General features: G+C 38.3%; 1 protein-coding gene across 1 annotated transcript; it reads left to right on the plus strand.

The window, feature by feature from the left end:
* Positions 1 to 7814: 7814 nt before the first annotated feature.
* LOC102694522 (von Willebrand factor A domain-containing protein 7-like) lies at positions 7815 to 119100 on the plus strand. Its single transcript, XM_069179656.1, has 16 exons — positions 7815 to 7955; positions 27729 to 28016; positions 28561 to 28654; positions 48187 to 48318; positions 50779 to 50965; positions 51164 to 51333; positions 66413 to 66525; positions 73973 to 74089; positions 83022 to 83237; positions 84623 to 84758; positions 106312 to 106458; positions 108770 to 108862; positions 109487 to 109755; positions 110059 to 110192; positions 118126 to 118285; positions 118618 to 119100. The coding sequence occupies exons 1-16, from the start codon at positions 7815 to 7817 to the stop codon at positions 119098 to 119100; spliced, it is 2880 nt and encodes a 959-aa protein (XP_069035757.1).
* Positions 119101 to 136020: the final 16920 nt, after the last annotated feature.

Here is a 136020-nt window from a genome sequence, read left to right on the forward strand (position 1 = left end):
AAATGTATCTCGTGTATTGAATCCGTGTGTGTGTGTTGTTAGTTGTTCTGACGATTGATTCTCTAAAAGCCATAACGAACCACCTTGTGATTACTGCTACAATTAATAATTGGCTCAGTAAAATCACAAAACCTTAAGGTGATATCACATAAAGGTGATATGTAAAATAATGTTTTATTTATTATTATTGTAGAGAAACATGTGATTGTGATATAGATTGTGATATCTATATTGTGATATAGATATCACCTTAAGGACAGCGCATACAAGGGTTAATTGCACAATGGACCGCGCAAAGAAATTTAAAATAGTCTTCTTTAGGTGTGAGGGCAGGAGTGGATCGCAGCAGGCATAATCAGCAAATTAGGAAAACAACAGGACAGGTGAGACGTTTATCCAGAGAGCGAGTGATCAGAAAAAGGAACAGCTGTTACGCCCAGGTTTTATGCTCTCTCTGCTGAATGAATAAAAGCATTTTATTAAAAACGCATTTGCGTTTGTCTGGGTATTTACTTTGTAATCTGTGGTTTACATCTACTGTATTGTTTTGAGATGCCACTTTTAAAGGTGATATGTAAAATAAAGATTTTTATTATTGTTATAGAGAAACATGATCAGATTTTCCCTGGTTCAGAAAAAAGAGGATTAAAATCTGTAATCTTTCCACTTGTATGTTATCGGAAAATACAAGAAGTTTCTGCTTTGTGTAAGGATGGTATCAAAAAGTAATCTAAGTGGTGAGAAAGATGTGCTCCTCAAAGCACTTTACAGGATAAAAACAATAACAACAATAGTGGCTGGGCAAACGATTTTTTTTATAGAAATACAAAATGAGATATAATGATGTGTTCCAGCTAAGACATTAACGAGTACAACCCCCCTCTCAGCGGGAGTGCTGGCTGTGACAAATTAAACCGGTTTCACAGGTATTTTCAAAGTAGAAGGGGGCGAGATTTCCAGCTTAATTTTCGTGTTAAATATTTTTTTTTTAATTAAAATTCATTCTATACAGCAATCGCATATTTGGGTGTCGTTTCATAAAACTTTCATGCTTAAAATGTTTAGGGAGATGGAAGACTGATAATGGAATGGAATGGAATGAATGATAAGTGTCGCAGTTTAAATAATTTTCGTAGTAAGAAATTATAAAATGCTCTGTTAAAAGCAAGGGAGTTTTTATGTCCGTTGCAGTAAAAGAAAATGCCTGACAAAGTAGGGCTTGGACAGATTCCAAGTGCATTTTTGCAATTTATGCTGCATTGTCCATTGCACTGCTGTAATACAATTTAAAATAAGTCTAAACTTTATCAGCTTTATTTTGGGTTGCACTTTAGAAAAAGTCAAAAACCGCACTCAAAATTCAATTTAGAGCTTTCTGGCAAGAGGAGATACCACATTAATAATGTAACATGCCACTGTTTGTGCATGAACAAAGTTATACTGCTATTTTCCTTAGATACGCGATTTAAACATTTTTTGAATCCCCGGCGGAACACATTCCATAAGAATCAACGCTTTTATATATCGCCTTTAAACACATATATTTAAACAAGCATTTACGATTTAAATCAAAATGCGATTCAAATCAATATGAATGTTTATTTTGTAATGCATAGGTGACTATTCATTGTTCTTAAAATGACTTAAATTCGATCATGTTGTGATATTTAGAAATATAAATTTGTTTGGTGCGAGTGAGGTTTTATTTAATCTCTGACCAAGGGAAATGTTTCGTTTTTTCAAAGAAATATTTGTTTAAAAAAAAAAGTTTCCAGTGGGATTCGATCACAGATCCATGTGACATTGGAGTCAGGCACCTAACCCACAGCACCACTGGCACAGTCACATGGAGAGTGCTGAAAAAGCACTACAGAAATATTATCAACAGCCAATGTACAGTGTGTACTATTCTTGTGTTGCGGTACATGAATATAATTATATCGTTATTAATTTCTTTAGATACGCGATTCCATATTATATTCCCTTTTAATCAAATTCTTAAAGTATGCTTGTTGACTCCGGTATCTCTTTAGTTAAAGACTTCGATGCTTAAAATGTTTAGGGAGAAATGGAATACTGGTGTGGATTTTTTCTTTAAAGTACCAAGACCAGCCATATACTGTATGTTTATGTTCCAAAATTAATATTGTTTATGGTCTTCACACGCGTTATAGTATGCTCCTATTCTTTTTATGCTCAGCTACTAAGATTTCCCTTCAGTGGTAAAATTCCATATGAATATTCAATACTACAACGGGCACAGTAAAGACGTTTACTGTAAATCTTTCTACGACAGACCAACGGACCACGAGTGCCCCTGTTGGTCAACCAATCACGCGGTACCGCGCGTCATCGTGCGTCACAACGCCGGTACCTCCGGTACGTGTCTGTACCGTGCACTTTGAATGGCTGCATCTGTATGTATAATATATATGTTTTATTATAATCTAAAACAACAAAACAAATATAGTGGCATTCAAAAGACAATGAAACAACAAAAAATTAAGATTAGTGATATTCAAAATACTGTGTTCATATCTCTCTTATCTCTCTCGTCTGTCTTCCCCCTTTGATGACAAGGAGGCTGGGACACCTGCAGAGTGAGAAGTGTGGAAAAGTGGAGGATGGGAACGAAAAATGAAAGGTGAAAAAATAAGGATTTGATAGAAGCATTCAGTGAGATTGATCACGCTGTAGTATGAGTTATACTTTACCTGACCATCATGTTCATAACCATCAGTACACATGCACTTATTTCACAGTTTAAATTTAAAGACCAGGATTAGTTTCAAGTGGTTCAACAAACAAAACAGTAATAACAGCAGTAGCTGGAGGTAAATTAATTACTGCTCTTTCAGTTTGTGCTTCTTCAGATACTAAGGACAATAAATGGGATGTGTGGAGGGTTTTTTTGGACTGCGGATTTACATGTAATGTAATGTAAACTATGTAGGTTCACTTTAGGATAAGTTTGTGAGTTCTGCTTTTCACTGTAGCAACAGGAACATGTTTTACCTTAAGCAATCTTTAACCTTTAATCCTTAGATACTGTTGCTATCTTAGTCATGAAAGAAAAGCAATGGAAAAACTGAACGAAGCATGAATCTCAGTCTTTTTTCAGTAATCTGTCATAAATCCATGTGTGGATTAGGTGAATTGTTGTGACTAGACTAATAGTCAATTGTCCAAATTTGCAGCCGTTAAGCAATGTCTTCCGCTCATCCCCCTCCCAGATTTGGACCAGGTTCTAAGCTCCCCTTAGTTCTATCTTTGTAAAAAACTTGGCCTGCTTGGCCATCTCCAGATCAGAGGCAGGTTATTTTTTTCAGCCCTCTGTAGTCAGTGCAGGGAGCTGTCCATTTTCTATCATTGGCAGGCAATGTACACAAGTGAATAAAGCGCTTCTGAAGGTTTTCCTTAATCTAGTTACTCATGGTCTTTGTCTCAGGTCAGAGGAGTGCGAACAGGTGGCCCCTCGGGGGGGGGGGGGGTGGTTCTAGGTAGGAGGTTAACGAGGCAGTCGCGTTACTGTTGCAGCACAAATGTCTGGGCTTTCTTTCGTCTTACATAAGATGTTGGTGAAGTTCTGATGTGCTGTGGGAGGGATTGGGTTTCAGGGTCCGAGGCCTCGAGTGGGTGAGTAACAGTGAAGCAATCATCCTGAGAGTCTAGTCTACAGATGACTAATTCCTTAGAGGTCCAGTTCAGGTGTGGATTTTGTCTCTGGAGTCATGGGAATCCCAGGCCCAGGGGGTAGCGCGGCGATGGAATGCACAGGATTTTGTTGGTCATACACCCAGTACATACACCCAGTGCAAGAAATTAATGATATACTGCTCACTGCAAAACTTCCCAAATATACAGAACATGTGAATATCATAGATTTTAAACAGCAGAATCAATACAAAGCACCATGAATGTTAAATCAAACGAAAAATAATAAACTTGGCTTCCGAATGGATTTTTGGAAGCAGATACAACGAAGAAAACTATATATCTAGGAACTGGTCCTTAGACGCTTCAGAGCACATCAATAATTTATTGATTGTCCAGCAAAATACAAATGAAAAAAACAAAAACTCATTAAAATACATTAAACCAGACACCCTTACCTTGCTGTAGAGAAAACCATACACAACACAAAAAATACATTAAGAAAAAGACATGAAAGGTCACTGGAAGAAGATTAATATTCCATTCCAGCAGTGTTACAGAGAGTCACGATTCAGCCATGCCCACCCTATGTTATTACCTTGAATGGTTGTTTATGAGTGAGTGTTACCAATTGTATTGGAATCATATAAAATACTCCCACTTATATCACAGTGGCTATTTCTGATAATTTTTTATCCCTGCCTTTCAGTTACTTCTGAATTGTCACATACAACACTTATTTCTGACATGTCACGTACAACAGGTGTGTGTTTAAAATGGACTCAAGCCAGGTCAGAAATAATGACCCTAGTCCAGAGTCACATTTCTATAATAGTTAAAGAGGTTTGCTCATGCTGTTTCTTGACAGTGCCTTTCTTTTTTGTATCACTTGTGATGTACTGTTGTCTCATGGACTGTTACATATAAATTAAATTTAACAGCATTCTGAATGGGGGCAGATGTGGAATGGTGTCACAGTCCATGGGGAGTGGCCAGCTCAGTGCACCTCGGGCAGAACAAGACTGAGGCAAAACTGTCCACCAGTCTCCAGGCGCAGGGGCTGCCCAGGGTGTCTGCAGGAGTCTGTTTAAAAATGGACTTAAGTCAGAATGGCCAGTGTCAGATTTCTGCAATAGTCAGAATAGTTTTATATTACAATAGGATTGTAATAGTTTCTACAACAGAACCTGTAAAATCCACAGGTTCAGTCTGGATACCTACAGGCCAGGCTCCCAGATCAAGGGCCATATGGGGTAGCAGACAATCCACAGGAATTATCTGGGATGCAGGCAGTTTGGCTGGGACTGGAATGGAGGGGATGAGTGAAGGGATGATGGACACAGGAGGAGGGAGAGCCACCAGACTCAAGTGCTTGATCCAGGGTGTAGCACAGGACTGAGGGATCAGAGCCCTGGGCTGGGCAGGACACTCCCAGTCAGGTTGTCCATGGTACATTTTTCAAGGGGTTTCCTCCAGAGACCGGAGTGCACGTCTTCAGAGTAGACTAGGAAGACAGAGACTTGGCCAAGGAAGGCCAATGGTGAGGTCTGGGTCTGAAGAGGGGTACGACCTCTGCTCCACACTCACCTCTTTACAGCACAGCCATAGGCAGAGCTCCCAGGTAGAGGCTCAGCGAAGCACTGAAACTGGAAACCAGGCAGTGGAAAGACTCCACTGGAAAGCTATAAGTCAGCTTAGGAATGAAGTGCTGTTAATGTCAGTGCCTGATCACTAAAGAGAGTTTGAGGAGGGTTTAAATGCCCCAGAGCACCAACTCACATGAGAGCTTTCGCCACAGACAGGTGCTCTGCATGTCCTGTCTCCTCAGGGATCAGGGCGAGCAGGGCATGGCCACCAGCCCCTGCTGCTACAACACCCCCCGCTGTGCTGCAGTAGGGCAACCATAACACTTACAGCTGACTTTGAGAAAAGGTACATATAGTTCATACTGTGTATGGCAACAGAAAGGAGTTGTTTTGGAAGATAATATTTACATGATACAAGAAAATAAGGATAAGACATGAATACTCAAATTGGGGTGATGTAATTCAAAGGGTATCACAGGATCTATATTAGAACCACTTTTTCTTAATTTATATCAGTGATTTCACTGTGGAAAGGTTAAAGGATTTAAAATTCAAAAAGATTTAGACAATTCATGATTGGCTTAATGGGTGGTATGGTAGCGCCTTGCAGCACTGCGCCCTGGATTCATTTTTGGACCTGAGATGCTCTCTGCAAGGAGATTGTATGTTCTTCCTGTGCTCGGGTGGATTTCCTCCAGGCCCATTGTTTGCTGGGATAGACTTTGACTCCCCAGCCCTGCATTGGAAGAAGTAGTTAGAAAGTGGATGAATGGTTGACTTGAAGTGAAGAAAATCGCTTGCAAGTTTGCATTGAATATACAAACAAAATTGGAAACAGGGAGCTAGAAGACAATGCTTATGAAAAAAGACTGTGTTTATGTTGACACATTGTCACATATTCACATTGTCCAGACAAATTAATTAAAAAAGCACATTGGTAGGATATGTAGTTAAAAGTCTACAACTTGCACTAGTAACATCTCATTTACAATATTGTTAATGATCATGATGTTATAGAAAAAATAGTCTGGATTTTATCCACGACAACCAGATACATGCCAGGATTAAGAAAATGCCCTACATAAGTCTTAAAGAGCTGAACCTTTTTAGTTTTGAACAGAGAAGACTATGATGGGACCAGATACAAATATTCAGAATCCTCAAATGCACTGACAAAGTCAATTTCTTCAGAATGTTAACAGATGAACCAAGTGAAGTAAGAAAGTTTTGTTAAAATCATGAACAGGAGACACCTGTTTACCCTAAGGGAAACTAAGCTAACAACTATCTACTGGGCTACAAGGGCCAAAAAAAGGGCCTCCTCTTGTGTATACCTTTTCTCAATGTTATTATGTTCTAATATTTCTAAAACTTCACAGTCTTGTTTCAAAATGTAATTTTGACAGCAAAACACAACAAAACACAGCAAAACATAAAAGTAACCCTATTTACAAAAGTTGTAGATCTCTTAATTACAACAATGGAATTTGGAATTTAAACATTAGTCTATTCAAAATGCTGTATTAAACTCTGAACCACCTACTAGAAATGTGGAAACAATACAGGAATTTTTATTTTAAAAGAACAGAGTAACTACTTGTATATCCATCATCAAAAGCAGTTGCTTAATATAGGACCTGTATGTAGTATCCATCCATTTTCTTAACGCTTTATCCAATTCGGGGCCAATTCAGGATCCAGATCCATCTCTGCAAGAGACAGACAGGAAACACCCTGGACAGTACGCCAGTTTATCTCAGGCACACATAGACACATTCACATCAGGGACATTTTTCTCAGAAGCCAGTTAACCTATTGTTGTGTGGTTGGACTGTTGAGGAAACCTATACAAACACAGGGAAAACATACAAAATCTACACAGATAACAGCCTGGGAGCTGACACCAGAGCACTGTCAGAAAGCAATGCTGACCAATACTGACAGGTCTATGAAAACTGTGAAATAATATAATCTTTGTGAGTGTCTAGATTTTGATTGTAAAATCAGAAAAAAAACAGAGTAGAAACAATACCTACTGTACAACAACTAAAGTTTGTAGGCCTTTCACTTTTGAATCCCCCTAAAACACAACCCAATATTAGCTGGTTGGGTGTAACAATGATTAAAAAAATATAAGCATAACCATTGCAGCAAGACAGAAACTGTAATCCCAAACCAAAAATTGATGTAGAAACTACCGTCATTAAGATATGCACCTGCACATTGTATATATTACTAAATGCAATACCATGAGTTACTGCAGGTAAACACGCCTATTTTGTTATGTAGAAATGACGTTAATCCTTTGTTTATAAAAGCAAGTATAAGTTTTGCCTTCCCACCTGCTGATTGAGAAAGAGAAGACTTTAGTCTGAAGTCAGACGACAAGTAATGTATTCAATGTCTTATTATACAATATATTATTCTATACTGTAACTATTGTTAAGGTCTGACGTAAATGATGTTGAAATTAAGGGTTACACTTTTTTTGTCTCTTTGCAGATACAGCTCTGGAAAAGTGTGATGGCTTCAGCTTTGGGCTGGACTCTTGCAGCATTTTTGTTAATGGACACTATGGCCTTCTTTCCTGTTCCAATCCCACTTGTAGTCAAATCAACAACTCATGCAGACGTCACACGGAGAGCCATCCTGCGCAAGACAGCTGAGGTCTGCAGGGACCTGGCCCAGGCACAAGGCAGGGACTTCATCCTGCTGGTGAGGACACACATTGTTTTGTTTCTGATATATATGATCATCAAGTTTCTTAAAATTTGTGGCGCACTATATGACAGATACTGTATAACAGTGGAAAATCTAAAATATATTGTTAGTGTTTTCATAAGTTGAACATTGTTTCTCTAAATACTTCCATCCATCCTTTCTTTAAGTTTTAACACACAGTTTAGGGCGCGGGGGAGCTTGAGCCTATCCCCGCAAGCAATAGTGCAAGCAATAGTCCCTGGACAAGACAGTTCATCACAGGGCAGACACACAGATGCACACTCACGCCAGGGCCAATTCCTAGAAGCCTATTAACCTACCAATATGTTTCTGACAGTGGGAGGAAACTGAAGCACCTGGCAGAAACCTACAAGATCATGGAGAGAACATCAGTTCACGTTATTACACATTTTACCGCACGCAAATAGATTATGTTAATAGTATCCAGAATCACCTTTTAAAACTGCCAGGTGGAGCTAATAAAGCTTAACCTCTCATGTACAGCATTTGAGCTGTCACCACTGCTGAGGGACAATCTTTATTCAATTATGAATTTAAATTGTATACTCTTTAGACTTTTAAATTAAACTGTGTAATACATCATTAAACATTAAAAAGTTGGTATATTTTATGAAGGCAAGATTGCTCAGTTGGACAAAAGTACACAACTTACAACCTTTATCATAAATATTTTAATTATGCAGAAATATTTTATGCATCAAAGTCTTAACAAAGATATTACTAATAGTATTTCTAATAAATTACCTTGGACAAGTTGTAAACTCAAAGTATTACTCTGGTCCACTGAATTTCCGATTCTCCATGCCTTTCACTTGCTCATAAACAATATTCATTTAGGAACATAAATATATTAAGTAAACTGTACTGTATATGGCTGGTATAAGTAGTTTAAAGAAATAATACACACCAGTATTTCATTTCTCCCTAAACATTTTAAACATCGAAGTCTTACATGTGGTTATTTCGGAAATGTTTTTACATGCTCCTTCTGACCATATTACTGTATGTTTATACACTTTGTGAGAAAGGTAATAGTTTTAAGCTTTTCTGCGAATACGCTCGTTATCGGAGTAAACAAAAGCATACTTTTAGAATTTGATTAATAGGGAGTATAATATGGAATCGCGTATCTACACAAATTAATAACGATATAATTATATTCATGTACTGTAGCACAAACAGTAGTATAAGACTTTCTATTGATATGTGTATGGCTGTTTCATTGCTTACTACAGATGCAGCCATTCTAAGTACACGGCACAGACATGTACCGCGGGTAATTGGCTACGGCCTCGTGCATCGTGATGCGCAATGACACAAAATACCGCGGTACGTGATTGGTTGACTGACAGGGGCACTCATGGTGTATTGGTCGGTCATAGAAAGATTTAAATGTCTTTAATGTGCCCGTTTAAGTATTGAATATTTATATGGAATTTTACCACTGAAGGGAAATCTTAGTAGCTGAGCATAAAAAGAATAGGAGCATACTATAACGTGGGTGAAGGCCATAAACGGTATTAATTTTGGAACATAAACATACAGTATTACAGTAATGTGAAATAACGTGTATAAAAAGTGGTAGTTTAAGCTTTTCTGCGAATACGCTCCATACCAGAGCAAACTTAAACATACAGTATATGGCTGGTCTCGGTTCTTACACACCAGTATTCCATTTCTCCCTCAACATTTTAAGCATCGAAGTCTTTAACTAATGCGATACCGGAGTCAACAAGCATACTTTTAGAATTTGATTAATAGGGAATATAATATGGAATCACGTATCTAAAGAAGTTAATAACGATATAATTATATTCATGTACCGCAACACAAGAATAGTACACTTTGTACAATGTCTGTTGATACTGTTTCTGTAGGGGTTTCTCATCATGCGACCTTGCCATTGGCTCTGTGGTCTAGATTCCAGACTTATACATCACACGTTGGGTGTTTGAATCCAGCTAAAACAATTATTTTTTTTTAACAAACATTTATTTGAAAAAATAAAATAGGGTTAGTGTCAGGGTTACTGTCAAACTTTAAATCAACAATTGATTTAAGGACGATCTGTCAAAGTGCAATGAAATACAATATTGTTGTTGTTGTTATTGTTGTTTTTAAGCTGTAAAGAAGCCACCTTTAAAGGCGCTATATAAAGTCGCTAATTCTTATGGAATGTGTTTTCTTTCCATGGAATAAACCTATTACTTGATTCTTATGGATGCCCGGTTCTGCACTCAAAATGCAATTTAGAGCTTTCTGGCAAGAGGAGACACCCAAATTAATAATGTAACATGCTACTGTTTGTGCATGAATATAGTTATACTGCTACAGTATTTCCTTAGATACGCGATTCCATGTTTTTTTTTGGAATACCTGGCGGAACCGGGCATCCATAAGAATCAAGTAATAGGTTTATACCATGCTGAAAAAAAGAAGAAAGCAAACACCTTCCATAAGAATCAGCGTTTTTATATCGGGCCTTTAAAGGTGGCTTCTCAAAACGTTTTACAGGAAAAAAACAACAATAACAAGAACAATAATACTGTATTTCATTGCACTTTGACAGATCATCCTTAAATCAATTGTTGATTTAAAGTTTGATAGTAACCCTAACACTAACCCTATTTTATTTTTTCAAATAAATGTTTGTTAAAAATAATTGCTCCAGCTGGATTCAAACACCCACTGTGCGGTGTATAAGTCTGGAACCTAGACCACAGCACCACTGGCAAGGGCACATGACAAGGGTTGAAAAAGCCCTACAGAAACAGTATCAACAGACATTGTAGAGTGTGTTGCGGTACATGAATATAATTATATCATTATTATTTTCTTTATAATAATAATAATGTTTCTTTATTAGCCCTATACAATTTCTTGCATTAGGAATGCATCTTTTCACATACCCCAGCTTTTTTTTCTCCATGGAGACACAGAGACAGGGAGAGAAGCTTGGGGTCAGAGCGCAGGGTCTACCATTGTACGGCACCCCTGGAGCAGTTAGGGTTAAGGGCCTTGCTCAGGGGCCCAATGGAGTAGGATTCCTCTGCCAGCCGTGGGATTTGAACCAGCAACCTTCCAGTCACAGGCACAGATCCCTAGCCACAGAGATTGGCTAGATACGCAATTCCATATTATATTCTCTTTTAATCAAATTGTAAAAGTATGCTTGTTGACTCCAGTATCGAGCGTATTCACAGAAAAGCTTAAAACGTTTTATACACGTTATTTCACGTTAGTTAAAGACTTCGATGCTTAAAATGTTTAGGGAGAAATGGAATACTGGTGTGTATTTTTTCTTTAAAGTACCGAGACCAGCCATATACTGTATGTTTTGTTCCAAAATTAATATCGTTTATGGCCTTCACACACATTACAGTATGCTCCTATTCTTTTTATGCTCAGGTACTAAGATTTCCCTTCAGTGGTAAAATTCCATATAAATATTCAATACTTAAACGGGCACAGTAAAGACATTAAATATATATATACATACTGTATACAGTACAGTTTGCATACAGTAATATGTTTATGTTCCTAAATCAATCTCTTTTATGAGCATGTGAAAGGCATGGTGAATCTGAGATTCTCAAAAATTACTGTACTTTGCATGAGTGGAAACAAATGCGTGATTGCAAAATGCTGTGGTGTTACTTTTACAAAGACAGTCAATGAAAAAAAGAATGTGGACCAGGGCAATACTTTGAGTTTATAGCTTGTCCAAGGTCATTCATTATTAATACGATTAGTTATATTTACGTTAAAGACTTTGATGGCAACAGCTCAAACATGAGGGTCGAGCTTTATTAGCTCCACCTTGCAGAAATTCCGGATACTATAATTTTGCTTGCGGTACCACGTGGTATTATGAGGTACTATGAGAGAATTTACGGTAACTCGCGGTAGGCTGCGTCAAGCGCACTGCAAAATAATGCGGTATCGCCTGCTTGTTTTGAATGGCTGCATCTGTATGTTGCTGTGTCTGTGGTGTGATGGCTTAAGTGACTGACTTATAAGACTGAGATTGGGTGTTCAAATCCAGTTATTGCCATAAGTTTTCTTTTAACAAATAAACATTTCTTTTAAAAATTAAAATGGCAAATATTATGGACACTATATTGACTTTTTTTATATTTCTAAATATCACAACATGTTCGTACTATATGTACACAGAGGTACTACAGGGTGTAGGGCGCAAACTCACGTCAGCCCTAAAAGCCCTACATTAATGTAGTGCATTACATTATGCATACGCCCGGCTGGGGTACGCGGTGAGGGACAGGACAGGAATGGTAGTGGTCAGGGCAGGGATAAGGAAAGCCGCTGACCAGTGCAGCTGACCCACTGTGAAACAGGCGTACAGTCTGGGGAGATCGCCCCATTTCCATGTAAATAGTTCCCTGGTTTTGTACCCCTTTGTGTTGCTCTCTCTCTTTTCTCTCTCTCTCGCTCTCTCTGGCGCTCTCTCTCAATTCAGGCTGTCGTTAATAGTCCTGGGGATAGGAAGTGTGTTGGGGTGGTAGAGAAGCACCAAAGGAATGCGATTGTTACGGCGGGAGTTCCTGATTGAGTTGATGGTCAGAGGGGTGTTTGTGGCTCGGGCAATGGCCCTGTCAAAAACACTGCTGGGGTATCCTCTGTTGATGAAAAAGGAGTACATTTTGAGGGCTTGGTTCTGGAAGTTGATGTTGTCGCTGCATAATCGTCGTAGCCGAAGGAACTGCGAAAAAGGGAGAGAGTTTTTAGTGTGTTTGGGGTGAAATGAGCTACACAGGAGATAGCTGTGTGAATCCGTGGGTTTCGTGGAGAGTCGGGGGTAGATGATGGAGAAGTTGATGTCTAGAAATGGAAGAGTGGTGGAAGTTAGTGAAATGATGCAGAAAGCACTCAAGCTGGTCGTTGGAGCATGTGGCGGCACCGACGCAGTCATCAATGTATCGCTTGTAGAGGTCAGGGACATAACCAGTGTAGGAAGCGAAGAAGAGTTCTTCTACCCAGCCGACAAAAATATTGGCATAGCTTGGTCACATTCTGGTGCCCATGGCAACTCCACTCACCTGTTGGTAAGAAAAGGTTATTGAATGAGAATGCATTCAGTGTGAGGACCAATTCTGCAAGGCTACCGGGGTGTGGGTGGGTGGATCAAGTACTGTGCGTTTGTCCAGCATGTGCTTGAGGGCAGTAAGGCCGTCATTATGGGGAATGACAGTGTAAAGAGATGTGATGTCTATGGTAAAAATGTAGCATTCGGGGCCCTGAAATTGGAAATCATTAAAAAGTTGGAGCGCATGGTTGGTGTCCTTGACGTATGAGGGAAGACCTTCATGTCTCATGAGGCTGTCGAGAAAGGCTGAGATGTAAGTAGTCGGACAGTTGCATCCTGATACGATGGAGCGTCCAGGGGTGTTCGGTTTGTGGATTCTGGGCAGGAGGTAAAACTAAGATACCTGCGGATGTTCAATGATGAGACAGTTCGCCTCCTGGAGGAGTTCCTTACTGCTCCTTACAGGGAGATGATGGATACCACTTTCTTTTGGTAGTCAGTGGTAGGGTTCTGTTGGAGTGGGAGGTAGGCAGAAGTGTCAGTTAGTTGTCTAGAGACTTAAGATATATAGGTCCTTACGCCACACCATACAACGCCTCCTTTGTCCGCTGGTTTGATGACGATATCATCTCTGTTGCAGAGAGACTGGAGCGCCTGAGTAATTTAGGTCTACCTGTACTCTATTAATATTTGTATTTATACATTTTAGATGCTCTTGTATTTTTCTGTTCACGTGAGTCGCTTCTTGATTTACTTTAATCAAGTCACTAATGTCTAGCCAGTCCAGCTGGCTAAACATACTCACATACTCTTATTTGGAAACACGCAGTCACACACTGAATTCTTTCACCTACACACACGCATACATACACAGGCCGGCACACCAATTAATAAAAACAAATGTACACATCTATAGTGTTTTTGCATTAAATTTGAAAATTGTTGGATCATGTCTTGTATTTCACGAACATTTTAGTTATAATTTTTTATTATAGTTTTAGTGTAAACGCGGTATACATTTTACTTGTATCTATATGTATCTATTTTAACACCTGTGTAACTTTTAATAAACACAGCATCATGTATTCCATTAAGTTTTTATTTTCAACAAGCAATGTTTGTTACTTCCAATCAGGTTGCAATCCATTTTTTTTAACTTATCTTATTTTTGAGCACGTTCTAAGCTATTGTGTGCTGTATTATTATTTCTCGCCTCACCAGGGTTATGCGGTGGAAGGCAAAAAGTTATTCTTCACATTTATACTCCAGTTCTTTCTTCCATCACCCATCCAAACTGTCCTCTCCACAGCTCACATTCTTCTCCGTCATCGCTACATCTTGCAGCCCGTCACTCCCTGTTTTTTTTACCCTTTTTGTGAGTCGCACAACCCCTTCTTTTAACTTAGCCTTTTTTAAAGTTTTTTGACTTCTTTTCTTGACTTAGCACTGCTAAACAACATTCGTATGAATTCCCTTTCCATATTCTCATAACTTAACAACACTACTATTACCATTCTGTTTTATTTCGATCTTAATACACAACATATTTTTCCATGTTCCCTTTACCATCTTTTCTTTAGTCCTTATAATACTCCTCCTTAAGTGGTCTAGAACTGACCCTGTTTTATCTGGACTAGACACCATCTCCAGATCTATCAGTGCTGCCAGCAGAGCTGCCGGCACACTTACAAATACCCTTGTGAAGCAGTCAATCAGTGAATATGAGTCTGATGTTAGCATACAGGGCCAACTCCTTGCTTACCACTCAGCTCAGCAGTCACTGGTGATTAAACTGCTACCACAACTGGTCTATACTCATATTATTAACAATATAAACCTAATAATATCAACTTTAGCTTCCTTAGGGGTGCCTGCCCAGACTCAGAGGGAATCTTGCTAGCACAATACTGTAGCTCAGCTCACCTTGTTCCATTTAGGGACTTTGCCTCACCCCAGGGGGAAAGTGCCCTGGTTTAGAGACCTGCCCCGAGCTCAGAGGAACCATGTCTTGTCTTGGTTTCGAAACCAAGACAAGGAATCATGTCTTGTCTCAGTTTAGGGATTTTGCCCTGAATCCTACAGAGACATGTCCTTACTCTTTTCCCTATAAACGATTCTTAATATTCTCAGTTTCCGGTCCTTCCCTTACAGCAACCTAATTGGGTGGTAACATAACAAATATACTCACCCTGTGTGCCGTCCGGGAATCCTTGCTGACTTCGCCAACTGTTAAGGGAAATTCTTCATCAGAGGAGCAGGACACAGTCTTCTGCAGATTCAATTTTATTCAGCTCAATAAGTCCTACAACGCGCGCTGGGTCTGTTCTGTAGAGCAGACCCAGTGTGCGTTGTCGGACTTATTGAGCTCAATAAAACTGAATCTGCACAAGACTGTGCCTTGCTCCTCTGATGAAGAATTTCCCACAACAGATGCATTATGCTCCTCTTCTTTTTATGCTCAGCTGCTACAATTTCCCTTTAGTTGTAAAATTCCATATAAATATTCAATACTAAGCGGATTAAAATGTGCACAGTAAAGAGATTAAATGATTAAATCTTTTCACTACCGACCACAAGTGCCCCTGTCAATCATTTTCGCCAGCCAATCACGTATTGTGGTATGCCACGTTGGCTTGTTGGTAGTTGCATGCGGTACGGGTTTGTACCGCAAAGTTTGAATGCATTCAAAATGGGTAGGGTATTTTGCAGTATACCCTGGTGGGTGTGTCGCATCAAAACGCAGTATCACGCGGTATATAGCGTCATTTGACGTCATGCCGGAAAGTATCCAGAATCACCTTGTAAAACCACCAGGAGGAGCCAATAAAGCTTAACCTCTCATGTACAGCATTTGAGCTTTTAAAATTAAACTGTGTATTACAGCATGTTAATCATCAGTCATTAAAAAGTTGGTATATTTTATGAAAGCAAGATTGCTCAGTTGGACAAAAGTACACAACCTACCTTTATCAGAAATATTTATGCATCAAAGCCTTTACCGAAGATGTTACTAATAGTATTAATAATGAATGACTTTGAACAAGCTGTAAACTCAAAGTATTACGCTGGTCCACATTCTTTCTAACGAATTTCTTTCTTTAAACGAAAATACTTTTAGTTTTTTCTTTGATAAACACCACAGAATTTCGTAGATCTAACTAACGAGGACAGGACATTAGCTAGCCAATACAATAAAGGAATGACTTTTTTTGTTAATTTCTTTAGCACATTTGTACAAGCACTAGTTTGTCAGGCACTTTCTTTTACTGCAACGGACATAAAAACTCCCTTAACAGAGCGTTTCATAATTTCAAACTATGAAAATTATTTAAACTGCGACACTTATCATTCAACCGGAGCTCAAAATATCACAAGGATCCTCAAGAGCACATCAAAGACTGTATTAAAAGATACTTGTATCAGATACATGAGAATCCAAACTTTTTTATCAACGCTTTCTTTTCCGTATACCAGATATTATGGAACCACTTCAGAAGGGTGTCAGTCAGTCAGATTCCAGGAATCGGTACTTTAAAGAAAAAATACACAACGGTATTCCATTTCTCCCTTAACATTTTAAGCATTGAAGTCTTTAACTAACATGTGAAATAGCGTGTAAAAAAGTGGTAGTTTTAAGCTTTTCTGCTAATATAATATGGAATCGCGTATCTAAAGAAATTAATAACGATATGATTGTATTTGTGTACCACGACAGGGCTGTGTAGGGCTGTTTCGCCTCTCTTTGCATGTGACTTCCCTAGTTCCCTACTGGTCTACATGCCTGATTACTAAACCTGCAGGTTGTGTGTTCAAATCCAGCTGGTGCTGTGAATTTACTTTTAACAAACATTTCTTTGAAAAAATAGAATAGCAATATTATGGACAATTAATCGACTTTTATATTTCTAAATATCACAACATGATCGAATTTAAGTCATTTTAATAACAATGAATAGTCACCTAGGCATTACAATATAAACATTTATATTGATTTAAATCGCGTTTTGATTTAAATCGCAAACGCGTGTTTAAATATATGTGTCTTTTTATTCGCAATCAGACAAATGCAACATAAATTGATATTTTTGTCTTCTAAGTATCTTAATAAACTTTCAGCATAGCTTTCTCCCCGTTTAGATTTATTTTTCTTGGGATCTTGAGATCAAACGTGGAAAGATTAGATTGTAATCTTTTTTATTTTTTAAATGCATTTTAGAAAAGTGTAATCTATACTAAAAAGCTGTACACCACCTGCTATAAAGATACATATTGTAATACTTTCGGGTTTGGATAGGACAGACACAAGAACTCAGACTTGCGGAGTTGAAGTTAAAGCCTTGATTTTATATATCACCTTTAAAAGTGGCATCTCAAAGTAAAGTAAAACCCAACACTGATTGTACCCATCTGTCATGCTAATAAAGCACCTTGAATTTAATTGAATTGAGAGAGGGGGGCGGAGAGCGAGCGAGAGAACACAGCCAGGACAGACAGGCAAATAAGATACACTCCACAGACATTCACAACAGTGACATATCATAAAATGTTTGCACATATAGTTAAATTATTACTTGTTTTTCAGGAAGTTAAAAAAACACTTGAATTACTTATCCAGTCTCTCTAAATCAAATTATTTTTCAAGCAATGCAACTAATGTCGGGAAACATGTTTTTTTTAATCCAACATTGACAGCCACATCTTAAATCTTGTCAGTCAGCTCTTTTTTCTCTATTTGAACTGTGACGACAACTTGGGATAACAAGTGGTCTCAAAGTCACCGAGCTCACAGAGCTTCAACAACAGATGATTTCCTTAGTCCTTCCTTAGTCTTCCTGAAATTGTCAGATTAAGAGTGAATAAAAGCATTTTATTAAAACCTGTTTGCGTTTGTTTGGGAGCTATATTTTGTATTTTTCATATGTAAGATATAATGATGTGTTCCTGCTTACACATCGCACGACTTTAAAAGCTAGAAAAACAGGTTTCGATTCACATTATCTGGCGAGCCTTGTATTGTCAAAGGAAAATTCTATTCTACTCTGAGAATGTAGGGGGAGGAAGAATGCCCATGGTCTTTTCACTTACTGCAATATTATGGACACTCAATTGACTTTAAAAAAACAACAACTTTTTTTTGACAGCTGGTACAGCACCCCACCGCGCCCACGCGCCAGCATTATATTCTCATGTACAGGTAGAATATGTTCATTGTCTTCCAATGAAAGAAGGGTTCCTTTCGCTGTAGTCGGGAGACATTAGAAGCTTGCCACGTCCGGACTGTTACACCAACGCATTAGCATGTTAAAGCGATTTCATTGAGGAGCCTAGCTTTCTTAACTAGTAAGTACTGTACTTATTGGGTTTTGGAGGGGGGGAGGTGTCTTTCGCTGGAATCCTGCCCCCTTCTACTTTGAAAATACCTGTGGAACAGGTTTAATTCGTCGCATCCAGCACTCCCGCAGAGAGGGTGGTTGTACTTGCAGAGCATCGGTATAGATGGGAAAGCCAGAGCCGACCGCTACGCCGCCCCCATGTTCGGGGTGCTTATCATTCTCAGTGCATAACAAGGAAGATTAATAAACATAAACATAATCTCATGGTTAAATAGTCAAGTCTAGCCATGTGTGAGTCTAGTCTCACAGAGCTTCAACAGGAGATGACAACTTGTGAGTTTGATTAAGAATGAATAAAAGCATTTCATTAATAACGCGTTTGCGTTTGTCTGGGTGCTGACAAAGTAAAAAACAATTACTTTTTGACAATGAAGAACTGTGTGTGTGTCTCTCTCTCTGCTGGCATTTGTAATCATTTTTATTTTTAAATACATTTTAGCAAAGTAATGTACCATAAAAGTATTGTGAGACATATTTGGGTTAACATGTTCAGTGTTCGGTGTGTGGTAATTTGTTTGGTGCGAGTGAAGTTTTATTTCATCTCTGACCCAGGGAAAAGTGTGGTGTGGACGGCTGAGGAGAGAATGCAGGCTCGTGCTGTGTCCGTTATTCTTTTTGTCTTTTTGAGCCAGGGAAAGCTCTGTTGTCCTTCACATGAATGCCTGAATCATTGTACCGAACCCAGGATTTTACAGTATTTTTTCTTTATAATACCAATAACAGCAACATGCAGTTTACATAATATGTTGATGTTCCAAAATTAATATCGTTTATGACCTTTATGACCTTCGTTATGCTCTTCGTTAATGTCTAAGCCGGAACACATCATTATATCTCATTTTGTATTTCTTTAAAAAAACAATTGTTTGCCCAGCCTCACAGTATTGTTGTTATTGTTTTTATCCTGTAAAGAGCTTTGAGGGCCACCTTTAAAGGCGCCATATACAATAAAGTTCATTATTATTACTATTGTTAATTTGCTGGACAGAGAGGTGATCATTATTACGCAGAAGAAAAGGTAACGATTTACGTTGCATTGTGCATTGTGTTGCTGTAATACAGTTTTAAATAATTAAAATGTTTAAACAGTATCAGCTTTATTTATGGGTTTTAAATAAAGGTGATTTAAACGCGATTTAAATCAATATAAATGTTTATATTGAATAGGTGACTATTCATTGTTTTTAAAATGACTTAAATTTGATCATGTTGTGATATTTAGAAATATAAATTTGTTTGGTGCGAGTGAAGTTTTATTTAATCTTTGACCCAGGGAAACGTTTTATTTTTTCAAAGAAATGTTTGTTAAAAAAAAAGTCATGGCTTCAGGTGGATTCAAACATGCAACATGTGATGTGGGAGACAGGAACCTAACCCACAGCACCACCAGCAAGATCACGTAAGGAGTGTTGAAAATGCCCTACAAACATTATCAACAGACACTGTACACCGTGTACTATTCTTGTGTTGCGATACATGAATATAATTATATCGTTATTAATTTCTTTAGATACGCGATTTCATATTATATTCCCTTTTAATCAAATTCTAAAAGTATGTTTGTTGACTCCGGTATCAAGTTAGTTAAAGACTTCGATGCTTAAAGTGTTGAGGGAGAATTAGAATACTGGTGTGTATTTTTTCTTTAAAGTACTGAGACCAGACATATACTATATGTTTATGTTCCAAAATTAATATAGTTTTTGGCCTTCACACGCGTTACAGTATGCTCCTATTCTTTTTATGCTCAACTACTAAGATTTCCCTTCAGTGGTAAAATTCCATATAAATATTCAATACTAAAACGGGCACAGTAAAGACATTTAAATCTTTCTACAACTGACCAATGGACCACAGGTGCCCCTGTCGGTCAACCAATCACATACTGTGGTATTTTGCTTCAATGCTTGCGAGGCCATAGCCAATTACCTCCTATACGTGTCTGTACTGCACATTTTGAATGGCTGCATCTGTAACAAAGTCTAGAATTCTAACCAGGACGTCAGCACTGCGAGACAGCAATGCAAACCACAGTGCCACTGTGCTGCCCATCTTTTACAAGTTTTTTTTTATGTATGCTGCATAACAAAACATGCATATTTAGTGCATAACTTAGTACAGAAGCTGTAAACTAACAAGTACCGTAAATTAAAAAATTTAAATAGGCAAACACTTCACTAGGAAAGGAATGTTTAATGTGCTTCTTTGTTCCTGGCACAGTGGGATTTCAGTTTTTAAAAAAAGCCATCACAACTTTAGAAGGCATAAATATACACAAAATACACAGTCTACTGTATAATTTACAAATCATTTGAGTATGTGTGAGTGTGATTAAACTATTAAAAAACCAAGATCTTTTTTTGGGAAAAGAAGTGTCTCCCATTCTCATTTTAAATGCATTTCTGTGTAGTTTTCACTTATTTTCTCTGGTTTGGGTTTTGCTGTTCATTTAGAAAAAGTCCACTATGTTGACTTTGTGAATGCTTTTGAACATTTCAAATTTTATATAAAGTTCCCTTGTAGTCCTCAAGACTAAATAAGGCCCACCTTCTCATCCTGTCAGTGCAGGATATTCCTTTCACTACTGAAATATTCATAAGTAGCCTCTTCTAGTTCAGTGCTCAGCTTTTATTTATTTACTTACTTATAGGTAATTTATACTACCTGCATGTCAACCTCTGCACTTGTTAATTGAACTAATGTGGTATAATTGCAAACTTGACTAGTTTACTATCATAGAATCAAGATCATTTATATACATTACATTAGGAAGAGCAGTGGTCCTACTACAGATCCCTGCCATGCTCCACTAATTACATCACCCTGATATGAATATTTACTCCTCATCTATAGTCTTTATTTCCTATAAATTAACCCAATCCCAAACCAATTAGAGAATTTCCCTGAATGTCTGTAATATGATGATTAAGAGGAACTTTATCAAAAGCCTTCTAAAAATCTAAATATATCACATAATTTGCTCTGTGTGTATCCATTGTTGTAATTGCTTATTTAAAGACCTCTAACAAGTTATTTTCAAAATCCATGATGACTGTTCCCTAAGGTTTTATTTCCATATAGGCAATCCTGTAGTTATAATGATTGTTTTTATAATCTTAAATGTAATTCAAGCTACAATATATGTATTTGTCAAATATTGACCTGGTGGGTTTTGTTGCAGATTCATATCAATTCAGGCTCTTGATTCCTGAATATGACTGCTATATCTGTTTTATATATAGTGCTACCCTCGTTCTTTTCTGTCTTTCCTGTTTTCAGCAATTCAGCTTGTATTTGCTGATGTTACATTAGTTTCAATTGTTTTCAGTTAGTCATGATTCTGTGATCCCAGTCATTTTATAATTAAGTGCTAATTTGGTAGCTTCTTCCTTTTGGAAGGTCTTTGGCTTCTCCCCTCCCTTCCTATGGACTTACCCACAGAATGATCTTGAGCCTGATTGTGACGTAACTGTGTCGTGTACAACACCTTCTCCAAATCATGCAGATGTCCTGTGGAGCAACCCACTTACTACAAATTCAAAATGTGACTATTTGATTTTACTGTCATCTGCGTAATACAGTAACATTGTGAAAAGAAGCATGGAGCCACAGCTAGCCAGCTTCTCTGTGTCATTGACCAATCAGTGACAACACATTGAGTCGATGCTCACCACTGGCTGTATTTAGTTTTCTAATTCATGTTGTGAATTTGTACTTTGGAACCTATAGCCTCTTATATTGCATTAATTTTCATGGGAAAAAATCTAGAATATCGATTAATACAATATTTAAATTTAACTGTGATACACATTAAAATACCACCCTGGTTAATGTATGTCATAGTATTTAATGTTAGGGTGTGTTTTTACTCAGTTCGTGCTAACAAATAAGTCCTCATGCCTGCATCTCTGAAAAATCTGAGATTTGTTATTACTCGTGGCTCTAAAAAGGCTATAACAACCGTGAACCACTCTCTCAAGGAGAGATAAGAGTTGCACAGACATGGCCATAAAACCATTTGGCCAACATACCTTAAAAACATCCATATATATATCTATCTTATGTAACACAAACACCATGTTTTGCCATTCTATTGATATGAAATAAAGAAATCACATGGTTATACCAAAAAGAGACATAACCAACTGCATTAAACCTCAAGAAACAAGGGATGTCTGAGCAAATACCCGTAGATATCACTTGTTTGGTCTTAAATTACACTTTATAATTAAACAGAGGAAAAAGTCAGAATTCTGATTGCAACAAGCATTATTAGAAGGATTCAGAATCAGAAAACACATTATTCTGATCCATCCACATCAGTTGAGGGTCCCAGTTAGGAAAATCAAGTCACCCCTCTTAGTTGCAAAATGGGACACAACCCCCTCCCATTGATTGTGTAGCAAATCAGTATTTTGACCTGATTAAATAGCATCCTTCGTTCCATATTGATAAAAGACTGTATGAAGTACTGGCTGAATTGCCACATCATATATTTCAAATTAAAATACAATATTAGGCATCATAATTATTCCAGGATGAAGTGAACCATGTTTATTTGTATCAAAAGAATAGGCAGAATTGTAATTATCAAACTTGTAAGTATCACTCAGAAGAAGTTGAGCTTTCCCAAATATTGGACATTTTATAATGTCTCCTCAGATAGAAGCAATACAAATTCCTGAAGAAGAGATATGCAAGATGCAGATCTGAATTAGCCAACCAGAACCCTGGCAGGCAAGACATTGGAATATCTTTGTCAGAGGTTAATACACAGGGCAAGCCACGAACCACACCTGGGAAGTTAGGCCCAGGAAGTTAGGCCCATGAGGTCTCTGGATGTTAAGCTCAAGAAGACTGGACATCATGACCCAAGAAAGCCAGTATACAAAGGCAACTGGACCAGGGAAGCAATTCAGAATATCAGTAATAGGAACATACCAAGGTCTCTTAATTCCACACCTCTTTCCATAAGCCTTTGCTTGTATTAATTTTATTTCAAATAAACTTACCTAATTTAATAAACCTAAGCAGTCCTGATTTGAATTCACACAGATCAACCTCACCACTATCTTGAATTCGGGGTGTTAAGCATTGTGTTAATTATCACAATAATCTGGTCATGTTTTCAGAGGATATGGTTGTAAGCATCCTCTCACAAGGCACCAATAAATGTAGTTGTTTGTGCATTTACTGGGACAATTATTAATTGTAGCACTAAGTCACAAAATGATTTTTTGATGGCTATTAGAATCAACCTTGTGGGATAATTCAACGCACATACACGGATACTAATACACGAGAATGCATTTATTAATACATAACGTGCATATAAACATAACAGATCTTATCGTGAGGGTTACCAGAATACAAAAGGTATATATTAAATCACGAAGAGTTACAAACCAAGAGGGACATACATTCAGTATACCATTCATTTATACCATTTTGTAAATGAACTTGGTTTCAACTTCTACACTAGATACTCAAAAGCAAGTACATCATTCATAGGAATTAAATTGATATCAACTCAGGTTGAGGTAACAGTTGAATTCTCGAGCTGTAATGCAGAAGGTTGAATACTCATCCAATCTGGTGGATTCCGATCTCCTGTTGACAGATCTGGCAGCTGACGGTGTGGGAGAGAGAGGGAGAGATTTCTGCTGCGACGTGCTGCTGATGCTCTCTGAAGACCGGCTAGTTACTTCTGGCTTTACTAGCGAGTTTGTGCATAGGAGAAAAGTAACTACGGGTCCAAGCAGGTCACACTCTTTAGACAGGAAGAAGACCGGTTCATTCCTGATGTAGCGCTAGTCCTGAATACTGATTCAACAGTCCACAGTTCCGACCATAGTTCACTTGTTGATGAGCTTTCGTGGTGGGTTCACAAGGTTTGCTGCTGGGCTAACCTCGGGCGGATCCTTTGGTTACGCACTGGCAACCTCCGTTCTCAACTCTTAGAACAAAGGAAAATCCTGGCACTCGGACACACTGGCCGTTACGTGATTGTCTGAGCTGAGTCTGAGGATGTCCAGGAGGAGCTGAGTCTGAGAATGTCCAGGAGGCGCTCTGAGGAAGCCCTGTGCTGCCTGTTTTACCTGGAGGAACTACGGTCGTTCATTGGTTGAAAGTTTCACGGACATTCAAGACCCGCGTGGGGTTAATCTGCCTTACCAGTTCCTGATTGACTGATGATGAGTAACAATGCACTTTGACCTTAGAGTTGTAAACAACTTGGGATGAGACTCTCCCAGACAGTAAGGTGCCAGAGATGACCATCTATTAGGGTTGCTGGAGAATCTCAGCATTGGGAGTTGTACCTTATCAGGACACTCTATCAGCTAGAAAAACACCTTAGATGTGAACCAAATGGAATGGCCTCTCTGTATCCAGCACCACTGAGATGAAGGAGAGAGGGATTGGCTAGGGAGCAGCAAACTTAATAACTGTACTTTAATAAGCCTTGCCGCTACATGGTCATATAAGGGTTGGTTTGATGATTATCACTAGATTACAGGACCTGTAGAACCTGTTTTATACCTGCTCTTGGTGTTTCAGAATCTCAGGACACATGGGTTCAGAATAATTTGATGACAATTTTATGTCCTGGGCATGCATGGGAATTTCTAGAACTCACTCTTCTGTTTTTGTTGTGAAGTTACTTTGTTTCATGATGTGCAGCAGCACAAGAATTCAGAAGTTTACAAAAACTTTTTTTGTCTTCTTTTGAAGATTAAAGTATTCTCTGTAATAGTGGTACGAAGTAGGCAGTCGGCACAAAGTGGAAAGTCTTATATTAATTTCCACATTAAGGTTCAACTGGGCATCATTTAACATAAAAAATAAGTCAGAATATCCCAAGAATAGGCAAGAAATCCAAGTGTCTGCAGTAATGGCTTGACAAAGTATCAATTTTTTTCACAAAGAGTTGGATGAGCTCAATGAGCTGCAAGCTTCATGCACAGTAGTTAATGTGATTGATTTACAGTCACTTGAATTCACTGGGTTACACACAAAGCATGTTATTGTTCTAATATGAATGACTACAGACCAGTGGCACTGACATCATACCTAATGAAAACTCTGGAAAGGCTTTTACTGGACCACCTGTGGTGTCGCCGGGGGGAAAACAGGTGTAAAAGAGAAGTAACTCACACCACACTGATCTTCTTTGTTCTTCATCCGTATGTTTCCCAAATCCGTTCCATGATCTGTTGCCAGTACCCTTAAATGATCCAAATTTCCGAGCCCGTATGTCCACACTAATCCGTACCGTATCCAAGTCGTAATCTGTAAATCTTTGTCATATGCTGTATCCAATAGTCCATTATTCTTTAATTCCTTCCAGCACAATCCTAAACCTCTCCTTCCTCCAAAATGCTTTCACCTTATCGGCTTCCGTGCTGGCTCATCGCTTCTGGGGCATTTATATCCTGTTTCCTGATGTAGTTCAGCTGTGTCTCATTGTTTCGCTGCATAGGCCTTTTCCAATAGCGGGTCAGGTGGTTATCCTGGGTGGCCATCTTGCCCAAGTCTATATAGAGTATTTTCAGTGTTTCGTTCCGGAAATACTGGTTATAAATGACCCTTCCCCGGGTCCTCTTACACACCTCAGAACCCTGGTGAGTACAGCACTGGACCCCCTGGAGTTCCATTCCTGTTTACCTCTTACACCTCTGACTTCAGGTACAACTCATGTCATCTGCAGAAGTTTTCAGATGACTCTGTAATTGTGGGGTGTATAAGAGAGGGGAGGGAGGAGGAATATAGGAGCTTGATTACCAACTTTGTGGAGTGGTTTCATCTTAACCATCTCCAGCTAAACAACACCAGCAAGACCCAAAAAATGGTCCTGGACTTTCGAAGGAATAAGTCTCCGCTGAACCCTGTGTCCATCCAGGGTGAGGACATAGAGGGGGTGCAGTCCTACAAGTACTTCGGGGTACACCTGGATGATAAGATGGAGTGGTCTGGTAACAGTGACGCCCTGTACAAGAAAGGTCAGAGCCAACTCTATTTTCTTAGGAGGTTCAGGTCCTTTGGTGTGTGTGGAACACTGCTACACGTTTTTTATGGATCAGTGGTGGCAGTGGCCATCTTCTACACTGTTGTGTGCTAGGGCAGCAGCATCCTGATGAGATGCAAATAGACTCAATAAACTTATCAAGAAGACTGGCTCTGTGTTGGGGCTGAGCCTTGACCCCCTGGAGGTGGTGGCTGAGAGGAGAATGCTGCCCAAGCTCACAGCCATCAAGAACAATGCCTCTCATCTGCTTAATGGGACTGTTATTGGGCAGCGGAGCAGTTTTAGCAACAGACTGCTCCAGCTACGGTGTTCAAGGGAACATTTCCGCATGTATAACACTGCCCTAGGCTAGGACTGTTAGCCTTTCATTTGCTCGTCTATGGACAGCATGTTGCTCCATTGTACTTTTTGGACACTCAATCTGTATATACCTATGCACATTTTGTACATATTTTATTGTTTTTACAATGACTATGATCATACTTTGCACCACCTATGTATTTATTTTTATTTATTTATTTTATTTTATAAAGAAAGTGTTATCTATCTATATGCTATAATGTAAATAGACATTGTGGTATAGTGGTTGGCATTACTGCCTTGCTGCAGAGGGATACTGGGTTCAATTCTGGCCCTGGTGTGCTGTGTAAAGTTTGTATGTTCTCCGTATCTTTTCATGGGTGTCCTCCCACAGTCCAAAACATCATGGTAGGTTAATTGACTTCTGACATGAGTGTGTGTCTGTGTGTGTGACCTGTGATGGACTGTCATCCCATCCAGGTTGTACTCTGCTTACACCCAATGCTTGCCAAGATATGATCGACGCTCCAGCTGAATTAGAAGATGCTGTTAGAAAATGGATGGATAGATGATCAAGGTTTTGCATCATTTTACCATATGTGTCATTTATGTTAATCTGATTATTGCAAATAAATATGTTTCTTGACTGGCATTTTTTGATTGTCCCAATACCTTTTATGGACTCTGTATATTAACAATGTTGATTGATAAATTTAACACAGTTGTTAAATTTGCAGATGCTAAAAAATAGGGGGCTAATAAAGATATACAGAGGTAAGGGAATTACCTGAGACTTAGATACTGGACCAATAAAATTTAGTACAGAATTATTATACCATCATAGTACCATCACATACACGTACTGTATCATGAATATATTATTGTGTACATATGTATGTGCATCAATCAGCATTTATATGTACTGTATATATGTATAATAATTATATACATATGTTTTTCTATATTTTTTACAAATGCAGATTGATGACAATATCACCCCGAAGCAAGTGATCCAGGCACACTATAACTTGATAAATGAGAAGGTGTCTTCAGAAACATTTGAGGAAGCTATCCAATCGATTGTTTTAAGCAATGCCCGGGTGGATCTGGAGCACATGTCAAACGAAGAGTATCATTTTGACAATGAGTCCTTTCTGAAGGGAAAAAATCTCATTACTGCTGGGCTAGCCTGTGTGAAAGCCAACATTAGGCAGCAGAACTTCTATACAGCAAGAAAGATTCTGGGGCAAATTTTCCATACTCTGCAGGTGAGTAAAACTTTTCATCTTTGGGTTGAGTCTCTCTTCTTCTGCACCGCTCTTCTATGTGCCTACTAGGTATGTATTGTTGATAAAACAAATACAGAAAGAGTACTGGAAAGAGATGAAAGACTGAAGCTAAAAACATAATCTGAAAAGCTTGTGATCTTTTTGACAGGTGAGGGAAATGGATGGAGAAATGCATGTCTTTGCCAAATGCCTATACTGATGCATTTTCTTTCTGATGCACAAGAGATATGCAACAAATAAGTCTATTGGAATTAATTAAATGGTATTTCAAAATGTATAAAAAATCACACAGAGAGAGAAGAGAGAGAACTGTATAAAGATGGGATTCCACAGAAAACCAGAAAACAAGAAAGATAAAAGAAACACATAGACATAAGTATATAAAGCAAAGATTCTGCTCGGGTGTTTGTCAGGTTGCTATTAATAAATCATCTCCAGTAGAATAAACAATAGTTGCTCCGTGAGTATTGACATGTTTCTTTGTTATAATTTTCTTCCCAACACGTGTGCTTGTATTTCCTAGGATTTCTACACCCACAGTAATTGGATTGAGCTGGGATACAAGACTCCTTTTTCAAACTTGATCCAACCAAGTATCTTGATAAAAAATGTTGCAGGTAAGCTACTGCTGGTTCTTTCACTAGTCTTCACTTCTGCTCCTGCAGCACAATGCAGAACCTCCCAGTTTCCAGAAAAGAATCTTGACAAGATATGTAAATCAGTTGGTTGCTTTAAATACAGGCTAATAAAGGCAGGAGGTCCTGTTCATTGCTTTGACTATGCCTTTGTGCCCATTGCGCTTTAAAGCATTGATTTGTTGGCTCTGATCCTGTTTGCTTTATTTTTCAACTATTGTAGATCGTTGGATTGCATTTTTCTGTTTACTTGTTTGCCATGCCAGCTAGCCTGCTTGCCTCACCTGCTCTTGGTTCTCTTCACGAGCCTAGGAGGCAGCTTTCATTCAGATATAATGACTGTAGGAATGTAGGAAGTTTAAGAAACTATCTTGTCCATCGCCTTGCGTCCCCCCTCTTGGGGACGTTTTTTATGATTAAGTGTTTGAATAGAACAATTAACTTTTTAAGAGCCTGGATAATATACATACAGTGTATTCAAACATTAATATTATCACATAATGAAAACAAACAAAATTTCTTAATTTTAAGAAGATAGTCCAGTTTCACCGTGAACATCTTTTTCCAACTCAGATATCTCAAAACATATTATAAAGTACTTGCCTGTCCATCAGATAGAATTGTTTATTGCTATTTGATTGCTTTTTCAAAGTTCAAAGATTGAGCAATGCAACTGTGGTAAGGTTTCATGTAAAAATTATTTAGAATAAATCCTTAATCTGTTTTGTACTTGTATACAATTTATTGTGATAAAGAAACAATAGCAAGGAGCAGTAGCAGGCTTTCAGATTCTTTGTAATTCAAATAAATGCTACTTTCAGATCTTTCCTGTAAAGAGCACTTGATTGCAAATTTGCTTCATCAGGTTGGCTCCTAATCTCACTTTTCCTGTTTGGTTAGTGTTTGATTTATTTTTTTAAACCTTTTCTGTCTGACACTTGGACTTGATAATACTGTCAAATCCTTTCAGTTTTGTTTTATGATGCTTGGAGAGATGTTGATGCAAATTACAATTTGTTCTCTGCAAAGGATTATGTGTACAGAGTGTAGTATGCACCTCCTGTTAAAATATGCTGAATATACAGATGCAGCCATTCAAAATGAGCGGTAAAAACCCGCGGTACAGTAACCAACCCGCAGGGCACCGCGGTAAGTGATTGGCTGGCCAAAATGACCGACAGGGGCACTCGTGGTGCATTGGTTGGTAGTGAAAAGATTTAATCATTTAATGTCTTTACTGTGCACATTTCAATCTGCTTAGTTTTGAATATTTATATGGATTTTACCACTAAAGGGAAATTTTAGTAGCTGAGCATAAAAAGAAGAGGAGCATAACGCATCTGAAGGTCATAAACGATATTAATTTTGGAACATAAACATACAGTATATAGCTGGTCTTGGTACTTTAAAGAAAAAAATATACACCAGTATTCCATTTCTCCCTAAACATTTTAAGCTTCGAAGTCTTTAACTAACGTGATACCGGAGTCAAAAAGCATACTTTTAGAATTTGATTAAAAGGGAATATAATATGGAATCGCGTATCTAAAGCATTTAATAACTGTATGATTAGATTCGTGTGCTGCGACAGGGCTGTGTAAGACTGTTTCGCCTGCCTGTTTGTGCAAGCTGTCTTGTAGCCTACTGGTCTAGGTGTGTGACTAACAACGCACAGGTCGTGTGTTTGAATCCAGCTGGTGCTGGACTTTTCTTTTAACAAACATTTCTTCGAAAAAATAGAATAGCGATATTATGGACAATCAATTGACTTTTATATTTCAAAATATCGCAACATGATCGATTCTAAGTCATTTTTGATAACAATGAATAGTCACCTTCTTCCCTTCTGACAGCGGTTTCTGCTTCTATTGTGTGTGTGTGTGTGCAACAGAGTAAATTTTTATAGAGAAATGGAGGCTGGATAGTATGCGTTACAATATAAACATTTATATTGATTTAAATCGTGTTCTGATTTAAATCGCAAATGCGTGTTTAATTATATGTGTTTTTTAATCATAATCAGGCTAATACATTTCTACATTTTCTGTATGAACCAGCTTAGAGGTTCATACAGAAAGACAGCTTGTGTTTAAATTGAGTGTAAGGTAATTTATGCTTCTAAAGTCATGGTCAGCATTTATTATTGTACTGTGCTGTAAACTTTTTCTGTGCCTAGTCACATTATTTTATAGCGTTTTTATTGTGTTATTAAATCCGGTGGCGCTGTGTGTTAGTTTCCTGACTCCCATTATTTAAACTGCGACACTGATCATTCATCTCTAAATAAACTTTATTTTATATAGCGTTTTAGGCGAATAGGTAATTAGATTGCTCATAAACCTAATCGCTTTTTCTACATAAACACAGCGTGATTGCTCTCTGAAAATGCTTTTCCTTTATTTTTAAAGTAGGCTCAGATTTCAACTATAGATCGTATTATTATAAACTTTCTTGGAAAAATGTATTTTATGTAAACCATGTTTGCTATTAATTCATTTAGGGCTAAAATACGTTCATTGTCCTCCAATCAAGTCGAGTTCACATTGGAAGCCTGCCACACCTGGACTGTTAAACCAACGCATTAGCACGTCGCCAGTATTGGCTTTAGTATTCCCCCACTCTCCCCTCAATTCAATTCAATTCAAGGTGTTTTATTTGCATGACAGATGGGTACAAGCAGTGTTGGGTATGTACAGTGCCTTGCGAAAGTATTCGGCCCCCTTGAACTTTTCAACCTTTTGCCAGATTTCAGGCTTCAAACATAAAGATATACATTTTTAATTTTATGTGAAGAATCACCAACAAGTGGGACACAATTGTGAAGTGGAATGAAATCTATTGGATTTTTGAAACTTTTTTAACTAATAAAAAAATGAAAAGTGGGGCGTGCAAAATTATTCGGCCCCCTTGCGTTAATACTTTGTAGAGCCACCTTTCGCTGCGATTACATCTGCAAGTCGCTTGGGGTATGTCTCTATCAGTTTTGCACATCGAGAGACTGAAATTCTTGCCCATTCTTCCTTGCAAAACAGCTCGAGCTCAGTGAGGTTGGATGGAGAGCGTTTGTGAACAGCAGTTTTCAGCTCTTTCCACAGATTCTCGATTGGATTCAGGTCTGGACTTTGACTTGGCCATTCAAACCCCTGGATACGTTTATTTGTGAACCATTCCTTTGTAGATTTTGCTGTATGTTTGGGATCATTGTCTTGTTGGAAGATAAATCTCCATCCCAGTTTCAGGTCTTTTGCAGACTCCAACAGGTTTTCATCCAGAATGGTCCTGTATTTGGCTGCATCCATCTTCCCCTCAATTTTAACCATCTTCCCTGTCCCTGCTGAAGAAAAGCAGGCCCAAACCATGATGCTGCCACCACCATGTTTGACAGTGGGGATGGTGTGTTGAGGGTGATGAGCTGTGTTGCTTTTACGCCAAACATATCGTTTTGCATTGTGGCCAAAAAGTTCGATTTTGGTTTCATCTGACCAGAGCACCTTCTTCCACATGTTTGGGGTGTCTCCCAGGTGGCTTGTGGCAAACTTTAGACGAGACTTTTTATGGATATCTTTGAGAAATGGCTTTCTTCTTGCCACTCTTCCATAAAGGCCAGATTTGTGCAGTGCAAGACTGATTGTTGTCCTATGGACAGACTCTCCCACCTCAGCTGTAGTTCTCTGCAGTTCATCCAGAGTGATCATGGGCCTCTTGGCTGCGTCTCTGATCAGTCTTCTCCTTGTCTGAGCTGAAAGTTTAGAGGGACGGCCAGGTCTTGGTAGATTTGCAGTGGTCTGATACTCCTTCCATTTCAAGATGATCGCTTGCACAGTGCTCCTTGGGATGTTTGAAGCTTGGGAAATCTTTTTGTATCCAAATCCGGCTTTAAACTTCTCCACAACAGTATTACGGACCTGCCTGGTGTGTTCCTTGGTCTTCATGATGCTCTCTGCGCTTTCAACAGAACCTTGAGACTATCACAGAGCAGGTGCATTTATACAGAGACTTGATTACACACAGGTGGATTCTATTTATCACCATCAGTCATTTAGGACAACATTGGATCATTCAGAGATCCTCGCTGAACTTCTGGAGTGAGTTTGCTGCACTGAAAGTAAAGGGGCCGAATAATTTTGCACGCCCCACTTTTCATTTTTTTATTAGTTAAAAAAGTTTCAAAAATCCAATAGATTTCGTTCCACTTCACAATTGTGTCCCACTTGTTGGTGATTCTTCACATAAAATTAAAAATTTATATCTTTATGTTTGAAGCCTGAAATGTGGCAAAAGGTTGAAAAGTTCAAGGGGGCCGAATACTTTCGCAAGGCACTGTATATTGTAACGCTTACAGAAGACAGGCACTGTGTAAGAGCCGGCGCACCAGAGCAGCACACCGAGGGAGCGTCTGCATTTCTAACTTAGTTTTTAAAATTAGTTAAGCAATATGAAGCATCTCCTTTTACTTAGTGCCTGAGCATAAAAAGAATAGGAGCATACTGCAACGCGTGTGAAGTCCATAAACGATATTAATTTTGGAACTTAAACATACAGTATATGGCTGGTCTCGGTACTTTAAAGAAAACATACACACCAGTATTCCATTTCTCCCTAAACATTTTAAGCATCGAAGTCTTTAACTAACGCGATACCGGAGTCAACAACCATACTTTTAGAATTTGATTAAAAGAGAATATAATATGGAATCGCGTATCTCAAGAAATTAATAACGATATCATTATATTCATGTTGCAAAAGAACTGCAACGGACATAAAAACTCCCTTGCTTTTAACAGAGCGTTCCATAATTTCTACTAAACTACGAAAATGCCAGGTGAAAGGATTTGTAAACATATTTTGTTAAAGCAAGTCAGTTTTTTCCGCAACACATAAAAGACATTTTTCCAAGAAAGTTTAGCCTTTGTCACTTATGAAACCACTAAATAAAGACATAAATATAGAAATCTTAAGATTTGTTTTATTTAATGTTGGTAGCAGGATGAACTGTCAGACTGTATATTTTGTTGCAGAGTTGCTGCAAGATGTTAACAGTGAAAAAGGTATTTAGAAATGAGTTATTTCAAGAAGAACATTTTCAGAATAATTGCAAATCTAGCAGGATAGAGAAAGCACAGAAAACTGGCAGTTAGATTGATCAGATTAGTATGAAAAGTCATTTAGCAAAGGGAATGAGAAGAGTGACAAACTAGTATACTTTAGATCTTTTTTTCTGAACCAGGGAAAATCTGATCATGTTTCACTATAACAATAATAAAAAACTTTATTTGATATATCACCATTAAAGGTGGCATCTCAAAGCAATACAGTAGATGTAAAAACAGATAAAAGGACCACAGATTACAAAGTAAATGCATATAAGAAAGACAAGCAGTTAGAGGTGCTACCAATATTAGAAAATGAAGCAGATACAGACACTAAGTCTTCTGAAAAGAAAGGTTCTGAGGTTAGATTTAAACTGGCCCTGGTGTGTGTGTGTTTGTGTCTGTCTGTCCTGTGATGGACTGGCGCTATGTCCAGGGTGTATTCTGTCTTGTGTCCGTCGCTTACTGGGATAGGCTCCAAATCCTCTGTACTGGATAAAGAGATTAGAAATGGATGGAAGTAAAGGCACTGTGTGGATGGAACTATACACAGTGTTAGAAACCCACTATGAAATGGCAGCATCTCACTGAGAATAAAACATTTTATAGTGCTGGCTTAAGGAAACAGCCTTTCCACCTCTCTTGCACATCAGTATCCATACCTAGTTATTTAAACAAATTGCCTCTAATTATAAACATCTTAATATGCTGGCTCTGTGGATCCGCATCAGCTATGTTTGCCCATTCCTTCAATTCATGTGCATCCAACACACAGTTCAACGCTAGCAACTACACAAAATCTAAAATATGAGCTTTACTTGCCACTTACAATACCAACAGTACCAGCTAACTTTAGTAGTGACATTTTCATGGATCTTTTTAACAATAAAATTTACAACATCAGACTTCAGACACAATTAAACAGGCCTCAAAAAAGTCTGGTACAAACATTTTTATGGAATAAACCGTAACTTTAATGGTATAAACCTTAAATGGATTCATATTCTCAATAAGATTTGGTGCTCAGTAACATGACTTAGAAAATGACAGAAGACATACGTATCATTCTTATCCTTCTATTTTTCATAATTGTAAACTCCTTAAGGCAGTTACCTTTTCTCTGTTCTGACCTGGAGTTACAGAGAAATTTAAATTCTAATAAGAGATTTGTAATGAGGAAAGTCATACCAATCACTCATACAGTACCAGGATTTGCAATTACAATACAAATACTTTCTTTCTGTATGTGTTTATTTTGCACTTTGAGTCTATGGCATTCCTTTGGGGGTCTATACTCCAAGGCATGACTTTTTTATGTATTAACATCATTATTTACTGCTATTAATTACTGTACGATTTATAGTTGAAATCTGCGCCTAGATATAAAGTTAGATATAAAGTTAAAATCTCAACAAAGCAATGTAGGAAATACAGAGAAAATAAATCCTTTCTGACATCTAAAATCAGTTTCAATCAAGGTCTCTAAAACGAACAAGAAATAGAGGATTTTCGGAGGGCAATAACGCTGTGTTTATATAGAATAAGTGATTTATGAGCAATCTAATTTCTTGTTCGTTTAAAACAGTGAAATGTCAGCTGCAAAAGATCGCACCAGAAACAGCACTCTCTCTGCCTTTCATAGACGTTCAGGAAAGGCTGAATGAAGTCTTGTCAAGTACAATAATTCGGAGATCAATAATAACAGTTGTAGGACAGTATATAAGGAGGATAAGGATTTTGAAGTTGACTCAAAATCTGATAGGTAACCAGTGCAAGGACTTGAAAACAGGTGTAATGCATCCCTGATAGGATTCTTGCTGTCATATTCTGAACATATTGAAGATTGCTCAGTGTGGATTTCCCCAGTGAACAGGATGTGCACTTATTAATTCTAGAAAAAAAGCCTTTCTTGATTTCTCTAGTTCTTAGTTTCTCTAGTTCCCTTTAAAATAAACTATTATTCCACAATGCAGAGTATTACATGGCCAGTATTTACACATTATATTTGTGATTTAAAGAAATTAACACAAGCAGCTTTTGGAGATTTAAGTGTTGGCTGAGTTATTGCAGGATAAAAGACTAGAGATGTTGGCAAGAAGAGGATAATTTGCGGAAAGCTGAGGAATACACTTATAACAAGAACACTTCCTAATGGGGTTAGGCATACTTTTGATGAAGATGATGAAGTTAACAGACTATATGTTTACATAGATACTGAAATAAGGATTGTATTTTAGATTATGTGTAGTTGTTGGCATTGAACTACAGTGCCTTGCGAAAGTATTCGGCCCCCTTGAACTTTTCAACCTTTTGCCACATTTCAGGCTTCAAACATAAAGATAGAAATTTTTTATTTTATGTGAAGAATCACCAACAATTGGGACACAATTGTGAAGTGGAACGAAATCTATTGGATTTTTGAAACTTTTTTAACTAATAAAAAAATGAAAAGTGGGGCGTGCAAAATTATTCGGCCCCTTTACTTTCAGTGCAGCAAACTCACTCCAGAAGTTCAGCGAGGATCTCTGAATGATCCAATGTTGTCCTAAATGACTGATGGTGATAAATAGAATCCACCTGTGTATAATCAAGTCTCTGTATAAATGCACCTGCTCTGTGATAGTCTCAAGGTTCTGTTGAAAGCTCAGAGAGCATCATGAAGACCAAGGAACACACCAGGCAGGTCCGTAATACTGTTGTGGAGAAGTTTAAAGCCGGATTTGGATACAAAAAGATTTCCCAAGCTTCAAACATCCCAAGGAGCACTGTGCAAGCGATCATCTTGAAATGGAAGGAGTATCAGACCACTGCAAATCTACCAAGACCTGGCCGTCCCTCTAAACTTTCAGCTCAGACAAGGAGAAGACTGATCAGAGATGCAGCCAAGAGGCCCATGATCACTCTGGATGAACTGCAGAGAACTACAGCTGAGGTGGGAGAGTCTGTCCATAGGACAACAATCAGTCTTACACTGCACAAATCTGGCCTTTATGGAAGAGTGGCAAGAAGAAAGCCATTTCTCAAAGATATCCATAAAAAGTCTCGTCTAAAGTTTGCCACAAGCCACCTGGGAGACACCCCAAACATGTGGAAGAAGGTGCTCTGATCAGATGAAACCAAAATCGAACTTTTTGGCCACAATGCAAAATGATATGTTTGGCGTAAAAGCAACACAGCTCATCACCCTCAACACACCATCCCCACTGTCAAACATGGTGGTGGCAGCATCATGGTTTGGGCCTGCTTTTCTTCAGCAGGGACAGGGAAGATGGTTAAAATTGAGGGGAAGATGGATGCAGCCAAATACAGGACCATTCTGGATGAAAACCTGTTGGAGTCTGCAAAAGACCTGAAACTGGGACGGAGATTTATCTTCCAACAAGACAATGATCCCAAACATACAGCAAAATCTACAAAGGAATGGTTCACAAATAAACGTATCCAGGTGTTTGAATGGCCAAGTCAAAGTCCAGACCTGAATCCAATCGAGAATCTGTGGAAAGAGCTGAAAACTGCTGTTCACAAAAGCTCTCCATCCAACCTCACTGAGCTCGAGCTGTTTTGCAAGGAAGAATGGGCAAGAATTTCAGTCTCTCGATGTGCAAAACTGATAGAGACATACCCCAAGCGACTTGCAGCTGTAATCGCAACAAAAGGTGGCTCTACAAAGTATTAACGCAAGGGGGCCGAATAATTTTGCACGCCCCACTTTTCATTTTTTTATTAGTTAAAAAAGTTTCAAAAATCCAATAGATTTCGTTCCACTTCACAATTGTGTCACACTTGTTGGTGATTCTTCACATAAAATAAAAAAAATTATATCTTTATGTTTGAAGCCTGAAATGTGGCAAAAGGTTGAAAAGTTCAAGGGGGCCGAATACTTTCGCAAGGCACTGTATGTGTTGGATGCACATGAATTGAAGGAATGGGCAAACATAGCTGATGCGGATCCACAGAGCCAGCATATTAAGATGTTTATAATTAGAGGTAATTTGTTTAAATAACTAGGTATGGATACTGATGTGCAAGAGAGGTGGAAAGGCTGTTTCCTTAAGCCAGCACTATAAAATGTTTTATTCTCAGTGAGATGCTGCCATTTCATAGTGGGTTTCTAACACTGTGTATAGTTACATCCACATAGTGCCTTTACTTCCATTTCTAATCTCTTTATCCAGTACAGAGGATTTGGAGCCTATCCCAGTAAGCAACGGACACAAGGCAGAATACACCCTGGACATAGCGCCAGTCCATCACAGGACAGACAGACACAAACACACACACACCAGGGCCAGTTTTCCCATAAACCAATTAACTTACCAGTATGTTTTGGAGTGCAAGAGGGAGTCATATCACACATATGGAGAAAAACCATGTAACCCAGAGAGAACATGTAAACCCCCCACACACAGGATGGCAGGAATTGAACCTAGGACCCCAGTGCTGCAAGATAGCAATGCTAACCACTTTGCCACCATTACAAATGGATGGATATCATAGTTATCTTTCTAGTTCACAGGTTTGCATGCATAATTTAATTTTGAAAGCCACTGAGACATCAGGTACTACTGTTGTATTTATGAAAAAGAAACAAAACAAAAAACATACTAACAACTGTGCCATCCTACTCCTTAGTTAATACATTTTATTATTCATAAACAGTTAACATTGTTAGCAAAATATTTTGAATTATATTTAACCCTATTTTTTCTTTAGTTTTGTATTTAACTTATTATATGATAGTCACACTTAATGCATATTTGAACAATGAAAATATATTTTTACAAGATTTTACATTAAGCACTTAAAATTAATATGGTTAATAATAGTAAACTGTAACATGCTGTAACAAGATCGGTTAAACTGCGAAGAAAATGCTTTCAGAGAAAATGTTTCAGGTGTGAAGAACATAGATCTCCAATGCAATTTCAACCAAACCTGTTCCCACACACCCTGCCCCCACTACCATTAGAATATACACAAAGCACTCAAATCTTTTGAGCTAATGATCAGGTGACCCGAGAGAGAGAGAGAGAAACACCAAGGGGTGCGGAACTATTTACATGGAAAACGGGCGATCTCCCCAGACTGTCCGCCCGTTTCACTGTTACCTGGATACCTCTTTATTTAGAACTCACTAACACTGATTTTTAGTTTAGAAGGATTCAAGTAGGGTTTTAGATGAAAGGCAGCGACCTTAATCAAGCCCAAATCATAACTGAACCCATTCAGAGCCTACATTACATTTTAGCGTTTCATTCTGAGCAGAAGACCCTCACACCTGAAGAAGGGGGAGGTGTTTTTCGCTGGAAATCTCGCCTGCTTCTACTTTACAACCGGAGTGCTGGCTGTGACGAATTAAACCGGTTTTACAGGTTTCAATCACAGACCATGTGACATGGGAGTCAGGAAACTAACACACAGCGCCACCGGATTCGATAACGCTATAAAAACGCTATAAAATAAAATAACTTGGCACAGAACACGTTTACAGCACAGTACAATAATAAATGCTGACCATGACTTTAGAAGCATAAATTGCCTTACACTCAATTTAAACACAAGCTGTCTTTAGCCCTCAACGCTGGTTCATACAGAAATGTAGAGATCCAGGCTCAGAACACACAGCTTCATTAGCGAATACATATGCAGGACAACTAGAGAAGACGTTTTACAGAGGATGGATTTTTAGAAACATCCCATCGGTGACATCACTGAAGTCAACTCCTAGGTACTGTAACTGTCGTGTGGATAGTTTCACAAGAATCAGACAAAGGTTTAAGCATCGCTTGTTCTAGATAAAACTGCAAAAAAAAAACAACAACCAATAATGTACTTCTTTGCGGCTCTGTTTGCCCAAATCATATATTCACAACGTGAAATCTAGAAAATAATATTACGTAACCAAAATCCGCAATATGGAAACAGAACCTGTGTAATTGTTGATAGATGATGTACTCGTAACATTTTTTCAAGACGAACTACAACATTTAAAAAATGACTTGTATGTACTTGATATCTCTAATCAATCCACGGGTCCCAGCACAAAACGAAACTAAAACACATACCGTTTCGCGCTTCTTATTAGTTGCTCAAAAGTAATTTGACTGTATGAAATGCATAATATAAACCTAGAAACATATACGTGAGCAGTACTTAAGCACTGTAGTATCGGTGTTAAGACATACCTCTCAAATACTGTAAATCAAGTTAAAAATATCTCAAGACCGATTCTGGTCAGAATGAAACCATGTTTCGTGTGTTTTCTTTAAAGTACCGAGACCAGCCATATACTGTATGTTTATGTTCCAAAATTAATATCGTTTATGGCCTTCACACGCGTTGCAGTATGCTCCTATTCTTTTTATGCTCAGCTACTAAGATTTCCCTTCAGTGGTAAAATTAGATATGAATATTCAATACTTAAACGGGCACAGTTAAGACATTAAATATACATATACATACTGTATACAGTACAGTTTGCATATGGTAATATGTTTATGTTCCTAAATCAATCTCTTTTATGAGCCTGTGAAAGGCATGGTGAATCACTGTACTTTGCATGATTGGAAACAAATGCGTGATTGCGAAATGCTGTGGTGTTACTTTTACAAAGACAGTCAATGAAAAAAAGAATGTTGACCAGGGCAATACTTTGAGTTTACACTTACAGCTTGTCCAGGGTCATTCATTATTAATACTATTAGTAATATCTTCGTTAAAGACTTTGATGGCGACAGCTCAAAACATGAGATGTTGAGCTTTATTAGCTCCACCTTGCGGAAATTCTGGATACTATTATTTTGCTTGCTGTATTATAGGAGAATTTACGGTATCTCGCGGTATTCACCGGTAACTCACGGTAGACTGAGTACAGCGTACCGCAAAATAATGCGGTATTGCCCGCGCATTTTGAATGGCTGCATCTGTAATCAGTTCTATGAGCCACACTTCATTAGCCAGACATTGATTTCTTCATGTCTGTTATCCATCCATCCTTTTTCCTGTTCAGAGTTGTGTGGCAGCTGGAGCCTATCACTGCAAACAATGGGCCTAAGGCAGGGTGCAGCCTAGGATAGGACACCAGTCCATCACAGGTCAGACACACACACACTGACACCTAGGGCAGATTTCCCCAGAAATCAATAAACAGGATCACCCAGAGGAAACCGACACGGACACGGTAACAAACAAGCTCCTTGCAGATAGCACTCCAGGTCTGGAATCAGGGGCCCTAGCACTGTGAGGCAGCAGTGAGAACCACTATGTCTCTATTCCTCCCTCATGCTTGTCATGTTATATTTTACTCTCAGGAGTCATAGAAAACTTAATATAGTAGTATCACCACCTGAACTTTAAATGTGCTTACAAATATGTAACATTTTAAGATTTCCTGCACGACAACCAGTCATCATATATTGTCTAAAGAATTCACTATGTAATGTAAGCATTATGTTTAAATTACAATTTAGATTGTAGTACTGTAGGTTAGGTTTTCACGTTTCCTCAAAAGCTTTTCACTATGTTTCCCCAAAGGAAACAGATAATAGGAGTCTTTTCTTTTTTTTTTTGAGAATTATTGAAATGTACAGTAGGCATTAAGAAAAAAAAGATTTTGAGAAATATCCCCAGGAAATAAGACACAGTGCTGTGAAAAAGTATTTGCCCCCTGCCTGATTTCCTGTATTTTTACATATTTGTCACACTGGATGTTTTCAGATATTTAGACAAAGGGAAGCTGAATGAACAAATAACACTTTTTATTATAATTTTGTTTATTTAATAAACAAAGGTATCCAACACCATATCCCATGTGTGAGAAAGTAATTGCCCCCTTAATAATTGGTTATGCCACCTTTAGCTGCAATGACTGCAACCAAATGTTTCCTATAATTCAATATCAGTCTTTCACATCACTGTGGAGGAATTTTAGCCCACTCTTCATTGCAGAACTGTTTTAATTTAATCAACATTGGTAGGTTTTCAAGCATGAACTACTCGTTCAGTTCCTGCCACAGCATCTCTATTGGGCTTAGGTTGGGACTTTGACTAGGCCACTCCAAAACTTTTTTGCTTCTTTTCAGTCATTATGATGCGGACTTGCTTTTGTTTTTTGGATCATTGTCTTATTGCATGACCCAAATACGCTTCAGCTTCAGCTCACGGACGAATGACTGGACATTCGCCATAAGACTTTTCTGATACAGAGCAGAATTCAGGGTTCTTTCAATTATGGCAAGTCGTCCCGGTCCTGAGGCAGCAAAACATCCCCACACCATCACACTACCACCACCATATTTGACTGTTGGTATGATGTTCTTTATGTGGAATGCTGTTTTAGCCTTACGCCGGACATAATGAGACACATGTCATCCAAAAGGTTTCACTTTTGACTCATCTGTCTATAGAACAAGATGAGCCAAAAGGCTTGGGGATCATCCAGGTGTTTCTTGGCAAATGAGAAATTAGCATTTGTGTTCTTCTTGAGTCATGAACAATGATCTTAGCTGAGGCAAGAGAGTTCTTTGGATGTTTTTTAGGATCCTTTGTGACTTCCTGGATGATTTTATGCTGCTACTTGGGAGAAATTCACTACTGTTCCAAGTGTTCTCCATTTGGAGTTTATGGCTCTCACTGTGGTTCGGCAGAGTTTTAGAGCCTTAGAAATGGCTTTGTTACCCTTTCCAGACTGGTAGATATCAAAAGCTTTTTTCTGATCTCTTCAGGAATTTCCTTTGATCATGGGATAATGTGCTTGTTGAATCTTTGTGCTTTCAACTTGACTCTGTTGGTAAGGGTCCAAACACAGTAACTGGGTTTTATATTGAGCAGGGCTGGCTGTAATCAAGCCTGGCTGTGTTCAATCTGCTGACTAATTATTCCGTTTGGGTTGATTTAACTAGGGGGAAATTAATTTTTTGCACAGTGCCAGTAGGTGTTGGATAACTTTGTTAAATAAGTGAAATAAGCAAAAAAAAGTGTTATTTGTTCAGGTTCCCTTTATCTAATATTAGATTTTTGGCGAACACCTGAAAACATTTAGTGTAAAAAATTTGCAATAATAGAGGAAATCAGGAAGGGGGCAAATATTTTTTTTATGGCACTGTATTATACAGTAGGTCTTTGAATCAAAGCTTGAAGACATAGAAAAAGATTATTTAGTAGACTGTAAGATGTATATTATACACTTTTGTTTTACTATACATTTTAGAGCTTATTGTTACGGACAGAATCTGCAGTCCGTGTCAAGTTTTGTAGTAGACCCTATGCAATGCGGTAAGAGCTGGAGGAAACAGGAGGTGTGGTATAGGGAAACACACAGGGGTTTAATAGTGACAAAATAACAGTGACAGTCCGTAAGACAAAGAGTGGGGTCCAAATCCGAGCAGGTCCGAAGGAGGGTCAGAGCACAGTCCTAGAGTCCATTAGCAAAAGATTAATCCTGAGACGTGACAAGGTTAAAATTCCTGGGAACGGGGAAAACACGAACAGAAAACCAACATGGAGATCCTGGGATAATGGGGGGAAGTCCTTCAGACCCTGGGCTCAGAACACGGGAGATGTTGGGGATGAGGTCTATGCCCTCAGGAGATGGGCGTACAGATGCAGTCATTCAAAATGAGTGGGTTATACCATGGTAAAACGTGGTGGGCGTTTCGCGGTATAACACGGTTTACCGTATAATACCGTATAATACTGCATAATACCGCAAGTAAGATATAGTATCTGGAATTACCGCCAGGTGGAGCTCAACCTCTCATGTACAGTGTTTGAGCTGTCGCCATCAAAGTCTTTACCGAAGATATTACTAATAGTATTAATAACGAATGACCTTGGACAAGCTGTAAACTCAAAGTATTACCCTGGTCCACATTCTTTGTAACCGTCTTTGTAAACGAAAATACTTTATTTTTTCATTGACAAAAAGTAACACTACAGCATTTCGTTGATCCAATCACGCATATGTTTCCAATCATACAAAGTAATTCTTGAGAATCTCCAATTCACTATGCCTTTCACATGCTCATAAAAGATATTAATATAAGAACATAAACAATTGTATGTAAACTGTACTGTATATGGCTGGTCTTGGTATTTTAAAACAAAAATACACATCAGTATTTAATTTCTCCCTAAACATTTTAAGCATCAAACTCTCACATGTGGTTATTTCGGAAACGTTTTTACGTGCTCCTTGCTCCTTCTGACCATGTTACTGTACGTTTATACAGCATACAGTACTTTGTGAGAAAAGTGACAGTTTTAAGCTTTTCTGCGAATACGCTCGATATCGAAGTAAACAGAAGCATACTTTTAATACTTTTAATTAATAATGAATATAATATGGAATCATGTATCGAAAGAAATTTGTCACATGACAGCCATGGTAGCGTGACAGCTTAAGTGACTGACTTGTGACTGACTTGTAACCCTGCGGTCGAGTGTTCAAACCCAGCTGTTGCCCTCAGTTTTCTTTTAACAAATAAACATTTCTTTGAAAAACTAAAATAGCAAATAGTATTATATTGACATTTTTTATATTTCTAAATATCACAACATGTTCGTACTGTATGTACACAGCGGAACTGCAGGTTGTACTGTAGGGCGCAAATCCTCGTGAGCCCGAAAATCCTACATTAATATGCATTTGCTTGGCGCTGGTACCGGTTTCACAGGTATTTTCAAAGTAGAATAAGGGCAGTCCACCTCCCCCACTCACATGTTTTCCTAGAAAAACAGATTCACAACGTGAAGCTGTGTCAGTCTTCTGTGTAAATAAAATCGGTTTGAACACCATAGGTGCTGGTTTTAAGATGCTGCTGAGTAAAGAATAGGAATTTTCCTGCACTCAGCAGTATTGTGTATATAGTTGACCCTTACCTGAATGAAAACAGGACATAAAGAAAGGGTTTCAGAAATCAAACAAAGCTTTATTCCTTTGTTTTGTGGTCTGGGTAATTGGAGGCTATGCTGTTATGCTTCCTATGGTGATATACGGATTGTCGCACAAAGCCGTATTGAGCAGTATTTCTCGCGTTGTAACGTGTACACAGCGGTTCCCCCGGGTTCCAGTTAGTGTGTAATTATGCATCGATGAAAAACCGGAGGTTTAAAAAAAGAGAATTAGCTCACTGATAGTTTTATGTGGAGTTTACATTTTCACAATTGTCGTGGTCTTTAAAATGCATTTGAAGGCTTTCTGTGTTTCCCTTCCAAAGATATGAACAGAAGTGTCAAGAAAATGGCTTAAAAACGACATAGTGAAGGCTGCGAAAACAGCCACATGTGCTTTGTACACACACCAAGTGTTTTCATAACTCTAGGAGGTATCGTAAAAAAGCTACAGTCGTGCCAATTGTAATCATTTTATTTTTAAATACATTTTAGAAAACTGTCATCTATACAAAAAAGTTGTATTTAATGCCACTTGATATTAATATATTTACAGAGATAAGCTCTCTATTAAAGCACAGATCAAAGATCAAGCACAGATCAAACAGCAAAATCTGACACACTGGGACTGATCTGTGATCTGTGATGTGGTTGAGTGTGAATTGTGGTGCTCTAGCAGGCACAGCCAGCTGGCTGTGCCAAAAAATAAATAACAACTGGTTTAATAACTCTTAAGTATACTGTAGTTTATGTTAACACAAGTTTATCAGTGAAAATCATAACATCTAATAATAATATCCCAAGAGGTTTCCGAAAGACCTACATTCCCATCTGGGACGAAGAATGTACAAACTTAGCCTCTGAACTTGAGTCAGCAACCACAACAGAAAGATTGCAATCCAACGGCTTGGCTCTAATAGAATACCTGGACAACAAAAGGGAACAAGAGTGGAACAACACGTCTCTGAAATGGACATGAAGCACTCCAGTAGAAGAGCCTGGTAAACCATCAACCGACTGACCGGCCAAAGCCATAAACCACAAACCGAAAACCAGGTCAAAGCCAAAGACATCGCAAAGGTGCTTATTGACAGCGGCAAACCAATCCACATAGACAAGCAGTTTGCCAGGAAAGTTAAACAAGAGATTCATGACAGCTGGCGAGCCAGCTCAGCAGATGATTACAGTCACAGCAGCTTCACCTATTCTGAACTGATTGCAGCGATTTCCACCCTCAAGGCAGGGAAAGCTCCAGGACTTGACCACCTGCATCCTGAACAGCTTACCCACCTCTCTGCACCTGCCTTAGAATGGCTACTAGCATTTTTCAACAATTGCCTATTACTAAACAAAATGCCTAAGATCTGGAGAACAGCAAAAGTCATCGCTATTCTTAAACCAAACAAACCACCTAAGGACCCAAAAAGCTACCCGCCAATCAGCCTCCTCTGCATCACCTTCAAGCTTATGGAAAGGCTAATATACAACAGAATAAGCTCTATCATAGACCCGCAGCTCCCAAATGAACAAGCAGGTTTCAGGACAAATAGATCAACAACCGACCAGGTCTGCTGTATGGTTGATGATATCAAACAATGCTTCCAAGAAAAAAAGAAAGCAGGTGCTGTTCTTGTGGACTTAACAGCAGCTTATGACACAGTCTGGCATAAATGAATCATACTCAAACTGCTTCGTACCATCCCAAACATGAAAATGGTCCTCTTTATCCAAGAACTAATCTCTAACAGATCATTTACCTTAAACTGGGCAACGAAACCTCCAGGAAATTTTACCTTAAGAATGGCGTCCCACAAGGCTCGGTGCTGGCGCCAATGCTGTTTAACATCTACACAGCTGACCTGTCATGTACAACTGCCAAAAAGTACATATACGCAGACGACATTGCTATTATGCATTGCTTCACAGACATCAAAGCAATAGAAACTATACTATCGAACTATACTAAGAGGGGGAGGTCTGTTCTCATTGACAGCTGACACCCCTCTATACACTCAAGTGAAAAATTAATAATGCCAATGTAAACGTCGTATTTACAATTTGTTGATAATAAAAATGTTAAGTTCTCTAAAGCTTTCTCAGTCAAGTATGATAATTTACCTAGGGAGCTGTGGAAGCATGTGTATGCAGCAAAAGATCAGCTAAACTGGGAAGATGTGACACTGAAGATATTATTAATAACCTTTTAAATCTGAAGGGAGATCTAAAGGGATCCACATGATAGAGGTTCCTGATACTGGAGCGATTCAGAGGGAAAGACGGTGACTATTCGTTTTGTTATTAAAAAATGACTTTGATTCGAACATATTTAGAAATATAAAAAAGTCAATAAATTGTCCATAATATTGCTATTTTAGTTTTTCAAATAAATGTTTGGTAAAATAAAACTTAAGGCAATAGCTGGATTTGAACAGCCAACCTTTTGCTTATAAGTCAGGAACTTAAACCATCACGCCACTAACACAATCCCGTGAGCAAGAGTGAAACAGCTGTACACATATCAATAGATATGTGTATATACTACTGTGTGTGTTACAGTACATGAATATAATTATATTGTTATTAATTTCTTTAGATATGCGATTCCATATTATATTCCCTATTAATCAACTTCTACTACTCTGATATCGAGCATATTTGCAGAAAAGCTTAAAACTATAACTTTTCTCAAAGTACTGTATGCTGTATAAACAGTACAGTAACATGGTCAGAAGGACCAAGGAGCACATAAAAACGTTTCCAAAATAACCACATGTAAGACTTTGATGCTTAAAATGTTTCGGGAGAAATGGAATACTGGTGTGTATTTTTTCTTTAAAATACCAAGACCAGCAATATACAGTTTACATAATATGTTTATGTTCCTAAATTAACATCGTTTATGACCTTCAGATGCATTATGCTCCTATTCTTTTTATGCTCAGCTACTAAAAATTCTCTTTAGTGGTAAAATTCCATATAAATATTCAATACTAAGCGATTTAAAACGTGCAGAGTAAAGACATTTTATGATTAAATCTTTCCACGACCGACCAATGCACCACGAGTTCCCCTTGTCGGTCATTTTGGCCAGCCAATCACGTACCGCGGTATGATGCGTTATGATGCGCTATGACGTAATGATTTGCTCATGGTACAGGTTTGTACCGCGCTTATCACTTTGAATGACTGCATCTGTAGGGTATCCTGGTGCTAGGCGGGCCTGGTGACATCTGTGCCCAAATGTTGACCCCTGAGCCCTGGAGGAGCTAAGAATAAATAGGGGGAGACACAACAAGGCACACCTGGAACACATATGAATGATCACAGAGAACTATTGACAGGAGTGAAATGGAGTGCTCCCTAGGGGAAGGATGTCAACCGTAACATATATTTGTGCATTAATATTCTTTCTCTACTTAATGTATAATAGATTTACATGTCAGGACTGTGTCGTTATCTCTGAGTTTCTGTGACTGTCATCTGGCTGTTCCACCCATCAACACTACTTACAAAACTTGTCATATTTTCCTTCAGCTAAAGGTGAGCCAACATGCAGTGACTGTGCTAAGGGGACATGTCCAACCAACATCCTCGAGAGTATATTACAAAGAAAGAAGCTCACGTCGGGGTATTATGATCTCAATCCTTGGGCATCAAAGCCAAAAGGTATTGTAAACCAGTTACACCTGTTATAATAAACTAAATTAAACTAATTAAACTACAACTATATATTTAATATTATTTGTTAATTCTAGTGCTTATGAGGACATTTTGTTTCTGTTAGGCTTTCAGTCTTAATATTCCTCAAGTATTTCCTTCATCTTGATAAGGACAGATATTTATTGGCATTCAGTCCTAACAAATTACCGTGTCAACCACTAATTTTACTTATTTCTTGTCCATAAACATCCATCTACTCTTTGTCAAAACATTACATCCAATTTAGGGTTGCAGGGGAGCCAGAGCCTTTTCTGGCAATCAATGAGCACAAGTCAAGATACACCTTGGAGGGGACACCTGTCCATCAAGGGACACACACAGACAAGCACAGACACACACATGGGGCAATGATTTCCAGAAGCCATTTAACTTACTAATACAGTATGTCTTTGGGCTGTGGGAGAAAACTGGGTTGTGTTTATAAAGTTAATGATTGGTATATCTACACTGAGACTGAACACAAACAGCATGTGACAGATTGCTAGGAATGTTACCATGTCCAGTGAAACATTGCAATGAGAAAATTAATTTACAAACATGAAAATTGATTACATTTAGTACAAAACAGTATAAGAGTCATGGAAAGATGTAGTTTATAGGTGAAAGGTAAAAGACAGTTCAGTAGAATGTCTCTGGCCTCTTAATACAATCGTTCAAAATGTGATCATCACTACGACTATATAATAATATCTACATGGACAATTACAGACAGCAATTTAAGGCCCTGGACATTATATCACTGTTGTTAGTAACAATATATTCTTTTCAAACTTCAATAAACAACATTATCTACTCTCTTACCACAAACTTTAACTATACTTATACAGTGGTGCTAGAAAATTTTTGAACCCTTTAGAAATGTGATCAGATCTTCACCTAAGTCATAAAAATAGAGAACCCAATAAAACAAATAACACACAAAAGGATATACTTTATCATTCATTTATTGATAAGAATGAAAAGACATTGAATGTCTTTGTCGAAAAAAGTATGTGAACCTCTAGGATTGTCAGTACAGTTAAGGGGATAATTAGAGTCCGGAGTGTCAGTCAATGGGATGAGTGAGTTTCGGTGGCCCTGCCCTATTTAGAAGAGAAACTTGAGTCATGCCATGCCTCGATCAAAGGAGATTTCTGACAACCTCAGAAAAAGAGTTGTCGATGCTCATCAGGTTACAAGAAAAGGTTACAAAAAGATTTCTAAAGACTTCACCAATCCTCTGTCAGGCAGATAGTATACAAATGGAGAAAATTTAACACTAATATTAGTCTCTCCAGGAGTGGTCATCCAACAAAAATCACTCCAAGAGCAAGGCATATAATATTCCCGGACATCACATAGAACCCCAGGGTAATGTCTAAGGATCTGCAGGCTGTACTGTACTCTCTTGTACTGGCTAATGTCAGTGTTCATGAGTCCACCATCAGTCCACCATCAGGCAAGAATAGTGTGCATGGGAGGATAGCAAAGGAGGAAGCCACTACTCTGCAAGAAGAACATTGTTGGTTGTTTAAAGTTTGCTAAACACCACCTGGATGAGCCAGAAGGCGACTGGAAGAATGTTCTGTGGATGGATGAGTTGAAAATATAAATCAGAAACGTTATGTTTAGCGAAAACCAAACACTGCTTTCCAACATAAGAACCTCATCCCACCCGTGAAACACGGTGGTGGCAGTATCATGGTTTGGGGCTGTTTTCTGCCACGAGACCAGGAAGGCTTGCCATCATTATCAGAACTATGAATTCTGGATTGAACCAGCAAATTCTACAGGAGAATGTCAGGCTCATCAGTAGGTGGGTCTTGCAGCAAGACATAGATCCTAAACACACATGTCAGTCTATCAAATAATAGTTGAAGCAGAAGAAATTTAGCCTTTTGAAATGACCAAGTCAAAGTCCAGAGCATAATCTAATAGAAATGCTGTGGCAGGACCTGAAGTGCAGACTTCATGCAAGAAAGCCCACTAACATCACTGAGTTGAAGCAGTTTTGTAAGGAGGAATAGGCCAACATTTCTCCAAGCCAAAACAGATCAACAGTTACTGTCAACATTTGGTTGAAGTCTTTCCTGCTTAAGGGGGTCACACCAGTTACTGAAAGCATAGGTTCACATACTTTTTCCAACATAGACATTTAATGTTAGATCATTTTGAATGACAAATTATAATCTTTTGTGTGTTATTTGTTTTATTGGGTTGGTTCTCTATCTATTTTTATGAATTAGATGAAGGTCTGATCACGTTTTAGGTCAAATTTATGCAGAAATTCAGTTAATTCTAAAGGGTTCACAAACTTTCTAGCACCACTGTATATGTTAATATATAGTTTATTCTCTCTCCCTGTTTGTTCTTCTGTCTGTCTTTCCCTCTCTTTCTCACTTTTATACTCTATCTCTCCAACTCTAGGGAAGTGTAGCCATGGCGGTTTGTCTGACTTTACTAGCGATGATATCCCCCGTGGAGGTATCAATAAGGATACTTACAGTTCAGATCATGGCACTCTGCATGAAATCGCAGCACAGATAGCCACCACAGCTACTATGGAACTGCTGCAGGACATCCGCAATGCAGCTGGAGATGATGAGTTTCTATGGTATGAACAGCTCTGAACATTCTTCTTTTTAATGTGTCATGGTGCCAATCATTCAGGGTGACAGTACATCTACTGTAATTGAACAATGCTATGTCATATAGGCCATCGAAGTGCAGTTCTGTATTTCACTTTCTAAACCCCTAATTTCACTTTTCATTTCTAATGTTTCTCACACATGCCTCTTCCTCTGTCTTTCAGGTTGATGGGAATTTATCGTCCTTTTGTGCTCTGTTTTGTCATTGACACCACAAGCAGTATGTCTGATAGCATAGAAGAAGCAAAGAGAAGATTCATCTCCATTATAGACACAAAACGTGGAACCCCCAGTGAACCCTCTGCTTATATTCTGGTGCCCTTTAATGATCCCGGTGGGTAATGTATGATAATATACTGATACATAAATGCAGCACACAAGTATTATGTATTTAATCAAATTATTTAAACAATTATCAAATACAATCACTAGAAATCATTAATACAAATACACATCAAATAATTATTCAGTATTACAACTGTCCAAATGAATGTTACAAAGGAAATATCAGGTATTGTATGACATTGCAATACCTGATACTATTACCACTGTAGGGTTGATTTGAATTACTGGAACAATTAGTCAGTGGAACATTAAATGGGGGAAGAGTACTTTAAGGGCTACTAGGAATCAATCTGACAAAATGAAAAAGCAATTTATGCAGATAAAATCAAAGTTTACAACATACAGTTGACTTCATACATCAATAAATGTGCAAAACATCAATTTAAATCAAGTAGGCAGCTGTGTCAGCATGCGTAGGCTGCAAAGGAACAAGTAAATGTTTATTCCATGCTGAAAAGAAAGAAAACAACGTTTAGGCTGTGGAACCTTCTTCGGGTGTCAATTGCAAAAATTATTTGGGTTTATGCCTTTATATTGATACACTCAAAGGCAAGTATAGTTCTCAAGGTTTATTCTGTGTACACTTAATTTATACTGATCAAAAGCTAAATACTAGCCAAGCTGTTCTAGAGTTCTAGAGTTGCATGCCAATAGTTTTCCCCTCCGTGCCAGAAAAGAGGTAGTTTCACTTAGCCTCACACTAAAAGAATTAAATAGAGTCAGGTTGACGTTGGCTTTCCTAGAATGTGTGCAAAAAATAGACTGCAAGTGCAAAATACTGTATGTGGGGAGAAAAACAGTTTGATCCTTTTGTTGCAGCTGCTACTCTAAATTAACATTGGTATTCAGACTTATCATCAACAGTCCAACTGTATTAATTTAGTTGATCAGGTCAAATTACAATTACAGTAATTAGTGACAAAACTTTTAGTGTTGCAGAGAAACTCTTGGGCAGAATACTGTTGGCTTAAAGAGTCACTCTCTAAGCCTGGTTCTTTAGCTTGTAAGGTTGCCAGGTTTTGGTTCATAGTTACAGTGTGTTTCTATTGCTATGCATTAGATTTTAATTATAATAATCACAGATAGCGCTTGGTTGTGACATAATCAAGTGTGGTGTTGTTCCCCGCAAATCAGGGTGCTCATTGGTTGCTCATACTTGCCTGATTGACAGGTGACTTCCAGGTAGAGTGCCACACCAAATGTGTTCCCCAAGATATTCATATTTGTTACAAATGGGGGTTATATGAAAATGGTGAAAATCAGGATATGACCGATCGGTTTAGTCAACAAGTAAAATAAATATTCATAACTCCCAACTTGTAAGTGATTTCTCCAATATACAGATGCAGCCATTCAAAATGGGTGAGGTATTTCGCGGCATACCCCGGTGGGAGTGTCGCAGTATCACGTCGGGCATTTTGTTTTACTTCAACGGGCATAAAAACTTCCTTGCTTTTAACAGGGCGTTTCATAATTTCTAACTACGAAAATGATTTAAAATGCGACACCTATCATTCAACTAGAGCTTAAAATATCACAAGGATCCTCAAGAGCACAGCAAAGAGTGTATTAAAAGACACTTGTATTTATCAACGCTTTCTTTTCCGTATACCAGATTTTATGGAACCACTTCAGAGGGGTGTCAGCCAGTCAGATTCCAGGAATCGGCACTTTAAGGGAAAAATGCACACCGGTATTCCATTTCTCCCTAACGATTTTAAGCATTGAAGTATTTAACTAGCATGTGAAATAGCGTGTGAAAAAGTGGTAGTTTTAAGCTTTTCTGCTAATATAATATGGAATCGCGTATCTAAAGAATTTAATAACGGTATTTGTGTGCTGCGACAGGGCTGTGTAGGGGTGTTTCGCCTGCCTGTTCATGCGAGCTGTCTTGTAGCCGACTGGTCTAGGTGCGTGACTACCAACTGGGAGGTTGTGTATTCAAATCCAGCTAGTGCTGGACTTTTCTTTTAACAAACATTTCTTCGAAAAAATAGGTAAGCGATATTATGGACAATCAATTGACTTTTATATTTCAAAATATCGCAACATGATCGATATTTGCGATATTTTGAACATATCTTCCCTTCTGACAGCGGTTCCTGCTTCTAGTGTGTGTGTGTGCAACAGAGTAAATTTTTATAGAGAAATGGAGGCTGGACAGTATGCGTTACAATATAAACATTTATATTGATTTAAATCGTGTCCTGATTTAAATCGCAAATGCGTGTTTAATTATATGTGTTTTTTAATCATAATCAGGCTAATGCATTTCTACATTTTCTGTATGAACCAGCTTAGAGGTTCATACAGAAAGACAGCTTGTGTTTAAATTGAGTGTAAGGTAATTTATGCTTCTAAAGTCATGGTCAGCATTTATTATTGTACTGTGCTGTAAACTTTTTCTGTGCCTAGTCACATTATTTTATAGCGTTTTTATTGTGTTATTAAATCCGGTGGCGCTGTGTGTTAGTTTCCTGACTCCCATTATTTAAACTGCGACACTGATCATTCATCTCTAAATAAACTTTATTTTATATAGCGTTTTAAGCGAATAGGTAATTAGATTGCTCATAAACCTAATCGCTTTTTCTACATAAACACAGCTAGTCAAATTCTAAAAGTATGCTTGTTGACTCCGGTATCACGTTAGTTAAAGACTTGAAGCTTACAATGTTTAGGGAGAAATGGAATACTGGTGTGTATTTTTTTCTTTAAAGTACCAAGACCAGCTATATACTGTATGTTTATGTTCCAAAATTAATATCGTTTATGGCCTTCACACGCGTTACAGTATGCTCCTATTCTTTTTATGCTCAGCTACTAAGATTTCCCTTCAGTGGTAAAATTCAATATCTACAACGGGCACAGTAAAGACATTTACAGTAAGTCTTTCTACGACAGACCAACGGACCATGAGTGCCCCTGTCGGTCAACCAATCATGCACCGCGGTACCCCGTGTCATCTTACCTGCGGTACGTCTCTGGACCGCTCACTTTGAATGGCTGCATTTGTACCATAGCAGGTATAATTAAAGGTACATTAATTCTTTATTCTCTGGCACAACTTTTCTGGAAATAATCCAGGCACACTTGATTGAAAAAATATTAATGATGATAATATAAACACTATACTACACACATCAAAACATACAGGTTACTGTATGCGTACAGTATTTACAGACAATGTGTTTCAGAGGCCTAACATCCTAATCACCCTGAAAAACCCTAGACTTCTACTAGTATTAAACTCTTATTTTTAAACTATTAATACTTACAGCATTAAAGTCTTAAACTCTTAATGCTTATGGAGGCCAAATTTAGATATAAGCTGCTTTTCTAAATGAATGCAGTTAAATCTCTCTCTCTGCAAACCCATGTGCCATAACATAAATAGGAGCCTATCTTCTTATTCTACAAATGCACCCTATGCAGGAAACACATCTCTAACCGAGGTATCTTTTAACCAGGAAACCCAGGTTCCCTAAAACACAGAATAGCAAGCTCTCTCTAGCAATATTGAGATATTTAGCTCCATCAAGTTTTATTTGGACGATCATGAGGGGCTCTCCTCTGACACAATCTTTAAGTTCCAACTCCCCTGGTGTGGTCTGACCTTCTTTCTCTCTTTTTTCTTTATCTTCTTCTTATCCTGTTTCTGTGGTCTTAATGTGTTTATGTACTGCTCATTCACAAACATTGGCCCATGACTTAATTGCCTAGGTATCACAAGGTAAACTTTACAATTGTTTTTGATCAATGTTTTTGATCAGGGCATCCCCCATATCTCAGCAAACATCCCCTCTGTTTGGAATCAAGAAGTGTTTACTCTGCCAGGTTGCACAAACTTTATCTTAACTCTTCAAGACTCCTCTTAGTCACCTAAAGTTGTAACATAATATTTCTGAACACTTAATTCTGAGTGTAATAGCAAGCCTTGTTGCTACATCATTAACACTGTGCTGATGTATGGAAATGATTAGCCTTTGATATGCCTCTGTGGGATTGTTCCTCCACACATTCTATACAGCTTTTGTCAGAAGCTGAAGGTTGGCCAATCATGGTTGTTTCCTGCCGATGGTATTGGAAAGCTGATCCTAAAGACATTCTGATCTGAATAAAAGACTGGTCATGGCAAGACCGCTACATAGTAATCATAGTAGTGTGCAATCTTGCTTTGTCTGGCTTAAACTCCACCCTTCTGGACTGGCTTTCAGAAATGGGACAAAGGAACTCTGTCAAAGTGACATTGAGGAGTAAGTTTCAATTGCCCTCAATCACCAGTGATAATAAAATATTTTCACTGCGTGACTAGATGGCTTAAAATGGTCAACATGATACTCAAAATGCTTAGTGCACAAAAGCAGTCTGGTTTCAGGCAAACCGGTGTTAAATTTTCAGAAAAAATAACACATGAACTAAGGCTGGTGTTTCCATATTGGGGGAAACTTGATGACAGCTGCCCTGGTAGACCCTGGTACCCTAGGTCTCCATGCCATTTTATCAAGGCTTCATTTTGTCAGGATACAGTTACAGTTACAGCATTCAAAATGCTTAACGTACACTGCTTTTAAATGCGGTAGGCGTGGTTCATCAAACCACATTATACCACATGCAAATTAGATTATGATAATAGTAATTAGAAACACCTTGTAAGAACTTTTAAAACCGCCAGGTGGAGCTTATAAAGCTTAACATCTCATGTACAGCATTTGAGCTGTCGCCAGAAAATGCCCAGTTTCACTGCTGAGGCACAATCTTTTTCCAAATAAGAATTTAAGTTATATACTCTTTAGACTTTTACTGATTTTAAACTGTGTATTAAAGCATGTTAATCATTAAAAACATTAAAAAGTCAGTATATTTTGTAAAAGCAAGATTGCTCAGTAGGACAAAAGTACACAACCTTCCACCTTCGTCATAAATATTTTAATTTTGCAGAAATATTTCATGCTTCAAAGTCTCTACGGCTGATATTACTAATAATGAATGACCTTGGACAGGCTGTAAACTCAAAGGATTACCATGGACCACTTTTTTTGTAACCGTCTGCATCAGTTTAACTGTTGCAACACGAAAATACTATTTTTTCATTGACAAAAAGTATAACCACAGCATTTCGTTGATCAGATCACATATTCGTTTTCAATCATACAAAGTTTTGATAATCTCCGATTCACCATGCCTACAATGGTTTCCCAGAGATTGCTCATAAAAAAAAATTAGGAACATAAACATTATGTAAACTGTATATTGCTGGTATTGGTATTTTAAGAAAAAATACACACCAGTTTTCCACTTTCTTCCTAATCACTTTAAGCATCAAAGTCTTACATGTTGTTATTTTGGAAATGCTTTTACGTGCTCCTTCTGACTATATTAAGTTTATATACTTTGTAAAAAGTTATCATGTTTTAACCTTTTCTGTGAATACTTACACTCATTATCGCAGTAAAAAATGCATACTTTTTAGAATTTGATTAATAGGGAATGTAGTATCCTCTCACAAGGCACCAGTAATGTAGGGGTTGTGCATTTACTGGGACAATTCTTAATTGTAGCAATTAGTCACAAAATGATTCTTTTGATGGTATTAGAATCCAACCTTGCGGGATAACTCAAACAATGCACACACACGGGTACTAATACACGAGAATACATTTATTAATACTTTAAAGGTGCATATAAACATAACAGATCTTATAGTGAGGGTTAGCAGAATACAACAGGTATATATTCAATCACAAACCAATTCAGTCACAAACCAAGAGGGACATACGTTCATTATATCATTCATTTAAACCGTTTTGTAAATGAACTTGGTTACAACTTCTACACTAGATACTCAAAACAAGTACATAACGCTTAGGAATTAAATTGATATCAACTGGTTGAGATAACAATTAAATTCTCGAGCAGTAATGCAGAATGTTGAATACTCATCCAATCCATCCAGATCTCCCGCGGACAAAGAAGCAGTGGCAGGCTGTTGCTTTCCAATCTGCGCTATCTGGCTCGGTGCCAGGCTGTGCTGTTGCCTTGCGACATGATGGGAGAGATTCCTGCGATGCGGTGCTGATGCTCTCTGAAAACCAGCTAGTTAGTTCTGGCTTACTAGCAGAGTTTGTGAACAGGAGAAAAATGACTGCGGGTCCCAGCAGGTCAGGAAGACCGGTTTGTTCCTGATGAAGCGCTAGTTCTGAATAGTGATTCAGCTACGAGGCTGTTCAGCTGTTCACGAGGCTTGCTGCTGATGCTAACCTCGGGTGGATCCCTTGGTTACGTGCTGGCAACCTCCGTCCTCGAGTCTTAGAACAAAGGAAAGTCGTGCACTCGGACACACTTGCCGTTACGTGGTTGTCCGGGCTGAGTCTGAGGATGCTCATGTGGAGCCCTGAGGCTGAATGTCCTGTGCCCTTGGGAACTGCTCTGCCTTTCGGAACCTGTTCTGCCCTGCAAACCGTGCTACAGGCCCTCTGTGTTGCCTGTTTTTACCTAGAGGAACTGCAGGTTGTTCATTGGTTGAAAGTTTCATGTGCATCAGAGACCCACGTGGGGTTAACCTGCCCTACCAGTTCCTGATTGGCTGGTCTTGGGCGAAAGGAACCTGCCTTTCGTTGGAAGACAATGAACCTTATCTACTCGTACATGAGAATATAATATTGTAACGCAACGGGGGCTCAGGCGGGCGCCCTTGCCGCATTAGGTCAGCCCCTGCACCGTCCAGGGCTCGAACCCGGGACTTTCGTGTCTCTCTGCAGCGACCTAGCCCCGTGAGCCAAAGAGAGATCTCTTCACAGCCCAGTAGCTGTGGTCCTGCTATCACAGGGAAGGGCGGTGACGTCACCCGCTCTGGTACGCCGGCTCTTACACACACTGCTTGTCGGCCGTAAGCGTTACAATATATATACAGCAAGGGATTGGGCTGAGATCACATTAGAAAAACATCCACGAAAATTCACTACAGCAGCTGTCACGATATTAGTTCCCCCTCCTTAAGGGTGCTCCTGCCCTTTCACTTAAGACTTTATTCTCTGCACCTGTTCCCTTTTCCCAACCCACCTTAAAAGCCAGGCGCTGACGCTCATCCGGGCTCTGCATATGATTTCCATATCGTGCGAGTCCGGGACCTGGAAGTGCCTGGTCCCGTTAAGGTTTTAACCTCTGTTCCCGTTCCCGTTCCCCGTCCGCCGGTTCCGACCCGGTCTTCGTGGTTTTTAATTCTTTGTTCTGATGGATCTCCTGGTTTTGGACTTACTCATGTGTTTTTGGATACTCTAAGGATTACTCTTTGGGATTGTTCGCCTCGGCCACGCCTCCCCCGTGCACCAGCGCACCTTGGACACGCCCCCCTGTCTTCTGCCCCGTATTCCTGCATGACGTTTCCCCAGTGTTTCCCCACTTCGTCGGATTGTGTCGTCCGCATAGGGTCTGGAAAGAACTGTTCGTTACAGCAGCCATAGCATGGAGACAAAGACTTTTTACGGGCAGAGACGTGGTGCTTCAGCTGCCTGTATGCGTTAAACAAGAGTGTGGTATTCATTTTTGTCAATGAAAAAGTGTGCGTGTGTCTCTCTCTGTGCTGGCGCGCGGGCGCAGGGGGCTGATGTGCCAGCTGTACTGAAAAATAAAGCGCTGTTTTTCATTCAATGAGTGCCTGAGTCACTGTGTCCGTCCTATATAATAATGCCACGATATTATAAACACCCTTAGTCTGGGCAATCGAATTATTTTATTTAAAAAAAAATAAAAAATGAGATGTAATGATGTGGTCCTGCTTAACTTAGAAATTGCTTGACTTTAAAAGTGATAAAAACAGGTTTTGATAGTTAATAACCACTTTTTGTGCATGATGTTTTTTCCTCGTCATCAGATCTATCTTGAAAAAAAATATTTTATATGTCGCAAAAAACTGACTTGCTTCAACAAAATATATTTACTAATGTTTTCCCCTGGCAATCTACCTGAATGCCCAACTATCTGAGAAGGCCTCTGTGAAACCAAAAGAACCACAACTGAACAAGTTTTGACAATAAGAGAGAGAAGAGAGAAATAATAAGAGAGTCCCCATTAGCTTCATTTTAAATTAAAACATAAAAGCGTGATTAATTAAAGCCTTTATTGATTCACAATCTGACAATGCAACGTAAATCATTATCTTTGTCTTCTAAGTATCTTAATCAACTTTAAGCATAGCTTTCTCTCCATTTAGATTTATTTTACATACCATCGCTAAACAAAGCAGATGTGTACTGTGATTCCTCTTGGGATCAAACATGGAAAGATTAGATTGTAGTCGTTTTTATTTAAAAATCATGGACATCATGATTTGAACATCATTAGGTGTTGTTTTGAAAAAGCTGTTGAGTAAAGAATAGGAATTTTCATATGTGTACGTTCTGAGTTTCACTTTGTTTCTTTCTTATATGCTGTGATTTGGGCACAGAAGGGTTAAAAAAGAAGTCAGACAGGCAGGGGGAAGGGTGAGTTGTGAAAGTGTTACCTGTCCTGGAGAAAGCGATTAGAAAATAGATGGATTTACACCTGTGAAAAGCATTCCAATTTTAATGCGATATGGAAGACATTATTCATAAAAAATGATCTTGTATGGTCTGTAAACTGAAAATTTATGAAGGAGACACGTTAAGTATCGCCACTTTTTACACTTGGAAGAACATTCCAATGTTAATGCCACACTGAAGATATCACTAATAACCTGTTAAATCTGAAGGGAGATCTAAAGGGATCCACACAGTACAGATTCCAGCTAGCTATTCAGAAGGAAAGATGGTGACATGACTGCACAGGTGAGCAGACAAACCCTCTAATGTCAGGCGTATGTGTTAAATATATTTAGATCTTTGAATTAATATCGTTATTGATTTCTTTAGCCTCACAGCATTGTTCAATAATACTCTTCTTGTGTTAATTTTTAGTTAAGCAGGATTTGAGCTACAGACCACAAAAAAACAGGATTAACTTTTTTCACATATTGATGATAATGATATCAGTAGCAGCTTGAAAATATTCATTGTTATTAATAAATGACTTAGATTCGAACATGTTGTGATATTTAGAAATATAAAAAAGTCAATAGTGTCCATAAGATTGTTAAAATGGAACTCATAGTGATAGCTAGACTTGAACAACCAACCTTAGCATTATAAGTCAGTTACTTAAGCTATCACGCCACTGACACAGTCACAGAACAAGCAGTGAAACAGCCATATCAATAGAAAGTCTTATACTACTGTTTGTGCTACAGTACATGAATATAATTATATCGTTATTAATTTCTTTGGATATGTGATTCCATATTATATTCCCTATTAATCAAATTCTGAGCATATGCTTTTGTTTACTCCGATATCGAGCGTATTTGCAGAAAAGCTTAAAACTATCACTTTTCTCAAAAAGCACTGTATATAAACGTACAGTAACATGGTCAGAAGGAGCCCGTAAAAATGTTTCCGAAATAACCACAGACTTTGATGCTTAAAATGTTTAGGGAGAAATGGAATACTGGTGTGTATTTTTTTCTTTAAACTACCAATACCAGCAATGTACAGTTTACATAATATGTTTTTCTTCCTAAATTAATATCGTTTATGACCTTCAGATGTGTTATGCTCCTATTTTTTTTATGCTCAGCTACTAAAACGTCCCTTTAGTTGTAAAATTCCATACAACTGTTCAATACTAAGTAGATTAAAACATGCACAGTAAAGAGATTAAATGATTAAATCTTTTCACTACCAACCAATGCACCACATGTGCCCTTTTTGGTCATTTTGGCCAATCACATACAGTGGTACGCCACAGTGGCTTGTGGGTAGTGGCGTGCGGTACAGGTTTGTACTGTGCATTTTGAATGGTTGGATCTGTACCTTACGTTTTTTAAATAGGATAATAGTATCTGGAAGTACCTTGTAAAACAGCCTGGTGGCACTAAGAAAGCTTAACTTCTCATGTGCAGCGTTTGAGCTGTGGTTTTGAATCCCAGTCACTGCTGAGGGAGAATCTTTTTCCAATTACAGAATTTCAGTATACTGTATAGACTTAACAATTTTGACTGTGAATTACAGCATGTTGAACATTAAACTGATTAAAAAATAGGTATATTTTATAAAAGGAAGATTGCTTAGTTGGACAAAAGTACTTCCACCTTCATAAATATTTAAATTATTCATAAATATTTTATTCATCAATGTCTTTAATTTGGTAACTTACAGTGGGTCGTGGTTTAATATCACTTGATAGTAATATTAATATGGAATCCTGTAACCAAACAGCTAAAACATCAAACAAAACAAAACAAAAGTGGATGTTTTGGAAACATTTTGACATTCGTTTAAAAAAAAAAACTTATATTGTCCTTATACTGGAAATGGGGAATGGACTGTAAAGTAGCACGATGTAACGTAGGCGGTTCAAAGCCTGATCAGAAAATTACTTTTGCTTTGTTTCTTACATAGCCGAATATACAAACATAGTCCATTATTATACATATAGCTTTACGTATACATGTTGTTCGCTCTGGTATGAGTGAGTGTATCTGGATGAATTATTATCAGTGATGGCTTCGTGATTATGGAAGTAATTTTTTGCAATTACCAACAACTGGAGAACAGCTTATTAATATGTTGAAACCCATATCATGACAGTGAAGACAGACATGTTACAATTTGACCCACACATTGTTGTTTACTATGTTGTGACAATGTTGTGTGGCTCTGCGGGAATTATTCTGTAAACTGAAGAGTTCTAGATGAGAAACGTCTTGTATTGCCTCTTTTTATATTTTGTAAAAATGTTCCAATACGGAGTGTATTATTAATTATATCAATAATGAATGACCATGGAGGATCTGTAAACTGAGAAGTTACAGAGAAGATACATTAAGTCTTGTCAGCTTGGAATTTAATTTAAGTTCACTTTATTGGCCATATACAATTTTTTGTATTAGGAATTTGTCTTTTCACATACCTCAACTTGCTCTTCATTAGACACATAGACAGGGAGAGAAGCTTTGGGTCAGAATGCAGGGTCAGCCATTTATACAGCATCCCTGGAGCAGTTGGGGTGGAGTTCCTTGCCGAGGGGCTCAACAGAGTAGGACTCCTCCACGAGCTGCAAGATTCAAACCAGCAACCTTCCAGCCACAAGCGAAGATGCTTAGACACAGAACCACCGCACCTTTACAGCAATCCTTTTGGTTATATTTTTACATAGCCGGATGTGTAAAATTAGATTGGATTAATAAATTGAATAAAATATTTCACATATACTTTGAAACCATATGGTCTGGAGACAATATGGTATCTTACTGTACACACAGTAAATTTACACAGTATATGATTACTCTGCCGTGTGCACTACTGTTTCAGTATATCTGTGAATCTAAAGAATTTAAAATCTATCTGACTGTACTTTGGATCTTGTGTAACTGAGCAGACATTTACCTCGCTCTCACAAGTGGCTCTGTTAGAGTTTGTGTTAATGCACTCCATCCTTTTGAATGGCTTTTTATTGCCTTTATCCCCTTTGTCTGTGTGGGTGAAGGTTGAATGCCTTCCTCAGTTTAACATCTGATATGTCCCCAGTAAACCGAGACTTAAACTCACTGTCTGCCTTGCAACATTTCTCAGACAGTTCCAAAGTGCAGCACAGAATAAAATACACTAAACTCAAAGCCATGATGGACACCACAATTACCCATAATACAAACTACAGTACCGCAATACCTGTAGTACAAAGACTGCTAAAACCAGCAGCACTGGTTCACATTCAACTAGTTTTAATCAAAGGAAAAATACTGACTCTGCAAAACAAATCAAAGATCCTGAACAAGCCCCCAAATATGCTCCGCTATAGTTACGGTAAGGTGAAAGTGAGAAGCTGATGTTTTAAGCATTTTAAGAAAATCAAAAATGAGAAACAATGGCATGTTCCTGCCTAACTTAGACATTGCATGCCTTTAAAAGCTTAAACTTTAAATAGTAGAACCTAAATTACATCATTGTATTTCCAGTTACAACAGATACAGATCTTAACATAAATCCAAAACCTTTTGAAACAGAAGCTGTTAACTCTACTTCATATATGCATGTCACCCAGCTCTTTTGTTTGTATTATACTACGAATAAATCCCTGGGGCATACCATCCAAGGTTTTGAAATTTAAAACGTAAATCAGACCTTTTTTGGTTGAGAGAAATGGGTACATTATCTTTTGAGAAGTCGTGTACTGATTGCAAAGAATCTGATTTTGACAAACCTTAAAGAACTAATTATACTTGAAGAATGTAAAATCTGTCTACCTTACTGTATTGAAGTTTTATTTCGTTGAACTGTTCCAACACACTACAGAGATACTCAATCTAAATTTAAGGTCTGCTTCTTTTATGGTTTTGTTATACAACTTGTTTTGCACGTTACAATCCAAGATACTGCTTGATTTGACTTTATATTTGCCCCATTAAGCTGAAACAGAAAAAGAAGACGTTCTGTAGTTAATTTGTTTGGAATTCGATTTGTTATATTATTTGGTTAATTAGTATTATTATTAATAATTATTATTATGTTATTTATTATAAAACCACTGACACCGACACAGGTTGCTGCTGCTTTTCATATGCTCTGAGTAATTTAAGATGAACTCTGCCAGAGGCAACCCTTTACACTTTTAACATCTCAGTACCTTGCTATAAGAACCATTCCCATCCCACAAACATGTTCTACTCTACATACACAATGGGGTTTTGTTACATCAGGGAGTTTCACAAATTAACCCTAACCCACCCATGTTGATCTAATATAACTTTGAACACATTGTGATATTTAGAAATACCAAATAAATCAATATAATAACAAGTAATAGGTTTATTCCATTCTGAAAATTGAAGAAAGAAAACAAAACATTTCGGCTTTGGAGCCTTCATTAGGTGTGGAGACCTGAAGAAGGTGAAGAGGTACACCTTCCACACCCAAAGAAGGCTCCACACCCGAAACGTTGTGTTGTCTTTCTTCTCTTTTCAGCATGGAATAATTATTACGTGTTTCTTTGAAGTCTACGCATGCTGACACAGCAACCCACCTGAACTAAATCAATATAGTGTCCATAATATTTGCTATTTGAGTTTTAAAGAAATATTTATTTGTTAAAAGAAGACTTGTGTCGTGAGCAGGAACAGAACCTTGGCTTCCAAAATGCCAATGATGCACTGAAGGCATTGTGCCACCTGGCCACTTGACAGCTTAAGCTGTAGTTGTAAAGGACAGGCAAAATGTAATCACAAGTGACTGAGTCAAATTGCTGCAGATTTTTACAAAGAAAGTGGACTGTGTTAATACAGTTGTTAAAGCTATATAAATATATTTAGATCCTTAAATTAATATCATTATTAATCTCTTTAGATACGCGATTTCACATTATATTCCCTATTAAGCAGATTGTAAAATGTTCACATTTTTTACCACGATAACAAACACAAGTATTCATTTGAAAGGTTATACATTTTAACTTTTTATTAAGTATTGTTGTAACAGAAAAATAAGTCCTGGATCCCGAGATGAAGTTAAACAGATAACTTTTATTGCATGCAAGGAACAATAAAACCGAAGTCTTGTTCCCGCAAGAAACAACAAAACCAAAGTATTGTTCAATGTGCCAGTACAAAACTCTCAGTTTGTATAGCCCTTTCCTGCCGCTTCTGACGTAGCTCTTTATTATGGTAATGGGGGAGAGGTCACGGTATTTGGACAGTTCACAGACTTTTGGCCGAATGGTCAGGGTTTTAGGTTACCCTCCCTTGGGATTTCCTAGCTGGCATCTGGAATCCTTATCAGTTATCCCCCTTTCCTGCCATAACTCTAGCCTGTTACTTAGAAGTTCAGTCCTCATGCAGAAAGGAATCAGTTAACCCCTTCCTCACATCTTGTATTTTTTTTCAGTATATAAACTTAATATAATCAAAACAAGCACGTCAAAACTTTTCTAAAATAACCACAGTAGGTGAAGAACTGATGCATAAAATGTTTATGAAGAAAGCGGAATACTGTTGTGCATTTATTTAAACTACCACTACCAGCCTTTACATTCAGAGCCGTTATGCTCCTCTTATTTTTATCCTCTACCACCAACCCTTTAGTTGTAAATCACCATGATTGAATAGTGCAATGCACCACCTGGTAATTCTCAAGAGTGTTTGGATTCTGTAGTGACTATTGGGTGCAATCATCTTTGACCATAATGGACAGTCAATGACTGAACATTTACTTGAAAACGCACAAGCAACAGAAAGACATGGTCATGATATGTTAATGTTTTTAATTAATATTAAAGGGCATTTTTGGAAAGCTTGATAATATTGGTAACTGCCAAGACATCCTTTGCAACAATGTGCTGTACTTCTAATGACACAATCTTGCTACACCTGACACTTGTGACAGAAACTTAAACTAAAGAGCCATATGTGGAACTTATTATGTTATCCTTACAAGTGTACAGGTATTTTGTGTCAGAATTCAAGATGTTTTAGTTAAATTTAGGCTCCTTTGTAGACATACAGTACAGTAGATTGTGATGTAGTCAGTACTAATATATCCAATTTATTATAGTCAGGCTTTATGGCTGTAATACTTTATAAGTTTTTTACCATATATATAGTACTGTAATGACTTTCCAACTTTCATTTTCACTTAGACATAACTGTTCCTCACTGCATTCTCTGGACCCTGCCATTCACCCATTCATTTCCAGATTATGCCTTGCAGTCCTTGTACCTGCAAATTTCTGTGACTGACACTAAATGTGCTGAAGTAAATTCGCTCTGTAGTATTCAGCTGTACATGGCTAAAATGTAGACATACTGTATTACTTTCTTAATGTATAAGTATGTTTGCATTTTGGCTTTAGCTTGGCTAGATTTAAAACTGGTTGAGACTACCCTGAATGCTTAGAAGATTAGAAAATATTTTAATGACCAATTTATTCTTTCTGTAGATCTGTAGACTTTTTTAAATTGTTAGAAAATAATGTTTGACTGATATTAATTCTGTGTTGTGTAGGTTATGGACCAGTGACAAGGACAAAGGACCCAGAAGTTTTCAAAAAGAAAATCAATGCTCTCAGTGCCAGGGGAGGAGGTGATGAGCCAGAGATGTGTCTGTCTGCCCTTCAGGTGACTATATATTGGAGTTCTCACAGACTCAGCAAAAAGCAGAATACAGAATGTTCTCTCCCAGTCGAAAAGCCCATGAAGGTATGGCATAATAACCAATGGCATACCACAATGTGAAACAACAAAGCATAACTCTAAACAAAGACATTATAAATTAGTAAAGAACAGAACACGTAAGATACTAAACCATAGGATTCTAACCTATGGAACGGTGACAAAAAGAGACAAAATAAAAAAGAAAAACCAAGCATTACATGACCAACAAAGTATCACATTTAAACAACTTTAGCCATGCATGGAGCATATAACAGCAGTTGAAAGCAGACTTGTGCTTTCAATGTTATTTTTATCCCGTTTTACTAATATTTCTTTAAATAATAAAATGAACAATTGTGAACCTCTGTTATATCCTTCCTTCTTATCCTTCCTTCAAAGTCTTTACAACTGCATTTTAACTAATTCCACCTTCACTTTTCAAGGATTACCAAGACTCCTATACACATGTCACATGTGGCATTTTGGTAACACATCAACTCCAGATCTTCAGGACAGTAGGGCCCTTGTGTGTAATTGAATTTAAAGTGTAGTTCATCAAGGGGTAAGCTCAGAAGTGCAGCAGAAAATAACTACATGTAGTAAATAACAGCATATGTTATTAATTGCTTTTACATTTACATTTTGAATCAATTCAATTCAATTTGTATTTATATAGTGTCTTTTACAACAAGGTTGCCCCAAGGCACTTAACAAAGCTGTGTGACAGTACATGACATTATAATACAGGAAGAGAAAAAGCCAGGAGACAACAGAGGAGAGAACCCAAAAACTCCTCTGTAAGGAGACAAAAAACCTCCAGGGGTCCAATGTCAACTGGCTGCCCAACCCCTCTGGGCATGCTAAGATTATACAATTCTAAAAAAGTACTAAATGTGGAGTATTGTCTTCCATCGTGTCCTTCTGTGTGCCAGTACTCCATGCAGTTCTCTGTAGACCAGCAAATCCTCCTAAATCATAACTGTATTCGCGATGTCCCTCTTGGATCCATAGCAGCGATGCAGTATCCAACTCAGATGGTGCCCAGCTCGGTGGGGAAAAGAATAGGATAGTTTGGTCAGAACAGATGTATCTACAGATGCAGCCATTCAAAACAAGTGAGATACACCACGGTACCATGTGGTGGGCGTGCCGTATCCTAACATGGTATGACGCAGTGTAACGCGTCATATGACGTCATATCAGAAAATATCCGGTATCACCTTGTAAAACCGCCAGGAGGAGCCAATAAAGCTTAACCTCTCATATACAGCATTTGAGCTTTTAAATGTAAACTGTGTATTACAGCATGTTAATCATCAGTCATTAAAAAGTTGGTATATTTTATGAAAGCAAGATGGGCAAATGTACACAACCTACATTTATCATAAATATTTTAATTATGCAGAAATATTTTATGCATCAAAGCCATTACCGAAGATATTACTAATAGTATTAATAATGAATGACCTTGGACAAGCTGTAAACTCAAAGTATTACGCTGGTCCACATTATTTGTAACCATCATTTTAAATGAAAAGACTATTTTTTAATCAACAAAATGTAACACCACAGCATTTCGTTGATCTAACTAACAAGGACGGGACATTAGTTAGCCAATATGATAAAGGAATAAATTACTTTTTTTGTTTATTTCTTTAGCACATTTATTTGAACATTTCCATCAATTGTAGAAGCACTGAAAAACTGTCCAATCCCTAGTTCATCGGGCATTTTCTTTTAGTATAACAGACATAAAAACTCCCTTGGTTTTAACAGAGCGTTTCATAATTTCTAACAACGAAAATTATTTAAACTGCGACACTTATCATTCAACCAGGGCTCAAAATATCACAAGGATCCTCAAGAGAATCCTTGTGATATTTTTAACTCCACAAGTCTGAGTCTCTGTGTTCGTCCTCAACGAATCCAAATTCATTACATTGGTGTCAGCAGCGGGATGGACAGTAAATGGCCGATGATGTCGGAATCAGTGAACCGCTGGTTCCCCCAGCCCACTTGCTGCAACCAGTCCAACCTCAGGATACAGTCCTCGCGGACTGGGGCAAGGTAGAAGGGGTGTTTGACCCTCGCAGCCCCAAAGTGCACGGTGAGCGCCCTGGGGGTCCAGCTGCCTCGGTGCCCGGCAGGATACCAGGCCACAGCAGGGTGATGGTTGAACCGGTTTCGACGAAGGCCTGGCAGGGTCTGCCTTCGAAGAGGCAGGGAAGAAATAAGCCCCGGCTGTGGCCAACCGTTCCCACAGCAGGCGGGGTGAAGCGCTCTTTCTGGCTTTCCGGAGCGGGGGTAGCGTCGCTCAAGGGCGGCCTTCACCCCTTTAGGCCGCCCTGCTCCCGTTTCCCGATGGCCTCCGGAGTCTCTGGGGATCCAGCGCCTGGCAATCCCGGGCGATGTGCCCCCTATCCCCACAGCGGTGGCAGATGACCAGCCATCGTCGCTCCCCCAGCATCACCGTGCTGGCCATCTACTCCTCCCCATCTGATTCCCCGTGTGCCCCTCCATTGGTGCCCATTCGATGCCTTGAATACGGCATCAGCCTGCTCAGCCAGAGCCAGGCCTTGCTCCATAAGGACCGGCGCGGCCAGCATCACGTGGTGCTGCACCTCAGTCGGCGCCAGGGCCCAGAGGAACGTCTGGAGCACTATCTCCCGGTGGGCCTCCTCCGGGAGAGCAGGGTAACCCTGGCGGACTAAGTAGGCCACGTCTACGGTGACTGGACCCAGTGGCTCTCCCGCTAGGCAGCAGCATTGGGCCAACCTTGCCCGCAGCAGTCCCGGCGCCTCCCCTCTCCTGCCAAAATGCCTACGGAGGGCCGACGCCAACGCCGCGTAGTTGTACCGCTGGTCCCTGGGTACATCCAGCAATGCCTGGCAGGCCTTCCCTTCCAGGACGGCGGCGAGGTGGCCCACCATCTCCACCTGAGACCAGCCGTTTGCCCAGGCCGCCATCTGGAACTGGGCCTCAAACATTTGCCATGGGATCTCCCTATTATAATGGCTCAGTCTCACCGGCTCAGTCTGGAGCAGGGGTGAATGGCTGGACCCCACTGGTCTGGTGTCTCCTTCCTGCCTCACGGCCTGAGGCGACCCAGGAAAGAGCCCCCCTTCCACTGAGTAGGTCACCGTGGGGTAGCCCTGATAAGGGTTGTGGCCACTGGCGGTGCTGAGGGGTCGTCCCGACGCTTTAGGGGGTCACTCGGCTGCTGGGGGAACCGGCTCTTCTCTGAGTCCGACATCATCGGCCGTTCACTGTCCACCCTCCCGCTTCTGACACCAATGTAATGAATTTAGGTTCGTTGAGGACGAACACAGAGACTCAAACTTGTGGAGTTAAAAACTGCGCTTTATTACTTCTCCGTCACCACCCGCCAGCAGCACTCCCACGCCCAGACGAGAGAGAGACACAAGACAAGCCCGCCAAGAGCGCGGGCCCAAGAGAGACAGAGAGAGAGAGACAGAAAGAGAGAGAGACCAAGGGGTGCGGAACCAGGGAACTATTTACATGGAAAATGGGCGATCTCCCCAGACTGTACGCCCGTTTCACTGTTACCTGAATACCTCTTAGGGGATATTCTAACAATGAGTGATTATAAGATGATCTGTCAAAGTGACAGAATACCTGTCAATGAAATACAATATGCTGGACAGTATGCGTCTCAAAGTGCTTTACAGGATAACAACAATAAAAACAACAATTTTACAAGTCCTGGGAGGAAGAATATAATCAATATTAATAATAATAATAAGCTTTATTTTATATAGCGCCTTTAAAGGTGGCTTTTTTTTAAAAAAACTTTTTTTTAAATGCATTTGCATTTGCACACAGAGCAATGTTTACTTGAACATGGAGATGCCATACTGACTAATTCCTGCACACAACCATTGCAGCGGAATTTGCATCCTTTGGCAGGGCTATGATTCATACAAGTGGTGGTGGATTTGGAGACAAAATGTATTTACATTGGGTTGCTGTAAGTGGAGCACTAATAACCCCAAAGCTCTACTTATTATTTTACAAGAGAATGCACCTGACAAGTTGGACAGTATGCTTCTCAAAGCTCTTTACAGGATAACAACAACAATAACAACAACAATTTACAAGTTCTGGGAGGAAAAATATTATCAATATTAATAATAATAAACTTTATTTTATATAGCGCCTTTAAAGGTGGCTCCTCAAAGCGCTTCACAGGATAACAACCGATGAAACAACAGTGGCTGGGGGTTGAAAATACCTGTGAAACCGGTTTGTTCACAATGTACTATAGACACAGAGACTCAGTAGCAATAGCAAAATAGCAATATTATGGACTCTCAATTGACTTTTTAAAAAAAAAACTTTTTTTGACAGCTGGTACAGCACCCCACTGCACCCGCGCCCCAGCATTATATTCTCATGTACGGTTAGAATGTGTTCATTGTCTTCCAATGAAAGACAGGTTCCTTTCGCCGAAGTCGGGAGACATTAGAAGCTTGCCACGCCCAGACTGTTACTCCAATGCATTAGCATGTTAAAGCGATTCCATTGAGGAGCCGGGCGCAATAATTGTTTTGCTCCTTGATTTTCTGATCTGCAAGGCCATTTGGCTGTAGCGAATGTGAATTCTGTCTGGCATTGCCAGATTGTGAAAAATAAAAGTATTTTAATCAAGATGGGGGGTAAAGGAGTCATCTCTATGACTCTCTCCCTTATCAAATTAACGTGAAACAAAACAAAAACTAAAAATAAGATACAATCTACAGACATTCACAACATAAACATATCTAGAAAAATTTACATATATTGTTAAATTATTACTTTAACTATATACTTTAAGTTACTGAAACAGCCAGTTAATAAAATCGTTGCAATTTTGTTCTTGTTTGGAGGTGGGGAAATTCTGACAACAATTGATTTAAAGACAATCTGTCAAAGTGCATTGAAATACAATATTACACTGGGTAAATGTTCTGTGGTCAAATTCTTCCGCAACGAGGGTACCTTTAAAGTGGAGACGATGAAAATAAAGCTTATTTTTAATTAGCTGGACAGAGAGGTGAACATTATTATGCAGAAGACAAAGATAACGATTTACGTTGCATTGCCAGATTGTGAATCAATAAACATATTTAATTAAACATAGGTTTGCGATTTAAATGGAAACGTGGGTGATGGGAACTCTTAATCTAAATAAAAATCAAATAAATAAAACAGGTTTCGATAGTTAATAACCACTTTTTATGCGCGAAACACAGGTGATATTTCTTCCTGATCAGTTTAGAAATCTGTGTACGCTGTAAGGATTTTACTTCCTAATTAAACTTTTAAAATACGCGTTTCGAAGAGAAAAAAGCATATGCTGTTGTCTTCCTGCTACAGTATGTAGAACAGATCATCAAGTTTTTTTCTCCAATCAGAGGGGTGTCAGATGGTGTCAGCCAATCACCATTCTGAAGCCTACCATAATCTCTGGTATAAGGACACCCCAGAATTCTGTCACATTTTCAATTTAGGAAATTATGAAATGCTCGGTTAAAAGCAAGGGAGATTGTCCGTTATAGTGGACATAAAAACAAGAGTTTGCTGCGGCGTTATTGGAAACCCAATTTTAACACAAATCGCCGGCATTATATCCTAGAAGACACAGACCGTCGCCAGACCGGGAGAATGCCCGGAGCATAAAGGAAAATGCAGACGAACTAGGATTGGACAGTTTCCAAGTGCTTGTACAATCGATGGAAATGTTCAAATAAATGTGCAAAAGAAATTAAAAAAAATGTATTCCTTTATCATATTGGCTAGCTAATGTCCTCTCTTTGCTAGTTACCTGTGGCTGTGTTTCTGTGTTGCGTAGCAACAAGTGACTATATTCTCTGAAACGTAAACATCTTAATTTTTGTGTTAAATATTTTTTTTAAATTAAAATTCATTCTATACAGCAATCGCATATTTGGGGACCGTTTCATAAAACCTTTATGCTTAAAATGTTTAGGTAGAAATGGAAGACTGGTGTGTATTTTTTTTTAACTACCAAGACCAGCCATACACAGTACAGTTTACAATCATACAGTAATATGTTTATGTTCCTAAATTAATATTGTTTATGACCTTCAGATGCATTATGCTCCTCTTTTTATGCATAGCTACTTAAATTTCCCTTTAGTGGTAAAATTCCATATAAATATTTAATACTAAGCGGATTAAAACATGCACAGTAAAGAGATTAAATGATTAAATTTTTCACTACTGACCAATGCACCACGAGTGCCCCTGTCGGTTATTTTGGCCAGCCAATCACTTACCGCTGTAGACTGTGGTGGCTTGTGGGTAGCTGAGTGCGGTACGGGTTTGTACCGTGCATTTTGAATGGCTGCATCTGTACCTGGAAGGCCAACACTAAGACACACAATGTTATGTACAGCAGCACCAGCAGCCATTACAACAAGCTATGATGTAAGGTGTGAGTAGGCTAGGCTTAACTAATAGGTTTTCAGTCTGGATTTAAATCCTGAGATTGACTCAGTTGAATCACCTGTGTATGTACCTGCATTTCATTATTCCAGTAACCCACATTCCCTGAGGGAAGATAGTAGCTATCTGCCAGATATCACTTTCCTCCTAGTGAAAGAATGAGTGTTTATAACAACATTAATGATAGGTCAAAAGTGTGACATTGAGTGGTTCAAGGACCCAGTCACAACAAGGCTGAATTTCAAATATATGTTTGGATAAGTTGTAATACAGATGTCATACAGAAAAGTAGGGCACATAATATAATTATGCTTTCACTGATGTGCACTTCTACCCCCTCTAGGAATTAGCAATGTGTGGAATGTGTAAATCACACTCACAATCCAGTGAAAATTGTGACTTTTCTGTGGGGTGTAGGCCAGCACCCAGGGATAATAAAAGACGTGTGGGTGGTCAAAAAGGCATGTTACTCAAGTCAGGTCTATCTAACAGCACCAGACTGGTATTGCACTTTGTTCAGACACATGGGTTGGGCCATAATTACACTCTATATGATATACTGGGGAAATGTAAACAATAATTCAAACATCATAAGCATATTATGGAGATTAATGTAATTTTCCAGAAACAACAGCAAGCAAAAACATGGATATACTGAAAATGGAGATCCACTATTTAGTGATATTCTAATGGATCTAAAAAAGAGAACAACAGACCTGAGCTCATTTTTTGATAAAAGATAGTGTATGAGCTTCAACAACTTGGCAGAGCAGCTTGTTCCATACTCCCACAATCCTTTGTGTAAAATTGTGAAACTTGCATTTCCTTATATTAATTCCCTCTACTTGATTTAGTTCATGTTTTACTGTTGATTCTGAAGAAGTCTGTGTTGCTTCATACTGTTCATAAAAGTTTCTTTACTCTGCCTGTGTATGGTTTTCAGCTGGCCCTCACCAGTGCCCCCCCTTCCTCAGAGATCTACGTGTTCACTGATGCCTCAGCTAAGGACTCCTACCTGAAGAGCACCATCATTGCACTGATTGAGAGCACCAAATCTGTGGTCAGTAGTTCTAAATGTGTGTCCTGATTAAGGAAAACAGATGTCCTTTGCAGATGTATGTGTGAGGCCAATAGTCCAATGGGTGCTAATGCTTTGATTGAACTAACTAAGTTCACAGTTATTAAGAGTAAGGTTAAGTAGATCAATATTGCCAATAATACTGATTAGATTCAGTATGCCCCCCCGGCAACACAGCAACACCAGCAAAATCCTAACTGCCTGCATTTATGGAAGGCTTTCAGTGAAAGATTTACCTCCCCTTCAATTAGCAGTGATCTTTGGGCGGTGTTGTCTGGGATGAGTCAATACACAAAAAGTTTGAAGGTGGGCATGAGTCTATCAAAATTTCCTCATTCTCTCTTGTGTGTCACAGGGGTTGGAGCTGAGAGTTGAGACATAAAAAACATATAATTGGTATTTCTAAGTGTTTATCAACTTAATGTTGATGGCAATAATCATGCTGTTGTCAGACACACAACTAGCCATAGTTTAAGACAAAAATAAAACAATTCTCAGGATAAATGAAGCCAGATCATGAATCAAATTAATTTTATTCAGCATACTAAACTTCTCATTTCTCTCTGCTTAACTAGAATGATTAACTTTGAAGTACATTGTAAGATAATCAATAAGCTCCAATGTCTTAGTCTTTGTAGAAGAGGAATTGACCATATAAACAGTAGTTCAAGTAGCTACATGAAGTAGAACTCCATGTAGCTACTTGAAGTACACCCAAAGAAGGCTCCATAGCTGAAATGTTTTGTTTATTTTTTCTCTTTCCAACATGGAAAAAACCTTTACTTGTTCACATAAACAGTATTTATTAACAAGACTATTGTGTAGAGATAACATGGTGTCTGAAATGGATCTGCTGTGTAATGGCAATTTCTGTTTCCTTTTGTTCAAAATATCAAGACAACTATCATACTAACTAGCACAATTCAAACCACATACAGATCCAGCCATTCAGAATGCACATCAAATAATGCACCAGATTGTGGTTTAAACACCACAAGATACTTTATAAAAAATATTCTGTTGAGGGACTGCATTATTATGTAAAACCACCAGGTGAAGCAGTTGAATGCTTAATGTGGTGTGTGGAAGCCAGAAAAAGCCTGGTTTTGGATCAATGCTTAGTTTCTTGGGACAATCCTTTTTCCAATTATAGAATTGAAGTTGTATGGTTTTTAGACTTTTATGAGTTTTATATTGCATCTTACAGTATGTAAAATATTAAATTAATTTTCAAAAAGTAGGGTTATTATACAATAACAAAATTGTTCAGTTGGATATATAAAAATAGTTTATTATTATAGCTTGTGAATGTGATGTGATGTGCATTTTTCAGGATTACATCTGCATTTAAATAATCTATATTCTGTTTTAATTTAGGCAAAAAGCAAACAGGAACCAATTTTAAAGTTTACATTTTTATTATAAAAATATATTTCACATGTACTATACTCTAGTGGCTTTAAAACCATAAAGAATCATACTGTATATACAGTTTGTTTATACAGTATACCAATCACACTACAGTTCAGTGACATGCACACTACTATTTTGGCAAATCTGTGGATTTGAATGTGTTTTGAACTAAATTACACGCTGTTTACCCCCCATTGCAAGTTGTGAGAAATTGAATAACAGTGTGACTTTACAATATGCAAGACAAACTATTCCACGAATAAATAAAAATGCATTTTTCGATTTATTGTAAAACCACTAATATCAACAGCACATGCATATTTTTTTCAATGTGAGAACATTGAACCTGTGAGTAACCCAACAGCTACATCTCTTGTACAACACACATGTATAACAAATTGCAATATTATATATAAAGGTAGTAGAACCACGATAATATTCACCATTGTTACAACAGATACAACAGATACAAAACAAATCTGAAACCTTTTCAAACAAACCTGGGGATGCAATACACTTTCATAATGGTCACTAATGCAGTTTTAGTTTAGGAACTCCAATTCCCATGGACCCCATAGGACTGCTTTCTGGCAGCGTCTACATCTCCTGGTTACTAAGTAATTCCTAGTTTTAATCTGGCCTTTTAAATCAGAATTTTTTTTAAGTAATTATATTTAATATATTTCTACAATTAAAATATTAAATAAATAGAATCTTTCGCTAATAATCACATTAAATTAATATTTATACTACTGTATCTTTACATTTTTATTAATTATATATATCACAATATGTTAAATATTTCTTTTATATTCACAGTCTCTTATATTTATAGCAGTATTGGGGATGTAACAGATGCTCCCCAGACAGACTAAGAAAGGTGTAATATCCAGTTAAAAGGGTGTAGTGTCGCAAGGTTCAGTACATTTGCAAGTTTATGAGAGGCTATGGACTGCAGAGCCACAAGTCCTGTTTCTGTGTGTTACAATGCATTAATCAGGACCCTATGCAGATGGCAGAATCTGGATGGGGGTAAAACAGACACTGGGAGGAGATGAGGAACTGGGCTGGTAGATGAACATGGGAGTGTGACGACTGTGCACAGGTGCTCGGTGGGGGTGGGGGGTTGTCCAGGTGAACAAGTCCAAGGGAGTCCAAAGGGAAATCCAGAGCAAGAGTCCAGAGCCGGGTGATCCGTCCAGGACAAAACAAGACAAAGTTAAAAAACGGATCCGGTGCAGGAAGATGGATTAAAAATTGGAATAATGGGACCAGGCACTCTGAGCCCTGGACTCAGCTGGGTTGGGATGCTGGTAGGAGGCCTATGCCCTCAAGCTGCTGGTGTAGGGCAACTTGGTGGTAGGCGGGCCTCTGGGCATCTGTCTTCCAATGCAGAGCGTGGAATAGAGTGAGCGTCTGGATTTTAAGGAGGGGCTGGATTGGAGACAGGTGCACATTATCAACTAAAATGTGAAAGAGCCAGAGGAGGAGGGATTACAATACTGACACTGTGCCTAGGTTATACTCATGATGGCGAGCATGCTGGTCATACCAGAGTTTTTGAGCACACTGTAACTTAGCTTGGTTTTCTCTAGCCTCTTCTCGATATTTCTCCTGGCAGTTTCTCATTCCCAGTACATACTGCACAATCCCCTCTCCAGATGTTGTAGGTGAGGTTGCCTCCCAGCAAATTTAACGGCTCTTGAACAGCTCTTCAATATAGCAGCTCAAATGGAGAGAATCCGGTTGAAGCTTGTGGAACCTCTCGATATGCAAAGAGAAGGTAACCATCTATCCCAATCCTTTCCAGTATCAGACACAAATTTCTTTAGCATGTTCTTAAGAGTCTGAATGAACCTTTCCACAAGTCCATCTGTCTGTGGATGATAGGGACTGGTCTTTATCACTGTAATACCTAACTGTTGATGGAGCTGTTTCATCAGCTGGGAAGTAAAGTTAGTTCCCTGATCAGTCAGGATTTCTTTTGGAATTCCCACCCTAGAAAATAGTTGCACAAGTGCACTGATAACTATTGGTGTTGTTATTGAGCGAAGTGGAAATGCTTCAAGAAAACAGGTTGCATAGAGTTGCAGAGATAACTAATATATATTGGTATCCTGTACTAATTTTCTCCAAAGGTCCAACTATATCTATAGCTATTATTTGAAATGGGGTGGAAATTATTGGCAACAGTTGAAGAGGACCTCGATTAGATCTACAGTATATACTGGTTTTCTGGCACCTGGGGCATGTTTGACAATATTTTTGCACATCTTTGTATAGTGTTGGCCATTAAAAGGGTGAGCTCATACTCAAGTATGTTTTTTGATGTACTAAATGTCCTGCCCATGGAATTGTATGTGCAAGGTGTAAAATCATTGACCTACAACTACTGGGTATGACCAAGTGGTTGTCAGTTTTCCTGGCAATATATAACACACCATCTTCTACAATATACTTCTCCCCTTCACACATTTTCACCTCATCCCCATAAGCTTTCTTAAATAAAGGAACAAGAGATGAATCTTCCTTCCATAATTTCCTGATGTCATTTGGAATTTCCCATTGCCCTGGATTCAGCTCAGATCCATCTACTTTAGGTATAGGGCTACCTAGCTGTTTTGGTCCTTTGGTTCCTCCCCCAGACAAACTATCACACAAGTTTGGCAGAGGTTGTGAACCATTTTTTGCTTGAGCCCTGTTGACTACTGGAAATTAAACTTGATTTTTAAACTCTCTACATTGGGGTTATTTTGTAGAAAGTCATTTAACACTGTTAAACCTCTGCCTAAAGTCATGCCACCTGGTAAATGTTCCACTACACCCACTGTCATCAAATACTTTTGATCTTCTACCACCATTGTCAGTTCTGCCATGGGGTAGTGCTTCTGATCACCATGTACACACTAAATCAGTGTCTGTTGATCATATAGAATGCTGCTATCTGGTACATTACATTTCTTAATCAAAGACAGAGAACTTTCACTATCCAACAGTGCATGGACTGTTTGTCCATTAGCAAACATAGATATATACATAGATCTTTCATTTTTCTGGTCCCACACTTCTTCCTTTCTTAGAACATAGCAATAACCAGTCATTTTAGGTTTTCTCAAAGGACACACTGATGCTTTGTGCCCTGGCTTTTGACAATAGAAACATATAAAGTCCTTGTCATACAGTCCGCATTGTCCTTTTCTCTTCCTTTAGATGCCTTCCAGACTCCGACCCCCCCAGAGGTACTTACAATGTTCTGGCCATCTTTAGTGTTTTTAGATCCTCTGGGTATAGTCTGCTGGAGTCTTGATGGGCCCCCTCATCGTGCGTTAAGGTACTACGGGGCTAATTTTGTTGCTGTTAACCCATCCTCCCATTCATGTCCCTTGGCCCAGTCCTGATGTCATGAGGAAGGATTCGAACCAGCTATTCAAGAATAATTGCTTCTCCTATTTCTTCTTTGTTGTGTTGATCAGGATGAATAATCCTTTGAGACAGTCATATGCCTCAGTCGGGATTTCTTCTGGTGGTGTTGTGACAGACCTCAATCGCTGTCTATAAGTCTCAGGTGAAATATCAAATTTAGCCAAGAGAGTATCCTTAAGGTCATTGTAGGCATTGTATATATCCTCATTCATTGCTGAGTATGCTTCCAAGGCCTATCCCATAAGCAGAGGAACAAGGAGACACAGGAAGCCCTGTGACTCCCTTCCATGGAAGTGTCCAGTTGCGCTTGCTCCACATGACCTGGAGTGGGGAGTTATAGTCTTGGGCGTGGTCCAGTATCACTAGCTGTGTCTGCAGCAGGTGCAAGAGACAACACTGACCTTATGTCACACAGTTCCTTTAGAAACCCTTCATCTCGCTTTTGCTGTCCTGTCAAAAAATCTTGGAATAAAGATACCAGTTTTGTTTCCTCCATCTGCTCCGACATTCCTGGTCGCATTTAGGGCATTTGCCTGCCTCCTTATTTGGATTCTCCTCTGAACCATCTGAATCAACTGTATCCCAGGCCTCCATCTCTTCCTTGATCGGGATTTTTGAGAGCGCGGTTCAGGCCTCCCTCTTTGGGAACATAGCACTCTGCGGCTTGCCATCCCACTGCTACCACCATAAATGTCACAGTCTCCTCCTTGAAAAGTTCAGAGGCGTAGATGGAATATAACAAAAACGATGGCACAGCCACAATTGCAAAGACGTGCAATGGTGTTTATTAAGAGGAACTGTGTTCCCAAAGTGAAAAACAGAACTAGGAAAAAAAAGCTATTGTACATTAATTGGTATAAAAAATAGATTGTTGTAGGCAGCTCCTATTCTACCCCACAACCAACTTTTTTCTATCTCCCCCCTCCTAACTTGAAGAGCTCCTTTTCTAGGTTAGACTCATCCCCCTAGAATATTCCACTATAAAGCAAAGCATAATTTTGCTAAATAATAATCAGAATTCTGATATACTCCATTAAGGAACAAGTAATAGGTTTATTCCATGCTGAAAAAAAGGGAGAAAGAAAATACAATGTTTCAGCCGTGAAGCCTTCTTCAGGTGTGAGGATCCTGAAGAAAACACAACATTTAAATACACAACAATATTCCTTTGAGGCCTACACTTGCTGATGCAGCTATCCACCTGAACTACTTATGTATAATATATTTATATTCCTAAATAAACATTGTTTATGGTGTTGAGAGATGTTATGCCTCTGTTATTTTTATTGTCAGATACCAACATTTCGCTTTAGTTACAAAATTCTATATTAATATTCAATATTATGTGGATTTAAAGATGATAAACAGTAGGGAAACAGATAAAATGAAGCAATTGTTTCATTAACATCTAACACACCACTAGTATCACCTATCGATTGTCTTTGGCCAGTGAAACTTTACAGGTGGCGCCTTATTAACAAATGACTCTTGTTCTGAGTAAATGAGATTTGTTGCATCTGTCAAGAACTGTTCTTTCCGGGCCCTATGCGGGCGACACGATCCAAAAGGTGAAGAAACAATAGGGAAAAATATCATGCAGGAGTCGGTCAGGAGACAGGGGGGCGTGTCCATGCAGTGCTAGTGTCCGGGGGGAGTGAATCCAGGGCGAACAATCCAAGGGTAAATCCAGAGGGGGAATCCAAGACGGGAGGTTTAGTCCAAGACCAGGGGATCCATCCGTAGTTAAAACCAGAACCGGGTCGGGACCGGCGGGGCAGGGAATCAGGAACAGGAAACTAAAACCATAACGGAGCCAGACGCGGCAGGACCCCGGGCTCTCACGACACGGAAATCAATAAGAAGCCCCGAGCAATCGCCTGCGTCTGGCTTTAAAGGTGGAACTAAAGAGGGGCTGGAATAAGGAACAGGTGTGGGGAATGGGACAGAACGAGGAAGGGCTGGAGCGCCCTTAAGAGGAGGAGTAACGATCGTGACAGCATCTGAACTTTCCAGGATGGTAAAGTAGTCAGATGTATCAAAAATAAACTCCAGGTCCAAGAAAGGTCCATCTATCCATTTTCTAACCACTTGTTCAAATTCAACCTATCACAGCATGCACTGGCACAAGGCAGAGTACAAGCTGGATGGGGTCCATCACAAGGCAGACAGACACAAAGACAGATGTGCACACAATGATGCCAGGGCCAGTTTTCTCAGAAGCCCATTAGTCTAACAGTATGTTTTTGGACTGTGGTAGGAAACTTAAGCACCCAGAGGGAACCCTTGTGAACTCAGAGAGAACATACAAACACCACACAGCTCATCAGGTCCAGTATTGAAGCCAGGTCCCCACTGCTGCAAGGCAGCATTGCTAACCACTGCGCCACCATGCTGCTCCGAAAAAGATATACAATACTGTAGAGGATTTCTTTTCTAACAACTGTCTGGTAAAACACACATTTGTGGGGTACTTGAAAGTAAGATTACCCTCTGACCTTGATTGTTTATGATACTTTCTCTCTGGAAGAACAGTGGCTAAATGCAAAATATATTTTAAAAAGACAAATGCAGGATGACAGTTATCTTGAGGTATTTAAGGACAGAACTACAGAGCTACAGCAAGTGAGTTTGCAATTACCTAGCTGTAAGAATCACATTAAATGAAATGTTTTCTATTTATAAGAAGTACTCTGTGTTCCAATTCCATATCTTCCTACACCATATCTTACTACATTTACTTCTCATACTGTACGTGTAGGTTTCATTTTTTAATAAGCTTTAAGAATTCATATGTTCTTTCCTGAAAATAAATATTTGGAATTCCTATACAATTATAAAGTCATACCTCGGTATTTCAGCAGGTCCCCAATTGCTCTCTCAATTTTGTTTTTCTTTTAAAAATTTAAAAGACAAGACTGATAGTGTAATTCCTTAAGATATAAGTGCTCTTTCAAACTGAGTACAGGAAGCAGGTCACGGTCATGTCTACAGTTTATTTTGGGGTGCTGCAATCCCTTATGAGGTTTCCTAATCATTTTTGAGGCAAATTTAAATCTCATATTAAAACCTTTTTTCCTATCTACATCCTTGATTTCATTATTTAAGAGTGCATTTTAATTACTATCTGAATTTGGTTGTCAACAGTATAGTCATAAAGCTTTTACATTTAAAGTATTAATCATAATCAGTGTCTTGCAATAGTATTCACACTCTTGCATATATTTCACATTTTGTGGTTTTAAAGCCTGAAGTCATGATACCAGTAGCAATTAATGTTTGGTGAATGCACAACCTAATGCTCATATTCAAAGACATATACAACAAATACGTAAATGCCAAATCAATATGACTCCATCTCTGAAATTCCAGTAAGAAATTCTGTCTCTGCCATCCTCCTTATTTCTTCAGAATGATATGGATCCATTAATTCTATACCAATCCCTTCATGTTGTTATTTTTTAGAGATTTCAGTTACATTGTAATCACCTACTTAATGAAGTTCCTTCAATTTTTTGCATTTTTTTTCTAATACACTTTGTATTTAGCAATGTACAACTATTTATCTGATGCATTTTACTTCTCTCTTGGGTTCTTTGTACCCCCACTCTCCTTTAAAACAGAAGGTGTAGGCTTTATTTGGATACCCGCTCCATCTCATTAATAAAATGTATTTGTATCCAGTACGAAACAAAGATATTGAAAACGAATCTAATTTTCCTTTATTTCAGCTGTGTTGGTTGATTGTCCAGACTACCCTTTTCTCTGTAAAGAGTAATCGATAGATTGAGAAATGTTGATGAAAACAATGTGTGAAACAAACAATATTACTTCAAAATAACACCAACTTTTGCAGTTGCAAAATCATGGAATAAACAACAGAGCAATTAATAACGATTACATTGTACTTTATAATAAACATAATAATTCCTTTCACTTATATAAAACGTTCTAGATATTTAACTAAAGAATTTTAAATTAATAGTTATCAATGAGATTAGTTTTCTAGTTTACTTGGGGATCTATAATAACCCTCTGCTGTTATTACAATCCCCAACCCTCTCTCTGCTTTACACTCCAGGTCAGCTTCTTGCTCACAGCCAGCCTGTCATGGCGGCGACAGAGGAGCAGCAGTGGTCAGAAACACGGGCAGCTGGTTGCTGGTCGAACCTCTCAAGATGCAGCCCTGCTGTACCAGGACCTGGCACAGACATCAGGGGGGCAGGCAGTACGCGTCAGCAAAGTTCACGGTCGGATGTCAGAGGCCTCTGCTATCATTTCCTCCAGTGCTGCTATGGTAAAACATGCTTTCAGTGTTGGATCTCAGTTGATTAAAATTTGCAATTTGTTTTCTATATACAGTACCTTAGTCTTATGGTCCTGACTGTCGTTATGTGTGCTGATAGTATATTTATGTTCCTAAACTTATTTTTCTGCTTTTTCTTGAAGTATTTAATGAATGGATTATTTTCCATTGAGAATATAAGCCCATTCAGATTTTTCTCAATTTACATTAATAATAATAATTGCTTACACTTATATAGCACTTTTCTGGACACTCCACTCAAAGCACTTTACAGGTAATGGCGACTCCCCTCCACCACCACCAATGTGCAGCATTCACCTGGATGATGCAACGGCAGCCATAGTGCACCAGAACGCTCACCACACATCAGCTATCAGTGGGGAGGAGAGCAGAGTAATGTAGTCAATTCATAGAGGGGGATTATTAGGAGGCCATGATTGGTAAGGGCCAATGGGAAATTTGGCCAGGACACCGGGGTTACACCCCTACTCTTTTCGAGAAACACCCTGGGATTTTTAATGACCACAGAGAGTCAGGAACTCGGTTTTACGTCTCATCCGAAGGACGGCGCCTGTTTACAGTGTAGTGTCCCCATCACTATACTGGGGCATTAGGACCGACATGGACTACAGGGTGAACACCCCCTGCTGGCCCCACTAACACCTCTTCCAGCAGCAACCTTAGTTTTTCCCAGGAGTTCTCCCATCCAGGTACTGACCAGGCTCACACCTGCTTAGCTTCAGTGGGTTGCCAGTTGTGAGTTCCAGGATGATATGGCTGCTGCTTGACACATTAATGCATGGTGTCAAGATCAATGTTATTGTGACTGTCCTATTATAAAAATGTGTTGCACATGAAGAGAATAATTGGAAAAATAATAGGATGTGGAAACATAAAATCAGTCTCAAGAACAAATGCAGATATTTGGTACAATCATTCCTCCTTATATACTGGGGAATATGTGAATATTAGGGAATTGAGTAGAGTGCCTGTTGCCTGTGTTGAGCAGAGAGCTAGTTTTGCTAGGGGAAATAGAGTGCAGAGTCAGAGGGCAGAAGTGGAAAACAAAAAAAGACAACAAGTGCAAGCAGATCAAAGTCCACACATACTGTATAAGTAGTGCAAGTGGTAACTGCTAAGGTCAGTCATTTTTATTACTTTTTTAAGTTTTGTGTGTCTAGAGCTATGTCACACTGATTATCTTTAATAAAGATAAACAAAGCTTTCCTTGCTTGTTTACTTTAATGTAAGTACAAATTATAAGTCTGTTTATGCTTTCTAGTGAAATGGTTTAACTTCATTATTGATATCAAATTTTGGTCATTTTCATTTTATGGTATTCATCCACTTAAACATGTATTGCTCTTTGATTCTAGGTGACACTGTTCCAGTCTGTGAGTGATCCAGGAAAAACAGAGGAAATATTTTCATTCTATGTTGACCCCTCAGTCAGTAACCTCACTCTCTACATCACAGGGAGCTTCCTCAACTTCAAACTGCAAAGCCCTGCAGGTAAAAATAAAACTAGCATTTCATCTCTGCCCAGTACAAAAGGCACCAGCTCAATTCTGATCTCTACAAAGATGGGGATTATTAGGAGGCCATGATTGGTAAGGGCTAGGCCAGGGAGAAATTTGACCAGGACCAGGATAAGACATCTACTCTTTTTGAGAAATTACCTGAGAATATTTTATGACCATGGAGAGTCAGGACCTTGGTTTTACATCTCATTCATAGGACCACACAAGTTTTCACTAGTTTCCCTGGCACTCAGGCACTTAGGTACAGATCATAAGATGAGGGCTTCCTTCTGGTCCCACTAACAACCCTTCCAGCAGCAACCTTAGCTTTCCTGGGAAATTTTCAATCCAGATACTGACCAGGCTCACACCTGTTTAGTTTAAGTAATGTTATGGTTCCACCATCTTGCCACCAGAGGGCACCCCAACCTATGGTGCCTGCTCTTACTGTGCAGCAGAGGTGCAGAGCAAGCAGATGTCAGTAACTAATCCTTGCTTGCCTAGTGCACACCCTCAGTACGACTTGGTGACCCTAACTCACCATTCCTCCCGTCATAAAGCCTACTTAAATCCTGCTCATGGTTCAAACAGTGCTTAGTATTGTTGTCATTACTCTGAGCTCTAGCCTTTGCTACATTCTTCTCTTGTTCCTGCATTTGTCTCCTACTCCTGTTTACTTCCCTGTTCATCGTTTACCTTATCTTTGTCCTGAGATTTGTCTGCTTGTTCTTCCTGGACTCCTAACCTGGTTTTTGGATTTTGGCCTGTTTCTTGACCTTGATTCTACACTCTCATTCTGGCTCTGGATTCTCGTTCACCTCTAGACCCTGGCCTTGGATTTCCCTCAGTCACTGTCTTGGAGTTTTGTGACCTTTGTGAGCAATCTAGAATGTGTGTCAAGACTTGTCTTAGTTTTAAGCAATGTGAGGTAAATTGTGGTATGTTTCTGCATGCTGCATTTAGCACTTCACTGTCCAAAGATCAATAGGTGGCAGCTTTGGTGCGTTGGATGTTAGTGAAATGGCAGATTCATTTAAGCTGCTTTAATATGTAATATGAATAATATTAATGTGGACTTGGGTAATGGGAAATAAAAATAACTGGAAAATAATATTCCCAAATCTTATTTATAATATTAATGTATTAATATTAATAAAATATATTTATAGCTGCTGGGTGGAGCTAAAAATAAATGCTTTCATGAGCTCTTGCTGTGTAGTTGATTTCACATCTGTCTTTGGAGGAGTGCCATCATATCAGGAGATTCTGCTAGTGTTTTCACCCAGTTTACTACCTCTGATTTAATAAAAAAAGATTGATATATTTGACATTTTAGATTTTAATTGAAAAAAATATAGATAGTGGCTTTAAGATATTATCAATAATAGAAATCAGTTGTGATTTCTGTTTAAAGACATCTTTAAATTCCCTTACCCTTTCCAAGTATCCCAAAGATTGTAGGTCTGGTGGTCAAGTAGTCTGGTGGTCAAGTAGTTTGCTTTACCTTCCCTTTAGGAAGTTTCATTTGTTTCCTTTTTTTCCCTACAGCCTGTATCTAATTTTTTTTACAAAAGACTACAAAATAGTTATTGTGTTAAATTAAATGAAATTATATTTAATTATTAAAGCCAATTACAATTTTGATTCATCTAATGATTCCATTACTGTTGGGTCCTGAAGAAGACCAAGATTTTGTACAAGTTGACCACTACAAACTTCTATATTAAATCCCTGAATCAGATGCAGGAAAATACCCAGGGCATTGCACAGACTGAAGAGTATCAACCAGTACTTGGGATGCAGCCCAAGTTGTACACTTCCACAGACTGAAGTTTGTAAAAATGTAAGCTTGGCTGGCCTTCTCCAGCAGTGAAAGAATGACCAACATGGATACCGATTCTTTCAGAATTGATAGCCAGATGAATTCCGATTTCAGATTTTCCTGGATGCATTCTTTCAGGAGAAAACCTGGCAAAGAGACAGGATATGTTTCCCAGTAGCTGTCTTTGTTATTACTGTTTAGCCCCAGTCAAGTGACAGCCAGTGGTGTGGTGGGGAATGTTTGCATGAAACAGCCTGGTTTATTGTGGATATGGAAATGGAAATACAAAGAAGATAGATGTAACTGAAGAGATTTGATTAGACAGAGGATCCAAAGTTGCTCGGAGTTGCAGACAGGCACAGCTGGAGTCGTCCTAATGAGTGTCTGGTGGATGAAGTGACATAGACCAGGGTTGCTAGCAGCAGGATGAGAAGCAGGACAGGACTGGAAACGTTAAAGTTAACAGGTGGCAGGCTGAGAGAGCCACCAGTCAGGGTTGTGTGTAGCACCAGTCAGGGTTAAGCTCCTTGTGTGAATTCAAATGGTCTCCGATGAGACTGAGGGCTGAGAGTCTTTAATATCTCAAAAGGGCAATTTGTGAAAGAAAGTACAGCTTGTGCATTGGTCAGAAATCAGACCCAGGCCTCCTGTGTGGCAGATGAGAATTGTACCACTGAACTGCCAAAGTGTCACTCTGATTGAATGATTGTGTGGGATACTGAGAAATGTAGTTTGTTACCTCATTTATTTAGTGTCACAAGCTAAATTAAAACTGCCAGTGTGGGTTTATTAGTTTATTCATCAGAACTGCCTTTCCCTTACACTGAAAAGAAATAATATATAATAAATATATAATATATAATATACAAGGGAGTTACTACAATGGTCAAAATCAACAACAGGCTGAGTGGGTTAATCAATATGTAAATTACCCCCAAATAACCACCAAATTGAAAATGTTTTTGCGAACAAAATACTCACGTTGTAGGTAGAATTAGATTCAGATGAACACAGTGCTCTTTAACTCTTACAACACTAACGCAGTAGATGCATTACCAACTGCCCCTCAATCTACTACTCTATACAGATGCAGCCATTCAAAATGGGTGAGGTATTTCGCGGCATACCCCGGTGGGAGTGTCGCAGTATCACGCGGTATCACACAGTGAACGTGTGTCACGTGGTTATCTATCCGGCGTCGCCTTGTAAAACCGCCAGGGGGAGCTTAACCTCTCATGTACAGCATTTGAGCCTTTAATTTTGAACTGTGTATTACAGCATGTTAATCATCAGTCATTAAAATGTTGGTATATTTTATGAAAGCAAGATTGCTCAGTTGGACAAAAGTACACAACCTACGTTTATCAGAAATATTTATGCATCAAAGCCTTTACTGAAGATATTACTAATAGTATTAATAATGGATGACTTTGGACAAGCTGTATACTCAAAGTATAATTTCTTTAGCACATTTGTACAAGCACTTGGAATCTGTCCAAGCCATACTTTGTCAGGCATTTTGTTTTACTTCAACAGGCATAAAAACTTCCTTGCTTTTAACAGGGCGTTTCATAATTTCTAACTACGAAAATGATTTAAAATGCGACACCTATCATGAAAAGAAAAAAATACACACCAGTATTCCATTTCTCCCTAAACATTGTAAGCTTCGAAGTCTTTAACTAACGTGATACCGGAGTCAACAAGCATACTTTTAAAATTTGATTAAAAGGGAATATTATATGGAATCGCGTATCTCAAGAATTTAATAATGGTATGATTATATCCCTGTACTGCGGCAGGGCTGTGTAGGGCTGTTTTGGCTGCCTGCTTATGTGAGCTGTCTTGTAGCCTACTGGTCTAGGTGCGTGACTACCAAGTGGCAAGTTGTGTGTTCAAATCCAGCTGGTGCTGGACCTTTCAGTTTTATTTATTTATTTTTTAATCGCGTAACATAAACATATTACCGTATGCAAACTGTACTGTATACAATATGTATATGTATATTTAATGTCTTAACTGTGCCCATTTAAGTATTGAATATTCATATCTAATTTTACCACTGAAGGGAAATCTTAACATAAACATACAGTATATGGCTGGTCTCGGTACTTTAAAGAAAAAAATACACACCAGTATTCCATTTCTCCCTAAACATTGTAAGCTTCGAATGAAACCACTAAATAAAGACATAAATATAGACATCTTAAGATTTGTTTTATTTAATGTTGGTAGCAGGATGAACTGTCAGAGTGTATATTTTGTCGCAAAGTTGCTACAAGATGTTAACAGTGAAAAAGGTATTTAGAAATGAGTTATTTCAAGATGAAAAAGAAAACATACACGAAACATGGTTTAATTACGACCAGAATCGGTCTTGAGATATTTTTAACTTGATTTACAGTATTTGAGAGGTATGTCTACAGTGCTTAAGTACTGCTCACGTATATGTTTCTAGGTTTATATTATGCATTTCATACGGTCAAATTACTTTTGAGCAACTAATAAGAAGCGCGAAACGGTATGCGTTTTAGTTTCGTTTTGTGCTGGAACCCGTGGATTGATTAGAGATATCAAGTACATACAAGTCATTTTTTAAATGTTGTAGTTCGTCTTGAAAAAATGTTACGAGTACATCATCTATCAACAATTACACAGGTTCTGTTTCCATATTGCGGATTTTGGTTAGGTACAGTATTATCAAATCCAGCGGCGCTGTGTGTTACTTTACTGAGTCCCATTACACATGGTCTGTGATTGAAACCTGTAAAACCGGTTTAATTCGTCACAGCCAGCACTCTTCAGGTGTGAGGGTCTTCTGCTCAGAATGAAACGCTAAAATGTTTGTGTATATTCTAATGGTAGTGGGGGCAGGGTGTGTGGGAACAGGTTTGGTTGAAATTGCATTGGAGATCTATGTTCTTCACACCTGAAACATTTTCTCTGAAAGGATTTTCTTCGCAGTTTAACCGATCTTGTTACAGCATGTTACAGTTTACTATTATTAACCATATTAATTTTAAGTGCTTAATGTAAAATCTTGTAAAAATATATTTTCATTGTTCAAATATACATTAATATACATTAAGTCTGACTATCATATAATAAGTTAAATACAAAACTAAAGAAAAAATAGGGTTAAATATAATTCAAAATATTTTGCTAACAATGTTAACTGTTTATGAATAATAAAATGTATTAACTAAGGAGTAGGATGGCACAGTTGTTAGTATGTTTTTTGTTTTGTTTCTTTTTCATAAATACAACAGTAGTACCTGATGTCTCAGTGGCTTTCAAAATTAAATTATGCATGCAAACCTGTGAACTAGAAAGATAACTAAGATTTGAATACTAATTAAATGACCGCGGGCACTTTCCACCCCGTCTACATTCTCAGAGTAGAACAGACTAACCTTCTAATGAAAGACGGTCCACCCCCCACGGACAGGAAAAGTGCCCACATGCACTTAAACTTAATATGGTCATTAACAGTAAACAGTAACATGGTAAGAAGGAGCACGTACAAACGTTTTCGAAATAACCACATGTAAGACTCTGATGCTTAAAATGTTTAGGGAGAAAGTGGAATACTGGTGTGTATTTTTTCTTTAAACTACCAATACCAGCCATATACAGTCTGTAACGTAGGGATTTCTATATGTCTTTATTTAGTGTTTACATTAGTGACAAAGGCTAAACTTTTAGCTTCAGTAACGTGTACATATCTCCCCTTTTTATAAAACGACTTGGTTGAAAACTGTTCCAGAGCCACTGTTGTTTCATCAGTGAAAAGTACATCATGAAATGCCTCTCCCTGTTCAATCCACTGGAAAAAAGAAAAGGAGCATAAAGCTTCTGATGGTCATAAACGATATTCATTTAGGAGCAGCATCAGAGGTATGTTTTTAACTGCACTGCATTGGAGAGAATACCATAGTGTGTTTTTTTTTTTACTCCCTGGCGGAAACTGGCTTCCAGAAGAATCAGTATGGCTCAGAGATTAAATAAAACTTCACAGACATTAACGAAGAGCATAACGCGTGTACTGTATACACTGCAAGTACAACCCAACTCTCTGCAGGAGTGCTGGCTGTGACGAATTGAACCGGTTTCACGGGTATTTTCAAAGTAGGAGGCGAGATTTCCAGCGAAAGACACCTCCCCCCCCCTCAAAAACCCAGTAAATACAGTACTTACTAGTTAAAGGCTAGGCTCCCGACTACAGCGAAAGGAACCCTTCTTTCATTAGAAGACAATGAACATATTTTAGCCCTGAATGAATTAATAGCAAACATGGTTTACATAAAAGACATTTTTCCAAGAAAGTTTAGCCTTTGTCACTAATGAAACCACTAAATAAAGACATAAATATAAAAATCTTAAGATTTTTAAAATACATGACTTTGCTAAAATTTATTTGAAAATAAATACAATTACAACCGCCAGGGGAGAGAGAGAACAGGGGAGGGATGTTGGTTTTACATAAGGGGCGGGGCTATGGAAATTATGTTTGGGAATGTGTAGTTAACTGGGATGGGAGGAAGGTTTGGTTTTGCATAAGGGGCGGGATTATGATAATTGGAGGACTTTGCGAGAGTAAAATGGTTTGATTATTTGATTTTGTATTGTGGTTGTTATCAATGTTTTTGGTTGGTATTATGTTTATATGGTTGTTTTTGTTGGTTGGTTGTTATTATGGTTATTAATAATACGATCTATAGTTGAAATCTGAGCCTAAATAAAAAGAAAAAGCAAGTGATTAGGTTTATGAGCAATCTAATTACTTATTCGTTTAATAAGCTATATAAAATAAAGTTTATTATTAATTTGCTGGACAGAGCGGTGAACATTATTATGCATAAGACAAAGATAACGATCCTGATCAGTTTAGAAATCTGTGAACGCTGTAAGGTTTTAACTTCTTAAACTTTTAAAATACACGTTTTGAATAGAAAGAAATCCTCTTCCTGGTACAGTATGTATAGCAAACCAGCACGTCTTTTTTCTCCAATCAGAGGGGTGTCAGATGGTGTCAGCCAATCACCATTCTGCGTTGAGTAGCAACGGGTGACTGTACTCAGGCGGAAGATGTAAACAGCTTAATGTTCGTGTTAAATAATTTTTTTAAATTATTTTATACAGCAATCGCATATTTGGGTACCGTTTCATAAAACGTTCATGCTTAAAATGTTTAGGGAGAAATGAAAGACTGGTGTGTATTTTTTCTTTAAACTACCAAGACCAGCCATACACAGTACAGTTTACATACATACAGTAATGTTTATGTTCCTAAATTAATATCGTTTATGACCTTCAGATGCGTTATGCTCCTCTTCTTTTTATGCTCAGCTACTAAAATTTCCCTTTAGTGGTAAAATCCATATAAATATTCAAAACTAAGCGGATTAAAATGTGCACAGTAAAGACATTAAATGATTAAATCTTTGCACTACCAACCAATGCACCACGAGTGCCCCTGTCGGTCATTTTGGCCAGCCAATCACTTGCCCTGCGGTACCCTCCGGTGCCCCGCGGTGGCTTGTGGGTAGGTTACTGTACCGCGGGTTTTTACCGCACATTTTGAATGGCTGCATCTGTATATATACACACACAATATTTACATCTGTGCAGTACAGCAACCCGTAAGGATCACACTCTACCAATATCCTTACAGACCCAGTCTCCCAGATAAACTGAACCTGTTTTATGCTCACTTTGAAAATTATGACGTGAAGGCCTCCTCATTGCCTCTACCCCTTTGCCTCCCCTATTCTCCATCCATACCGACGAAGTAAGAGCACTATTCAAAAAACAAAATAAAAGAAAAGCCACAGACCCAGACAGTTTGTCAGCTGCAGCCCTCAGCTATTTTGCTGATCAACTGCCTCCTGTGTTTACCAACATTTATAATACTTCACTTCTTCAGCAGTAAGTCCCTCACAGTTTTAAAATATCCACTATAGTAGTATTGTCTCTTAACAAGGTTCAATACTTCACTCCAGTCTGGTCTTTTTGGATGATCCACCTTCTGTCTTCCTCTCCTGTCCTTCTCTGTGTCTTTCTGGCCCTCCATTCTGTACCTGCCTTTTTTATGCTGCCTTCCTAGATTTTGTATGACAATTTATGATTTGATTAACTAAAGTTACTGTACGATTGCTTTAATCACTGAATCTCAGCAAATGTCCCCTTGATTTGAAACTGGAAATGTTGACACTAACCAGGTGCTGTACCAGTTTTTGTAATAGAAAGTGTTTTTTGTGCTGCTTTTATTACCTAGATAAAGCACCTTTATTGACTTTCAATAATATTTAGAATTTGGAGGGGGGGGGGATTTCATTCCAGGTCCAGTCTTCACAAGAAAATATGTTGATTTTTTTCAAATTCATCAATCTGTCCCAAATTTTTATCCAAGCTAATAGACAAGGGCATTTTCATCTATTTGGCAGGCCTTGAAAAAATGTATCTTTGAAGACAGGAAACAAATTTTGCCTGCTGTTTTTTTCTGTATATTTTTGTCTGCTGAATGGACACTTTAAGAGTTAAAAGAAATTATTTACTCTTAATGCCAAGGGGGTTTGCTTCAATTTAAGACTTGAACCAGGCCTCTGCTATGTTATGTTGCAGAGATATAACAACATTTTAAGGGGTGAAAATTCCAGGCGGAAACAGGCTCTAAAATTGTTTAGATTGTCCAGAGCCATTTTTGTTTGTTTTTTGGCAGAAGGATGTTGTAACAGAAAGAATAAGGTTCTGGATCCCAAGATGAAGTAAAACAGATGAGTTTATTGCATGCAAGGAACAATAAAGCCGAAGTCTTGTTTCCCGCAAGAAACAACAAAACCGAAGTATTGTTCCATGTGCCAGTACAAACTTTTAGGTTATATAGTCCTTGCTTGCTGCTTCAGACGTCATTCGGTGTTATGGTAAGGGGGGGGGTCATGGTATTTGGCCAGTTCAGAGACCCTGGCCAAATGGTCAATTTAAGATTACGCCCCCAGGGGGTTCCTAGCTCGCATCTGGAATCCTTATCAGTTAACCCCCTTTCCTGCCATAAACCCCTGTTGCTTAGAAGTCTAATTTTCAGGCAGAACTGACCCTTTTTACATCTTGTCTCTTACTTCAAGGATAATAGATGCAGTTTTGAGGACTGTTGGTACAACACCAGTGCTCAAGGATTCATTTATTAGATTAAGGACAACAGAGCAGAGAGAAGTGAAACAGGACTGAAATAAAGTGGTGGGGATGGGATCTAATAGGCTGGGGGTGGTGTCACCGGGAGGGCAGGAGGGGTGCCCAAGTGAGTCCTTTTTAAAACAGAATAATGGCTCAGCCGCAATTGCACCTAGGTGCAAAGATGATGGCATATTATGACAATGCTCCCCACAAACAATTATATATATAGCAAAACAAAAAAAAAAACAACAACAAAATTGAACTAGTACACACACACACAAAAAAACAAATCCTTTCTCTAAGAAAGAGATCAGGAGTTCTACCACACTTAGGTCCTATCAGCTCCACACTGTAGCAATAGCGAGACTAAGCCCCGTTAGATCTCTCCCCCCCCTCCTAAATACTGTAGGTACTGTATCATATAGCCTTGCCCCTTTGGACTGTACCACTGTTACAAAATTATGGAGCTGAGTTTCACCCCAGATAAACTAATTTCCCTAACATGGGAATTCCTTCTTTCTTTTAAAGAATAGTGTAAACAGAAAGAAAAATACCAGCTCTGAATACATTTAACTTATTTTTAACCTCCTGTAAAAGGAATGATACTTCCTTTACTGGAAGATGTGCACATGCATCAATCCATGTTGACATTATAAAGCCAGGCTGAAAACAGGTATCAGGTTTGGACCCATGAGGCCACAATACCCGGAAGTCGGACAGCAACACTGAAGAGACAAACAAACAGACAGAGCGCTCTCTCACACAGATAAGTACAAATAAAGAGAAACAGAGTTTGTGTTTGTGTCTCTTCAGGTAACAGAAACTGATTTTGAAATAAGAGGTGATAATGTATTGCGTGTATGAAAATAGGAAACTGCTAGCCAAGCCCCGAGTATGCACCCTCATGAGCTAGCTAGCCGACAGGAAAGTGTATGAGAGATCTTGTGTAACTTAAGATGGATAATGAGTGTCTTGTTGTTACGAGTTCGGTAATAGGGACCGAACTAGTGAGTGAACCCACTTGCAGGAGCGAACAAAGCCAAGTCGTAAACCGAAAGTAAACCGTAATCGTAGGAACGAGCCGAGAGTCCAGGGGGAGCAAGATATCCGAAAGGGAACATGTACCGAAGCCGAAGTTTGATCCGAAGTCGTAGTCCGTAGGGCAATCCGAGAATCCAGAGGTAGCCAGTTATCCAAGACAGAGCGAAAGTACCAATCCAAGCCGAGATCTGAAAAGCCGAAGTCCAAAGGGAAAAACCGTAAGCCGAAATCCAAGACAAACACAGAGTAGAAGAAGCGCAACCAGGAAGCTCGATAGGGAAAACCAATACTGAGCAACGAGGTAGGGAAGGACAGGTGTTTAAGTAGGATGAGACGGGGGTGTGGTGGTGAATGGGAAAACTGATAGGTGAACTGATGGATAGGGGCTACACCTACTTCTGCCTCCTCCGTTGCCGAGAGGCAGGGATCGTAACACTTGTAATGTACTCTCTGCGGATGGTGACAGAGATCCCTCTGTCACAGGTGGATTTCATATGTGAAACCAGTTTACTAATGGATGGAGTGTCAAGAAGAGAGAAGTTAGAGAAAAGGGAACCAGTATAGCTAGGTAAGCATGAAGGAGGCGTGGTGGTACAATGCATTGTGCAGAGAATGTGATTCTGGGTGTTGTTGATCTTGAAGCTAAAGAAATAAAAACATATGTTGCAAAGTTGCAGTGAGGCAGGTAATGTGGTGGGGCAGTTTGGCTGGGTTGTTATGGTTATTTTCAATGATGTAAGAGAAGTTTCTGGATCTAGCAAACTCTATTGTATCCTTATTTTCAGACAGTGTGTTCGTTCCAAGCCTGATAATGTACAGTTGTATTTAAAAATTTGTGGACTCCTGCCAGATAACATGTTTTGTTGGTTTTCTAAGTGAAAAGAAGTTAATGCAAACTCTGCCAAAGGAGGTGTTACTAAGTACTGCCCAAACTTTTGCACATACCACATTTACTGTTTTCAATCTGTTAAATTAATTAAATAAATAGTAACTGTGCATTAAAATTTGCAGAAATATGTCAAGTTTGATTTTGTTCGCTGCAGAGGTTGTGTTAACTTATTTTCACCTAGAAAATCATCAAAATCTGGAGTTTGGCCAGGGGTGCCCAAACCTTTGCAACTGTATGTGTATGCCAGAAACACACCTCCTACATTCAAGTTTCTGGGAAACTGGGGTAAAAGTGAGAAAAAGAGATGGTTCGAGTTTTTAAAGGAGCTAAGGTTTCCTTCTTCTACACTGTGTCTTGCAAAAGAAATCAGCCCCTTCCAACAGTGTCTTATTTTGGTGACTTAGAAATGATCTAGGAAAAACATTTAAGCAGGCATTTAATCAAAACTTAAAAGCTCAAACTAAACATTTATTGGTGTCAGCAGAAACTGCAATGAAAAATATAAAACTAATATTTTCTTACACAAAAAGGAATCCAACTCACATTTCCTTTATAAAAATCATTTCTGTCTTCTGGGAACAAAAACTATCACCATCCTAATACAACGGGCAAATAATACCTCTGTCCTCTACAACACAGTTTGTCTTTCCATTGTGAACTGTTACAATGAGTGACACCAGAAGTAATGTCTGATGTCAGTCCTCTACTACAGTCAAAATTCTTCACCTCTAAAATTTATCAGCAAAAGCACCTCATAGCTGATATAAAAAATGTTATCGCTGTTCTTTACAGCAGACAATACATAACATCTCATCTCTATAATGACACTGAATGTAGTTTGTTATTAGTAGGCTGTTGATGACACACTTAATGATTTAATTACTAAGGTAAACCAAGGTAAACTTTACAATTACTTTGCTCACTGAATCTCCAACCCTTGCTTTGTGCCCTTGCTTTGAAGCTGGAAATGTTGACACTAACCAGATGTTACCCATTGTATTTGGATTCTTAAAGACACTTCAATAGGCGTTTATTAAAGCCTGTTAATAATAGATAAACAACAAATAACTATACTTACCGATGATATACTGTAATTATTTGTGGAGTAAGTGTAACAAAATTGTTTTAGAAAATAAGTATAAAAAATGGTAATTAAATCTTACATGAAATTACAGAGAAAAATACCAAAAACAGCATGTTTGAAATCTATAACATTTTATCACAATTGCATTGTGTTTTAAGTGTGCTTTTTGCTGCTTTATGGGATTGAGAACAACCCAGAACGGCAGACCACAGACAAAATCTGAACAGAGTTTAGATTTTTCTTAAACTGGTCTACTTATATACATTTCTGTCCTGCTTTTGGGTTCTGTACTGTTGTAACAGAAGAAATAAGGTTCTTGATCCCGAGATTAAGTAAAACAGAAGAGTTTATTGCATGCAAGGAACAATAAAGCCGAAGTCTTGTTTCCCGCAAGAAACAACAAAACCGAAGTATTGTTCCCCGTACTGTTACAAACGTTTGGGTTATATAGTGTTTTCTTCTCCGTTTCTGACGTCACTCGGTCTGATGGTAAAGAGGGGGGTTCATGGTATTTGGCCAGTTTACGATGTTCTGGACAAATGGTCAGTTTAACATTACACCCAGGGGGGTTCCTAGTTTGCATCTGCAATCCTTATCAGTTAATCCCCTTTCCTGCCATAAACCCCAGCTTGTGACTTAGAAGTCTAAACCCCCTACAGAAAGGATTAAATTCAAACCCCCGTCTTCACATTTTTCTTCATTCCCCCCTTATAAAATATGGCATACGTCAGTGTAGCCTATCTTTATACATACAATGTCAGGGCAGATCTTTCCTTTCTTGGCAAACAGGTATGTATTGCCATGACATTGTACGTTCCACGGTTATAGCAAGATATGTGATACATGTTTTTGTGCACGTGATGATTACAATTATACATATAAACAATACTATTCCTACAAATAAACACTGTAAAAAGGTTCCACCCCAGGCCCCAAACACAGACTTTACCCAAGACCCAATTCCCATATTTTCAGTATAATAGTCCTGATATTTCTGTCCCTCATTTTAAATGTGTCTGGCCAGATCTGAGATGTGCTCAGAATTATCAGGAATATATGTGCAGCATTCAGTGCCAATTACTGCACAAGTTCCTCCTTGGGCCGCCAGTACATAATCTAAAGCTAGTCGGTTCTGCATGGCCACTGTTCTGAGGGCTACCATCTCATCATTAACAGCCTTCAGACTAGATGAGGTAGAATTTGCTAATTCTTCTAAAGTCGAGGCCATTTGAATTAACTCTCGACTCAGAAAGTTCATGCCGGCTTGTAGAAATATTATACCTAAATAATATTCCCAATCAGCCAATTTTCTTTGTGGTCTGTGGTTAGGTCCGAAGGGGCAGTGGGTTTGAACACGGATATGAGGAACCACATATCCTAAATAACATGAGCCAGACCACTGGGCTGGCAACCATGGGTAGGCTCGTTTTCCACAAATGAAATATGTTCCGTTTGGCACTCCCCATGCCTCTGAAAATAAGAAGCTTATACCGAATTGTGGGGTGTGTCGATCCCATCCTGGAATTTGGAAGGTAGAAGTGGATATATTTGCAGCGATGGTAAGGTTGCAACGACTCCATCCAACCAAGTGCAGACCATTAGTGTGCTGAAAACATGTTTCCCTCACGTTCCTTATTTAGAGTATTTAGGTAGGGTATTTAGGTAGGGCCCGTCCCACCTGGGCTGGAGAACCTGTGAAGGAAATTTCCTGATCCACACCCACTCTCCTGGGATGAGGTTGTGCCCTCCTTCAGGTGGTGGTCCCCACGCCTCCAGGACCTGCTCGCGGGCTCCTTGGGTGGCCTCTGTCAGCAACTTGCAATAATACAAAGGAATGGTTGATCCATCTGAGGAAACCCCAGTCTCAGCACCTGTAAGAGAACTTGTTTCAAATTATTACAGGCGGCTTTTGCTGCGGGAACCAAGGCAATCTTGTACTGCACTCCCCCCTTAAGCAGATCTGTTAAGAGTTGTGCTCACCCTGTAAAAACATTGCACCCAGGCCCTGTTAAAATTTCACAATGCTAGACACAAAAGGGCCTTATCATAACTGCTTCTATTAGACACTCTAAAGCTGAAGCAACTCAGACTTGTGGGTTTCCTCGTCAGGGGAAGCACTCAGAATACCATCAACATACTGAGTGATCACAGTCAGTTGAAGCCACGTGATACCCTGTTCTGGATAGTCATTCTTTATAATGCATAATATTCCAACCCAATAGATCTGGGATAAAACCACCCATTAAAATCTGGTACTCGGCAAGTAAAACTTCCTGTCCCAATACTCCAGTGGCCTCCTGCCGTCTTCCCATATACATTAATCCATAGCACACTGTCGAACAGAGGAGTGAAACAAGCATGACAGTAGTGCTCCAGTATCCCCTAACAGAGAAACCAACACTCCATTAACAGTACATTTTTAACCACTGGACTGGGACAGACTTAGGGAGGCTACAAGGGATTTACAGGATCTAATCGTTAGGTAAACAGATTTTCTCACAAGACGTTATTCTCCCCAGTCTCGATTCTAAACCTACAGCGTTTCAGCATGTCTGGTTTCGAGACATTCGAATTAAACCAAATTGTTTCCACTATTGCAACTAATTGTATAAAAATACAAAAACTGTTTAACTACTTTTACGTCCACCTGTACTGTACTTATACGTTTCAGACGCTCTTATATTTTCCAATCTCCTTAAGTTGATTTTCGTCAAGTCTCTTTAGTTACGTCTCTAGCCAGTCCTGCTGGCTAAACACACTCACACCGTCATTTAGTAGACCAAAACTCACAGTTACACACATACATGCCGGCACACAAATTCATAAAACACACATACACATCGAGAATATATTTTTCTCTTCGTAATACAATGTGCTGTATTCTTGTTTTACTTCTACATTAATCCTTTTAATTCCTGAAGCGCACTCCAGGTTCGCTGCATTTCTAATTTCGGGCGCGGTGCTTTAACCCACCGGTCAATATCTTCCGGTTTTGGATTTGATCGTATGGGGCAATCAGGGAAGGTAGGTGCCAGTGCAGACCCCCTCGACGGGGTGCGAGACAGTGTTAGAGTGGCGCTGTCATCAACAGCGCCAGCCCCTGCTACATCAAGTCCTTTCCCACTTCGAGTAAGAGTACAGATCTGCGGGCGCCCTCCCTCTAACAGGGGAGACCCTGATCCGTCTTTATCACACTCATACCAAGTGTTATCCCAATCAGACCCCCCTTCTCCATATGGCCACTGTGGGAATTGATCCCAATTATTTTCGTTTCCTGCCTGTTTGTTCCCCTGTGGGAGAGCAGGATATAACTTAGTTGCCGGCTGTAGCACATTAACCAGTGCAGCGTGACCAGGAGTTAATTCCTTCTTTAGTTTCTCATTCTCCTGTACTGCCTTTTAGCTTTTTTTCTATACTATTTCGTAGTATCTTTTCTTCCGGGTTTTTGTTTTCCCCGTAAACACACTTTTAAGTCACATCCCAATTTCTTTCTTTTTCCTCATGTATCTGCCACCACTGGTGCCGGCCGTGCACCAGGGTGGGAGCTACATGCTTGTGCTTTTGCCAATCAATACTCATATGCTTTCTTTACAGGCGTCTTCGCCCCAGACTCCCCCTGACAAACTCAACTTTTCGCATATTTTTCTCCTTTTTTTTTTCGTCAACTTACACTTTTCCGATATATAAATGGACCCTTCCACCACTTTCTCAAACCATCAGTTAGCACACATGTTCGGTCTCTTTTACTTTTGTCGTGTGTGAGGTAACAGCTCATACAGTAAGGGGATGCGTTCACTTGAAAAACCTGTGCATTCCTGCACTCATTCAGCCAAGGGCGTCTGTTACCTCCAGATCTAAATGCCTCTCAGAGACTTTAGAGGACTTACACCACACTGTTCACAGGTAAGAAGCGAGACCTCGAAAAACCCCTTTCTTGATCAGTAATTCACCATCCCCAGAACGCCAGCATCGCTGCTTTTGCCCCGGGGTGGACTTACGCACTGAGCTCAATCAGGGCGATTCCCGGGTCTCAGCGTCCTTTAAATCCTGCTTCTTAATGCTTTACTCTTTTATTATGAGGTGTGTTTATGTTAGTGTCATGCGTGCGTATATGTATTTCACAAACAAGGAAAACACCAAAAAAATACACACATATATATCTATCTCTTCTACTCCTGTTTCTTTTAAAACAAAAAACCATACCACGCCAATCCGAGCACGATCAAGGTGTAGCTAATTTCAGGACCCCGAGCGCAATTAAGGCCCACACCGATCCTGAGCCTCAGAACTCCGGGTGCAATTAAGGCCCACACCAGTCCTGAATTACGTGCATTTAATGCACCACTCAGCTCCAGAACCCCGGGCGCAATTAAGGCCCACACCGATCCTGAGCCACAGAACTCCGGGCCCAAACCAGGCCTAAACCAGTTCTGACCCTCAGAACTCCGGGCCCAAACCAGGCCCAAACCAGTTCTGACCTTCAGAACTCCGGGCGCAATTAAGGCCCACACCAGTCCTGAACTACGTGCATTTAATGCACCACTTGCTCTAGAACCCCGGGCGCATTTAAGGCCCACACCAATCCTGAGCCTCAGAACTCCGGGCGCAATTAAGGCCCAAACCAGTTCTGACCTTCAGAACTCCGGGCGCAATTAAGCCCCACACCAGTCCTGAACTTCACGGTAAGGGTCCAAAACCCGTTCAAAAACTCCACGCGCAATTAAGGCATACACCAGCTTCGAACGCCTGTACACAATACCGCGGAACCCCTGCCAGACCAAATTCTAGGCTTACAACAAACAACCCATTACATACACCGCTGTCTTCCCCGGGCCAGAGGAATTCAGAAACTCACGTTTACTCCGTCATCTCGGGCGATTCTCGCAGGGAGCAGAGATTTCCCAATCGGTCAGGGAGAGTCGGGACTTTTTTTTAAAAAAAGAGGAGTCCTTACCTCTTAGTAATGTGAGCGGTGACCGTCTCTCCTGCCGATGGGAAATTCTGCGCCTTCTGGAGCATCCGCCGACTACGCCAAATTTGTTGTAACAGAAGAAATAAGGTTGTTGATCCCGAGATGAGGTAAAACAGATGAGTTTATTGCATGCAAGGAACAATAAAGCGGAAGTCTTGTTTCCCGCAAGAAACAACAAAACCGAAGTATTGTTCAACGTACTGTTACAAACTTTTGGGTTATATAGTGTTTTATTCTCCGTTTCTGACGTCACTCGGCCTGATGGTAAAGAGGGGGGTTCATGGTACTTGGCCAGTTTACGATGTTCTGGACAAATGGTCAGTTTAACATTACACCCAGGGGGGTTCCTAGTTTGCATCTGCAATCCTTATCAGTTAACCCCCTTTCCTGCCATAAACCCCAGCTTGTGACTTAGAAGTCTAAACCCCCTACAGAAAGGATTAAATTCAAACCCCCGTCTTCACATCTTTCTTCAGTACTTAAAAACATTTCACTTAGGACAATGATCTGAAACACAGAGCAGCAGTGTGTAGGAATAAAACCAGTGGGAATAAAATCAGTGAAAAGCCAACAGTCCCCTAATTTAAATCCAATAAAGATGGCTTGACACTCCTTCAAAGACTATAATCGAAAGACAGTAAAACAGACATCAAGGCAAGAGGCCTCCTCCAAATTAAACTCAAGGTCGATTCCCTCCTAGAATGGATGTAACATTTAATAATGTAAAATTATGTTGGAAAGAAAAGACAGTACAAGCCTACATGGTGGCTTGTGTTCAAAAGAACGCATTGTACATCCTTTCTGAACCTTCAGATTTTTACATGTCCTACATAGTATACAGATGCAGCCATTCAAAATGCACGGTACAAACCCGCGGTACAGTAACCTACCCACAAGCCACCGCAGGGCACCGCGGTAAGTGATTGGCTGGCCAAAATGACCAACAGGGGCACTCGTGGTGCATTGGTTGGTAGTGAAAATATTTAATCATTTAATGTCTTTACTGTGCACATTTTAATCCGCTTAGTTTTGAATATTTATATGGAATTTTACCATTAAAGGGAAATTTTAGTAGCTGAGCTTAAAAAGAAGAGGAGCATAACGCATCTGAATGTCATAAACTATATTAATTTAGGAACATAAACATTACTGTATGTACATAAACTGTACTGTGTATGGCTGGTCTTGATAGTTTAAAGAAAAAATACACACCAGTCTTCCATTTCTCCCTAAAAATTTCCTGTACCAGGAAGAGGATTTCTTTCTATTCGAAACGTGTATTTTAAAAGTTTAAGTAAAAACCTTACAGCGTACACAGATTTCTAAACTGATCAGGATCGTTATCTTTGTCTTATGCATAATAATATTCACCGCTCTGTCCAGCAAATTAATAATAAACTTTATTTTATATAGCGTTTTAAACGAATAAGTAATTAGATGGCTCATAAACCTAATCACTTGCTTTTTCTTTTTATTTAGGCTCAGATTTCAACTATAGATCATATTATAAATAACCATAATAACAACCAACAAAAACAACCATATAAACATAATACCAACCAAAAACATAGATAACAACAACAATACAAAATCAAATATATCAAACCATTTTACTCTCGCAAATTCCTCCAAGTATCATAATCCCAACCCTTATGCAAAACCGAACCCTACTCCCATCCCAGTTTATCCTCTTTATCATAAACATAATCCACCTCAAATTTCAACATAAAGCATTACACAAAATCAATACCTCAACACTCCATACTCAACAACGATAATTCACAAACAGCCAGAACATGTAACTCCACATTCCCAAACAGACCACATTTACATAGCCCCGCCCTTATGCAAAACCAACATCCCTCCCCTGTTCTCTCTCTCCCCTGCGTTTGTAATCATTTTTATTTTCAAATAAATTTTAGCAAAGTCATGTATTTTAAAAATCTTAAGATTTCTATACTTATGTCTTTATTTAGTGGTTTCATTAGTGACAAAGGCTAAACTTTCTTGGAAAAATGTATTTTATGTAAACCATGTTTGCTATTAATTCATTCAGGGCTAAAATATGTTCATTGTCTTCCAATGAAAGAAGGGTTCCTTTCGCCGTAGTCGGGTTGAAATTAAAAGCTTGCCATGCCCGGACTGTTACACCAACGCATTAGCATGTTAAAGCGATTTCATTGAGGAGCCTAGCTTTCTTAACTAGTAAGTACTGTACTTACTGGGTTTTTGAGGGGGGGGAGGTGTCTTTCGCTGGAAATCTCGCCACCTTCTACTTTGAAAATACCTGTGAAACCGGTTTAATTCGTCACAGCCAGCACTCCTGCAGAGAGGGGGGTTGTACTTGCAGTGTATACAGTAGATGGGAAAGCCAGAGCCGACCTCTACGCCGCCCACGTGTTATGCTCTTCATTAATGTCTAAGCCGGAACACATCATTATATCTCATTTTGTATTTCTTAAAAAAAAATCATTTGCCCAGCCTAACAGTATTGTTGTTATTGTTTTTAACCTGTAAAGTGCTTTGAGGAGCCACCTTTAAAGGCGCCATATACAATAAAGTTCATTATTATTACTATTGTTAATTTGCTGGACAGAGAGGTGAACATTATTACACAGAAGACAAAGATAGCGATTTACGTTGCATTGTGCATTGTGCTGCTGTAATACAGTTTTAAATAATAAAAAGTCTAAACAGTATCAGCTTTATGGGTTTTAAATAAAGGCGATTTAAACGCGATTTAAATCAATATAAATGTTTATATTGTAATGCCTAGGTGACTATTCATTGTTATTAAAATGACTTAAATTCGATCATGTTGTGATATTTAGAAATATAAATTTGTTTGGTGCGATTGAGGTTTTAATTAATCTCTGACTCAGGAAACGTTTCATTTTTTCAAAGAAATGTTTGTTAGAAAAAATTCATTGCTCCAGTGGGATTCGATCACAGACCGTGTGACATGGGAGTGAGGAACCTAACCCACAGCACCACCGGCGCGGTCACATGCAGGGTGCTGAAAAAGCACTACAGAAACATTATCAACAGACATCGTACAGCATGTACAATTCTTGTGTTGCAGTACATGAATATAATTATATTGTTATAATTTCTTTAGATACGCGATTCCATATTATATTCCTTTTTAATCAAATTCTAAAAGTTTGCTTGTTGACTCCGGTATCACGTTAGTTAAAGACTTCGATGCTTAATGTTTAGGGAGAAATGGAATACTGGTGTGTATGTTTTCTTTAAAGTACCGAGACCAGCCATATACTGTATGTTTCAAAAATTCAAAAATTCCAAGTTCCAAAATTAATATCGTTTATGGCCTTCACACACGTTACAGTATGCTCCTATTCTTTTTATGCTCAGGTACTAAGATTTCCCTTCAGTGGTAAATTTCCATATAAATATTCAATACTTAAACGGGCACAGTTAAGACATTAAATATACGTATACATACTGTATACAGTACAGTTTGCATACGGTAATATGTTTATGTTCCTAAATCAATCTCTTTTATGAGCATGTGAAAGGCATGGTGAATCGATTCTCATAAATTACTGTACTTTGCATGATTGGAAACAAATGAGTGATTGCAAAATGCTGTGGTGTTACTTTTACAAAGACGGTCAATGAAAAAAAGAATGTGGACCAGGGCAATACTTTGTTTACAGCTTGTCCAAGGTCATTCATTATTAATACTATTAGTAATATCTTCGTTAAAGACTTTGATGGCGACAGCTAAAACATGAGAGGTTGAGCTTTATTAGCTCCACCTTGCGGAAATTCCAGATACTATTATTTTAATTGCAGTATCATAGGAAAATTTACGGTAACTCGCGGTAGACCGCGTAAAGCGCAACGCAAAATAATGCGGTATCGCCCGCGCATTTTGAATGGCTGCATCTGTATATATTCCAAAATAAAAAACACCAAAAACACAAGCAAATGCACTACAATGCCAACTTTTCATTTTGTAGCATACGAAGGCTGTCAAATTCTATTTACAGGTTGTTTATATTGTCTACTACTTTAGATACAACATAAATGGAGACTGAGCACACATACAGATATCTGTATGAGGTGTCGAGTCTTTCTCCACCTTGCAGTTTACTCATTGGTGTGTTATCTTTGGATGACTGGGTGTGACCTCTGACTCAAGGTGTAATAATCCTTTAAGAACAAACACTATCATCATCCTAAAACAACAGGTGGATAACACCTCTTTCTTCTACTTCAGACAAAACAATTCAATTCTGTCTTCTACAACACACAGTTTGTCTTTCCATTGAGAACTGTTACAATGAGTAACACACTGTATTCTATGGAAGTTTTAACAAACCACTTGTGGCAACACAAGTAATGTCTGATGTTAGTCCTCTACTACAGTCAAAATTTTTCACCTTATCAGCAAAAGCACCTCATAGCTGATATACAAAATGTTATCGCTGTTCTGTAAGGCAGACAATACATAACTTCTCTATAATGACACACATTTCCTCTGTCCTGTACAATTCAAAACAATAGTGTTGTGTTTATTGTAATGTGACTCCTGCAGGTTTATCTCAGACCAGTTCTGTGATAGAAGGACCTTTAGGCAGGGTGCATGCTGTGGGAAATTTATACACTGTGTACCTGGAGAACCAGACTGGACTGTGGGAGATCAATGTCACATCCTCAAGGCCCTGCACCATCAAAGTCACAGGTGAGCTGTCGCACAGTCTATGTACTGATCTTTTGAATTAAGGATAGTATGTTGTGTATAATACAACTTGCATTATTTGTAGAAGTTGATAATATTGCTGGGGCTTTTTTTCATGGCATCACTACACATTACTGAGTAGTAATTATTTTCATTGGCTTACTGTTTTTTTTTTCTTGTTTAAGAATTCTCTTTTCTCTTTTCTATAATATTTTTTCTGAAATTGTTCCAATGGATCAGTTCCTGTGCATCTTCACATTCACTAAGTTTCTTTTAGGATTACAGACTGTTAACAGTTATGATTTTGTGTTGTTAAGTTCTTCAAAATTAGAACTAGGTAAAGTGTGTATGGTAGCGCAGTGGTTACCATTGCTGCCTTACAGCTACAGGGCCCCTTGGTTCCATTTCTGGGTGTTATAGCCAGTGCTGCCCCCCAGAAATTTAGGTGCTACAGACCCAATAGCTAGACTTCCGGCTCACACCACAGGCACAAGACAATCTGGCACCAAGCCAGCCCGAGGCAACACTGTTTGCTTGAGTCCACAGCTGGAATCCAGAAGCAAGGACTGCAGGGTGTTGCTCTTATTAGATTTGCAGACGATTACTGCAGCCGATCTTCTGAGGAAAAAAGGCCATGCAGGATGGAGAACATCCTGCTGGAGTTGCCCAGGGTGAAATTATGCGGATTGACTGACTGGAGAGCTGGAAGAGCAGTCCAGAGCTGTGCTTCATATAGAAAGCATTGGAGGGATGAGGAGTCTAATTTCCCTGGCTGGCAGTCTTATCCACAGACCAGGCCACTTTTGCACTGTCAGCCTGGTCTCCTAGAAGACAGTCCTCAGGAGAAGCACTGTCTGGAAAAAGACAGAACCAGATTTCCAGGCACCATCAGGACTGGGCAAGGAGACATCTGCTGAGCTTCTCTCTCAACCAATGGAATCCTCCAGGCAGCACAGCCACAGGCAGAGCTACTGCCGAAGCCCCAGGGAACTAGAAACCAGGAACATGAAGGGCTCCACTTGAACACTGGAAGGTGGTTTAGGATTAAAGTGAAAAGGAGTCATCAATCACCAAGGAGAGATAGTGTAGGGTTTAAATACTCTCAGAGCACCTGCTGCAGTAAGAGCTCTTACTACAACCAGGTGGTCTGCATTGTTACACTAAGCCCGTGGATTGAAAATGGGACACGGCGAATAATGATTATCGTAGTTGGTTCAGTGATGAAAGGTTTATGGTTTTATTGAAAGATTAATGAATTGATAATAGAAATCAGAGTGGGAGTCGTGGGAGGAGTTTGAGGAGGAGTCCTGGGAGAGTTCCTGGGAGAAAAGTAGCTACAAACTCCTAATGTCTCAATGTCTCAGGGCTTTAATAGTGTTTGAGGTTTGAGCTTAAGTATTATATGGGTAGGAAGTCTAATGAGCATTACCTTTCCATGCAATCAGGAATGTTATTCACAGACGTCTAGCCAAGATATGTCAACTCTTTGTTGGAATGGGAGCACACATTAACTTGATACCCAATACCAAGATATAAAAGGGGAGAGTGAAAAAAAGGCTATAAAAACAATTTCAGGTCATTGTCATGAGGAAAGCTCTTCAGTCTAATACAAAGAAGATTAAGAGATTTGGTTTGACTGGTTTGAACAATTTCGACACAATTGTTCCCAATAAGCTGGTCCTGAAACTTTAGAATCTGGACTTGTGCAATTCCATCTGCAACTGGATACTGGAGTTTCTGATGGGTAGACCACAGGTACAAGAATGTACGCCTTGTTCATCTATGACTGTACAGCCATTTACAACAGCAACCACATTATTAATTTTTCTGATGACACCACAGTTATTGGGCTGATCACAATGATGAGTCTGGATACAGGAGTAAGGTGGAGCACCTAATAAGGATTAACAAGACAAAAGAACTCATTGTGGACTTCAGGAGACCCAAAGGCAGTCTCGCCCCAAGCAGTATTGAGGGCAAACTGCCAACTGCTTCAGATTCCTCAGATTGCAGAACTCCGCAAGCTTGGCTTAGCCTCACAACAAAAAAGCCAATCTGAAAAGGCCCAACATCGCCTCCAACTTCTGCAGTGCCTAAAGGAATGCGGTATGGGGAAGCAGCTACTCTTTAACTTTTATTGCAGTACCATAGAAAGTGCCCTTATTGGTGGAAAGATTTTTTGAAATTATAAATAATAAAAAAATGAAAGCTGTGTTTAGCAATTTCTATTACAATAACTGCCAACAAATGAAGGGTTTTTGAAAGAAGACGTTGCATCACATTTATTTGGGCTGATGACTATGTCTGTTCACAGGTCAGAGTGTCATCGGTTTCCTGTATTCCTTTGTGCAGCTCTTTCAGGGACCTCACCCTGGCTTGGCATTGATCGAGGGGCGCCCCCAAGTTGGTAAGATAGGAAAGTCAATTGTTTCAGGTGAAAATGGGTACATAACAAGTGAAATGCTGATGGTGGCATGTGGTTGCTTTAATGTTCTATTAATTTTCTTTTTTTTGTATTGACACACAGTTTACCTGTATCAATCTCTCTATCTCTGTTTCTCTTTCATCTTAATTTCTAAAAATATTTGGATATTTTTCCTATTTTTTCAGATTTGTGTCTGAATTTGAATGTATTATCCTGCTTTATAAAACAGTGCTGCAAAAGAAAAATCATATATTTCTTCTAGAGAGACAACATTTTCTTATCTAGACATGACTAAGCAGAGAACTTAAATTTCCAAGTAGATTCTCAAATTTAAAACTCCTTTTTTCAGGATTTAGGGCTTCATTATTCACATTAAATTTGATTAAATATAACAATATATCATACAGCAACATTCCCAAGGTAGAATATGGAATATAGCGTGAACAGAAAAAAATGATATTTAGTACAATATGTGAATATTTTAAATACATTGACATTTTTCAATTATGATTTCTGGAAATATGTGGAATATCTGGATGTCATTATCCTCATTGTCACCCATAATCTAGCTCTCAGCCTTTCTCATTGTTTTTTTTTTTTCCACAGGCAAGAATGCCACTCTGTTAGTGTCAGTAACGGGCTCCGAGTCTTTGAGAGTGACAGAGGTCTCTCTGGTGTCGGCTTCTGGTTCAAGAGTGCAGAGGGGCAGTATTACTCCATTGGACAGGAATGACAGGAGAGAATATCTGGTGTCAGTACCCAGTGTACCTGCAGGGCAGTTCAGTGTCTTACTGATTGGGGTGGACAATACTTCATCCACACCCTTCCAGAGGCAATCCAACACTCACTTCACATCCACCAGCATTGAGGTCAAGGCAAGTAAACACTCTTACCAGCAGTTTGGTGGGTAAGGTTGGGTAAACAAATGTTCAACTGAAATTTGTCTTTTTATAATTAGTTTAAACATGACAGATACAGATATTGTCTTTTATTTTCATTCTTTATATATTTTTTTTCCTTTGACCTCATAAGGTTTAAATTAAGACAAAAGAAGTCTGATGTCCTTAGCATGCAATAAACATATCCTAAGCAGTTGAGAGTAACTATAGTGCTGGCATGATTGTGTTACTTTGTGGGACGATTCACTGGTGAAATAATGTAGACTGTTCACCTCACAGGCTCAGGCCAACACAATTCTGGAGCCTGGAAAAGATTTCATCATCCCCTTCACTGTAGCAACCAATGGGATGGGAGAAACATACACCATCAATGCACGAGATGACAAGGGATTCATCAAAGCATTCACAGACAAGTGAGTACAACAAAAAAAACAAACAGAGGAAGAGAAGTCAGTAATATTGCCCCAACCCCCGGAGCACTGGATTATTGTTAATAAAAGTCTTGGTACTTAATAGAGTTTAATTTAGTTCTGATTCATTTCCAAACTTTACATATTAGAGGGAGCATATTTCCTCTGTCACTTGGGTCATGCATGACAATTTTTATGTCAGCAGCTCAACTATAAAGTAATTCTGGAAGACAAAAGTGAGAAATTGCCTCACCAGTTGAATTAAGGGGAAACCTTTGAGGCCAGAAAGTCCATTTGCATAGATACATTTAACAGGGGTTATTTGTGGACGATTTTCTTGTCCACAGGGAAATGTGACACTTTACTGTATTGTAAGCACTACTGCAGTAAACTGGATTTGCTTCGTTGACTCCAGTACTAGCACATACCTTATCCCGCTTAGCTTTTATGATCTGAAAGGGTACAATAATGCTATTCTGCATTGCAAAAATGAAAATGTGAATATATCATAAAATAGTAGCTATTTTTCCATTGGATAGTTAGTATTCATGGTTAGTAACATCTTAACAAAAATAACCATGTTCAATCACCATGGTTTGACAAAAGTCAGGATTTTCAGATTCATGAATGCTCAAGAAGAGTGACTTGTATCTGGTTACATACAGATGCAGCCATTCAAAACGAGCAGGGTACGCTGCGGTAAAATGGGGTGGGCATGTCGCATCACAACGGGTCATATTGCATCATACTGTATAATTCCGTAGTTATGATATTAGTATCCAGAATCACCACCAGGTGGAGCTAAAAAAGCTTAACCTCTCATGTACAGCATGAGAAAGCACCATGTGTTTTCTGTCACCAGAAAATGCATAGTTTCAAATCCCAGTCACTGCTGAAGGACAATCGTTTTCCAATTAAGAATTAAAGTTGTGTACTCTTTAGACTTTTAAGAATTTTAAACCGTGTATTACAGCATGTTAATCATTAAACATTAAAACGTCGGTATATTTTATAAAAGCAAGATTGCTCAGTTGGACAAAAGTACACAACCTACCACCTTTATCATAAATATTTTAATTATGCAGAAATATTTTATGCATCAAAATCTTTACAGAAGATATTACTAATAGCATTAATAAGGAACGACCTTGGACAGGCAGTAAGCTCAAAGTATTGCCGTGGTCCACTTTCTTTGTAGCCTTTCACATGCTCATAAACAATATTAATTAAGGAACATAAACATATTATGTAAACTGTATATGGCTGGTATTGGTATGTAAAGAAAAACTACATACCAGTATTTCACTTTCTTCCTAAACATTTTAAGCATCAAAGTCTTACATGTGGTTATTTTGGAAATGTTTTTACATACTCCTTCTGACCATATTAAGTTTATATACTTCATAACATCACTTTATTAGCCATATACAATTTCTTGCATTAGGAATTCATCTTTTTGCATACCCCAGCATGCTCTGCATGAGACACAGACACAGAGAGAAGCTTGGGGTCTGAGCACAGGATCAGTCATTGTTGGAGCAGTTGGAGTTAAGGGCCTTGCTCAGGGGCCCAACGGAGTAGGATTCCTCTGCCAGCTGCAGGATTTAAACCAGCAACCTTGCAGCCACAGGGGCAGGTCCTTAGCCACTGCCACAATGTTTTAACGTTTTCTGCGAATACGCTCGTTATTGGAGTAAACAAAAGCATACTTTTAGAATGTGATTCATAGGGAATATAATATAGAATCGCGTATCTAAAGAAATTAATATCAATATAATTATATTCATGTACTGTAGCTCAAATAGTAGTATAATACACTTTCTACGGATATGTGTGCTTCAGTTTCACTCCTTCCCACGTGATTATGTCTGTGGCTTGATGGCTTAAGTGTGTGCCTTATAAGCCTGAGGTCTGGCATTCGGAGCCAGTTGTCGCCATGGTTTTCTTTTAACAAATAAACATTTCTTTGTAAAACTAAAATAGCAAATATTATGGACATTATATTGACATTTTTTATATTTCTAAATATCACAACATGCTCGAAGCTAAGTCATTCATTAATAAAAACAAATAATTTGAAGCTGCTACAACTGTCGTTATTACTGATAATAAATATTATCAGCACTTTATTGAATTTGTTGGTATTTCTAAATATTACAAAATGTTCAAAGTTAAGTGAGTTAAATGATTACCACTTTCCATCAATACTTTCTCTCCTTATCACAGTAAAAGAAACTCATACTTTTCAGAATTTAATTATTAGGGAATATAATATGGAATCACGCATCTAAAGAAATTATAACGATATTAATTTAAGGATCTAAATACTGTATCTGTATTTAAATAGCTGGTAGTATTACTGTATTCCACTTTTTTTGTAAACACGCTTTATTAACACCTGAATTGCAGTGATTAAGAAAGAGACAGAAAAAAAGTGAATCCTGTTTTTGTTTAATGGTCTGTAGCTCAAATCCTGCTTAAAATTAGACACAAGAAGAGTATTATTGGACAACGTTTTGAGGCTAAAGAAATTAATAACGATATTAATTTAAAGATCTAAATATATTGAAACGCATACGGCCATTATTACAAGTTGTGCGACCCGACTTGCCAGTGCAGTGACGTCGCACAACCTTTCCTGAGGCTAGCCTATTTGGCTCGGGCCACACACACCTCAGGATGGTGATGTCACTGCCTTTCATATGAATCCTATCATATGGAAACATTTTGACACTGCGCTCAACAATCTTAGGAAGAACATGAAACACCTGGTATTTGATTAATTAAAAATATGTTTTTTGTAAAATCTGCACCAGGTAGTAAAACTTGTTTATAGGTCTGAAGTAGAGTTAACAGCTTCAGATTTAAAAGGTTAATAATAATATCTTCAGTGTTGCATTAACATTGGAATGTTCTTCCAAGTGTAAAAAGAGGTGGTACACAATGTGTCGCCTCTATACAATTTACAGTTTACAGTTTAAAGACTGTCCAAGATAATTTATTATGAATAATATCTTCCGTATCACATTAAAATTGGAACCCTTTTCATAGGCATAAATCCACCTATTTTCTAACCGCTTTATCCAGGACAGGTAACAGTTTCACCCCTCCCCTTCCCTTTGCCTGTCTAATCTCTTTTTAACCCTTCTGTGCCTGAATTGCAGCAGGTGAGAAAATAGGCCGAATCCTGTTTTTTTTTATGGTCTGTAGCTCAAATGGTCTGTAGGAAAGGCTGTGCTCCCACTACCAGTAGGCTGAGTGAATGATTTTTTTAAATTTTTAAAAAAGAAATAAAAAATGAGATATAATGATGTTGTGAGCGTCTGGGGAATTTCTTTGTAAACTGAAGAGTTATAGAGGAGACACGTATCGCCTCTTTTTACACTTGTAAAAAAGAACATGCCACTCAGTGGGCGGTGCATTGTTAACTTGATCACCTGCTAATTCGTTTTACACCACGGCAAGACAGGAGAATGTGATTGTACTGTATCTGTACAAAATGTGTGTTGTGTTTACAAAATTAAAATGTTTAATTAAAAGGTAAAAAAAAAACTTACAGCTTATACTAAGTTTCTATGATGATCAAAAGGAAGTGTATTGCATGTCTAATGGTCTAACCAAATTACCCCCATTTTGATTAAAATCGCAAACGCATGCTTGATTAAATGCCTTATTGATTCACAATCTGACAATGCAATGTAAATCGTTATCTTTATCGTCTGTCCCTTAATTAACTTTAAACATAGCTTTCTCACCATTTAGATGTATTTTTCATACCATCGTTAAACAAAGCAGGAGCATATTGTAGTTCCTCATGGGATCAAATGTGGAAAGATTTGATTGTAATCATTTTTTGAATAAATTTTAGAAAAGTGTCATCTATACAAAAAAGCTGTATTTATTTTACCACTTGATAGTTATATTATTAGATATAAGAATTCAAGTTATATACTGTTTAGACTTTTAATCATTTTAAACTGTTTGAGGTGTATTTATATAGCTGGTAGTATTACTGTATTAAAATATATATCTAAATATAAATTTAGTTGACCCTTACCTGAATTAAAACAGGACATAAATAAATGGTTTCAGAAATAAAGCACAGCTTTATTCCCATGCTTACAGTCTGGGTAATTGGAGTGAAGGCCGTGAAAACATTTTTTTTAGTCTGTCCGTGGGGGGAAGGGGGACTTCGCCTATTCTGCTCTGAGAATGTAGAGGGGGAAGAAAAGTGCCCGCGGCAATTTTTTTCACTGACAAAGCTGAGTTTTCTGTTAACAAAAACTACAGTATGCTTAACAGCTGTTCAATCAATTTAATTCAAAACACTTTATTCAGTGGGACAATTTAAAAGACACCTCAACCCTCAAAAGGAAATCAAACATATTGTAATTAGAATCGAGAATAAGAAAGCGGTATTAAATATACCACTGAAACAATAATAAGGTGTCTGGTCATTTTTAACAGTAACTTAACTGTCTTGCATTGTCAGATTGTGAATAAATAAAAGCATTTTATTAAACACGTGTTTGCAATTTTAATCAAGATTGGGGTACTGGGGACTCTCTATTATATTGTAGCGCATTCACCTTGCACTGCAGCTGAAGAGCGCCCGGCTAAGGTACGCACCGAGGGGTAACACGGGAGTAGTAGTGGTCATGGCGGGAACTAGGAAAGGCGCTGATCAGTGCAGCTGACCCATTGCAAAAAGGGACGTACAGTTTGGTGACATCACCCAGATTCTTTAAATAGTTCCATGGTTTCGCACCCCTGTTAGTACGCAATTGCCACCCTATCCCTGTGTAGCTACCTGAATAGACCCCTGTGTGTGGCTGGCTGTGCTGGCTATGCTGGCTATACTGAAAAATAGAGACGTTTTTCATTCAACAAGTGTCTGAGTCACTGTGTCCGTCCTCGCAAAACCCGAAAATACCACAATATAATAAATGCCCTTAGGCTGGGCACAGTGAATTTTTAAAAAAGACATAAGGTTACCCAATCCCTAAAACAAACCATCAGTTTTCAGTCCAGCTCAGGTAGAAAATTAGCTCCTTATTAAGACTTCAGTTATTGCTTACAGTTGCAGAACAGGACATTCGACTTCCATTTTACTGCATTTAAGACATGAGCTGTATTTTTCCACTGACCTATAGATGCCCCCTGGTATGTTTCCACTTGCCAGGGTTCTAAGCAGTTAGGAAGATAAAAGACAAGCAGGTTGTTAGCTTTTATGAAATTTATAACATTCCTTCAGGGTGTATTGAAACCACATTTTAATTGGTCTTATTAACATGACATCTGGAAAAATTAACTACTAAGCTTGTGTAGCGGCGAGGCTTAATAATAAGAAAGAATTAAGTGTTCTGGGGTTTCCCAAATGAGGCCCCATTTCTCTGTTCATCTCTGTGGTGCAGCCACAGAGAGACTATTCATGCAGGCTGATTTAAGGTTTCCTAGGACAGCTCCCAAAGGGGGATGCACTTAGCTAAGCCTGGCTATCATGATCAATGGTCATCCATTGGTGCCTATCTGTCTAGGGAGTGCCAGATGGACATCTGGACTGCATTCCTAAGTGTCAGGAGTAAGTGACTCATATCTCACCTTGATCAACCAATCAGGGACTGGTAGGGCCGAGTAACCCACGTGGGACTCTGATGCCCATGGAACTTTCAGCCAATCAGCGAGCTGAAGTTCCTCCAAGTAAAAACAGGCAACACAGAGATTCAGTAAGATTCAGTGGAGAATTCTGTGGACTTTTCTAAAGGGAATTCAAAGGAGAATTCCAGGGCAGGACGGCCCAGGAGCAGAAGGCTCCCAAGGGCAGGACATTCTCGCAGCGCGCCTCCTGACCATCCTGAAACTCAGCCCGGACAACCACGGAACGCCCAGTGTGTCCGAGTGCCAGAACTTTCCTTTGTTCTAAGAGTCTAGAGCGGAGGTTGCCAGAGAGTAACCAGAGGATCCACCCGAGGTTAGCACCAGCAGCAAGCCTCGTGAACAGGTCGGAACTGTGGACAGCTGAATCACTATTCAGAACTAGCTCTTCATCAGGAATGAACCGGTCCTCTTCCTGACTTGCTGGGACCCACAGTCATCTTTTCTCCTGTGCACAAACTTTGCTAATTAAATCCAACACTAACTAGCCGGTCAGTGAGCATCAGCAGCGCACCGTCGCAAGCCGCACAGCACAGCCTGGCTCCGATCCAGAGAGCGCGGATTGGACAGCAACAGCCTGCAACTGTTTCTTTGTGCCCGCAGGAGATCTGAATCCCCAAAGATTGGATGAGTATTCAACTTCAATGCATTACAGCTCGAGAATTCAATTGTTATCCCAACCAGTTGATATCAATTTAATTCCTAAGAGTTATGTACTTGTTTTGAGTATCTAATGTAGAAGTTATAACCAAGTTCATTTATGAAACGGTCTTAATGAATGATATACTGAACGTATGTCCTCTTGATATGTGTAACACTTTGTAACTGACTGAATATATATCTTTTGTATTCTGATAACCCTCTCGATAAGATCTGTTAGGTTTATATGCATATTCTATGTATTAATAAATGTATCCTCATGTGTTAGTACCTGTGTGTGTGCGTTGTTTGAGTTATGTCGCATGGTTGGATTCTAAAGCCATCAAAAGAATCAACTTTGTGATTTACTGCTACAATTAATAATTGTCCCAGTAAATGCCCAAACCCTACAGAACTGGTGCCTTCAGAGAGCCACTACATTTACATTTTGGCTATGGCAACATTACATATTTGGCGTCCCTGGGCCGGCCATGATTACACTTGGCATGTGTCACTCAACAAATACAGGACCTATAATCAAATTTAAAAACAAGTAGGTCTAAGTATAAATCTTAGCATTTTTAAAAAATGAAATGTATTGTAACGGACTGGGGCTTTCTGGGCATGTGCCCTCGCTGCAGTTTGTCCCTCCTCCGCATGGGATTGAAGTTGAACCGAAGTCTCCGGCGTCATGCAACAGGAAACTTACCAGGCATATTCATTACAATATTACAAGTTTACAAATGCAAATAGAGGAGAAAATACAGATAAAAGAAAGAAAACATAAACAGAACAAAAAAACAATTAACTGCCAGCGGTATTGATGGAAATAATTGTGTAACCAAGTTATATTTTTACATATATCAAATGTTTTCCTTGCTTTAGCATTTTTCACCTCCTTTATAGAATTTAAATACAATTTCAACTCCACCTCAAAGGTACAAAAAGAGGGAGTATTATTAGACCATTTTAAAATGGATTACCCAGGATGACTAACAAATTAATTACTGTTTAAATAAATGTTCTTTTTCCCAATTTCTTTTTAGATAGTACAACAAAATATAAAAAGCCTTCATATAACATTTTACTATTCTAAATTTCAAAAGAATTGTCATGACATGAACTTAATGTGCTGTCTGGCGATCTCTGTCGCTAAGATTGGCGCAAGAGGTAGCCAGTTTAAGAAGCACTTAGTGATTAATGAGTGGGTCCGGGGTGTGTAGATTACGAAGGATTTAACATGCTACTTAGTTACGATGCATTTTGGTAAACACTCATAAATTAGCGATCGATCTTAAGATCGAGTTTATGATGTTCTTAGTGCTATGATACTTTCGGGAAACTCACCCCTGTACAGTAAGAAGGTTAAATTAGCAAAACAATTTGGCTAATTGTCTATGTACTTAGACACTCTTCTCTGTCCCAGGTTTTTAAATTGTTGAGACCCCCTTCTTTCTGGATGCTTCTCTTTATACTGTAATTGTCCTTCCAATTCTCATAAGGACCTAGCAATTTAGGAACATACATTCCACTGTAGGAACAAGAAAGAGTACATCTCCTGGTTTATTGATCTGGTGTTTTACTTGTACCTGTCTTAGTTGCTCTCTGACAATAAGTATTTTTCTATATTGTTGTCTTCCAGTCTAAACCTGACCAATGGGGGCAGTGCTGAGGGCTCAGTGACACTCGTAGCACCAAATGGCACAGAATCTGGAACAGAAGTGTCACTCACCATTGAGGTGGCGTCTTCATCCACTGGCGATTTTAACTACATTGTTCTGCGTATCACTGTTTCCAGTAAGGTAAGCCTAAAATATTAAATATATAAGGCTTGTCTAGTCTTAGTTTAAGATTCAACAGAAAGATTATTGCTCTATTGTACCCAAAACAAAGTGTGCCAGTTGCAGATAGTTTTGTTGTCTGAAAGAGTAAGTGTTTAATTGTACTACACTATTCTAATACATTCATATCAGCATGATTCAGGACCGTTGTATAGGCATTTTCCATAATGTCCATAATGAATGACAGTAGATATACAGTAATATTGTGACAACAATATTTTCAAAATGAGTGAGATTTGTATTGTGTTGTCTTGCAAGGAAAATGAAGCATTTTTTCACCTTTGCCCATTCAGGTGACAGACTTCCGCCCGCCAGTTTGCAACATAACTTGGGTGACAGCAAACTGTACAGAGGACTGCAGCCTAAAAAACTGGGAACTCTCAGCCAACCTGAGTGATGGGAGAGGGTCAGGAATCCAGAGTGTTTACTCCCGTCTGGGCAATGGCTCACTCAGTATCACACGATCACTGGACACAGAAGGCATCAATGTCACTGTGGCCACCTACAGTGCCACCTGTTGCTCCCCAGATGTAGAAATTATTGCAGTGGATGCTGTGGGCAATGTGGGTACCTGCAGACACTACATCAGGACCTCAAAAATATCAACTACTCGTCCTGCCTCCCCCACCACTACTTCCACCACCAGATTCTACTCCACTAACACCACTATCTCTGTCTCAAGTTCTACTCTGTCTATGTCTTCCACAACTGGAGGCTTCTCCTTCACTCTCAAACTGTGCTTAATGCTCTTCCTCACCATCACACTGTCACCTTGAGCTTTTAGCTCATGAACAGATAAAAAGCAGTATGTTACATTCACACATGAGAGAACACTATGTACATTTTAAATTCTTTAAAGAAAAATACATTGAAAAATAAATATAAAGAATAAAGCATTATAGCAATACGGCATTACATAAAGCATAAGCATGTAATCTTAAAATAAAAAAATGAACTAAAAATAAAAAGAATGAAGCATCAGCAATCTGTGCAGTTCTCTTGTGCCTCTGTTCCTTATAGTGTGCCTTTGTGTTTAGAGAACTGGACAAAACTAGATGGTATCTGTCTGTGTTTCTGTCTGTTTGGATGCTGGCAGTGTTGGCTGCAGAATGCTTAAATGTTTAGCTGAGGAGATGGTGATATGTGTTTCAAGGAAGCCTTTTGGATTCCTTTTCTCTGATCATTAAGAATTAGATAAGATAATTGATATCATTACAACCAGTGGGTTACAAAAAAAGTGAATAGCAGAAATTGACCAAGCAGATAAATCTAATATCTAATCTAATCTAAACTAATCTAATATAAATTAAACAAATAAATAATCATAACTCCTGACTTGTAAACGATTTTGCCAAGAATATACCTTTAGGTTGGGTATTGAGTTTGTTTCCTGGCACAGCTTTGGTGAAAAGTGAAAAGTAATTATTCAGTCACACTGGATTAAACATTTGTTTATTAACAATGACAGTACTCACACTAAACAAAACACAACATAAACATACTATACAACACACAACTTATAATATTTACAATTTTTTAAATAAGGCACCCCAAAGTCCTAATGTCCTTACCACAGAAAAAGTTCATACTGCTACAAAGTATTTGATTCTTATATAACACATACAAAGGCCAAAAGAAAAGAAAAGCTGCCTTCTAAACTAAACATAATACAACCTGCAGTTAAATTTCTCTCTACACCCCTGGATACTACAAAATGAATGAACCTATCTTCCCATTCTAAAAATCTACCCACTAAGCAGGAGAGGCTGTTTTTAACTAAGGGATTCTTCACACAGGAAATCAAAGTTCAATGTTCTTGTAACAACAATAGAATAGCAAGCTCTCTAAACAAGGTTAAAATATTTGACTCCAATCTGGTCTTTCTGGGTGATAAGGACAAGGAGCTCTTGCCACCCGTCTTCCTCTCCTGTCTCGTACTGTCTCATCTTGTTTTTCTTTTTTCCTGTTTGTATCTGCTTGTTTTCATGCTGTGTTTTTGGACACTTGATTGACAAGAATCATCTTTATCTAAGGTAAACCAAGGTATACTTTACAATTGCTTTGATCACTGAATCTGGACCCCCTACATCTCAGCAAACATCCCTTTGTTTTGAAGGTAGAAATGTTGACACTAGCCAGGTGTTGCCCTAGATTCTTAAAGACACTTCAGGACAATATTTTAAAGCTGAACTAATAGAAAGGATGTCAGAGTGTTATTTTGTTATTATTTTTTTAAATTGTGCGTATATAGCACATGCTGATCCAGCCATTCAAAAAGCATAAAAATGCGGTAGGTGTGGAGCATCACAACGCATCATACCACATGTTATGATAATAGTATCCGGAATCACCTTGTAAAACCCCCAGGTGGAGCTAATAAAGCTTAATGTCACATGTAAAGCATTTAAACTGTCGCTAGAAAATGCCTGGTTTTGAATCCCGATCACTGCTAAAGGAAACTCTTTTTCCAATTAAGAATTTAAGTTGTATATTCTTTAGACTTTTAATAATTTTAAACTGTGTATTACAGCATGTTAATCATTAAACATTAAAAATTATATTTTATAAAATTAAAATTGGTCAATTGGACAAAAGTACACAACCTTTCACCTTCATCATATATATTTTAATTATGCATAAATATTTTATGTATCAAAGTTTTTATGGAGATATTACTAATAATATTAATAATGAATGACCTTGGATAGGCTGTAAGCTCAAAGTATTACAGTGGTTCACTTTCTTTGTAACCATCTGCATCAGTTTAACTGTTGTCACATGAAAAGACTATGTGTTCATTGACAAAATGTTACACCACACTCTCTTGTTTAAACGGATTGTTTTGTTGCTGCACAGACTGTTAAACAAGAAGAAAAGAGCGCCTCTTTCTTCTAAGCATTTTGTTGATCCAATCACGTATTCGTTTCCAATCATACAAAGTAAGTTTTGAGAATCTCCGATTCACCATGCATATAATGCAGACATTGCTCATAAACTATATTAATTTAGGAACATAAACATACTATGAAACTGTATATGGCTGGTATTGGTAGTTCAAATAAAAAATAAACACCAGTATTCCACTTTCTTCCTAAACATTTTAAGCATCAAAGTCATTCGGTTACATACTGTGGTTATTTTGGAAAAGTTTTTACGTGCTCAATCTGACTATATTAAGACTATATTTTGTAAAAAGTTATAATGTTTAAACCTTTTCTGTGAATACTTACGCTCGTAAAAAAACGCATACTTTTTACAGAAATAAAATAATGTTTTCTCCAGGTGTTAAGCAGATCAACAGGTTGCTGACAAAATATCGCACCGTCCACCACTGCCCAGTGATATGACTTTAATATAAACAAGATCTAGTACCTGGTGAAGTTTTTCTTAATTCTTAATTATTTTTAATTAATTGAATCCCAGGTGTGAGTTCATAAATCCAGAATTACGTACCATCCCTATGTCTGCGAAACACCTTATCATCTTCAGTAAGACTTTCAGTGCTTTGTTTGTGTATATTCTAATCGCAGTGGGGGCAGGGTGTGTGGGGAAAGGTTTAGGCTGCAATTGAATTGGGGCTCTGTATTCTTCACACCAGAAACATTGTTTTCTCTGAAAGTGGTTTCTTCCTTGTTTACCTGATCTTTTGCTGCCTACATACACAGCTCCCTAGGTGAATTCTAGTACTTGACTGAGAAAGATTTATAGAACTTTACATTTTGATTTTTGAACAAATTGTAAATACGACGTTTACATTGGCGTTTTAATTGATTTTTCACATAAGCACATGGAGGAATGTTAGTTGTCAAGGACAGCACCATCACTCCCCCCCCCCCCCCCCAGGATGGGCACATTTTTTTTTTCATTTTTAAAAAAGAAATAAAAAATAAGATACAATGATGTGTTCCTGCTTAACTAAGACATTGCATTTCTTTAAAAGCTATAAAAACAGGTTTAAATAGAAAGGATTTATGTGTATTTCTGATGCAGAAAAAGTGCGCATTTCCTACATTGCTTTGTTTATCAAGACTTTAACTTTAATTTTTAACTGAAATTTCAACAATAAATCTTATGCTGATTACTAGCAGTAAATACTGATGTTTTGCTCCCCCTTACCATAATATATATATATATTTGTATTGTAGCTATCATATAAATTTTGATTTGTTGCAGATACCCCAAAGTCATGTAAATGATTTTTCACCCTGTTTCATTCTTTAAACACAAGGATAATAAGCACCACCATGTTAACTGGGATGTGTAGTTTTTAATTCAGTTTGACAATGTACTGTCTTTGTATTTGGCCAGGGCTTTAAAATGAGGATGCGCCAAAACCTTTTGGTGCCATCGTCTCTGCTCTAAAGGTACAACCCTCTTGGAAGAATTTTGCCCAGCGTATGAGTCCCATTTCCCCCCATGGACAGACTGACAAAGCAATTGAGAAATGTTAACTATCCAGCCACAAATAAATAAAAAAATAAACTTTTCTTTCTCCTGATGGTAACTGTAACAAATTGTCACGTTTCACATCCTTGTTTGATGTTTTTTTATCTTGAAACCATGATCTTGGCATGCAGGTGTGAAGCAGAGTTAACAGCTTCAGATTTAAAAGGTTATTGTGATGCATATGGCCGACATTACAGGCTGTGCGAGCCGTGTCGCATTAATCTTGGAATTTTCTTTTTTACAAGTGTAAAAAGAGCTGATACACAACACGTCTCCTCTATAACTCTTCAGTTTACAGAGAAATTCTGCCAGAGCCTCACAACATTGTCCAATAATGCTAAGCACATTGATTAATGGTGATGACAATCCCTACGTCTATACAGATGCAGCCATTCAAAATGCACAGTACAGACACTTACCGGGGGTAATTGGCTACGTCCTCATGCAACGTGATGTGCGATGACGCAAAATATCGCACTACGTGATTGGTTGACTGACAGGAGCACTCGTGGTCCGTTGGTCGGTCGTAGAAAGATTTAAATGTCTTTACTGTGCCCGTTTTAGTATTGAATATTTATATGGAATTTTACCACTGAAGGGAAATCTTAGTAACTGAGCATAAAAAGAATAGGAGCATACTGTAACGCGTGTGAAGGCCTAAAACTATATTAAAATTTGGAACATAAACATACAGTATATGGCTGGTCTTGGTACTTTAAATAAAAAATACACTCCAGTATTCCATTTCTCCCTAAACATTTTAAGCATCGAAGTCTTTAACTAACATGTGAAATAGCGTGTAAAAAAGTGGTAGTTTTCAGTTTTTCTGCTAATAATAATTCATAACGATATAATTATATTTGTGTACTGCGACAGGGCTGTGTAGGGCTGTTTCACCTCTCCTCTTCCCCAGTAGCCTGCTGGTCTATGTGGCGGACTACTAACCCACAGGTTGTGTGTTCAAATCCAGCTGGTGCTGTGACTTTTCTTTTAACAAACATTTCTTTGAAAAAATAGAATAGCAATATTATGGACAATCAATTGACTTTTTATATTTCTAAATATCACAACATGATCGAATTTAAGTCATTTTTAATAACAATGAATAGTCACACTCTTTCCTTCTGTCAACTGTCCCTGCTTCTGCTTCCTGCTTCTATCGTTTGTGTGTGGGGGGATCCCTTTAGATCTCCCTTCAGATTTAAAAGGTTATTAATCATATCTTCGGTGTCGCATCTTCCCAGTGTAGCTGATCTTTTGCTGCCTGGGTAAACTATCACAAAGCTTTAGAGAACTTAACATTTCTATTATCAACAAATTGTAAATATGACGTTTACATTGGCATTATTAATTTTTCACTTGGGTGTATAGAGGATTGTCAGCTGTCACTGAGAATAGACCCCCCCTCAGGCTGCGCAAATGATCTTTTAATTTTTTTAAGAGAAATGGAGGCTGTACAGTATGGGTTACAATATAAACAGTTATATTGATTTAAATCGCTTTTTGATTTAAATCGCAAACGCGTGTTTAATTATATGTGTTTTTTTATTCACAATTAGACAAACGCAACATAAATTGTTATATTTGTCTTCTAAGTATCGTTATAAGACTAGATTGTAATTATTTTCATTTTTTAAATACATTTTAGAAAAGTGTAATCTATACTAATAAGATGTACACCACCTGCTATAAAGATACATATTGTAATACTTTTGGGCTCGGATAGGACGGACACAAGAACTCAGACTTGCGGAGTTAAATCTCAACAAAACAACAACAAATCTCAATATCTTGTACGAATTATTCGTAATACAAACCAAAAATAGCCCACAAACTCTCTCAAATTCCTCCAATTAACATAATCCCGCCCCTTATGCAAAACCGAACCCTCCTCCCATCCCAATTTATCCTCTTTATCATTAACAAAATCCAGCTCAATTTTCAACATAAGCATTACACAAAATCAATACCTCAAAACTCTATACTCAACAACGATAATTCACAAACAGCCAGAACATGTAACTCCACATTCCCAAATAGTCCTCATTTCCATAGCCCCGCCCCTTATCCAAAACCAACATCCCTCCCCTGTTGTCTCTCTCCCCTGCGTTTGTAATCGTTTTTATTTTCAAATAAATTTTAGCAAAGTCATGTATTTAAAAATCTTAAGATTTCTATATTTATGTCTTTATTTAGTGAAGGCTAAACTTTCTTGGAAAAATGTATTTTATGTAAACCATGTTTGCTATTAATTCACTTAGGGCTAGAATATGTTCATTGTCTTCCAATGAAAGAAGGGTTTCTTTCGCCGTAGTCAGGTTGACATTAGAAGCTTGCCACGCCCGGACTGTTACACCAACGCATTAGCATGTTAAAGCGATTTCATTGAGGAGCCTAGCTTTCTTAACTAGTAAGTACTGTACTTACTGGGTTTTTGAGGGGGGGAGGTGTCTTTCGCTGGAAATCCTTCCCCCCTTCTACTTTGGAAATACCTGTGAAACCGGTTTAATTCGTCACAGCCAGCACTCCCGCAGAGAGGGGGGTTGTACTTGCAGTGCATCGGTGCCAGAACACATCAATATATCTCATTTTGTATTTCTATTAAAAAAATCGTTTGCCCAGCCTAACACTATTGTTGTTATTGTTTTTATCCTGTAAAGCGCTTTGAGGAGCCACCTTTAAGGCGCCATATACAATAAAGTTAATTATTATTATTATTGTTAATTTGCTGGAAAGAGAGGTGAACATTATTATGTGGAAGGCATTGTGCTGCTGTAATACAGTTTTAAATAATTAAAAGTCTAAACAGTATCAGCTTTATTTATGGGTTTTAAATAAAGGTGATTTAATCGCGATTTAAATTAATATAAATGTTTATATTGTAACGCATAGGTTACTATTCATTGTTATTAAAATGACTTAAATTCGATCATGTTGTGATATTTAGAAATATTAATTTGTTTGGTGCGGGGTGCGGAACCAGGGAATTATTTACATGGAAAACGGGTGTTTCCAAGTGCTTGTACAATCGATGGAAATGTTCAAATAAATGTGCAAAAGAAATCAACAAAATAATCATTTATTTCTTTATCATATTGGCTAGCTAATGTCCTCTCTTTGCTAGTCAGTGGCTGTGTTTCTAGGGTTAAGGTTAGTGTTGGAACAACACCTACACATGTTCTAATGCATTTGCTGTGCATTAGGATGTATTTGTAGTGCAGCACAGGTGTTGTTTTGCTGTTTCCTCGAAAAACAATTTTGGCCCAATTTAGCCATTTTTGCTAAGCTGCACGCCTGTCAAAAATGGTCCAAAATCAAAATTCTCAATCCACACTTTGTACATGCTAAACTTTCTTCTTTTCTCTTTTTAAACCTAGAGGAAAGAACAAGTTTGGCCAAACTTGTCTGGGAATTGTAATTTTCACTAAAAACCACTTCCCCATTTCGTATTTTAAATGTCTTTCCAGCAGCAGGATTTAAAAAAATGCAATGCCACAAAATTGAAAGCCTTTCACACTAGATGCATTAAAAATACCTGTTAACTGGTAATTGGCATGATTCTGACTAATTGGGAGTCATTTATGGACTTTTTTGCACTCATCTGTGTTTTTTTAATACGTTTTAGAAAAGTGTAATCTATACTAAAAAGCTGTACGCCACCTGCTATACAGATACATGTTGTAATACTTTTGGGTTTGGATAGGACGGACACAAGAACTCAGACTTGCGGAATTAAAGCAAGTTAAAGACTTTATTTTTCTTCTCCGTCACCCCCTGCTAGCCCGGCTCTCCCACACCCCTGCCTGCCAACAGCGCAAGCCAAACACCGCCCGCGCGCCCGAAAGAGAGAGGAAAGAGAGACAGTAAGACCCAGGGGTGCAGAAGCAGGGAACTATTTACAAGGAAAATGGATACCTCCCCAGACTGTATGCCCGCTTCACTGTGGGACAGCGGCACTGGTCGGTGGCCTTCTTAAACCCCGCCCTGACTACTTTCACTCCTGTCCTGCTCTTCCCCTCGCACCCCAGCCGGGCGCTCTTCGGCCTCTGCCCAGGGCGAATGTATATTTAGATATTTAGACCCGGTGCGGCACCGAGAGAGTGTCTGGATTTATAACTTAGTTTTTAAAATTAGTCAAGCAATATGAAGCATCTCCTTTTACTTTTAAGTCCCTTAATTATCATTGAGCACAGCTTTCTCACCACTTAGATTACTTTTTGATACCATCCTTACACAAAGCATAAACTTCTTGTATTTTCCGATGACATACAAGTGGAAAGATAACAGATTTTAATCGTCTTTAATTTTGTTACGTTATACGTTTTAGGAATGTTTTATCTATACAAACACAACAAAACTATTCTCGATTGTATTTCTGAATGTTATGTTAAACCTACGGTAGTTCACTGTTTAAAATACATCTAATTAAAAAAGTTAGGTGTGAGCACTTTAGATCTTTTTTTCTGAACCAGGGAAAATCTGATCATGTTTCTCTATAACAATGATAAAAAACTTTATTTTACAAATCACCTTTAAAAGTGGCATCTCAAAGCAATACAGTAGATGTAAACCACAGATTACAAAGTAAATACCCAGACAAACGCGTTTTTAATTAAATGCTTTTATTCATTCAGCAGAGAGAGAGTAAAACCTGGGCGGAACAGTTGTTCCTTCTTCTGATCACTCGCTCTCTGGATACACGTCTCACCTGTCCTGTTCTTTGTTTTCCTAATTTGCTGATTATGCCTGCTACGATCCACTCCTGCCCTCACACCTAAAGAAGACTATTTTAAATTTCTTTGCGCGGTCCATTGTGCAATTATCTCTTGTATGTGCTGTCCTTAAGGTGATATCACATAAAGGTGATATGTAAAATAATGTTTTTTATTATTGTTATAGAGAAACATGATCAGATTTTCCCTGGTTCAGAAAAAAAGATCTAAAGTATACTAGTTTGTCACTAGTATATTTTTAATACAGTCTTTGCTGTGCTCTTGAGGATCCTTGTGATATTTAGAGCTCTGGTTGAATGATAAGTGTCGCAGTTTAAATAATTTTTGTAGTTAGAAATGATGAAACGCTTTTAAAGTCTTGCGATGTGTAAGCAGGAACACATCATTATATCTTACATATAAAAAATACATAATATAGCTCCCAAACAAACGCAAAGGTGTTTTTAATAAAATGCTTTTATTCACTCATAATCTGACAATTTCAGAAAGACTAAGGAAGGACTAAGGGAATTGTCATCTGTTGTTGAAGCTCTGTGAGCTCGGTGACTTCGAGACCACTTGTTATCCCAGGTTGTTTGAATCGCCACAATTCAAATAGAGAAAAAAGAGCTGACTGACAAGATTTAAGATGTGGCTGTCAATGTTGGTTTAAAAAAAACACGTTTCCCGACGTTAGTTGCATTGCTTGAAAAATAACTTTATTTCGAGAGACTGGATAAGTAATTCAAGTGTTTTTTAACTTCCTGAAAAACAAGTAATAATTTAACTATATGTGCAAACGTTTTATGATATGTCACTGTTGTGAATGTCTGTGGAGTGTATTTGCCTGTCTGTCCTGGCTGTGCTCTCTCGCTCGCTCTCCGCCCCCCTCTCTCAATTCAATTAAATTCAAGGTGCTTTATTAGCATGACAGATGGGTACAATCAGTGTTGGGTTTTACTTTGCTTTGAGATGCCACTTTTAAAGGTGATATATAAAATCAAGGCTTTAACTTCAACTCCGCAAGTCTGAGTTCTTGTGTCTGTCCTATCCAAACCCGAAAGTATTACAATATGTATCTTTATAGCAGGTGGTGTACAGCTTTTTAGTATAGATTACACTTTTCTAAAATGCATTTAAAAAATAAAAAAGATTACAATCTAATCTTTCCACGTTTGATCTCAAGATCCCAAGAAAAATAAATCTAAACGGGGAGAAAGCTATGCTGAAAGTTTATTAAGATACTTAGAAGACAAAAATATCAATTTATGTTGCATTTGTCTGATTGCGAATAAAAAAACACATATATTTAAACACGCGTTTGCGATTTAAATCAAAACGCGATTTAAATCAATATAAATGTTTATATTGTAATGCCTAGGTGACTATTCATTGTTATTAAAATGACTTAAATTCGATCATGTTGTGATATTTAGAAATATAAATTTGTTTGGTGCGAGTCAGGTTTTATTTAATCTCTGACCCAGGGAAAAGTTTTATTTTTTCAAAGAAATGTTTGTTAAAAAAAAAAAGCCATTTTTTTCAGCTGGATTCGAATGCTTACCATGTGACATGGGAGTCAGGAACCTAACCCACAGCGCCCCCAGCAAGGTCACATGGAGAGTGCTGAAAAAGCACAACAGAAACATTATCAACAGACATCGTACAGCGTGTACTATTGTTGTGTTGCGGTACATGAATATAATTATATTGTTATTAATTTCTTTAGATATGCAATTCCATATTATATTCCCTTTTAATCAAATTCTAAAAGTATGCTTGTTGACTCCGGTATCACGTTAGTTAAAGACTTCAATGCTTAAAATGTTTAGGGAGAAATGGAATACTGGTGTGTATTTTTTATTTAAAGTACCGACCAGCCATATTCTGTATGTTTATATTCCAAAATTAATATTGTTTATGGCCTTCACACGCGTTACAGTATGCTCCTATTCTTTTTATACTCAGGTACTAAGGTACCCTTCAGTGGTAAAATTCCATATAAATATTCAATACTAAAACGGGCACAGTAAAGACATTTAAATCTTTCTACGACCAACCAAGGGACCACGAGTGCTCCTGTAGGTCAACCAATCACGTACCTCTGTATTTTGCGTCAACGCGCGTCACGATGCGCGAGGTTGTAGCCAATTACCTCCGGTACGTGTCTGTGCCGCGCACTTTGAATGGCTGTATCTGTATGTTACTCTTAGTTCACTGTTTTAAATACATCTAATTAAGAAAGTTATGTGTTAGCATAAACTATTAGTAATCAATAATATTAAATTTAGCACTGTAATAAGTTAAATCTGACTATCATATAATAAGTTAAATAAAAAACTAAAGAAAAATAGGGTAAAATATAATTCAAAATATTTTGCTAACGATGTTAACTGTTTATAAATTATAAAATGTATTAACCAAGGAGTAGGATGGCACAGTTAGTATGCTTTTTGTTTTGTTTCTTTTTCATAAAGACAACAGTAGTACCTGATGTCTCAGTGGCTTTTAAAATTAAACTATGCATCCAAACCTGTGAACTAGAAAGATAACTAAAATATCCATCCATTTCAAATGGTGGCGAGGTGGTTAGCATTGCTATCTTGCAGCACTGGGGTCCTAGGTTCAATTCCTGCCGTCCTGTGTGTGTGGGGTTTGCATGTTCTCTCTGGGTTACATGGTTTTTCTCCATATGTATGACTCTCCCACCCAAAACATACTGGTACAGATGCAGCCATTCAAAGTGAGCAGTACAGACACGTACCACAGGTAAGATGACACGCGATACCGCGGTGCGTGATTGGTTGACCGACAGGGGCACTCGTGGTCCGTTGGTCTGTCGTAGAAAGACTTACTGTAAACGTCTTTACTGTGCCCGTTGTAGATATTGAATTTTACCACTGAAGGGAAATCTTAGTAGCTGAGCATAAAAAGAATAGGAGCATACTGTAACGCGTGTGAAGGCCATAAACGATATTAATTTTGGAACGTAAACATACATGATGATACCGGAGTCAACAAACATACTTTTAGAATTTGATTAAAAGGGAATATAATATGGAATCGCGTATCTAAAGAATTTAATAACGGTATGATTATATCCATGTACTGCGGCAGAGCTATGTAGGGCTGTTTCGCCTGCCTGATCATGCGAGCTGTCTTGTGGCCTACTGGTCTAGGTGCGTGACTACCAACTGGCAGGTTGTGTGATCGAATCCAGCTGGTGCTGGACTTTTCATTTTTATTTATTTATTTTTTAATCGCGTAACATAAACATATTACTGTATGCAAACTGTACTGTATACAATATGTATATGTATAGTTAATGTCTTAACTGTGCCCGTTTAATTGAATTAAAAAAAAAAATTTAACACGAACATTAAGCTGTTTACATCTTCCGCCTGAGAACAGTCACCCGTTGCTACCCAACGCAGAATGGTGATTGGCTGACACTATCTGACACCCCTCTGATTGGAGAAAAAAGACGTGCTGGTGTGCTATACCAGGAAGAGGATTTCTTTCTATTCAAAACGTGTATTTTAAAAGTTTAAGAAGTAAAAACCTTACAGCGTACACAGATTTCTAAACTGATCAGGATCGTTATCTTTGTCTTATGCATAATAATGTTCACCGCTCTGTCCAGCAAATTAATAATAAACTTTATTTTATATAGCTTATTAAACGTAATTAGATTGCTCATAAACCTAATCACTTGCTTTTTCTTTTTATTTAGGCTCAGATTTCAACTATAGATCGTATTATTAATAACCATAATAACAACCAACCAACAAAAACAACCATATAAACATAATACCAACCAAAAACATAGATAACAACCACAATACAAAATCAAATAATCAAACCATTTTACACTTGCAAAGTCCTCCAATTATCATAATCCCGCCCCTTATGCAAAACCAAACCTTCCTCCCATCCCAGTTTATCCTGTTTATCATAAACAAAATCCACCTCAATTTTCAACATAAAGCATTACACAAAATCAATACCTCAACACTCCATACTCAACAACGATAATTCACAAACAGCCAGAACATGTAACTACACATTCCCAAACATACCTACTTTCCATAGCCCCGCCCCTTATGCAAAACCAACATCCCTCCCCTGTTCTCTCTCTCCCCTGGCGGTTGTAATTGTTTTTATTTTCAAATAAATTTTAGCAAAGTCATGTATTTTAAAAATCTTAAGATTTTTCTATTTATGTCTTTATTTAGTGGTTTCATTAGTGACAAAGGCTAAACTTTCTTGGAAAAATGTATTTTATGTAAACCATGTTTGCTATTAATTCATTCAGGGCTAAAATATGTTCATTGTCTTCTAATGAAAGAAGGGTTCCTTTCGCCGTAGTCGGGAGCCTAGCCTTTAACTAGTTAGTACTGTATTTACTGGGTTTTTGAGGGGGGGGGTGTCTTTCGCTGGAAATCTCGCCTCCTACTTTGAAAATACGCGTGAAACCGGTTCAATTCGTCACAGCCAGCACTCCTGCAGAGAGTTGGGTTGTACAGTACTTGCAGTGTATACAGTACACGCGTTATGCTCTTTGTTAATGTCTGTGAAGTTTTATTTAATCTCTGAGGCATACTGATTCTTCTGGAAGCCAGTTTCCGCCAGGGAGTAAAAAAAAAAAAACACACTATGGTATTCTCTCCAATGCAGTGCAGTTAAAAACATACCTCTGATGCTGCTCCTAAATGAATATCGTTTATGACCATCAGAAGCTTTATGCTCCTTTTCTTTTTTCCAGTGGATTGAACAGGGAGAGGCATTTCATGATGTACTTTTCACTGATGAAACAACAGTGGCTCTGGAACAGTTTTCAACCAAGTCATTTTATAAAAAGGGGAGATATGTACATGTTACTGAAGCTAAAAGTTTAGCCTTTGTCACTAATGTAAACACTAAATAAAGACATATAGAAATCCCTACGTTACAGACTGTATATGGCTGGTATTGGTAGTTTAAAGAAAAAATACACACCAGTATTCCACTTTCTCCCTAAACATTTTTAGGATCAGAGTCTTACATGTGGTTATTTCGAAAACGTTTGTACGTGCTCCTTCTTACCATGTTACTGTTTACCGTTACTGACCATATTAAGTTTAAGTGCCTGTGGGCACTTTTCCTGTCCGTGGGGGGTGGACCGTCTTTCATTAGAAGGTTAGTCTGTTCTACTCTGAAAATGTAGAGGGGGTGGGAAGTGCCCGCGGTCATTTAATTAGTATTAAAATCTTAGTTATCTTTCTAGTTCACAGGTTTGCATGCATAATTTAATTTTGAAAGCCACTGAGACATCAGGTACTACTGTTGTATTTATGAAAAAGAAACAAAACAAAAAACATACTAACAACTGTGCCATCCTACTCCTTAGTTAATACATTTTATTATTCATAAACAGTTAACATTGTTAGCAAAATATTTTGAATTATATTTAACCCTATTTTTTCTTTAGTTTTGTATTTAACTTATTATATGATAGTCAGACTTAATGTATATTAATGTATATTTGAACAATGAAAATATATTTTTACAAGATTTTACATTAAGCACTTAAAATTAATATGGTTAATAATAGTAAACTGTAACATGCTGTAACAAGATCGGTTAAACTGCGAAGAAAATCCTTTCAGAGAAAATGTTTCAGGTGTGAAGAACAAACCTGTTCCCACACACCCTGCCCCCACTACCATTAGAATATACACAAACATTTTAGCATTTCATTCTGAGCAGAAGACCCTCACACCTGAAGAGTGCTGGCTGTGACGAATTAAACCGGTTTTACAGGTTTCAATCACAGATTGGGACTCAGTAAAGTAACACACAGCGCCACTGGATTTGATAATACTGTACCTAACCAAAATCCGCAATATGGAAACAGAACCTGTGTAATTGTTGATAGATGATGTACTCGTAACATTTTTTCAAGACGAACTACAACATTTAAAAAATGACTTGTATGTACTTGATATCTCTAATCAATCCACGGGTTCCAGCACAAAACGAAACTAAAACGCATACCGTTTAGCGCTTCTTATTAGTTGCTCAAAAGTAATTTGACCGTATAAAATGCATAATATAAACCTAGAAACATATATGTGAGCAGTACTTAAGCACTGTAGTATCGGTGTTAAGACATACCTCTGAAATACTGTAAATCAAGTTAAAAATATCTCAAGACCGATTCTGGTCGTAATGAAACCATGTTTCGTGTATGTTTTCTTTTTCATCTTGAAATAACTCATTTCTAAATACCTTTTTCACTGTTAACATCTTATAGGAACTTTGCGACAAAATATGCACTCTGACAGTTCATCCTGCTACCAACATTAAATAAAACAAATCTTAAGATTTCTATATTTATGTCTTTATTTAGTGGTTTCATTCGAAGCTTACAATGTTTAGGGAGAAATGGAATACTGGTGTGTATTTTTTTCTTTAAAGTACCGAGACCAGCCATATACTGTATGTTTATGTTAAGATTTCCCTTCAGTGGTAAAATTAGATATGAATATTCAATACTTAAACGGGCACAGTTAAGACATTAAATGAACATATACATATTGTATACAGTACAGTTTGCATACGGTAATATGTTTATGTTACGCGATTAAAAAATAAATAAATAAAAGTGGAAGGTCCAGCACCACCATTATGTTTATATGGTTGTTTTTGTTGGTTGGTTGTTATTATGGTTATTAATAATACGATCTATAGTTTAAATCTGAGCCTAAATAAAAAGAAAAAGCAAGTGATTAGGTTTATGAGCAATCTAATTACTTATTCGTTTAAAAAGCTATATAAAATAAAGTTTATTATTAATTTGCTGGACAGAGCGGTGAACATTATTATGCATAAGACAAAGATAACGATCCTGATCAGTTTAGAATTCTGTGTACGCTGTAAGGTTTTTACTTCTTAAACTTTTAAAATACACGTTTTGAATAGAAAGAAATCCTCTTCCTGGTATAGCACACCAGCACGTCTTTTTTCTCCAATCAGAGGGGTGTCAGATGGTGTCAGCCAATCACCATTCTGCGTTGGGTAGCAACGGGTGACTGTTCTCAAGCGGAAGATGTAAACAGCTTAATGTTCGTGTTAAATATTTTTTTTTAATTCAATTAAACGGGCACAGTTAAGACATTAAATATACATATACATATTGTATACAGTACAGTTTGCATACGGTAATATGTTTATGTTACGCGATTAAAAAATAAATTAAAATGAAAAGTCCAGTACCAGCTGGATTTGAACACACAACCTGCCAGTTGGTAGTCACGCACCTAGACCAGTAGGCTACAAGACAGCTCGCATGATCAGGCAGGCGAAACAGCCCTACACAGTTCTGCCGCAGTACACGGATATAATCATACCGTTATTAAATTCTTGAGATACGCGATTCCATATTATATTCCCTTTTAATCAAATTCTAAAAGTATGCTTGTTGACGTATCCGGTATCACGTTAGTTAAAGACTTCGAAGCTTACAATGTTTAGGGAGAAATGGAATACCGGTGTGTATTTTTCCTTGTGATATTTTAAGCTCTAGTTGAATGATAGGTGTCGCATTTTAAATCATTCTCGTAGCTAGAAATTATGAAACGCCCTGTTAAAAGCAAGGAAGTTTTTATGCCCCGTTGAAGTAAAACAAAATGCCTGACAAAGTATGGCTTGGACAGATTCCAAGTGCTTGTACAAATGTGCTAAAGAAATTATACTTTGAGTATACAGCTTGTCCAAAGTCATCCATTATTAATACTATTAGTAATATCTTCAGTAAAGGCTTTGATGCATAAATATTTCTGATAAAGGTAGGTTGTGTACTTTTGTCCAACTGAGCAATCTTGCTTTCATAAAATATACCAACATTTGAATGACTGATGATTAACATGCTGTAATACACAGTTCAAAATTAAAGGCTCGAATGCTGTACATGAGAGGTTAAGCTCCCCCTGGCGGTTTTACAAGGCGACGCCGGATAGCTAGTCACGTGACACACATGATACCCCGGTGGGCGTGTCGCGGTATGCCGTGAAATACCTCACCCATTTTGAATGGCTGCATCTGTAGGTTAATTGGTTTATGGGAAAACTGGCCCTGGTGTGTGTGTGTTTGTGTCTGTCTGTCCTGTGACACTATGTCTGACACTATGTCTGGGGTGTATTCTGCCTTGTGTTAGTTGCTTACTGGGATACGCTCCAAATCCTCTGTACTGGATAAAGAGATTAGAAAATGGATGGAAGTAAAGGCACTGTGTGGATGGAACTATACACAGTGTTAGAAACCCACTATGAAATGGCCCCATTCCTTCAATTCATGTGCACCCAACACACAGTTCAATGCTAGCAACTACACAAAATCTAAAATACAATCCTCATTTCAGTATCTATGTAAACATACAGTCTGTTAACTTCATCATCTTCATCAAAAGTATGCCTAACCCCATTAGAAAGTGTTCTTGTTATCAGTGTAGTCCTCAACTTTCCCAAAATTATCTTTTTCTTACTAACATCTCTATTC

The sequence above is a fragment of the Lepisosteus oculatus genome, chromosome 16 (genome assembly GCF_040954835.1).
Source record: "Lepisosteus oculatus isolate fLepOcu1 chromosome 16, fLepOcu1.hap2, whole genome shotgun sequence".
NCBI lineage: Eukaryota > Metazoa > Chordata > Actinopteri > Semionotiformes > Lepisosteidae > Lepisosteus > Lepisosteus oculatus.

Bases quoted from the DNA above. Each gene is read 5' to 3' on its own strand.
- LOC102694522 (XM_069179656.1), top strand. From the start codon at position 7,815: ATGGCCTTCTTTCCTGTTCCAATCCCACTTGTAGTCAAATCAACAACT. The intron at 7,956-27,728 runs GTGAGGACACAC...TTACAAATGCAG, and splicing joins GCAGGGACTTCATCCTGCTG to ATTGATGACAATATCACCCC. The intron at 84,759-106,311 runs GTAAAAATAAAA...TGACTCCTGCAG, and splicing joins CAAACTGCAAAGCCCTGCAG to GTTTATCTCAGACCAGTTCT.